The sequence below is a fragment of the Uloborus diversus genome, chromosome 7 (genome assembly GCF_026930045.1).
Source record: "Uloborus diversus isolate 005 chromosome 7, Udiv.v.3.1, whole genome shotgun sequence".
NCBI lineage: Eukaryota > Metazoa > Arthropoda > Arachnida > Araneae > Uloboridae > Uloborus > Uloborus diversus.
In genome coordinates, this window is record NC_072737.1 from 124369089 (window position 1) to 124513267 (window position 144179).

The following is a 144179-nucleotide window of genomic DNA, read 5'->3' on the forward strand; positions in this document are numbered from 1 at the left end:
CACCAACAAAGTATTGCGTAGTGCTTTTCAGGCTGAACACATTTTGGGATAAGCTCACAAACATATTATACGTGCACCATCTCCAAGTGAATAGGGTTGGATGGCAGCTGAAATGGTCAAAGTTACTGGAAATTTCTGATTCATGCACTGAGTTCATTAAGTGCACCTGCAAAATCTGCAAAAACAACTGTAGCTGCAGAAGTGCTGGTCTGTCCTGCACACTGCTATGCAAAAATTAATGCGAAGAATGAAGCAGTGTTTGACTAAAGACATAGTTCGAATATTTTGGTACATATTTGCATTTAATATTTTTCCTATTTTTATATTGGTACTTTGAAAAACACGTAATCTCTTTTGTAAGTAATAAAATTATGCTTTAAAAAAAGAACCAAAATGAAGATTTAGCTTATTTTCAACATAAAAAATGAAATCTGTGACCTGAAAAACCTATAATTCGATACAAAAACCTCCTTTGTATGACATATATTTAAAAAAAAACTCAAAAATGGGTAGCCATTTTGAAAAACGCCGCCATCTTGGATTTAAACGGTTTTTGAAAATGCCTCTGGGTCTTAATTTTATTTTATAGTCATAAACAACATTGCATGAAGCGAATGTAGAATCTACTCTTGTTTTTATTTTTAATCTGACGAAAAACTTGACATTAAAAAGAAAGTCTTTTAGATTATTTATCTCGTACGCATAAGGATACTAAAATGTCGAATCTTATAATGCAACATTCAAACAGCAGCCGCTCATCACGTTCGCCACGTAAAGCGGACAGAGTAACGTTTTCCGAAAAGGGAGAAGCATTCATACTTTGCGGAACGCGAAAAAGTCACATGTCAGTCTCTCATCCAATAGAGAGAGCGGGCTCATCTCGTAGAGACCAATGCAATGCGACGCCCAACTCTACGGACCGTCAGAAATCTGGCTTCTCGTCCCGTCGACAGGTCCCGTACAATACGGCTTGCTGTCATGGCAACGCCGGCCGAAAACTGGTTTTAGGGAGAAAAGCATACGTCGGTGACGGATGTGCGGACGTAGTGTGAATGTTGCATTATGTTACGCTCGATTAAAGATGTAAACGTTTATGAAACGCTTTAATTTTCCCATGATTTTAATATGATGTTACTTAATATTTCTGATTGTTCCGGCAAATGATTGATAAATACTTTCCCTGTTCATTTTCGGTACAGATCATGCTGCAGTAGATGTCAACAACATATTAATTACTGAGCAATCCAAGTGTGGATATAAGAAATTTAGTGCACGAACAGACAAAAAAAAGTCATGAACACTTCTAAACTATGTTTGAAAGTTAAAATGTGAGCAATTGCCTTCGTATATATAAATCAAAATAAATAAAACACAATTGTATTCAAAAACGCACACAACACGGGGGGGAAGAGATCGCTATAAGAAGCAATAAAGGTGCCATTTTTCTCACCTATGGTACTATTTTTCACCCAAGGCCAGATTTAGGAGAGGGCGGGCGGGGCTACTGCCCCAGGTCCACGACAAAGGGGCCCCCCACAATAAAATTTTAACAAAATATCCTAACTTTTACGGGTAAGCAAATTTTACGTTTTTTCTCCCCTATGAATTATTATAATCATAACTAGCTGTACCCGACGCGCGTTGCTACGCCAACAAAAAAATACATCATTATACTGATTTTCATGACAATCGGTTGAACGGGGCAGAAGTTGCTACTCTGCAGTGCCACCTGGTGGCAAGTGGCTTCAATGAGCACATTATGCACCTTCTCCGTGGAAAAATACATACACTGTTAAAACTGCAGGTTGCGTTTGGCACCTTTCAGGGGTGTGTTCACCAGCGACACCCAATACGGAGCCGGAATAGCACCTCTTACTAGGGCGAAAAATGGGCACCTTTTAAAAGACAGGCAGCGCGGGGAAAAAGAAGGAACCTTCGGTGAGAAAAATGGCACCCTCACTGATTTCTACAGTAGATCCTCTTCCCCCTCCCCCCTATTGTGTGCGTTTTTGAATATTATTGTGTTCTATTTATTGTTTGGGTTTATGATAGACAAAGTCTTGGTACTTTTTTCACATTGAATTCATATTGGACTAAAACTTGTCATTTAAGGCATTTGATCACATTTCAGACTTTCCAACATAATATAGAAGTGTTCATGACTTCAATTCCTCTATCTGAGTTCTAACTCTCATAAAAACCCTTGGATTGCTCAGTAGTTTTAAATGATATTGACATTTACTATAGCATGATACTAAAAAATAAGAGTGTAGGCATTTATGGATAATTTACAAGCACAGCCAAAAATATTCAGTTATGTTACAATCACGGAAAAATCAAATCGTTTCATAAAATGCAGGCGTTTCATAAACGTTCAAAATATTTTAATCAAGAGCAACATATTGATACGTATTATATAGTTCGACATTTGAATATCCTATTTGAACATAAGTAATCTAAAAAAGCACTTTTTTTCTTTGCTAAATAGAAACTTTTTTGACATTAAAAATCAAAACAAATTTTTAGCATCCTACATAATGAATAGCATTGGAAACAGAAATTAGAGAGGGAGAAAAAAAATAAACGCGTCTAGACACTGCATTCGGTTTTTGAAATAACACCAACGAAATATTTTCACGTAATGAGTCATGGCATGAAACACAAGATTTCTGTTCAAAGCTTTTTTTTTTTTCTTTGCTACGTCTACGCAGTTATTTTATTGAGAAGATAAAGACATTTAGTGTATCTGCTGTAGCAGTTAGTTACATCATTGAATTTTCATCCCGGTTACTTATTAATTATTTCGTATTGTTAACAATAAACAATTTTGGGGAAAATCCGTGAGACCGCAGACGCGACAAGCAATGAACACACCATATATTAGTACACGTGATAAAAAAAAGCCATATATCACTATGTTAAAACGGTTAACTATAAACAATAAGCTGTATTCAGTTTACTTTGTTGAAACACAACTGTGAAAACACTAAAATCCTGTTGGAAAGCCTTAAATGTTATACCATGATTAAATGCCTATACTTACGCAAGGTTTTGAAGGTTTGTCGCAGAAATGTGGAATTTTAATCCAGATTCGTAGTCGATTCAATGTGAAAATTTATTGTACCAACAACTACGTTGCAACATCGTCGTCCGCCATTAAAGTGGCTGAATTGAACTTATGCCGGAGTGCACAGCGCATGTGCGAGCGAGGCACCTTTGCGGAGGAAAAGAGTTGCTATTGGCTACAGCGTGGGCTGATGGCCCTTCATTACCTTCTTTCATCCGCTGAGGTGCTAAAAGATATCGGAACAATATTTCCTAGCCTCTATGGCACCCTGTGGCTCCGTCTTTGCACCCTACGACGGAAAATCGCACCCAGCTGGCACTTCTGGTTATAACAGTGTATATATAGCAATTTTCATAATAATCGGTCCAGGTATCAAGTGGAGCCGTGTCTATACTCAAATTTTGTACTCACGCAGTTTGCACAGTGGCGGATCACCGAATAGGCGCATGAGGCGCTAGCTGGGGCCTCCAGCAAAGCAAGGAGCCTCGGAGCCGCGTCACTTCCTAAAAGATGGAAAGTCAAAATTTTGAGTGGAAAATGCTCAAAACTGCTGGAAATTGACAGTTAGTCATGGATTTTAGGCGCGGGTTGATTGCTCCCTATAGCAGACTTGCCAACCTTATGAAAAGAAAAAACGGGAGATCCAGTCAAAGCTTTAAGGGAGAAAAAGGGAGATTTTAAACGATGCTATAATAAGTAAAAAACACTGTTATAACAAGTATTTATTTGATTTTTTCATGAAGGAGAATTCACTCGTCCCCCCTGCGTCTGAAGGAGCCCCAGGATTCAGCTGCCTTCGTTTGAATTTTTTTTGGGAGAAAAAACTCTCTTTTGAGAATTTGCCATGGAAAGTCATAATTTTGAGTGAAAAATGCCCAAAACCCATGGAATTGACAGTTAGTCATGGATTTTAGGCGCGGGCTGATTGCTCCCAATATAGGGCCCCCTGCGTCTAAAGGGGCCTCAGACTTCAGCTGCCTTCGTTTGAATTTTTCTGAGACAAAAACTTTGTTTTGAGAATTTGCCATGGAAAGTCAAAATTTTGAGTGGAAAATGCTCAAAAGTCATGTAAATTGACAGTTTGTCATGGATTTTAGGCGCGGGCTGGTTGCTCCCAATAGGGCCCCCTGCGCGTAAAGGGCCCCCAGACTTCAGTTGTCTTCGTTTGGATTTTTCTGGAAGAAAAAACTGTTTTTTTTTTTTTTGGTGGATATGCCTTGGAAAATCATAATTTTGATTTGAAAATGCTCAAAACTACTGGAAATTGACAATTAGTCATGGATTTTTGATGCTGGCTGATTGCTCCCAATAATTCCCCCTGCATCTAAAGGGGCCCCAGGCTTCTGGTGGCTTTGTTTAAATTTTTCCAGAAGAGAAATTTTGGACAATTTTTTTTTTTTTTTTTGTATGTGTATAAGGTTTAAAGTTTCAAAATATATATTTGTTTCTTTCCTCCGGAAAACTTCATCTAGCATATTTCGCACTGTACCGTAACTCAGCACTTTTTCTGAGATAGGAGAATTCCCGCTTTTTTCTTCAAGGTCGTATTTTGTCCCTGAGAAAGTGGGGTGTAAGATAAGAAGTAACAAAAGGAAAGGCATTTTTATGGCACTAAGACAGGGGGGTTGGGTTGACCTTGGAAAATCACCGCGAGAACTTTTCTGTCCGGTACATTTCAATCCAATTCAGTAGTTCAGTCAGTGAGTGTTGTCTTGTAAGTGTTCAGAATCTTGCTAGTTTAATGAAAGAAAAAAGCATTTACAAAAATAAAACAGCCCTGGGATTTAGGTGAGCAATCACACTTTTTTTTCTCCAATGCGTTTTCCTTTTTGGTCATAAGTTTAAAAACGAAATTGTTTCAAAAGAGTCGGGAAAAGTTCTTTTTGAGGCAATGCTCCTACGCAACATTCTTTTTACGATGCTGAATTTTTCCTGCTGCCGAGCAGAACTGCGGAGTCGGAAGGAAAATGGTTGACTCCGACTCCAAGATTTTGAAACATCCGACTCCGACTGCGGCTTTTTTATTTTTTTAAATTTATTTTTTTCAAATCCCCCTTATGGGAAGGGGGGATAACTCCTAAATAGAGATTCAAGTATTAATTCCGTTTTAATGAAATTTTCGCTTTGTATTTTATTGTAAACCTAAGATGCATACAACGTTAGAAATTCAATATGAAAATCAAATTATCCGATAGGTGCGATTTCTAAAGTAAGATTACTAAAAAGTCCCATTTTTTAAAAAAATGAAAAAGATTAATTTGCTCCCCTTTAATGTTTAACAGATGCTGATCAAATTATGTGCTTTCAATTTTCGAAAGCACTGAGAAGAGTGAGAGAAAGAGTTTTGAAAGAAAAAAAAACTTTTTTGCTAAGTCAAAAACTTTTCTTGAGAGGTGGCGCCCCTCCCCCTCCCTCCCGGGTGGCACTCATCTGGTGGGTGACACCTCAACTTAATTTCAGAGTTTATAAAAATTGAGATTCTTTAATTCTGAAAAAATTCCCCAATAATAAATCTTAAATTTCATCTTAAAAATTTCAACAAAAATATTGCACTATATTGCGGAGAGAGGTCGTGTACATGTACGTCTGGAGCAAATTTTACACAAAATGCGACGGTATACAGCTTTGTACGAATAGCTTTAACTAGATACCTACATTTCTTGGCTCAATTTTTAATTTTAATTTTTTAATTAACGGCTTCAGAATGAACCTTTAATATGAAGATTTTAGGATTAATTATAATTATTGAGTGTTGTAAGCAATAAATCATATACTAATTTTACTTTGAACTTTTCAGTGTTAACCAAGCTTTCTTAGATAAAATTTTTAGAATTAAAAAAACATTTAGGGGGGGGGGGAGTGTTGTACCTTGGGGGGGGGCACTGCTAATTTCTAAGAATCTATTTTTAGCAGCCATGTTTTTATAATCTCTAATAGTAACCTTTCACCCTAAATGGTGCCATAGTAAAAATCAGCATCAAATGAGTAAAATTGACGATTTTGTGAGAGAAAGCGAATTTCATGACTCAAAAGTAAATATTTTCTTCTTTTTCATTTAATTTTCCGTCTTTGTATGTATTTGTAAATTTAGTCAACTGAATTTTATTCTGTTATAAAAGAGAAGTATTCATTATTTTCTCACAAGCAAATTATTTATAGTGCTTCTAGATTGACCATCATTTTGGTTTTCATTAAATTGGTGATTGTACCTTAGGAAAGCCAAACATTTTGTACTTTAGGACACGTTCCAAGGTACAACATAAGCATGATTCTTAATAATTAAGATATGTTTAGGAACATGGAACAATGTTCTAATCTTATATGTAGTCTTTTAAACAACTTTTTCTTTTCTGGTGCAAAATTGGTTCAAGTATAAAAAGGCTGTTTCCTGAATCATGAAGACTTTCCCATAGAACAACAGGATGTGTCCCAAGGTACAATAGGATGTTGAACCTTGGGGTAGCTTGGAAGTTATACTTTAAATGGCTGGCAACGTTTTATTTTCAAATTGTCTGAATTAAAAAATATATATTCTATCGAAGTATGTTGGGCTATTTTAATGTGACTTTTAGATTTTAAATTTGATTCAAATAATTGACGTTAAAAATTAAAATATGAAAAGTGTTCCAAGGTACAACATTATCCCCTATATTTTATCGGATCTTTTGTATTTGTGCTTTCGTACCAACACTCTTTTGAATTTACCAAGCACCCTGAAAAGTTTCTCGACTTGCTCAAGCGATACATGTATTCCTTTTACTATTTTATAACAGAGATCGAGGTAAAAATATATTATTTTTATTTCAAAGTAATTATTTAGAAAATGTTAGGCAACAAAATTGTTTGCTATCAGTTAAATTAAGTTAGAAAATAAGCAAACTAGGAGACGGCGTAGGTAGCTGTTACAGAAAATTCGATAAACAATCAAGCCAGCTGGTTGCCACAATGAGTTATTTTCTTATTAGTAGGTATTTATACATGTAATCAAATTAATTGGTAGTTAATTTTTCAAAAAATGCAAGGAGAGTCAGAAAAATTAAAGAAAAAAAAATGAAACCCGGAGTCGGAGTCGACATGTTTTCGAACGACTCCGACTCCTTTACCCTAAAATGAGCCCGACTCCGACTCCATAGCCCTGCCGCCGAGTTATGATTATTCCACAGCTGTCTTTTTTTGTTTGCAAGTTTTCCGTAAAAAAAAATTTCTTGCGCACTAAAGTAAATTTTTATAGTTTGTTTTCAACTGTCGCGTAGGGTGTTTAAGTAGTTATATCATATTAAACCAAGATTTGTGTTCCTTGAATAGAAGACATGATTTTTCCTAACAGAAGTTTCTGATATTCGCTGATGTTTTTTTCCCACGTTTCTGAGTTAACGTAATGGTGTTGTTTCGGTCAAGTTGATACATTGCGTTTAGATCTAGTTGAAACCGAATTATACTTAGGCTCATAAATTTTAATGGTTATTTTCTTTTTCCAGAAAGGCTTAGAAATGACCCCCCCCCCTATACACACACACACACACACACACACACACACACACAAAAAAAAAAAAAAAAGAGCATCCAGGATTCGCATTTGAATTTCGACTTCTTGAATTCAAATTACGCTTTTTACAATCATGAATTGCGATAAGTACCTACACGTTGGGTTTCTTGTTTCTACAAATGGAAGATAATGGAAATGGTCAAGAATGTTACACCCGTCATATTATGACTTTGGATTTTCTAGAATTGGTAATACGCATTAGCGGAGTACACGGGGGGGGGGGGGGAGGGGGGGAGAAGGGACACTTGTTGACCCGGGCCCGAGCCTGATGGGGGCCCAAATAGTAGGGGTAAATAATATGGAGGGGGCCCGTAAAAGTTTTATTTGTGATGGGTCCCAAAATTTCTGTACACCCTCCTGGTAATACAAGACATATCCACAAAAAAGAAATGGTGATTCGGATGCGGTAATACAGATGAAGAATTAATAGCCCATATCGACCAGTAGGTACACTTATAATAAAGATTATTTGCAGCGTATAACGTTATGTATTTTTATTTCTTATCAATCTCAAAAGATGGGAATTAGTAATCTTTAAATTTTGTATTTAGATGAATTTTTACTGTTTAATTTCATCTAGGTAAGTTTTTTGTTCTGAAAAACTTAATTTTACGCAAAAAAAGCCTTTTTTAAATGCCAAGTCTGCTTGAGCTAAGCCTCAGACAGGGGCGGTATTTTCAGCATTTCGTTTGGGGGGTCGATTTTCTTGAACAGGATTTTCCTCAGTATGGTATAAAATACATATTGGTTAACAGGAAGTGATAATAAAATGGTTTTAATGTTAAGAATAATAAGGCAATTTTGATGTTGAGAGCGAGACACAAAAGTCATCTTTCAAATGACTGACCTGATTGAAACAGTCAAAAAACAATGGAAGCAAGAAAGTTATGTTAAAAAACACATTTCTTTCAGATTCCTCTCTGTAAAATAACCAAGAAAACTTTTTAAATTGGGCTGGTATTTATTTTGCGTCATTAAAAAGTATAGCCGCACAATTCACAAAACAGTTCTTCTTCCCTCATGCTATAAATTTAACTTATAAGTGTAATATTTTCTTTTTTGTTTTCTGTAACCGATCTACGTAATATTGAACTTAAGACCAATAATAAATGTATCTAATCAAATCCTGTCTCAATTTCTTGAGAAACTGAATTGATCATTTTGTTCGAAAATTACTAAGTTTCAATTGTCAATTCTTGAATTATGATTAACGGATTGAAAGTTTTGTGATAGAGTGTAGCATTGTTCAAAAAAACGCTCCACAATATAAGTACAGTAAACGAAAATTCAAACAAAGTCATACCTATCAAAATGACATCAGATTTCCTATCATTGAAAAAGTCGCTTTCCAGTAATTCGTCCAGGGGACTTTTATAGATTTAACTCTTGAATACCATCGTGTGTCACTCAGAGATTGTCAAGTAAAGAGCATCAAGATATATTTGTAGACGTGAAAGTATTTTTTGATATAGGATGTTTTTCAAAAAGAGCATAGCTTTACAAAGAGTTTCTAAGAAAACATATAATACATCGAGTTACTAAAATGTGTTTCTAGTACAAGGAGTCAATGAATACTTACTAGCTAAACATTAAAATATAACATGAGCATTAAAATTTATGTAAAATGACAGGGAGTTTACGCGTAAAAATTGCGCAGTCTCAACACTGTACCGGCATCTCATACAAGATGCCCGATCATAACATAGACTACGCATTTTTGACATATTTAACCCATATGAAGAGAATACTTCTTTAGTTAAGGAAAATAATTATTCCAAATCAGTTTTTTCTGTTCTGAAAATGCAGGCAAATGGTTTTATAAGTTATCTTAAATGAATTGACCATTTTTTATTATTCTGAGTGAAAAATTTGGGAGTGCAACTTCCCCCCTCCCTATTTGAAGCCCCTGGCCTCAGACGATTTGTAACTATGACTACGAAAATTTTGCTCTCTAAATAAATAATAAAAACAGCCATCGCCATGGTAATCTGAAAAATCAGAGCAACATCAACTTTGGTCAAGTAAATAATCAATAAGCAATTCGCGATTGCTCAAAAAAAAAAAAAAAAAAAATATATTTGAATTTTTGGCATCTTGAATTCAAATTATGTTTTTCGCAATCACAAGCGTGTATGTTTGTGTAGGCGTATGTGTGTGGGTGCGTGTGTGTGTATGTATGCATGTGTGTACGTGTTCTTTCTGCAGTGCTGTGTGTGTAGGCGTTTGTGTGTGTGTATGTAGACATATGTGTTTGTGTCTGTGTGCAGGCATGAGTGTGCGTATGTGTGTATTTAGACATATGTGTTTGTGTGCAGGCATGAGTGTGTGTATGTGTGTAGGAGTGTGTGTTTGTGTCTGTGCGCAGGCATGAGTGTGTAGGCGTGTGTGTGTATGCGTGTGTGTGTAGGACATGGACGCAACCTGGAAACGGTTTTCGCAAGAGGAGCAGCATCGTGAGGCCGGTCGACGCGACGGTGGTGCTGGCAGAGAGTGCTGGCGGGAAAATAAAATCAGCGTAACGCCAAAAACAGTCAAATGAGAACAATAAGCAATCGTGATTGCTCAAAAAAAAAAAAAAAAAAAAAAAAACCCTCAAATGAATGAAATTACTCTAGAAATATTTAAAAGAGCGTAATTCGGAGAAGATAGCCATACTTTATTTACATTAACTAAATCAAATTTACTTTTAGCATCTCACTCGAACAAAATATTTTGTGAAAATCTTCTTTCAAAACAACCCTTAAAAACTTCATTTCGCTTATTACTTCAACGCAACAGTTTATTCTTTTGTGTATCTACTTGACTCACGTTGAGTATAGTTAATAAATTTCGAGAAGAAATTTAAGATATTATTGTTGCGAATACATTATCTCTACAAAGGTTTGAAATCATTATTTAATAAGAAAATAGTGCTTGCATCCGATGAAATTTTGATTTGGTACGTAACCCTCGTAAAGAAAAATATAAAGTAACAAATATAACAAAAATCAAAATGTAAAATGTGTCTAAACTATAACCGGTCTAGCCTATTAAGTTATCCTTTAAGTATGGATTTCATTATACTGTACAATTTTCAAGAAATAAACAAAAGCAAATCTCTCACGAAGGTTTTCATCACATTTTAAATATCCCGTGAAGTTTGTCTACTGTTGTATTTTTGAAACTATACAGTTTCGAAAATTGGGAAGGGGGGGGGGAGGAATTGATCTCTATCTACTGTTTTGAAAAAAAAATCGATTAAAGGCAGTCCCTGAGCTCCATCCCTTACCCTAACGTCAATAAATATAACCTATAATCGTGTTTTTAGGACTTCAATTTCAACAACTTTCCGCTGAGACCCCTGCACCCAGGACCGGATCTATAAATTTCGGACCCCCTACAACAAAATTCGTAGGGCCTCAGAGGCCAGCAGTGTATATTTGTAACGTTAATAAGTCTTAGAGTGCTAGATTTTTTCAGTTTTTTTCTTCAATTTCTTGGGCCGTAAAAAAACCAGGTGCACCCCCACACTACGGGGTCTGCGGGTGCGCAGATCCGGACCTGCCTGCAGCTGCACCTTTGTGCCCCCTAACATCATCAAAGAAAGTCTAAAACTGCGTTTTTAAAACTACGAGTTTAAAATTTTTCCCGGGGGAGAACCCCCGGACCCCCCCCCCTCTCTCCTTATTTTTCCTATCCAATTAAAGGTTCTCTTTCTCCTCTCTCTTTTTTTCTGGGCCAAATGAAAAAAACCTCCCGCTTCTAAGATTTTTTTTTCTCTCTGGTTGCGCCACTGAATGATGCGCATTGAAAAACAGGGGAAAGCTGCGATTTTGCTAGATGGTCTGAAATTGGGGTTCGGATCTCACACCCTGCACTACCTAAATTACCAAAAAACAAAGACAAAATTTTTCGCAGTAAACTTTTTTTGTCAGAAATATCGTTGTTTTTCCTTTTTAAATAAGAATAATCCCCCCCCCCCCAAAGCTTGTTGATTCAAAAAAATATGATTTTTTGCATTGTAAATATAGGAAACTATATCACTTTCGTTGTGTCAATTAAAGGGGGCCTCCGGATAGGTTGCGCCTGGGGCCCCAAAATCGCATGATCCGCCACTGAGTTTGCAAGATCAATCAATCGCTAAAAATATCAAATAGAATAAGTTTTAAATCCCCCCGTTGCATGAAAAGCCATAAAACAATAAAGAAAGAATTTATTTGTTCAAACTCAAGAAAAATGGCAACATCTAACTTCTTATCAATGAGATCTCTCACGCGAATTAATTTCTGCAGCCGATAATTTTATTCGTATTTATCCAATGGATTGTGACTTAAATTGGAATAAAAAAGGAACTATCGATCGGATTTTTTTCGAACTGGTCTATAAACATTCCCAGTACCAAAAATAACAAACGGTGAAAGTTTCAGCCAAATCTGGCGGGTAGTTTTTGAGTTCATGGATGACATACAGACAAACATTCATTTTTATATATATAGATATAAAAAAATAAAAAGCAGTAACTTCAGGATGTATTTACTATTCAAGTGCTAATCAAAAATATCGGATATATACATTTATATCAAAATATTCGGATATATATCAAAGTATCGGATGTTTTCGAAAATATGATGATCTCTTCGAACCCTGATTGGGCCTCCACTCCTTCGTTGCCCCGGGACCTCCACACTTCCAAATCCGGCCCTGCTTTCACCTCCGGTGCACGTTGGGTAAAGGGAGCCAGTTTTTCACTCTTACTAAGGATGCAATTTCGGTTCTCTATCGAGTGCCGCTGGTGAACACGCGTTTCACCCCTGAAAGGTGCCAAATGCGACCTGTAGTTTTAACAGTGTAGATCCACTTTCGAGACAATTTTCAACTATAACATTAGGTCCATTTTCCAAACGATTTTTCAATTACTTTCTTTTTAAACATTTTCGAGGAAGTTGCCTTTGTTGCTAATGAATATTTTACTGTTATTACTTTATTTTAAATTCATTGTGCGTATGTTAATTATTATCTTTTTGATTAGAAAGTCGCTTGGCGAATTTAGCGATGAATTATGGAGTTTTTTACATTTGAAAGCTACTGCAATGTTTTTCTTTAATTCAACGGATTTTCTTTACATTTTTAACATAGGCATCGCTGTGCAGGTACTGCTAGTACTAGATAAACCTTTGCCTGATAGTTTCATTTTTAACCCGCGACACACAAAGGATGGGGGTTATAAGTTTGACGTGTCTGTGTAATGTTTTCACTGAGAAAATCGCGAAAAACATTTTACAGGTTTTTAATTAATATCTTCGTTAATTATTGTCATCTGAAGACGCAACTTAGCTAAGAACACTCTCGATCAACTCTCCTTTCGAATAAAAAAAAGTTTTTTAAAATCGGTCCATCCGTTTAGGTGCTAGAGTGCCACAGACAGATACACATACACGCAGATAAGTCCAACTTATAACCCCCTTCCTAAGATGAAGAAATAGATGAGCAAAAACTAAATAAACGAACAAATAAAGTACTAGCACCAATAAACCCCAACATCGCACATGACATCACAAATGATGAAATGCCATTCACTGATATCATTAGCACAGAGCGCAATATTTAATTCGCAACTTTACTCACGTATACTGGCAACGATGTGGTTGATAGCAAGCGTAGAGCGCAATATTTAATTTATTACCATGACTTACTTTCAAAATCGGATATTAAAAAAATTAATTAAAAATTAAGCGTTGGGAAAATGAAAGTTTTTTTTCCCTCACTCCATGTTCTTTTTTTTTTTTTGCTTATTCTATCAATTTCCGTGACTAAAAGTAGTACTTTTGACTGAAGGAAACAACCCCATTAAAAATAATAGGCTCATTAAAATAGTAAATACATTACATAAAAGAAGAGAAAAATCGTTTATTTTTCTACTGTTGTCAAAAAATAATTTTAACTATAAAAAAATGTACTTTCAAAAATAAATTAAAAAAAAATATTAATAAAACGTCAACTTAAAAAAATAATTTTCAATATCAAAAAAAAAAAAAAAAGAATTTTGACCTGTTGAATTCAAATTATGTTTTTCGCAATCACGAGTGTGTGTATGTGTATGTAGGCGTGTGTGTTTATGTGTATGTGTGGGGGGGGGTATGTGTGTTTGTATGTAGGGGGTATGTGTATGTGTCTGTGTGCAGATATGAGTGTGTGGTTGGTTGTGTGTATGAGTGTTTATGTGTGTGTGGGGGGAATGTGTATGTGTGTGTATGTGGTTGTGTGTGTGTGTACGTACGTGTATGTATGCGTGTAAGTGTAGGATATGGACGCAACCTGAAAATGGCTTTCGCTAGAGAAGCAGCATCGTGAGGCGGCTGGTCGACGGTGGTGCTGCAGAGGTTGCTGGTGGGAAAATAAATCATAGCACGCCAAAAACAGTCAAATAAAAGCAATAAGCAATAGTGATTGCTCAGAAAAAAAAAAAAAAAAAAAAAAACAAAGTCTGGTCATATCTTTATTAGAAACATAAAGGACTCGGAATTTCTCTGCCAAAAATTAAATACATAAATTAAAACTTTAGAGTGAAGAAAAAAAAAACAAATCATACCAACAAAGAATCAATCTCATTTTGGGTTTTTAATTCAGACTCGGAATTGGAACCGGTCACTTTCCCTCAAAGTGCGCCAATGTTTGCGGAGTTGGACCTATTTTGGGATGTCGGAGTCAAAGACTTTAAAATTCCAAGAATAATCAGTAATTTTCCCTTCGTGTCTAAATTTTTGTCAAAGCTACGGACTGAGAGCCGGAGTCGGACTAATTTTCATGTACAGAAGTCGGAGTCGAATGCATTAACATTCTAAGAATCGGAGAGTCGGGAGTTGGTCACATCAAGAGCTATTTCAACAAAATTTGTTTGAAGTAAATCCGTCTTTAAGTTCGGGATCTATATTGATTTTTTGTTTCTCTGTAGGCGCTAATGTAAAAGGATTTGAACTGTTCAAAAATTGAACGGAAAATTGTTCGAATTAAAAAGATATTTTTTACTCATGTTCGTCTTCAAAAGCTTTTTCCTTCAAAGTTTTTTTAAAGCAAATTCGCCTCGAAGTTAGGAACTTATAATTTCCTTGAATTTCCCCGTAGGCGCTAACATGTTAAGTTTTTTTGAACAGTTTGAACTTGAATAAAACATTTTTCAAATCAAATAATTCAATATTGGAATGAAGTGTCCTCGCCGTGATCTTTCGAAAAAAAAAAAAAAAAAACGGATCGGACTATTTACTCAAAAGTTATTGGGGGGTAGCGAATTTTAGTGGGCACCCCCCAAAATGAAAAAAATAATTTTAGCATTTTTTTTAATTGACTTCTCTGTTTCACATGAAGAAATGTTTTAGTTTTTTTAAAAGAACACAAAAGACAGAAATCTTATTTGAACAAAAGCATTTTTGTTTGCTAAAAAAAATTATACCAGATTCAGAGACTAGAGCCGCAAAAGACAACTTATTGGTTTTGAACTCAAAGGAATGTAATACCGTGATTTTACCGTCTATTAATTCTTCTTTGATGGAATCAGTAATTAACATTTTTTAAAAAAATGTGCGGAGACTTGCCGAGAAAAGTCATTTTAATCCAGGAAACTGTAGGCGAAAAACTAAGATTTTTTAAAAATATTTTTTCAGCTGAAGAAAAATGTAAAATGAAATAAGTCACATAATAGTTTCTTGGCAAAACCACACTATTAATGGAAATGGCATGTAGTGTTAAAATTTAAAGAACAAATCAGCAAAACTGCTTTCAAATTTGCAAAGATGTTGCTTCTCTATTCTTCAATAATACCTATATATGTAAAGCTATAATTTTCTTATTTACATATATTTTATAGTAAAAATATAAATTCATTTAAAAAACTCAAGTGAGGTATGGAATTCTTTAATACCCTCGTCCTGAGGTATGGGTTTCTTTAATACCCCCGCTCATTTTATAGCATCTCGGTGAAATTATATTGCGTTTAGCTTGGCTTAAAATGCTAAAGCTATTTTACATCCACATTCAAAGTAGAAAAGTGCATAGTACTTAAATGTTAGATTAACTGACCTTGAGAGAGAATAGGCAAAAAAAAAAAAAATAATAATAATAATAATAATAATAACTTGAATTCCGAAGTTTTGAATTCAAATTATGTTTTTCGCAATCGAGAGTTACGACAGAACCCTGCTCATTGGGGGCTATTGTATCTAGAAACGGCTCCTGTCCCCCCAAGCCTGCCCCTCCTCCAGGGCGGTTACGTGTGTATAGTTGTGTGTGGGTGGGGGGGGGGCTGCAGGCGTGTGTGTATGTGTAAACGCGCGTGCGTGCATGTGTAGGCTTGTGTGTGTGCGTAGACCTGTGTGTATGCACGTAGGCGTGTGTGTATGTGTGTAAAGGCTTGTGTGTATGTGTGTGTATGAGCGCGCGTGTGTGTAGGACATGGAAGCCATCGACCAGGAGAAACGGATTCCAGGAGGCAGTGATCGGAGCCGCGCCTGCAGAGGCCGGTGGGCGGTGGTGCTGGTGTCCCTGGTCCAAGCTGAAAAAGGAACCTCATCATCAAGGACGGTCAAATGAAAGCAATAAGCAATCGTGATTGCTCAAAAAAAAAAAAAAAAAAAAAAAACCGCACTTGAAAATAAAGTCATGAAGACTTCGCTATGAAAAATTCAAAATGGGGAGGAGGTGAGCTTTTCAATTTCTTGGGCACCCTCCAAAAGTTATTTCTGCATCCGCCCCTGGGGGGGGGGCAGACAGACAAACAAACCGACAGACTTTTCCCCCATCTCAATACCCTACTTTCCAATCTTTTAATATTTATTTAATTACTTTATGTATTTTTGACTTTTTTTCTTTTAACATGACAAAGTTTAATATTTTGAAACAATATTAATTTTATTTTTACGCGTATGCACGTGACATCACAAGTAGTGAAATATCATTAACGATACCATTAGCGCAGAGCGCAATAGTATTTAATTCGCTTCTTTACTCGTATGTAGTGGTAACGATATGGTTGATAACAAGCGTAGAGCGCAATATATCTGATTATCATATCCTGGAAACGCGGTAGATAACAAGCGTAAACATTCAGGGCGCCAGTAGAGTGCGCGCCAAAGATCATCACTTGTGACATCATAAAAACCACAGGCCTTGTTTGAAAAATCGGATATTTTAAAAATTTAATTGAAAATTAAACATTTTGAAGATAAAAGATTGGTCTCCTTTCATGTTTTTTTTTTTTTTGCTCATTCTATCAATTTCAGTGACTAAAAGTAGAACTTTGACTATTGGAAACAACCCCATTGCTGGAAAATTATTATACCGATAACAAAATAGGAATTACAACTTACCTGAATAGCGTTGGTATCGGTACAGTTGCATTCTCTCTTATTTCTTCTTTCAGTTTCATCAAAAAGGTGTCTTTTTTTGCCTTTTCCATATCCGGTTCATGACTATGAAAACCGTTTTCGCCGCAGATTTCATTTTCTTGTAAGCAAACTCTTGCTTTGCAAAGCGGCTTCTTTACGCATACCCAATAACTTCTATCCTTTCTTCTATAAGCCAGATGATAAAAATATTTTTTATACTGAAGAATTCTTCCACCTCTTTTGGTTTCCGAGAAAGAAACTTCGGACATTTCTGTTCTCTTTTTGAAGCGATATTGAGAGAGAAGAACACAATAAACATGTAGCTCTCATGCAAAATATGCTGCTGAAATGGCACAGTACAGCCACTGCTCCTAGTCTAGAAGGCAGCGTGGTATAGAAATGGCAAGCCTCTGGTTGTCATTCCAGTCTACCCCCTCTGTCGGAAACCCCAGGAAGCGAGAAAGGAAGGGGGGTCCCCCCTTCTTTTCTTTCAATTTTTACCAGTTCGCCCTCCAGTCCTTATCATCAGCCTTCACTACCAGGGCCATACTACTCACTCGTGAAATGCGATAAAGCAGTTGGGTCAAAAAAGCGATTTATCCCGCGGTCGCCTTTTCCGTGTTCGCCCTCTGAGAGCCTGAACTACTCATGCGTGAAATGCGATTAAGCACTGAGGTGGAAAAGCCAAGCTCCGCCATTAGTGGTCCAATTTCTTATGCCTCCATTCGTACCCACTTTCCTATTCAGCCATTTGTGGTCACACATTCGCCTTTATACAAGGGTGAATCAGAAATCCATTTTAGTTAGCTTGAATGATTTTATACCTTAATAAAATTGCAACTTTTTTTCTTTCTTTCTTTTTTTTTTTTTTTTTTGACTCCTTTGCAAACATGTCTTCCTTTATATTTTAGCATTGAATAACTTTTTGTTGTTCTACATTTAAGAAAAAGAGATCAAAAACAACAAATTTGTACTCATCCGTAGGATAAAAAATTAAGTATATTTCATGAACAAAATTTTCTACAGAAAAAAATAAAACCGTTTGGGAGCACAGAATATTGATAGAGATTGCCGCCTACCGTACTTGATTAAAATCAAAAATAGTACGACACGAAAATTTGTTGATTTTATATGGAATGACTCAGTAGCAAATTTGACATTTACTCTGCTCAAAATAGCTCTACAGTTTGGATCAAAGGGAAATAGTTCATTTTTTTACTTATTCATTTATTAAATTTTACGTATTTCTTCATTTATAAATTCATTAACATTCTTTTACTTATTAATCAATTTATTTAATGATATATTCACTTATTTTCTTACTCATTCCCATGGATGCAAGACCTTCCGTCTCAGGACGGATTTCCGTCTTGGACCGAATTTCCGAGACGGAGGTCGGGACGGAAAGAAATTCGATGGCTTTCCTCCAGTTTTTACTAAAAAAAGAAAAGTTGCTAGCCCCCCCCCCCCCCTTGCCACCTTTTTCTATAATATTTTCGAAGATCGCCCAATATTGTGATTTTGGGACTATCAGTTTGAAAAAATTGATGTAATAGTCCGAACTCCTCCTTTCCCTGAACTTTACAAAAATGGTCTATCAATGTGTTTTTTAAACTTCAATTTAAAAAAAAAATCTCGAGGAGAGCCCCCCCCCCCTCATTATTGGTGATTTTCAGGTTTTTCAAGCTACGATATCATAACGCTTAAAAACTAGGTCCAAGTTGTTAGAAAAGTCAAAAGCAAAAAATTCAAATTAAACACAGATTCAAAAACTGCCATAGTCAAAATCTACAACATTTATGTTCATACATTTTTCGTCAAGCACGTGTAATATTTTCCGTCTTGAACACATCACCAAACTTGCACCCATGCTCATTCCCTCACTCATTTTTCTCATATATTAATTAATTAGTTTATTTATTCGTTTTTTTTTTCATTTATTCGTTTATTTTTTCAATTATTCGTTTATTTAAAAAAAACACGATAATTTACTGCTAATCATCAACATGAAAATTTTTCATTTAAAAATACCTTATTTTTCACTTTTCCCCTTGCTTTTTTGAGGTGAAAAATTTTCACCCTTTTTTTTTTTACGGTACAAAATAATTGCTAAACATACAAATAATTTTTCAATGCAGGATGTTTCACGAAGTACTTAGTTCTTCTTTATGTACAGTAAATTTCATAGTAACTTTCCAGTTAGTTCTTTTTTAAACAGGTAAGTCATAGTAACTACCTTACTTTGCCTCATATTTCCTTGGAACACTGGAACCTTTTTTTGGGGGGGGGGAGGGATGGGGGGATTTTTAACTTGATGCAAAAAGAAAAAAAACAGAGCTTTCTGTACCAATTTAATTATAATTTTAGCAAACATTTTCCCCGCCCTCATATTAAAGGATTTATGACGACATTTTGATTAAAATTGGAAAAAGCAAATAATTAATTATTAATTAGTTCATTTGATTATAGATAAAATATTTCATTGTCATCGAATCTGAAGTCGCATTCTAAATTTTTGACTGAGATTACCAAGATTTGGATAAAACTTGAGTTTCAAGATTTGAGCAAGACAAATAAATATTTGAATAAACATTTAGACGTTGTTAGGTACTAGAAGGAATTGAAAAATATGAAAACAGTTCTGACATATTTTTCTCAATTTTACTTAATGAACTCAAATTGAAAGAAAAAAAATGCTTATTATTGTTAGCAGAAATTTGAATTGCATTTTAAATTTTATTTTTATTTCATTAATTAATTAATTAATTATTTTTTGTATTACAATTGAAGACAGAAATGCACGAGAAAGACTTCATTAAAAACACGTCAAGAATTAAACTTAAAATATGATAGAATGCACAGCTAGGCAGCAAGTAAAAAGTACCTTATTAAGAAAGGGTGGGAGGAAAATATTGCTTGATATAAAATGAATTTTACAAAAGACGATGTGCTAAATCGGGAATTCTCAATCGATGCTCCTTCGGAAAAAATATGATCTGTCTTCCATGATTTTTACCTGTCAGCGTTAGTTAAAAGTATTTATGCAATGACAGTAATAATAATAATAGTCATTATAGCAATTTACAAGATCCATTTAATATGCAGCTAATGATATGCAGTAAAATAATTTTAAAAATTCTCCATTTTTTTTTAATTAGAAGCGAAGTCTATTTTACAGTATATAAAAGGTAATGAAAGTTGTTAGGCAACACTTAATACGTGTTTTACTCACATAAAATCTGAGGTGAATTTTCAAATTTCTCTCATTCTTGCACTTGGTGTGTATTAGAGAAATAAAGGATTTACATAAAATGCAAAAATCATAGAAAGAGGGAAAAAATGCTTTATTAAAATTTTATAAATGCATATGATACATTCTTCAAATATTTTTCTAGGGTTATTTTTTTTCTAAGTAGTTGCTTTTTTAATTTTCTTAATCTTCTATTTAGTAGTCTGTACTTTTTCTTCTGACGCGTTGCTACCTCTTGTCCCCCGTCCAGTTGGAAAACTACGGCTCGATTTGCTGCTTCTTCCTCTTGTAACAATTTTATCATTGAAAACAAATCTAAGTGTCTTATTGATGCTTTGTTGTTTAAGCTGCTGTGCCAGCCTTCGACTACGTTGTTAGTTCGAACACCATTGGTATCGAAATGATTCCATATAGAGCTGCATGAAAAAAAAAAGAAAAAAGAACGAAATGAATTGAGAATCTAAGTAAAAATTTACTTTTCAACTGACTTCAAAAAAAAAAAAAAGAGTCCGTTATCAGTTCATGCTATATGTATGTTACTAGTTTTTATTTTATTTACGAATTTCTTATACATTATCATCTTAACACTAGGTGTACAAATTTTGATGATGATTTTTTAATTGGTGAGGGTTGGTTTAAATTATGTCCGCTTATTGGTCAGTCCATTTTTCGCTTTTAAAAAAATAATAAAGGAACAGTATTTTTTTTTCTTAATTCCGCTAACACATGATTAGATATGAAACTAATTATTACAAAAATAGGCTGGCATTACTATGTACTTATAAAACATGTTTCAACTAAAAGAAAGGACATCAAAGTAAAGGAGAAAAAATCTAAGAAACGACTTCAAATTTGCATCAAAGAAACTAATCAAATTCCAATTTTAAGATGGAGCACCACTATTTTCAAATTAATAGACTACAGCTATTATGAAAGTAAAATAATTAGATTTAAAAAAAATACTCACGCACACAGCATTTTTTGTACTTACATCGGAAGTTTGGCATCTTGCTCATCGAGCCAAGTTTCTGCCATGTAGGATATAAAAGTGTCTTCTTTTCCTGTACTTGGCTGATTTTCTTGTATAATGAGGAAGGCCTCAGGTACCAGAGTTGGTGGAACTAGAGCCAGAGCAGCCATTTTTCTGAAGAAATTCCTTACTTCTTTATTTCCAGCATACTCAGTGACTAGACCAAGTCTCTGAACCTGCGGGAAAAAAAATCGAAATTATTATGATTCGAAAAACTTGCATAATTCTTTCCCTCCAGTTACTTAAATCTAGTTATGAAAGTACACACTAAAAACCTTCAATTTCATTAAGATCTTAATTTTCAACGTACATTTTAAAAATTCAGCGACAGTATTTAATTTTATTTTGTCATAATAAATGTTCATTTACCATGTACAATTTAAAATAATTTTAAATCCAAATTTTTTTTAATTGAATTCTAAGTACATAAATTTGTGTTTAAAATTTTATTGATTTTACTGATCTGAAAAATAAAAGGGGGGAGGAATACTTTTACTCACCTGCTTCCATATACATTGGCTGAAATGAAAGAAACAGCCTTTCACGACAACACCTTTAAATACTTCTTCCAGTGCAGCTATGCAGGCCGTCTCGAAGTCCATCATGACGAACTTCGGATGAAATATCAGACCATGGGAACGTGCATGTTCTTTTATCGCCGAGAATAACTCAATATATGTTTCTTTGGATTTGCTCCCGATCAAGCAAAACGCTAAGGGAAAAATCTTTCCTAAGTATGATCCGTGGATGGTATATAATTGCGAGAACAATTTTGGTACGATTTTAAATGTACCATCCATGTGAATGCTATCACTTTGGCAAAGTTTTTCCAAATCCTCTTCAGAACAAAACACCTGAAACAGAAATAAAGTAGTGTAAAAATATTGCTTTAAAGATTACTAGTACGTGCATTTTCACTCAAAAATACAAGTTTGTACTTTGATTCGTGAAAGCGTAAACTCGCATGTAGAAAGATACAGAAAAATTAATATCACAGTCCATAAAGTATGCATGCAATAAATGAACTCAATCCTTACCATCATTCGATTTTCTGGACCAATTATTTTGTCTATGATGAGGAACTCCCGATTACCATCTCGAGTACTTGTCCACTCTCCGCTCAACGAAATGTCCTGGATGGTTTTAGGCAAACTAGGTCTTGTCGAGTTTCTGACTTTATATAATTCAGTTTTAATTTGTTGGAATAGTGGAATATCACTAGCTGTTTCAATATCAACGGCAATTTCTGACAAACATTTCCTAAAAATAGAATAATATGAATTCATTAGACAACCTCCACCTGATAATTTCATTTTTATTTGTGCGTAAAACATACAATATTTTTGAGAAATTGTAATTAATAGTTAGCTTAAAAAATATTACGTACTAAAAAAAGAAGTGTATTTTTTAGCTAGGTTCTGATGGGAGAGGGCAATTAGATAAAATTTCATGAAGTCCAGAACTAATTTAATGCCAAGAGTTATTTGAAGTTTTTTTTTCTTTAAAAGATGGGAAAAGAGGTTTTGCTTGATTTACAAGGTTTGTTTTTACTATGTCAAATATATTTATGTAAGACGCATAAAAACATTATGATTGTTGTGTAGCTATGAAATTATTGGTTATATATATAACCAATAATGTTGTAATATTATAATAGAAAATATCGGATAATATCACAATATCAGGAATTTTTATCTTTTTGAACCCTGTTTAAGAGGAAAGCCTATGCGACCTTCTTTTCATTATGAATTAAAATTCAATTTCAAATATTTCAAACTTTCTGTGAACAAGAATTGCCCCTGATTCTGAGTATTTCTTGATCACTTCTGAGCGCCCATAATGGTCACCTTTTCTTTCATTCTTCGTTTTTTTTTTCTTCAGATAATGTATTTTTAAAATGATAATACAGCAATAATTTATAAATACAGAGTTGGTCAAAATTAGAAGGACAAAGGCTACATTTTTGGCTCTATTTGTTCGGAACAGTAAACATTTTATGTATTTAAGATAATATGAATGAACGTCTTTATCAAATTAGTTTTATTGGAAATGTACTGGAATTTCGTATTAATAGAGTGAAGCTTGAATTCAGACATGTATGTAATATGATCCAGTTTTCATAATGGTATTTTTTAATTGATTATGGGCAATCTTTTATAATTTAAATTTCTCAAATGTTCTACATTCCATAATGATTTTTGGTATAAAAAAAAGCATTAATTGCTTACATTTCACTGCATTATTTGAGAAACAATTTTTTCCTGTTTATTTTTCTGTTTTCCTAACAATGCTGAGCACCACCATAATATTAGATGAAATAAATGAATCTGCAAGTATTAATTAAGCATCAGACAAGATGTTTTTTTTTTTTTTTTTTTTTTTTCAAGAACTTAATGCTTCAAAGTCTTTAAAATCTTTGAATCATGTTCATTAACTTAATGTTTATTTTTCCCATTATTTAAAATATTTTTAGTATCTTTATATTGTTTGCAGTTAATTAAATATTGTAACGGATTCGGTGAGACTTCCAACTTTCTTGAAAGGATGACACAGTTCTTGATAAAAGCACAGGAAATTTATTTACACTATGTACAGGAAATATCGTCAACAACTGCTAAATTATTCATCAGCAATTAAGCAATTATCACACAACACCGTAAACTCAACGTTTACACACGTATTTACTTCCAAATACGAAAACAACACAGCGAAATGCCTCGTAATAAACAGAGCTAATCCACTCACAGCACAAATTCTCAATCGAAACTAAACTTTTGATCCATCGCTAACGGCTTATATACACACCGAAAAGAAATCTCTTAAAGATTCCAGAAAATGCTACAACGTTCTACAACTACACTTTCATTGATAAAATCAGTGAATGAAATAAGAAAAAAAGAATAGGGGTTGTATACTTTAGCCATATGTTAAGGGGTTGTATATTCATTACGGGAAACTATTTACAGGTTACGTTACTACAATAATTACTATTTACAGAATCTGTAACATTGCCCCCTTCCCAAGGACTGCACGTCCCGGGCAGTACAATCCCCAGAAAGGGTGCAAACTTCTATCACAAGTTCACAAATACACACATTAAATAATAACCAATAATGCATAGGAAACACAATAATAACAAGAAATATTACTAAACATTAAAAGCAAAAATTATCTACAACTTTTATGTTATCAACCATGGTTGTTTACGTAATACTCATGAACTATGGCCATAGTATGGGGCTAACCGATCATAATGTACAACCCTAGGTTTTGCATTAGGTGAATTTTGGATCCTCACTACGACGTCATTTAGTCGGTTAAGGACTTTGTAGGGTCCATCCCAATGCGACTGCAATTTGGGTGACAGACCTTTCCGTCGGATGGGATTCCATAACCAAACCTTGTCGCTTTCGTTGAATTCATGTCCAGTAGACCTTGTGTCGTATCGGGTCTTCATCTTCTCCGCCGCGATGTTGATTCGCTCTCGTGCGAAGTTATGAACGTCTTCCAACCGGGCCTGGAGATCCTGGATGTACTCCTCAGGCGATGCAGGCGCATCCGGAGGACGACCGAAGACGAGATCACAAGGTAGCCGAAGCTCTCGTCCGAAGAGCATCTGAGATGGGGCAAATCCAGTAGTCTCGTGGACAGCACTGCGGTAGGCCAGCAGGAACAAAGGTAGCTTCTTGTCCCAATCCTGTTGATTTCTGGATACCGTAAGCGAGAGATTATTCAGGATTGTGCGGTTAAATCTCTCCACCATGCCGTCCGATTGTGGGTGTAGTGGTGTTGTCCTAGTTTTCTCAATTCCGAAAATTTGACATAGGCCCTTAAACACAGCAGAGATGAAATTCCTCCCTTGATCGGAATGAATCTGCAAAGGTGTTCCATATCTCGAGATCCAATGTTGGACTAGAGTCTCTGCTACGGTGGTAGCTTCTTGATCTGGAATGGGATACGCTTCGGGCCATTTGGTGAAATAGTCGATGGAAACAAGAATATATTTGTTCCCATCAGCAGTTCTTGGTAGAGGACCCAGGATGTCAATCCCAATTCGTTCGAAAAGAGCTCCAACGTTGTACAGATGTAGCTTCCCTCTGCTTCTTTTCTTCGGTCCTTTATGAGCAGCACAGGCGTCACAAGAATGGTACCACTTCTCCACGTCATCCCTCGCCTTGCTCCAGAAGAAGCGCTCCCGAACTTTATTGAAAGTTTTCAAGACACCAAAATGTCCTCCAGTCGCACTACTATGTATTTCTTTCAGAACATCTGAAATCCTTGATCGGGGAAGTAGTAACTGCCACCTAGATGTTTTGCCGTCGTCAGATTCCCATTTTCGGTACAGTACGCCATTCCGTAAATGGAGCGAGTTCCATAAAGCCCAGTATCTTTTTGTTGCAGGACTGAAGATGGAAACGTCCTGCCAGCTAGGTTGTCGACTGTCACTTTCCTTGAACTCCAAAATTGGTTTTATGTCGGGGTCTTCAAGTTGATCTTTTCGAACTTGGTCGTCACTCCATGGATCAGGTTCTGATGATATTGGAGTCACTGTCACCTGATAGGCGGTAGGGCTAGTCGTTCCATACTGTTTCTCGATTCGGGAACAATAGTGGCAGTTCTCAGGACAGGGTCTCCTTGATAAAGCGTCAGCATTACCGTGAGATAACCCTTTTCGATGCTTGATCTCCATGTCATATTCCTGGAGCCGCTGTATCCATCTGGCTATCTGGTCTTCCGGATTTTTGAAGTTCAAAAGCCAAGTTAATGAGGCATGATCTGTCCGAAGCAGAAATTTTCGGCCGTAGAGGTAATGATGGAAGTGTTCTACAGCTTTCACTATGGCCAGTAACTCCTTTCTGGTGACGCAGTAATTTCGCTCCGACTTTGATAAGCACTTGCTCCAGTAAGCGATGACATGTTCATTTCCGTCAATTTCTTGGGATAAAACAGCTCCGATGCCCTCGTTGCTCGCATCAGTGTCCAGGATAAAGGATTTTTCAGGCTGAGGATAGGCGAGGATAGGCGTTGATGTTAAAGCCTCCTTCAGTCGTAGAAATGCATCTTCGCATTCTTTGGACCATTCAAACTTTTGCTTGCTCTCCGTCAGCTTATGCAAAGGTCGTGCAATGTTGGAAAAACCCTTTACAAACTTCCTGTAGTACGTGCAGAGCCCCAGGAAACTTCGCAGCTGATGGATGTTTTCGGGACGACTCCAACTCTTGACTGCAGATACCTTTTCTGGATCGGTTTGTACACCTTCAGAAGAGATGATGTGACCAAGGTAGTTCACTTCCCGGCGGAACAAATTACACTTGGACGGGCTTAACTTCAGATTGGCTTCCTTAAGCTTCTGCAGCACCTTCCTAAGATTTGCCAGATGTTCTTCGAAACTGCGTCCCACGATGATGATATCGTCTAAGTAGACCAGACAGGATTCGTAGGAAAGTCCTCTTAACAGTCTCCATAAGACGCTCGTACGTAGCTGGTGCATTGCAGAGGCCGAAGGGCATCACTTTGAACTGCCATAAGCCTTGTCCAGTTGTAAACGCTGTCTTCTCTCGGTCATCAGGGTGTATCTCAACCTGCCAGTAGCCGCTCTTCAAGTCCAGGGTCGAGAACCACTTGGGTCCGGAAAGAGTGTCCAAGATGTCGTCTATCCGTGGAAGAGGGTAACTGTCTTTCTTGGTGATTTCATTCAGCCGTCGGTAATCGACACAAAATCTGGTGGAGCCATCTTTCTTTCGGACCAAGACGATGGGAGACGCCCAAGGACTGGATGAAGGTTCGATTACATCGTTCTCCTTCATCTCTTTCAGGAGGGTTTCAACCTCTTCCTTCTTGGCGAACGGTAGTCGTCTTGGATGCTGTTTAATAGGGAGGTGTTCTCCAGTGTAGATCCTATGCTGCGTTAAATTCGTCCTGCCCACATCCTCCGATGTAGAGGAAAACAGATGCTTGAAGTCCTCCACCAATTGTTCCGCAGCAATTCTTCGATCTTTCGATAATGGCGCACTCCCAATTAACTTCGATGTCAAGGACGCAGAAGACACAGTCTCGGGGGAATTGATTCTTCTAATGATGCAGTTTACTGGAGTACAAGTTGCCAACACTTCACCTTTCCGGATATTCCTTGGCCTTTCACTCACGTTGGCGACTCTCACAGGAATTACACCCTTAGAAAGGTCCACAAGCGTAGATGCTACCAGCACTCCTTTTGGGCTATTGCTTAAGTTGGGGTATTCAATGAGTCCAAATCGAAAACTATTGCTTTCTTCAATGGAGCCAGGTATTAATGATTCTGACCTTGAGGGAATCGATAAATCTGTTTGGGCTATTATTTGATGAGCGGATTTTACATCACTTTCTGTGGGGAAAACGGCTATGTCTTCTCTCATCGAGTGCAGCTCATTAGTCTTGAAGTCTAGGTTGAAGTCATACTTCTTTAAAAAGTCCAATCCGAGAATGAAGGGGTCAATGATAGCAGCAACGAATGCGGTATGATGGTAAATGGCATTTCCAAACACAATTTCTAAGTTCACTTTACCTTCAATCTCGATCTTGTCACCTGTCACAGTTTGGAGGGTAACGCAGGGCGGCGTCCACAGAATGTTGAGTCCAAATTGACGAGCCACATCTGTTCTAATGATTGTAACATTGGCTCCAGTGTCAATAATCAGTTCGCAGGGAAACCCGTTTACATATGCGTAAACAAACAGTCCATTACTGCCGCCACTCGTCGATGAAATCTGGAAAACTTTAAGATGGGGCCAGGCCCGGACTGGCCAGGTCGGCGATCGCCGAGGGCCCCCAAGCTAGGAAGGGCCCCCAAATGAAGCGAAAAAAAATTTGTAGCAAAAAATGATTTTACAATTTGATTTCTTAGTAACTATTTCAATCTGTTTCCTTATACGTTTTGCCAGGATCAGGGCCTGATTACTTAATGTACCAACTAGGCTGTGGTCTAGGGCCCTTGCTTTTTAGGGGCCCTCCAATGGCTAAAGTTATTTTAGCTAATGACTAAAAGTAAGATTTAACTGCATAGTGGCTCCAAAAAATATTTGCTTAGAACCTTCCTATATCTTAATCAGGCCCTGTCTGGGATGCTTTTGATCTCTAGTTTTATACAAATAGCACACTGGACCCAATTAAAGCCAGGTAGGGCCCCGGGGCAAACATTATTTTTAGGTTAGGGGCCCGTAGGGCTTTAAATTCTCTGAATTTGTCCCGTAAACAGGGCCGGATTAACAAATAGGCAACTTAGGAATCGCCTAATCCCCAACAGAAATGTTCAGCCTCCCTGCAAAAAATCACCTGGGCCCCTAACTGCCCACTGAATTGCCCTCCCCCCCCCCCGCTCAAAAAAAAAATTAAAAGAGTGGTTGTTGTTTGTGTTCGTATGCTTCAATATTTCTAGGTTCAAGTTTTGGGGAGCCCTGTAGTCAAACTCTATACATTGGCTAAAACAATTTTAGCCGCAAACTAAAGTAGTTTCAGCCATTTGAGGGCCCCTAAATATCCAGGGTCCTAGGCTACGGCCTAGTTGGCCTATTCAGTAATCAGATCCTGGAGGTGTTTAGGTGTTCGATTTATTTTTAAAAAGATTCTTTGGTTTCTCGGGCCATGGGCCCCTAAGAGGTGTGCCCTCCCCCTCCTCGCATTACAGAGTCTGCGAGTACGCAGATCTCCAGAGTAATCCTAAAGTTGAAAAAAGTTATCTTTTGCAAATTCCAACAAATAAAATTTCACCAACAACTTTTCTTTCCTTCCTTCTTTCTCCAAGGGTACTACCGAGGCCTCCGGGGGTGTTGGCGGTACTACACAGGAGTTCTGTCTTTGTCAATTTGGTTCCACGCATGGTTAAGTTACTCCGGTGACAGGAGTAAATTAGGACCCCTTGGAGAGTGATGTCAGCTTTTGTGATCCAGGCCGCTAAAGGTGCTTTTCTCCACGTTTCTGCAAGTTCTTGTAGAATCAAAAAGATGAGATAAGACAAGAACTTAGAATTTGGGTATGGATGATGACCGTGTGAAAAAAACTCAAACCAAAGAGAAATGCAGGTGTAATAAAAATAGGAGTAAATAAAAACTTCATGACTCGTTCAAGACTCAATGGGTTCATGTTGATTGCTTTAGTGCCCCATCTCCTTTTGCTTTTAAACCAGTAAATAAATGGGAAAATTGAATGCATATGGAAATCTTTCCGATAGGGTCCGACCGGATATTGGCTATAAAACTATTCCACGTGGGGTTTTGTCTTCTGCAATCTGCATTATAGTAAGATAATTGAAGGTTTGTATTTTACTTGCGTGCAAGCCAACTATAATTTTTATTATGGAAATTAAAAGATAGATACATTGGGACAAAATAGTGACAAGATGAAGCAAAAAAGGTATGATAATTTTCTACTATTAAGGCATTGCTTTCAGCTTAAAATAGCGTGTGATAAAAAAAATCTCAGCCCCTTCCAACAGTGGCTCACCCACGGAGAGGATAAGAGGTTTCCTCTTAGAGACTAAGCTACCCCTCCCCCCCATTAGGCCTAAAAATGGAGAATTTTACATCTGATTTTCAAAAATTGTTTTGAATTTATATTTTTAATAATCAAATCAGTTTTCCCGTGCGGGAAAAACAATAGTATTTCCCAGGACGGTAAATACCGGTTCTGGGAAAAATCTTTCCAACCCTGGCCCTGCATCACAATCCTTCTCCACATAGTCTCCGCTTACAAGGTAAATAAAATTAAAAAAAATAATAATAAAGAAAAAAAAACGTTCAATTCAGAAATAATGATAAATAAAATAACGCACCTTTAATAGATTTTGTAAAAATGGTATGAAATTTCCTTCTGCTAAAGGGTAAGTCAAGTAAAACTTCAAACACATGTTTTTTTATACATAAATTTAACTTTAGTTTTATTATTTAACATGTCCAAAAAGAAAAAGCAATTTTTGAAACAATAACTTTCTCACATTTTCGCAGGAAAGGGCCCCAGGAACCTCCGTACCAGGAGGCCGGGGCTCCTTTCTAGCACCTAGCCGACCACCCCAGAAGGAGCCAGTCCGGGCCTGGATGGGGCTCATTCCAATTTGGCGACCTCCGCCCCGCGAGATTGACATGGCTTAGTTTTCCTGGACCTGAGAGGGAGAGGTGCTCTTCCCTCTGGTATCTTGGCGAGTTTCACAGTTTCTTCGTACGTGATCCTCGCCGCCGCATTTCCAGCACTTAAGTGGTTGTCGATTTTGGTCCTTGGGCGTCGAAATCCTTTTTAGGGTTCCTGCAATTTCTTTTATTTGCTTTTCAAGTTCAGCAAAACGTGACGAAACCGGATCAAGCTCATCAGTTTTCACGCTGCGGATTGAATGGCAATCCTTGCGGGTTGCTTGCTGGGCGGCCTCCAACTTCAACGCATACACAACAGCAGAATTCAGGTCTTTGACATCCGCCATCCGTAGAGCTTTCTGGATTTCCGGATCTCGAACCCCGTCGATGTAGTAGTTGAGTGCCAGGTTGTCTCGAACATCCGCAGGACAGTCGCAAAAAGCAAGATGAGACTGTCTCTCGATGTCCGCCGCAAGCTCTTGCAGGGTTTCCCCGGTTTTCTGGAAACGGGACTTCAACTGGAGTCGGCTGAAATCTTTCTGGCACTTCTCACCGAAGCGAAGCTCCAACGCAGATGTGAGGGCGGCGAAATCCAGGCGCTGGCCGTCCGGATGGGTCTGAAGAATGTCCGCTGCGTCACCTCTCAGGGATGCTGCAAGATGACAGGCCTTGGTAGCAGAGTCCCATCCGTTCGCTTCCGCCACTATCATGAACTGAGTTTTGTAAACCTGCCACGAAGTTTTCCCATCAAATGTGGCAAGTTTAATGGACGGTCGAGCAACCGATGTGGGAGCGCCAAACTGTACAGAGCTGCTTTCCGCGGTCGCCAATCTCCTTTCCAGGTCTTTAAAGATGTCTTCTTTAAGTTGATGAAATTTTCTATCTTCTTCTTCCAGTTTATTTTCTACAGCATTGCATCGGCCTTCAACGGAACTTAATTTTTCTTCAAATTTCTCTTCGATTTTATTTTCCACTGCGATGAATCGGCCTTCAACTGCCTCAAACTTTCCTTCAATAGCATCAACTCGATGCTCTATCTCATTAAATTTATTTTCCATCACAGTCTTTACCGAAGTAAGATCGTTTTTAATTTCTTCTTGGTTAGAAACTAGGTCATTTTTCAGCACCGTTAAATCACTTTTCAATTGGTTTTGATTAGCCGCCATATCATTTTTTAATTGTTCTCGTTTAGCTGCCATATCATTTTTTAATTGTTCTTGATTAGCTGTAAAACTTGCAGTCAAGTCACTTTTTAATTGTTCTTGATTAGCCGCCATATCACTCTTCACAGAGATGATTGCGTCAAGAAGTTGTTTTAATTGTTCATCCATTGCGCAAATAATCACCATAAAAATAAAGTCCTAATTCAAAAAAAGTCTTTATGAAAAAATGTCCAAAGTCACACTTACTCCAAGAAAGTCCAGAAGAAGCCCCACGTTGGGCGCCAATTGTAACGGATTCGGTGAGACTTCCAACTTTCTTGAAAGGATGACACAGTTCTTGATAAAAGCACAGGAAATTTATTTACACTATGTACAGGAAATATCGTCAACAACTGCTAAATTATTCATCAGCAATTAAGCAATTATCACACAACACCGTAAACTCAACGTTTACACACGTATTTACTTCCAAATACGAAAACAACACAGCGAAATGCCTCGCAATAAACAGAGCTAATCCACTCACAGCACAAATTCTCAATCGAAACTAAACTTTTGATCCATCGCTAACGGCTTATATACACACCGAAAAGAAATCTCTCAAAGATTCCAGAAAATGCTACAACGTTCTACAACTATACTTTCATTGATAAAATCAGTGAATGAAATAAGAAAAAAAGAATAGTGGGTTGTATACTTTAGCCATATGTTAAGGGGTTGTATATTCATTACGGGAAACTATTTACAGGTTACGTTACTACAATAATTACTATTTAAAGAATTTGTAACAATATGAACAGTCATCTAATATAGTACTAAAATTGTATAAGCATCATCTTTTTCAGATCATATTTACTGCCAGAAACGTACATTATCAACAATTTTCCCGTTAGTAAAAAACTGTTCCTTCTATGAGGGGCAACATTTAATATACCTTAAAATGTATACATCAATAACATATTTTAATATTTACAATGCGTGTAAAAACACTTATCACACATCCAAAGCTAACACTGTGTTTAGTTCATTTTTTCTTTAAAGTAGATAATAATTCAATTCTAAAAATGGGATAATGATATTTGTAAAAAAATACTTAGCGAATGCTTAACACATATAAAATACTTCTCAATAAATTCAAAAGCGATTTTTCGTAATTTCGATAGTGCAAAAATTTTCAAATATTATTGTCAGAGATGTGAATACGAAAATGTTATTTCTTCACCACATTTATACAAATTTCTAATCTGTTGCTTGTAGTGATGATCAATCTATTTCAAAAATATCAGATTAATGAATTTTGCGCATAATGGGGCCCCAATTTCGGAATACTCATTCATATCCAGGATATTCAAAATCTAGAATTTCTTCTGTAAGTTCAAAAAAAAAAAAAAAAAAAAAATCTCCTTCATTTAAACGTTTAAAACCATTAACTTTCAGTTATTATTTTTTGAAAACACAATTTCTGAAAGCCTATTTTTACGCTTCTGCGGTCACACGTGTCATGCACAATTTGAACCTTATGCTATAGTTGTTTAGCTATCTTTTAGCATCTACTTTTAGTTTTACGATACTTCTATCTGTTTTCCTATTAGTATACACTACAAAGCATATTGAGTCAAAATCTAATTTTATTTTAGTGAAAACTATTTATTAATGCATGAAAATTAAAAGTAACGTTCGCGAATAATATAACGTTACACGTTATAAGCACAATTTTTATTTTTTAAAGATTGATCAATAGAAAAGGAGAAGAAAAAAATAAAAGAAATCGGGCACAAATATTAATAAAATAGTGAGAACATATGAACTGTCGCACAATGCAATAATGTTCGCATTTTTTAAATTCTAAAATTTGGAAAGGTAGCGGTACAGAGAATTCCGAATACAGGATCACATATACAATATGCTAGTCCGAAAAAGTAAAACTTAAATAAAGCGCTTCAGTTCTCACATAAAATATACGTGCAGGCAAATAGTTACAAAAATTATAAGCATGACCAAAAAATGCAAAATGATTTTATTCCCAAAAAACTATACTGCAAAATTATTGTATCGATAATAAAATAGTAATTAAAACTTACTTGAATATCCTTGGCACCGGTTCAGTTGCATTTGCTCGTATTTCATCCTTTATCTTCATTAAAAAGCTCTCTTTTTCAGCTTTCTTCACATCTGGCTCATGATTGTGAAAACCGTTTGAGCTATAAAATTCATTCTCCTGTAAGCATAATCTCGCTTTGCAATGTGGTTTTCGAACGCATGTCCAGTAACTTTTATTTTGTTTGCAATAGCTTAAATGATAATAATATTTTTTGTGGTTAAGAAGTTTTCCACCTCTTTTTGTTGACGAAAACGAAAGGTCGGACATTTTTCAAGCGTAGAAATCCTGGTGTTTAGTACTGCAGAGCAGAAATTGAAGTGCTATATTGAAAGTTAAAAGTTTGTGAAACTGGTTTGACCTTTCAGTCCCCGGTTTCTTGCCCTTGGAAGCCCTGTAGGGGGTGTATCTGACACCTGCGTCTCTATTGTAAACGGGCAGGTGTGCTCCATTGTATATTTTAGAGGGCGAAGAAGGAAAAGGAGAAAATGGAAGCCACCCAAAAAAGCCAAGGTCCGCCATTTGCTTCCATTTTTACCCGCTTTCACCTTCAGCCATTTGTGGTCACTCATACGCATTCCCATTTTCATTTTAGCTACATTGGATTGAGTGAGTAGTGTGTTTAATTTCTTTATTGATGATAAAATGTGCATTTTTTTTGAGCAATCATGAATTATTTGCTAAGCTCACTTGATCGAGGTTGACGATGCTCAGATTTTTCAGGTTACCGTTACCATCACGACAAGAATAAGTCTAGCTCAGCTCGTTTTAATATTTATTAAGAGGACCGTCACCATGGTTACAAATCGTTACATTCAAGGCTAAGCAGAATTTATTTTTTAAAAAGGGGAGGGAAGCTGTATAAAGTTACCCCTGGGCACTGGGCAAGGGCGCCTGTGCCTTAGCCCAGTGACCTGTGCCACACACACAATTACGTCAACACACATACAATTACGTCTATACACATACACACACAAAAACGTCTGACACACACGCACTCTTGCGTATGCGCCTACACACACACACACATACACAAAACCCAACGAATAGGGTCCTATCGCAACTCGTGATTGCGAAAAGCATAATTTGAATTCAAGATGTCGAAAAAATTCCAATTTATTCATTTATTATTATTTTTTTTAAAATTTTCTTCACAAGAAGTTATTCTTTTACACACAAGAAAACAATTCAAAACAAAATGTATGCTTGAAAAAAAGGTGTCCTTTTTACGTTTTAAGTTAAAATTGAATAATAACTATTGAAGGCTTATTAATTTTTAAGGAAGGTCATAAGTTCAGGAGTATGGAGGTGGGATAGAGATTTTGGTATTGATCCTTTAGAACCTGAAGTCATATTGTTATTCCCATTATAGTAATAAATTTATATGTAATATGTATGAAGGCATTTTGCTTTAAACCAGATATCATTTCTAAATGATGATCGACTACGATTTCGGAGACATTTAAAACAACCATACAAGTTGAAAATTTACTTAAAGCATCACACGAACTGAGAACAAATGTGGTTGTTTCCTTCAGTCAAAAGTACTACTTTTAGTCACAGAAATTGATAGAATGAGTAAAAAAAAACAACATGGACCCAGAAAATATTTTCACTTTCTCAACAGTTATTTTTTAATTAATTTTTTAAAATGTCCGATTTTGAAAACAAGGCGTGGTCTTTATGACGTCACAAATGCTGCAATTTGGTGCATCTTTCTACAGCGTTTCCACGTTATGATAATCAAGAAGTGAATTATCAACTATCAAAGGGATCTCTGGGTCTTCAAACTATAAAAGACTGCGTGCCAGGCGCCTTGCCTTCAGAAGACAACACAATAGATTTTGGTGCCTTCTATGGACAGTTCGAGAATTTAGAACCGGGCCAGAAGCCGAATAACTTTCTGGACTGCCACCCCAGAGGGATCGTTTCATGTGGAGGACATCGTGACCACGAGCACACTTAACGTCGCCCAGTCACCATTAATGACGACGATGAATCTTCGACCAGCGAGGATCGAACCCGAGACCCTCCGGCCCCAAGTCCAATGCCTTACCGATCAGGCCACCACGACCTTAGAAGCGAATTAAATATTGCGCTCTACGCTTGCTAACAACCATATCGTTGCCAATACACGTGAGTAAAGATGCGAATGAAATATTTTGCTCTGTTAATGGCAACATTCAATGGCATTTCATCATTTGTGATGTCACACGACAGAACCGAAAACAATGAAAGCGCACTGATTTAAGTAATTTTTTAAAAATAATAAACTTTAATAAATTATTTAAAAAATGATCAGATCCTATGTTTTTAAGCATGCTCTTTCAGAAAAAAATACTTTTAAAATTTTGGAAAAGACCCCATTTTCATCTCATATAAAGGTTTTTTTTTTGTGATTAAGTCAACAATGTATCTTAGTATCCATTCTTCAAAAGAAAAGTTACTCCGTCAATTCTCAATGGAATAGTTGTGTTTAAATAGAGCTTCAAAAAAGAAAGGGTTTTTACACTCACACATATATTTTCCGTAAACGCTAAAAATATGTTTAGTAACTTAGTAAAGTCAGCAAAAATTAAATTATTTGCGAATTTGGTTCTTCTTCTATATACAGTAGACCTTGCGCGGGGGTTGTGTTCCACGGAAATGCCGCGTAAATTAAGACTTAATAGTAGTGTTAAAATAAGGGTTGGGTTTCATAGATTAAAAAAAAAAAAAAAAAAAAACCTCATTCTAGTGATAGATAAATATATATAATAAGTTTAATGTGTAGGGGAGAGCGGGGCTAGAAGTTCCGTTTTTCAAGCAAGCTTAAAATTTGTTACGAAAACGTAGTTCTAGAATTATTATTCTGAGATTAAAATATAGTAACATGTACTGCTATGATGTAACAAATGTTTTTTGTGCAGTATTTCGCAAGATTTTTTTATAATTAATTTTATCGTACCAAAAGTCGAGAAGGAACAACTTGCCCCTTCTTGGGGCTAGTTGTTCCGCGGGTGGGGCAAGGTGTTCCGATATTAACATGACGATGTTTAACGATGATGATTTCGAGATGAATATCGTTTCATAAAAGGGTATTTAAAGGTATAATTTGTGATAAAAAATATATTTTGATTAAAAAGAAGTGCTTATTTAAAGGCTAATAAGCAATATTGTTCGAATAATCAGATGTTTTTTTTATTTAAACTTAAAGCAAATTAAACTTATTTTAAATTTTAGCATTGATAATTTGTATTTAAAGGCAAAATGATTGCCTTTTAAGTACAAAACAAATACATATATATATATTAAGACACAGTTAGTAAGTTAATACAGTAACATTATAATATATTAACATAGTAAAATAGAGTAAAAATAGAATAATTTAGAAAAAATGAATAAAATATTTAACAACTTTTGTAGCTAATAAGCTATGACAGTCTGCAATCATAACAGTACACCATTTTTGACTATAACTGATACGATACTTTGCAGACGATCCATTAACGAGGTTAGAGCAAATGATAACAATGAACTCCCAAATACTCGTAGGCGGATCGAGGGGCACGGTAGTGCCCCAGCCAAGTCGAGCGCGAAGCAAACACTGCCGTACCATCTTTACTGGAACCATTTCGTCGCATTTTCAGGCCCCCAGGGGCGGATGGGGCCGGCGGGCAGCCGGGCATTTGCCCGGTGGGCCGCCTCTGTTTGGGCCGCATTGAACTTTACAACTGAATAGCAAAAAAAAAAGTTTTTCCTTTTTTCTTTTCTTTTTTCCTGTTTCAAAAGAAAAAAAAAAATATTTGACCAAATCATAATATTCCGGTACATTTCTCATCGACTTACAAGAAAATCGCTGCAAGAGAAGTAATGGCAACAAAATGAAAAAAAAAAAAGAAAAGAAAAAAACTCTACACTCATGTTATGAGTAATAAGATATTTTTCTGTATGTCGATAAATTCATCGGCCCATTAGATAATTTTGTTACATAACTGTCCAGGACCTTCTAAGGCCCTAACAGCTGCCTCTCGTTCGTAGGAGTCAATGAATATGTCAAGGTAGAGTCGTCGCCGGGGGAGGCTGCCGAACCGAGGCTGCCAATTTCAATTTAGTGATAAACAAAAAAAAAGAAAGAAATAAGTAGTATTTTAGAAGAAAATGTGACGTTTGAATATTCAGCAATTAAACTTTGAATATTAGTGAGGAACATCTACGTTTGTTTGTTATAATTTACTTTACTGAAGGACGCTGAAATGTATATTTCGAACTTTTTTTAACGAAAAAAAGTATTCAGTACGTAGTAAAAACCCATGACAAGCTTCAGCTGAATACAATAAGAAATGAATAGATAAAAATCATGACAGTTTCGCAGGGTCCGCTAAGAGTGTTATAAATAGAAAAAAAATTAAATGTAGTAAGGGAAATTTAAAGTATCGTATTGAATAGTCACACCAGTTTAGCAGTAAATTACCGACCCTAACGCAGGTCTAAGGCTGAACAACATGCAATGTACCAGACAGCCCAGTTATCACATCCAGAGACTGCAGTTTTTCTCATTATAACGCATCAGTCTGGTATAGTGATTACAGAACTAACCTTCATTTACAAGCTTTGCCTTCAATTTGCGAGTTATACCGCACCATACTGCGGACACTCGCTGGTGAGATAAATTTACTTTATCTTCCAGTTTGTTGGTGCTTTCTGATTTAATGAAATGACGTCTGCGTCCTGCTCGGTTATTCACTATTCTACACTAATGAACCCATAACAAGGACGAAACTGCAGTCTCTGGACGGGATCACCGGGCTATCTGCTATATTGCATGTAGTTACACCAGTAGTTCTTAGTGTTTGAAGTACAAAACGAAAGTAAACCACAACTTTATCCCGAGATTCTGGAGAAATGACATTTAAAATAAAATTAAGTTGGGAAAAGAAGACCTACGGTGTCACTGAAAAGTATCACATCAATCCAAAATGTTAAAAGATTATTTTAATGAATCCCAAACGCTTTAACTTCAAACAAGTACAAACATTAGACTATAAATTGAACTTTCACTATGGAAAAACCAAAGAACTCTTTGACATTACCTAAGATCGCTTGAAAACTTAAGCTAAATTAGCTTAATTTTAAAAGCTAAATCTAAGCATTTTTCGTTGGAGCGTCCCCAACGCGCTCACCAGCATCATTAAATGTCGTCTTAAATTTTGTTTTATAGGCTTCAATTTCGAAAAAAATTCGGAGGAGATCTCCCGAAAATTCCTCCCCTTCAAGTCATTGAAAGTTTAAGCTTCAGTTTGGAAAAATTATCGGTCTTCTTGACGTTATCAAAGAAGACCTATAATCCTATTTTTAGATTTCAATTTAGAAAAATTTCCTGGGGAGCACCCGTGAACCTCTTCACTCCCTAACATTACCGAAGGTCATCCGGAATGCATTTTTAAGACAAAAAATTAAAAACTTCCTGAGGGGGCATCGGATTTTTGCTATCATTAACATTGTCAAAAATAGACTAAAATTGCGTTTTTTGAGTTAAAAAAAGCAAGAATTTCCAAAGACGCCCTTCCTATCCTTAACGTAATCAGTGATCTAACAATAGCACTTCTAAAGTTTCATTTTCGAAAAATGGTCGGGAGAGCGCCATTAACTAATGAAAAGACTCCTAATCTCTCGTTTCCTTACCATCACCGAAAACCGTTAACAGCTGCGTTTTTGGACCTACAACTTCGCAAAACTTCTTTGGGAGATCGACCAGGGGCGGATCCAGGCAGAATTCTCGGAGGGGGCCATTTGGAAAAATATGATGCTTTGGAAATTTTTGAATATTACAAATATCAATATAGCCCACCTTTAACTGGATCATTTTTTAAGGAATTTTCACTTGGCGACACAAGTTTAACATAAAGGCTGTAACCGACCCAATAATTTTCCTCTTTTCTTAACAAACGTGTGCATATATCGTTGCCTCGAAGTGGTATTCCTGTAATCAGTAGTTTGTTCTGAGGCGACTGTATAGGAACTCTGATTTAATAGGAAGCCGATATGAACTAACCGTAGTGTAATATACTCCGAAGTAAAGGGCCCGGGGGTTTCTTTCCCGGAAAATTTTGGAATTTGGAGTCTTAAAAACGTATTTTAGACGATCTTTGGTAATGTTAGGGGAGAAGAGATTTGGTGGTGCATCCCTGTCTATTTTTCAAAGTTGTACCTCTAAGAATGCAGTTTTAGATGATCTTTGATGATGTTAGATTGAGGAGAGATTTGTGAGCCCATCTAAGGAAATATTTCTGATTTGTAATCTTAGAAATTCATTTTAACTGTCTTTCGTAACATTAAGGACTCGGGTGCGACTCCATCCCCGTGCCCATTTTTCGAAATTGAAATTTTAAAAACGCAAACATTATCTCCAATAATGTCAAGAAGAGTTCGGGGGTTCTCCGGCATTTTTTTTTTTTTTTTTTTTTGCAATTGTTGAGCTAAACACGCAGTTTAATACGATCTTTTCGTGATGATACGTGGAGGGGAGATTCGAGGGCCCACACCAAGAAATTTTTCTAATTTACAATTACAGTCTTAAAGATGCATGCTAATTATCTTTAGTAATGGTAAGGGAGAAAAGGTTTGGAGCACTTCCCCGGAAATTGTTAGAAATTGTAGCTTCAAAAAGGATGTTTTAGAAGATTTGAGGAGAGATTAAAAGGCACATCACGGGAAATTTTTTCTAATTTATTGACTTTAAAACGCATTTTAGACTATCTTTGTTAAGGTTAGGGTTTGAAGAGTTTCGGAGGTCCACTTAGAACGAAAAAAAAATGATTCGATTTTTTTTTTCAATTTGAGCTAGAAAAGAGGGTTTTAAAAAGCTACTTGTGTGTGTGTGTGTGTGTGTGAAACTTCCTCAGTATGGGTTTATGACTCCTCGGCATTGTTTGTATATTCATGTTAGACTCCGAGGAATAATAAGGATTTTTTTAAATATTTAGCTCTAAAACAGGTTTTTAACTATTTTTGAAACTTTTTCAGGGTGACCATGCCCCCCCCCCCCATCATTACTTTCCTTAATGTTATACTTTGTATGCATTACTAGAGAAATTTTTTGCATTTTTGCTCAAAAAAACAGGGTTTTAACTATTCATGAAATTTTTTCGGAGGGGGCCATGGCCCCCCTCCCTGGATCCGCAATTGAGATCGACAGATCCTCTTCTCCCTCTAACATTACCACCCCTTCTCCTAGTGTTTCCAAAGTTAGCTTACACATGTGCATTTAAGACTCATGTTTCGAAAATTTTCATGGGGAATTCTTCAAATCCCCCTCCCGCAAACGTCGTAGAAGATCGACTTAAAATAGTCTAAAAATGAGCTTTTGGAGCTATAATTTCGAAAAAATTCCGGGGGAGCGCCCGCGGACCACCCATATTCTGCACGAATATTTGAACTTTTTACTGGTCGTCATATTATTTATGCTTTTCCCCAAAATTTGTAAAACGCAAATTCTATTAAACTTGAGACCTCAAATTTTAGTGAAACTGGACTCCTGAAACTGGAAGCTGGATCCGCTCTACCTTTTACATTAATTTGAAAAAAGTAGAGGAGGGGGGGGGGGAGTCTCCTCTTTATGTAGCATTTCTTAAGGGCCGGCTAGTCTCTAAATGCCAGGGCCGGTTCATGCTATCCCATCGCCACTGCAGGCCCCTATTTGAGAACTTTCTGATGAGACCAGAACGCAGAAATTTTCGTCATCCAGTAAGCTATAATCACACACTACAAATCCGAAATTTCAAGTCTGTAGGTCATTTAGTTCTGAAGTTAAGTGAAAGCAAAGTTTCGCATTTATGACACTCACTCACTCATGATCATCAAAATAGAACTAGTACTTCCCATAAACTCAGAGAGGTGAAATTTGGTACAGAGGTAAGGTTTGATGACTACATAAAGGGAAAACTATAAAAACTAGGCTAACCGCCTTTACAAAAAATATTCAACTTGGTGGGCCGCTTCATTTGATGTCAAAAATCGAAAGTCTGAAGTATCTAATGAAGAACCCTCAGCTGGTCTCAGCTGTATTAGATATGGTAATGTCCCCTTCTACTATTGGTACATCAAAAAATCGACTGTCATTGCGAAAGTCCAGTGTAGTGGGACACATCTTCTAATTTAATCTAGCCTAACTTTAGTCTGCTCGAACATCACACAAATTAAATGTTTCTACAAAAAGAAGTGAAATCCCACCAAAAACATTCTGTAAAAAACTAGCCAAGTCTCGATGGAGCTGTTTGTTTATCTCTAAAAAGTAATGAAATCTAAACAAAGTCATGACAAGTCGAAGGTTCCTTACTGCGATTTCTTTATTGTTAATGTTGTGTGACTTAGCCGTTAAAGAGTATACACAAGGGTACAAAAACAGGTGCTCCATGACACGATTGCACCAATCTGTCGCCAGAACCGCTACCCATTGACGATGGAAAATTGCCACTTGGAAAACGTGTAAACAAAATTGACTTGTACCCACTAACGTATAAAGAATGTTTAACGGCCAAGTCACACAACATTAACTATAACAATAAAGAAATCGCAGTAAGGAACCTTCGACTTGTCATGACTTTGTTTAGATTTCATTACTTTTTAGAGATAAACAAACAGCTCCATCGAGACTTGGCTAGTTTTTTACAGAATGTTTTTGGTGGGATATTGTTATTGCGGATGTGTTTATTTATTGTTTATTTATTTATTTATTTATTTTTGTATTTATAAATTACTGAATATAGAAAATACTCATTTTAACTTAACATGTGCAAGATCTATTTTTAGACATTACGATTTCTTTCTTCCCCTTTTTTCCCCAAAGACATCGCAAACTCTCCTCGGTCACCGAAATCCGACTAGCTGAAACCAGATTTTTTTCATCTACACTCCATATGCTTGTAAATGAGTGACCGAGCCAGATTTGCTAGAAAAAAATCTCCTGCTTTACACTTAATTGTGTTTTTAATTTACACCTCCGATAATGAGAATCCTACACAAATTTGGTTTAGGCTAAACTCACAAAGGAGCAGCTACAGTATCTGGCTATCACGACGGCCAAACAGGTAAACCCTAAACAGATCCACTTGCGTAGGATTCTGTGTAATGAGACATCTGCCTTGTCTGAGCAGCTTTGAACTGTTTTATCTCTTTGGCTACTGTCTTGAATCACCACAAGGTAGCATAATCAACCAATTTCAAATTTTATATTTTCATATAAAAGGTTGCAAGATATTTTTATCTTCAAAAATTTCATATTCTTCTGTCTGAGAGAACGACCAAATATTTTCAATGAATCACCGGTGAGAGTCGACATTCTCCAATTTCTATATTTCTCGGTAACGAATATATACATATAATATAAATTTATATGTGTTTTTTTTACTACACAGCTGCTATAGATAAATAGGGGCAAGGAGTTCCTTGGAGCTAGTTGTTCCTCGGAACAACTTGCCCCACAAGCACAAGTCCTTGAAAAAATGAATTATAGGTTTGATAACGAAACGTAAATCGATTCAGCGCAGTGTTTTAGAATGCAAAATAGATATTTGCATAAAAACACCAAAGATCTGAACTCTATCATTTAAATATCGTGAAAAAGACCAAAAAGTTCAAAAACGAAAATATTTACAAAAGTGGATTAGTGATGCACTTACTCAGCTTTTAATATACCGGACGCCACTGGTCTGGCTAATGTGCGCTGCAACATTCCATTTTACCAGATATTTACAAAATACATTTATCTTTTTTCTTCATTGAGTTATTTCGAAAGGAACAACTTACCCGCGCAACTTTTAGCCCCGCTCTTCCCTACTTATATCGACATGTATGAGCAACAAGCATAAAGAAAACATAAATTAATTTAGTGTTTATAAAAAGGAGCTGACTATGATAGTCTTTTGGCAGTCATCAAGAATGTTTCTCCGTAGCTCTTAGCAGAGCATTAACGCATCCATGTTCACTTGCTTCATTTCCATGATGGACTCTTCTTTCACTAGCAAATCAGAAAGATCATTTGCTATGATCAAGAAATGGCTCAAAATTTTCAATTTGAACGTTTTTGGCCAATTAACTATGTTTTATTTACCTATTTGCTTGTTTTAAAGTCTTAAAATATGCGCGCATAATCTGTATGCGTGTGTCAACTTGATCAATCTTTTAGTAACAAAGGTAAAGTAAGTAACTTGATATGCAATTTTTTTCTTTAATTTTACCTAGTGAGTTTGCATGTTTATAACAAATTAGCTTTAACGCAATTTTTGTAAAAAAAAAAAAAATAAACCATTGGTTTGGACAGATTTGTAAAATCTTTCTTATAACTATCGTAAGAACATGAAGCGGCGTGGTGTGTGTGTGTGTGTGTGGGGAAGGGGAGGGGGTGAAGGATGTGGGGGAAAGCTCCCCCCCAAAAAAGTAATTTGTGACGAGCCCCAAAGTTCCTATGCACGCCCCTATGTGTAAGGACTTCTTAAACATCCCGGATCCAGACTTAAAGCTTGGGAGGAAAATTTGTAAAACATTACGTTTATGGGGGCGGGGGGGGGGGGGGCGGGGGAGGGGTTAGATGAAATTAGTCATTTGAAAAACAAATAGAGTTTGCCTTAAAGCTTGCGTTTTACAACCTATCTTTCGTTTGTAATTCCTTTTATTAGAAAATTATATGAATTTTAAATGTTGCTAAGTCAACTATTGTCAGTTTTCACTTAGTAGTTTAAAAAACCTTATTGTTCACAACTCATTGCTGTATGATAAAGTGCTTAGAGAAAATATTACTGTTTACAACAGAGATTGATTTAAGTGTAAGCCTGAGAAGCCTGGCTCAGGGCCAGGCCCCCTGGTTTGGGGGGGGGGGGGCTAAAAATTACAATTTTTTTACATATATAAATGTTTTGAACTATAAAATTTTTCTGAATTTTTTAATTTAATTGTGAGTAAAAATTTAATTGTTATTGTTGGCATAAGCTTAGTGGAAGACCCCATAAAGTGAGACAGTTATCAGAAGTGCCATTTAGTACAGAATTAGACTGCCTACATGGCACTCCATGTTAGTTAAGGAGCTTATTATTACTACTGCTTATGGTATTTATTTTGTCTCTGTTAATTTACATTTTTTCAAAATGTTTGAATTTTTGTAACTGTTTATTGATGTACATTTCAAATTACAAATACATTGATCCAGAAATTAAGTAACTTCGACTATGAACGGCAGTTTATATCACAACAAATGCCAAGGGTTTTACAGAAAAAGGAGGCCAGTGGGGACAACCCCAATAAAATCAGTGGTGCAGAATGCACCACGCCATTGCTCTTTGGGGGAATGAGAACCTCTGGAATCAATGACAAAAAACTGTGCAATAGAGCACGTTCTTCGATTGTACATTTCAAGGAGGCTGTTGTGCTTACAGTCCTAAAATTTCTCAATCGGACCCTGGTTTACGTTGCAGAATTTGTTCCTTGGGACATTGGAATGGTATAATTGTGAATCTGGTTTGACATTTCAAGCCTCGGCCAGTCTCGGCTTCCCACCGTTTTCTAACCCCTCGGAAGTCTAAGTCGGAAACCGTACGGGGGGGAGGGGGGGGGATATACCTGACACCTGCATCTCCATTGTAAACGGGCTAGTGTACTCCTTTGTTTCCTTTGGAGAGTGACAGGAGAAGACGAAAAAGGAAGCCACAGTTTGCAGCTCCCACAGTGTTCTCAGTTCCAAAGTGGAGTGTAGCATGTCTCCCTCTAAAGAGATAAAATTATTTGAACTATCTCATCAAATATTTTTTTCTTTCTCTTCACAATATTAGTTTTTTTTAAGTTACAAAAATTTTCGATTTTTCGCCCATCAGTTCTTTATTGATAGAATTAGTAATTAATGATAATAAAAAAGAAACTAAATAATAATAATAATTTTAAAAAGCGTGCGTGTATCTTAACGATCACTTGTCATTTCAATCAAGGAAGCTAACTGTGAAATTATGGGCTTATAAAAATTATAACCATTAAAGTATGGCCATATTCGATGTAAATTATTACATAATATGCTTTGAAGTAGATTGATTGTATTTAAGGAATACGGGGGGGGGGGAGAAAACCATTCTAAAATAACCTAATGTTATATTGTTTCTTTGTTATATCAAGCGCGTATCCATAAAAATTTTTTTGAGGGGCACCAAAAAGCAAAAGTTGGGGGAAGGGGGATAAATAAATAGAAAACTTCAAAGGCCCCAAAGGTTTTTCTTCTTTTCTTTTTATGGTTCTTTAAAGTCATTTAACCTACTTTAATGTACAAAAAATTATATACAAATAACATCGTACCACATTTTAAAATGTTTCTAAGGCACTAGCGCAGCCAGAATCAGTGGTGTTCCCATAGGGTATACGCCATATACTCTCAAGCATTTTTTAGACATATAGCGTATACCCTCAAGCTTCATAAATGTTCATATAATGACATACTATGTATATGATCACATACACAAATTGTGTGCAATGGATTACTGGGAGTATACACTCAGAAAAATTGATGGGAACATCACTGGCCAGAATAATTTCGAAGGTTGTTTTGGCCAAACAATCCTTACATGTGAAAAACAGCTCTATTAAGATTGGCAATTATGTTAAAACTAAGGCCTCAGGGGGCTTTTATCAGTTTTTCACCCCCTCCCTCCTTCGCTGAACCACTGCAGAATTATAACCGAATTCATTTTTAAATTTACCACAATCTCACTATGCTGTAATATTGAACTGTCCATTGTCGTTAAAACACGAGTTTAGGCATTAAATGGACCTGATTGCCATGTACGTGCAATATATCGACAGTCAGGGCCTGACTACTCAAAAGGCTCAGGAAGCTTGAGCTTCCCCCCAGAATTAACAGTGGGCCCAAAAATGACTTAAAATTTTCAGTTTCTGCCTTCGAATGTATTTTTAAAAGTATTCAAACATTATAACTCGCTAAATAAAAATTCACTCTTTATATTTGAGCATGCACATTTGAAGGGATTCGGCGTAAGATTATGGTAAATAATTTTAAAAAAAAGAAGAAAAATAAAACGAGAAAGGCTATTTTTTTTAAAAAATAAAATAAATACCCTCTTCCTACAGATCTGGTAGAGGGCGGTGTAATCAGGCGAGGATAAATCCACATGACATAAGTTTCTTTATTCAGTTTGTTTTTTGAAAGAAAAAAAAAAGAACTCTAATTCAGTACATTTGAACGCAATAAAAGAAAAAGAGCTATCTTAATGATAAAATAAATTTTATTAGTGAATTAAACAAACACCAATAGACACACACCATAACAAGTATCCCAATTGTGAACACAATTAATAAACATTTATCTTCGTTTTGAGATAACAATTCAAAAATTTTACATAAAAAATATCAACTATTTTGTAAACTTTAATTTCACCACATTTCTTAAAGAACACGTAACAACAATTGGAAATTGAGATTCAGAATAGACATTTTATAAACATACTTTAACTTCTGTATGTTGAAAATTTTATTGAAGAACATTTTAAACTGATTATTGCACTGCGAGCAACAAACAGCATGACTTGCATGAATTTGGGTTGCTTTTCTCACAGCAACTATACAAAATTCTTTTTATATGAGTCATTAAGAGCAAAAAGGGTGTAAGTCAATATAAGGGGAAAAAAACGCCTTCAAAAAACACCCAGGAACTAAAAAGCAAAAAATAACCGAACACACTTACATACTATTTCCTACCCAAACCTAGAAATGAAATTTATTTTACAATTCCAGTACAGAAACCAACTAAATTACTTAAACATCCAATAGGGAAGTTGCAACCTATTAAATGTTCATATTTTGGCTATTGGATATTGTTAATTGACCCTCAAAACTAAAAAATTCACCATTGCCGAATTTTAAAACACCGTGGTTGATTTTTAATGAATTTTTAAAAATCCAAGCGCAAAAGTGCGCTCTTCTGAAATGTCACGAGCCTAACGTCACAGGGCGCGACTGGGCAGCCTTCCGCCGAAGATCCCTTGTTTTCGCTAGGGACATTTTGAGCGCGCTGATATTTTTATTTTTTATAAATTCAATAGTCCTTTTGAACACACTATGGAGACCGGATTCATTAAAGCACAATCTGAATAATCTTCCTCATGTAACATCAATGATGATATTCGAATATTTTCGAGAGGATGAGAGGTTTAATGTTCCAGAAAAGCGAGGAGTTAAATGCGAGGAGATAAGCCTTTTACGTTTCGTCTTCAAAGTCGAATGCGTGACCTTCGGCTTCTCCCCTATCGAAAGAGCACATGACGTCACTTCCTATGCCATTTGACGTCACAAGCGCTTGAACTTTAAAAATTAATTAAAAAAAAACTACTTATCGTATCGCAAAAATTTTTTCACCTATGATGTTCATACATGTTACTCTATCATATAAAAATAAAATTGAAAAATCGAAAACTTCCCTATTATAAAATAAACAATTATTTTAATTATTATACGATGAATTATTTTAAATACCTAACTAATATACGATCCCCTATAATAATTACTTATTACCTATATTTTTCTAATTTTGGGAGGGTCCCGGAGCCTAAGCTTAAAAGCCCTGAAGCTTAAAATTCCGGGAAAGTGCAAATATACGGGTAAAAATGTCTCATTTGCCCAAATAGATTGAGCGATTAGTCTATCGGCAAATGGTTGAAATTAGACTAAAACCACTGTTGCTCTAAACGGCTCATATGCAACACTGAAAAAATTGATTCGTTGTAGATGATTTAAAAATATATAATACAGTAAACTCCCGATTATCGGCGGTTGGATTATCAGCTGCTCGGATTATCCGCGGGTCTTTTAACAATTTTTTTTTCTTCAACGGTGGTGACTTATGATTGTGTTATTGTTTGTCTTTAGCTTTTTCTTATACTTTTTACAATCAATGTTATTTTTTTAGCCATAACTTTTCTGTATGTGTGAGTTTTATTCATATTTTTTAGCTATTGTATGCAACAGTATCGTTTTTTACCCATAATTCGGATTATCCGCGGTTTCGCTTATACGCGGTTATCGTGCCACCCTAATCCGCAGGTAATCGGGAGTTTACTGTATATGTAATTTTTGCACCTGAAAATTTTCACGAATAAACTTTCACATAGATAATTTTCACAATAAACAACAGAAAAGAATCAAATACTTAAAATAAATAATATATCAAAACAAAACAAAGGAAAATCACCAGGATAAAATAAAATAAATATTGAATTCATAGAAGAGAACACCAACAAAACAAGAAGATCATGTATAAAACTTAATCACATATAACACTTAGAACAACATGACACAAGCATTAGAAACAACAAACAGGGAATACATAAAACAATTGTCCTTTCTGCATTTTAAGGCACTTTTTAGTGACATTGTGAAAGTGATGGTAGAAAAAAAAATGCAGACAAGGCAAAATGACTGTTCTTTGATTATTTGTAGTTTGATTGGATTGAGTATTAATTTTTCATCGACTCTTCCGATTATGTAAAGGTTCTTTAACAGAAAAGTAACTTAAGAAAACTACAGCAGATAACATACAGTATTTTTGGAGTATGCAGTACATCAGTACATATAAGAGTATTTGAAAACAATCCCCCAGATTGTGTCTTGTTTCTGTGTGTAGCAGTAAGGAGAAGAGGCCTTTTATTGAGCAGTTTCAAAATAATGCCATACTGTGGCAATATGGCTGGAAGTAAAGAATATTAATATGTCATTTTCCCACAATTGTGGTAAAATAAATAAAAGGTACATTTATTTTAAAAACCTGCAGTATTATTTAGGCAAAAATGAATCTTGAGACATAACAGAATTTTAGCAGTTTACTTTCATTTTCAGAGAAGTTATAGAGCAGTTATAAGGGGATTTTTGTGGGTGCATGAGCATTTTGTATCCCGCAAAATTTTATGCAGCTGGAATAAAATGATAAACACCATGGGGAAACCCAAAAACCATTTTTATGCATGCAGTATTGCAGGCTGTTTCCAAAATCACCTACGTAAAGGCTTTTTTTCCCTTTACTCCCTGTGTATGGTTACAAAAAAGTAATACTGTGTGAAGTAAAAAAAGTACTTATAGGTAAAGAAAGTACTATCAGGATCTTGATCATAATTTAATATGCATGGTTCTAGTGATCCAAAGGTCACATGACTTATGACATCCATTCCCATAAGATAAACTTCATGTTAAAGAAAGTTTTTTGAGGCACTTCGGTATTGACAACAACCAGGGGCGCCCCAAAGTTAAAATTTTGGGAGGGCATAAACTATTAATTTGCCTAATGGAACTCAAATTTTGCCGAACTATCAGACAAAATTAACCCAATATAGAAATTTTTTGGAGGTCACAGTGACCTCTTACGAACTTGCATCAGGGCGCCCCTGTCAACAATGACATTCTTCAACGACTTCTTCCATTTTGTCATGTGTGAGAACTGATCAAAGCCCGCCGTCTTTGATCTGTTGTTGTTCACATGTGCCACTTAATTTTTGATCAAGAACGCTTTCAGTTTCTTGAAAACAGGTTATGAAGCAGTAAACTGTCATTTGCCACAAGTCTAAACAATTATGTTCAATCATAAAAATTCTTTTCCTCTGTGTCTTGAACCAAGTAAATAGTTCAATACTCATAATAACACAAAACAGCAACAGAGATTTTATCATGACATCGAATGGCAAGATATTATCATTTACGAAAAATAAGATATATTATGTACTACAGACCAGATTTTGTGCATTTTTAAAAACAAAACTTGTATTTTGCATGACTTTTGGATCATCCTGTATATAAACTTTACATTCAATGAGTTTTAATCAAATATTTCTTACCACAACACCATAACTATCCAAAAAATAAACAACATATTTTAGGCTATAAGGAAAGAGAAAGGCATAAAAAGGAAACACAAAAATGAACCAATATATTCATTACATAAATAAATAGCCTTAGTGAGCTTTAAATAAAAATATGTTTGAAGAAACTCTCCATGAATATAACAATGCACTAAGTATTGATTTAAAAGTTTTAAACCTAAAAGTTAAATAGAAAAGAGAAAACAATACAGTTGAGCTCCTAAAATAAAATGTTTGAACATTTATCATTGTAAATAATCACAACCAATAAGGAATACAAGAGTTAAATTTAAAATCTGGAGCAAAATTAACAATTTTAAGTTGTAGTTTTCTGTTGAAATATTGTTGCAGTGCTCAGCAATAATTTAAAAATTTTAATAGCACATAGGAAAGTCTCAAACTTTAAAGAGGAGCCAGTTTTTGCAATATCATAATATTTACAGAAAAAATAAATATCATAAAAAGAAAAAATGTATAAATATTCTCCCATCATACAAAAAAAAAAAAAAAAAAAAGCTTTCTAAAAAGGATTTTTAACATTATAAAACATTCAAAAGAATAAATAATAAAACAATGTTCAACGATAGAGTATCTCACATTGGTAGGTAAACAAACAAATGACTGAACAAAGAGTTTGCTATGGGAAACACGGAAAAGTATCACATACATTTAGCAGTAAATGCAACTAATGATAACAATCTTGTCTAAAATAATACCTTTTTTCACTGGGGATTGATGCATTAAATAGGACCATCCACCTCGCTGGGTGCCGAGCCAGTTGCAGCCGTTGCTTTTGTATTTCCTCAATAGAATACCTCATCTATACCTTGTCTTATTGTGTAGGAATGGTACCAATATAGTTACAATGAATATATTTTCTATCATATAAATTTGACTGTACATGACTTAAAACAAACAATATTGATCTGCCGTGGGAAGGTAAAGGGCAGTATCTGCAGTTTTTGAGACTTTTGACCAAACGCATTTCAGATTCGATATTTAATAATAGAGAAACGTTGGAATTTGACTTTTTTTGTGCTGTATTTTCAGTGGAAATCAAATAAGCAAGCTCGTATGAAATAGCTTAGATATAATAGATGACAAAAACACAAGGAAAAGAAAAATTTGCAGATGCTACCCTTTACCTTCCCATGGCTGAATTATTTGCATGTATTGCACTTCATATCTTCATCAAAATCAAAGAATAGTTTTGCAATGCTACTAATGGTAAACACAGTGATGGTAATAAAAATGCATTTTCTCTTAGGGGTTATCCATAAATGATGTGACAATTTTTTTCAACGTATTTGAGCTTCAACATGTGACAAAGCACCTCCTCTGTCACAAATAGTTACACTTCACCTTACCCATTTCCTTGTCACATGTGACACTATATTTCATAAACATTGCTATGGAACATGGGCGCCCACATGGGGGGGGGGGGGGGGCTTGCACCCCCTCCTCTTATGAATAAGAACTTCCTTGCTTTTAGCCCTTTTTTCTTTGCAAAAATGAAAAAGCATTTCTTTTCCAGTCATTAATGAATAAGTTATTAAAAATATCAAATTTTAATAACTGTAATCTGTACTGAAATCCGTTTAAATGGGGAAAATATCCAGCTAAACTATGGGGAATATATCTGAACCCCCTTAAAATTTTGCATATGAGCGTCCATGCAATAGAAAAGTTTTTATTTCAACCAAAATGTGCGATGTTGTACTTCTTCTTACCATCTTCTTTCCCTTTGTCACAAACTCACCATTTCACGAACCGCTTTACCCCTCAGAGCATGACATCATTTGTGAATGACCCCTTATGCTTGACCATTTTATTTGAACTTTTGGATGATCTTTGGTTTTTGATAAAAAATAATTTCAAAGATCCATATCAGTTCTCATAGGCAGCATCAATTTTTTAAAAATATTTAATACAAGGAAAAACTGTTTGAGCTCTTCACTGTGTCTAGAGATACTACCTAACCTTTCAGTTTTAATATAATTCATAAAAAATGATACATTATTAATTCGATTAATGATGAAGATGCAATAAAATCATCTGCTAAAGAAAGAGCAAGAAAAATGTTCTTTAAACTAGTAGTAGTTTTGATTCTTAAAAAAAAATCTAAGTTGTAAATTATGTTAATTTTAGTCCGTTATTTAAATTTAGTTTTTCAATTAACTCTGGAGGTTGCAAATTGCACCATCAAAATTTTCACGGAAGGGGGGATTTAAGAAGAGGTTTGATCTCCTTTTGCAGGAGGGGAAAGGGTACATCATAGCAATTAGGGTGGATGCACCATTGTCTGCAGGAGAGGGGTTTGGCATACTCATGCCAACCTTTAATTTCTTAGCTTTTGATATGTTCATTGGTATCAGAGTAGTAGTTTGGGAGGGGGAGGGGGGGCATTTTACAAAATATAAGATTAATGCAAAACTAATGCAAATTTAAAACAATTTAATTGACGCAGTAAAACTAACAAAAAAAAAAAAGCTTGCTTTTTAAAATTAAAGCTGGCATAATTAATCTAAAGCGACTTTTTTTTGGCCAAACAAAACTATGTCAATCATGATGTCTATTCTATAAAAGAAACAACCCCTCTCCCTCCCGCCCAAATATTTAACTACAGTACTGAGTGGTATGCATTTGTCAATAGAAATTTAATGAGAAATGCTTTTTAAATTATTCATGTGAAGCAACCCAACATGAACCATATTTTCATTGAAATGCATAACATTATTTTGCATTCTAAAGCCACAAGTACCAAAAAACTGGCATAACTTGTGTTCTTGAAACCATGTTAACAAATTCTTGGTTTTTAAAATCTCATTCGACCTACTAAATGCCAAGTAACCAAAACACCATACTTTGAAATAAAAGCAGCAGCAGACATTTCTTGCTTCGCATTATCACCCCCAATTAAATCACTATCAGTTAAATTGACTCTGGTAATTAAATGACAATTGCAGCCTGCACGAAACAACACATTAGTGATTTCATCCAACATGGCTACCCTCAAACGCATTCTAACACTATCCACAATGCAGTCAATGCTGCCATACTCAATTAACAAATTATGAACATCTTGGAGAATTTCCTTGACGCTAAATGTTAAATCAAAAAGGTTAATGACAATGTCAAGATTTTCTGCATTGAATGAATTTTCTGTGACTAACATCATTATGGTATCTTTCAAAGATAAAGAATCTACTCGAGTACTAAGCTGATTTCTGGCAAGATTGATCTCTGAAATAAACACTGTAGAGAATACTTTGATAACATCGCAGAATTGATGTACAGGGTTTAAGTATGTTTTGTACTGGTTGTACAAGCGCTTCTCCAATGCGATGCTGAGACAGACTGCAAGACCTTGCATGCCTGAGACTTCACCTGAATCGGAATTTTCAAATGGGCAAAGCAGAAGAGGACAAATAGTTCCATGGGATCCTGATGGAAAAAGATCTTTCATCCACTGTCCTTCAGAATTGGCTATACGTTTGACATAATACTTAGGGTCCTTGTTTGGCTGTCTTCTTCTTCGAAGATCACGTTCTGCAGCTTGACCAAGTTTACACAGCTCTATTATCGAATTTTCAGAAAACTCGAAGTTTTCGGCAGAGAAGTCCATGGGAGGACCTAACCGACAATAAAGACCAATGTCATATAACCACTGTTCGTAAAGGATGGCGGGGTGATCCTCCTTTTCCTTGATGTATGCCCATCTTAGCAGGCCAAGAAAGCAACGGAATTTTTTAGATTCAACTCTTTGCCACAGTTCACCGTTTGAAAAAATGCATCTTAGTTCAGTGCTGGATGAAAATGTGGAACATTGTTTTAGAAGGTTAAGTACCCAATCTCTTGGATTTTCATCCGTGGGATATTCTTTAATAAAGAACCAGTAACCCTTACACCATTCAAAAGCAAGGTTCCACCAAATTCTTCGGGACATTGATATTTTTCGGAGCTGTGTACAAGTATTTCCAAAATGCAATAATTCGACAGGGCATTTGATAGAAGAACAAATTTTATATAATACTAAATCAGGTAATTGTAAAATGTTGATATTGGATGCCATGACTTCTTTCAGATATCAATTAAAATAAATCAAAACCTAAAATTCGAATGATCAGTCAAAACAATTACCTTCTGAGGTCCTTCAACGAAAATCTTTACTCAATGAGGCAAATGATGATACACGTGAAATAAAGTTCTGGAATTTCACATAAAACCATAAATTTGGTGACATAATGCTTGAACACATTTTTAGCATTGACGAAATTAAGTAATTGCAATAATTTGTTATGCTTTCACAATTAATGCAAATGAGCAACTAAAAATAATAATGAAATGACTTGCATGGAGTGAGTTGCATTTTGTTTATTTTTTTTCTGAAATGACAAGTGTATCAGCGGTTACAGCGAAGAACAGATTTTGTTTGATGCCTCCTTAGGCAAAATATGAAATAATGTTCTTTTTTGCATTTTTAAATATTTATTTTTAAGTATACCTCTCGAAAAAAATATTTATATATGCCTTCCTAATCATAACTACTTTCTCATCAATTCTCAGTTGTTTATTTCTAGGTAGGAGCAGCTGAGTTGAGCTCTCAACTAAATTTAAATGGAGTCTGTTTATTTCTTTCGGCGAAGACAAGAGCGAAAAGAAAAAAAAAATTAAAATTTTCTCAATAGTGCTAATTAGTGCCTACTTTGAAGTATTATGCTTCCATCATATAAATTAAACGGTATATTCTATTTGCAGTTGTTAAAGTTTGTGGTGTGTGTTAAAACCAGTGTTTACAATTTACTATTAAACTACTCGACGGGTGTAGCAGTGTAAGTTGTAAATTTCCATAATGAGTATGAAGGTAATGCAGAATTATCAATATATTATGCAAGTTCCTAATGGTAGCGATCAGAATTTTAAAAATTTTGCTTTCAATAGTTTGCATTATGAAAACTGCATATGCAAAAGACTTGAAGGTGCTGAGCTTTATAATAAAAGACTTGAAGCTGATAATTCTGATTTGTGTAATAAACGATTGGAAAATATCGAACTTTATAACAAAAGGCACGACATTTCTGACGCTTACCATAAAAGGAGTGATAATTCACATCTGTTCAACAGTAAACGATTGGAAAATTCAGATGCATACAATAAACGACTTGACAATTCTGAAGCGTATGATAAAAGATCTGAAACTGGAGAAGTTTACAGCAAAAAAATTGAAACGACGGAAGAATTTCATAAAAAACCTGAAAATGATGTTTTTAATAAACGACAAGAAAATACTGAAATATATAACAAAAGACTGGAAAATGTGGACATGTTTAGAAAGAGAGTAGAAAACCCTGAGGTTTTCAACAAGCGAACTAATAATGGGGAAGTATTCAGCAAAAGACTTGATAATTCTGAAGTTTTCAACAAGCAAGTTCAAACATCTAGTCCTTATGCCAAAGAATTTCATAATGTTTTGGCAAAGAAACAGTTTTTGCTAAATGCTAACAATAATCTGGCTCCCAAAATGAATTTGTGTGACATCTGTAAAAAAAGTTTTTCTACAAAAGGAAATTTACAAAATCATCATGTTGTTCACAGCGGACAAAAACCTCATGAATGTTCGATTTGCAAAAGAACATTTTCTCAGCGAAGTACTTTAGGTAAGCATTATCTAATACACACTGGAGAAAAGCCACACATTTGTAGTGTCTGTCAAAGGGGTTTTCGGCAAGCAAACAATCTTCGGATCCATTTCCTAACTCATTCCGGTGAAAAACCTCATTTATGTAATGTATGTGACAGAGGTTTTACTCAAAAAATTGCTCTGCAGAAACACATGCTAACACATACCGGTGTAAAACCTCACGAGTGCGGTGTTTGTAAGCGGCGGTTTACCACAAAAGGTAATCTCCAGAAGCACTATCTCACACACACAGGGGAGAAGCCTCATGTTTGCGGCATCTGTAGTCGTGGATTTTCGCAGAAAATTGCTTTGAAAAAGCATCATTTGACCCACACCGGTGAAAAGCCTCATGTTTGTAGTGTCTGTAGCAAAGGCTTTACAACTAAAGGTAACTTAAAATCTCATTTTAAGCGCCATGCTCGGGAGAAATCTGGACTTGCTTCCTCAATTGCCCAGTCAATTATAGTACCTGCATCAATAGCTCAATCCCTACTTGTGCCAACATCCATTGCGCAGTCAATTCTGGCATCTACACCAATTCAGCCTCTACGTGTTCCTACTTCCGCCACTCAATCCCAAGGCATCTCGACTTCTGTCGCTCAATCGCAGAGTGTAGCAACATCTCAAGCTCATGCTGCTCCTATGACATTGAAGCAGACACATAGAGTTACATCCTCTGATATAAAGCCTCATCCCTTAGCAACATCCCTCATCCAATCACATTTACCTCCCACATCCCAACCTGTTGTTGTGCCATCATCCCATGTCCAAGGTCTTGTACCACCTCCTAATGCTCATAACTTAGCCATGTCATCCACACATGCTGAATCCCATGTACCAACATCTCATTCACAAGTTATGAGAGTGTCATCTCCACACGTCAATTCTCTATCCATGAGACAATCTCATACACAAGCTGTGCTTGTACCTTCTTCCAGCATGCAGACTTCTGTTCAGTCACACGTTGTTCCTTCACACACTCAGCCATTGAGGATATCAACACCACATTCTCAGGTTCATATTTGCCAGGCAACAACAGTTCATACTCAAAGTGGTTGTAATCCTCAGCCTCAGCAAGGACAAAATTTACCAGCAGATCATGCTACAGTGCATAATAATACCCAAGTAACACTAACTCAGGCACATAACCAAGAAACGCATGCTCATACACAAACTACACATGTAACCCATACACAGACCCATAACATACCAGCTACTCATGCTCAAGCTCTCAATGTGACAACCACTCACATGCAAGCACAAAATGTACCTACCACCCTTGTACAAACACACAATATGTCAACTTCTATTGCACACACACATGTGCATTCACATACACATAATGTACCAACAACACTTGCCCAAGCTCAAAATGTTTCTCATGCCCAAGCTCACATGCAAACGTCACTATCCCAGACTGCTGTGCTGTCTGATAATGGTTGTAAAGAGCAACATATTTTAACATTATGAAATACGACCTGAAATTCTTGCATGAATCAATTTAATATTTTTTTTTCTGTTATATTAAAAGTTCAAATTTTATGTGTTATTATATTTTTACACATTTTACTGTTGTTTATTATGTCATGAACTCCTGTGTTATAAAACATAATTTTCATATTTTCTTCCTCTTGAAATTTCAATGAGTTAATTTTTACATTCTTTGACTTGCACTTTAAAAGTTATGTATAGTACAGTTGACTTTTATTAATATACTGCTCCAATCAACTTATTTTGTGTTATACCTTTGATGCTGTATCTAGCGAGGATGTGATCACATTTTTGTCAGAAATCCTTATCTTTAATCGGTGCTTAGTTTGAATAAAGTATTTGGGGAACCAATTTTTTTAGGGTTAATCTCAGGGTTAATAAACTGTTGTTTGACCAAAAGAGGTCAGTTTAAATTTATTACTTCAGTTCAAAAAGCTGATATTTTTACTTATCACCTATATTTAAATATATTTGTATGTTTTTTAAACCAATTTAATTGAAATTTACAATATTTTTTCAATGACTCCAAATATTTTGGAGAACACCCCCCCCCCCCCCCCCCCCCCCCCGCAAGCACAGCACTGAGTTGAATAGCACTTATTCATGTATAACAGACTAAAATTAAGTTTTTCAGTGAAGGTAAAGATCCTCTCCAATGCTTTATGTGTGGTCGGGTAGAGTGGCAAATTTCAAGCTTTAGAGCAGCCTATGGGTAGCATCGAGTTTTGAAAAATTTATTCCTGAAAGTTAAACTGGAACTGGGAACAAGTATTTTTGGGGAAAAATAATCATTTGAAAAATTTAAAAAGTAATTATCTCTGATAGCCTATATTTTTAAATTACAGTCAAACCTCGATATCGCGACACCTGGATTTCACGACACTCCGGATGTCACGTCACCTTCCTAAAGTCCCAAACTTAGGACACATAGTTTTAATGTTAGTTAACTCCGGATTTCACGACGGGGTCACACTTTGAAACTCCGGTTATCACAACGCTTTATGCCATTCAGATAGGATGGAATCTTTCTTTATAAATGAAATTCTTGCAATTAAATACTGAAAACATATGGAAAGGTTTATTGTATCCTTTTCTACAAAGCGATAAGACACATTTTTTTACACCCATGCACTCAAGGCTATCCCCTACCCCCTCAAGAAGCGGAAATCGCGAACCAGCAGGGTGCTTGTCTTGAAATCCCCGGGAGACTTGAAAGCCTTTGACATTTGGGACAGTAGAAAGGAAGGTAAAGCTACCTAGTAGCATTGTTTGAATACAGCTTTAGATGGACACCAGAAAGGAGAGATAAGCTTCCCTGGAATTGCTCACAGGATTAGAAATCTGCTGTACACATACAGAACAAAGACAAAAATAGAAGAATGCATATGGCCATATGGGTATTGAAATTCGACTGTGGAAGCAGCACGAAAGGAGAAATACCAGTTATTGAGCTGAAGTTGTGAATGATCATAGTAAGCTTTTAACTTTAGTGACAAAAAGAAAATTGCACCCTTCAAATTGACAGGGGAAGAGTTTCTCAGAAGAATTAGAAAGTGTTTCTTAAAGTACAAAAGGTGGAAATTGGCTGTCAGGAAAGAGGACCAAGTCAGACTGGTCAAAAGTGAAAATTCCTTCAACTGGAAATTTATCGCTGATAATGCGCTACAGTAGATCACTCCATTTTATTTTTCAACTGAAAATCAACTTGTTGGTTAGTGTTAATCATTCAGTACGCCAAATGCACGCGTAAGCTGCGGCCCTTTTATTTTTTCCCATTCCTGATTCAGAGAGAGAGAGAGAGTGCACATGTTAAAAGACTAATCTTAGATGAGGTGTCTGGTTTTAGATTAAGAATAAAGTAGTGGAGGTTTGATTGAAATGGCTAAGATCAAAATTTCTTCCTTTTCGTTAGAAGAAAAAAAGATTTTAATCGACGAATATGATAAGTTGCAGATGTCTAAAGCAGCTTTCGCGCGAAGTAAAGGTATTCCGCAAACTACTTTCCTAACAATTCTTTCCGCAAGAGAAAAAATTAAAAGTTCTCTATCAGAACAAGACGGAAACAAAAGAAAGAAACTTCGGAAGTCTAATTTTCAAGATATTGAAGACGCGCTGCTAAAATGGTTTCGCTTTGCAAGAACAAATAACGTTCCGATATCAGGACTGATTTTAAAAGAAAAGGCGTTGGAAATAGCAAAAGAATTTGAAGAAGAAAATTTTTCTGCTAGTAATGGATGGATCGAACGATTCAAAGACCGCTACAATTTATCATTTAAAAAAGTTTGTGGGGAAGCTGCCGCAGTAAATTCAACAGAAGTCGATTCCTGGAAAAACTCATCACTAAAAAATATGTTACAGCGATACGCCCCGTGTGACATTTTTAATTTAGATGAGACCGGGCTCTTTTTTCGAATGCTTCCAGAAAAAACTCTATGTTTTCAATCTGACCCTTGCTCTGGAGGGAAAAAAAGTAAAGAGAGGGTAACTGTTTTGCTGGGAGCGAACATGACTGGTACCGAAAAATTAAGACCTTTGATAATTGGCAAAAGCAGCAAACCTCGCTGTTTCAAAAACGTAAAAGTTCTGCCAGTCACGTATAAAGCAAATTCAAAATCCTGGATGACATCAGGAATTTGGGAAGAAACGATTAAATCTTTCGATGCAAAATTTCATTCCGTTAATAGGAAAGTCGTCTTTGTTATAGACAACTGCGCCGCTCACACTGACGTGAAAGGATTGAAAGCTATAGAGCTGATGTTTTTACCACCAAACGCTACCTCAGTTTTACAGCCTCTTGATCAAGGAGTAATTTTAAGTTTCAAGACAAATTATAGAAAACGCCTAGTCCGGAATTCGATTGCTGAAATAGATCAAGGTCGTAACTTTCGTCCAACTTTGTTTGATGCCCTGAAGTTAATTCATAAAAGCTGGAACGACGTAACTGAAAGAACAATTGTGAACTGTTATAAAAAAGCAGGTTTCTTTTATAATGACGCTGAACCTATTGAAGATTTATCATATGAGTTAGATGAAGATGACATTCCACTTGCTGTTCTTTTCGGAGAAATTCAAAATAGAGAAAGTTGCACCTTAGAAGATTTGCAAGCGTATCTTAAAGTTGATGAAACTGTGTCTACTTCAGCTGAAGCAACAATTTCCGATATTGTGGCTGAAGTACGGGTGTTTTATCTTCGGAAAGTGAAAGTGATGCTGAAACTGAAACAGAAGAAAAACTTCCCACAAAATCGGAAGCTTTACATTGCATTGATGTTTTGGAGAAATACCTTTCTTCTATTGAAGAAGCTGAACAAGCAGATTTTGACTTTCTTAATAAAGTACAAAAAAAAAATTTTTAATTGTACTTCAAGGAGCAAACAAACGGTTATTGAAAAGTATTTTAAAAGTGACAAATAAAAAGTAAGTGATTATTTTCCTGTGATTTTTGCCTTGTCTTAATTACATAGTTCAAAATTGCGTTAATTAAATACAATATCCAATTAATTTATTTATGAAATCCGTACTTGTATTATAATTATCGAATGAGTATGCATTTTATAGCTATTCCGGTTATGACGTCGCTCCGCTTATGACGACGCTTTGTGGAAAGTCCCCAGGGTGTCGTGATAACGAGGTTCGACTGTATCTTGTTTTTCAAAAATCACATAATTGCATAGTTTTATAATTTTTTTTGTTTGTGTTGACTTTGAGTGTGTTAAAATGCTGAATTTTTTTTAAAGTTCTTTCTCTTTGGTGAGAAACATAGTTTACTGTAATAAATAATATTCAAAATTTCAAATTCAATAAAAGTCAACTGTATTGTGTGTTATTTTTTTTTAAATTTCAAAATAGTAAATGAAAAATGTAATTAATATGTTGTAGGGTAAGGTAGTCTATGATGTGTACTAGAAGTGTTTTAACTGTGGAGATGTACAAAATCATATTTTATAAATGTAAAAAGCTCATCTTTTCTCCCTCTTCATACAATTAATACTATGCAGTAATTTACAGGATAGTTTATTAATTTAGTTTGTGTCCAATATTAGTAACATAACTTTTTCTCACTACCATTTCTTTCTTGGAGAACTAGTTTTTTTGAGAAGTTTCTGTTTAATATGTCTTTGTTCTTTTTGAATTTGGTTATAATACTGAGACATGTAGAAAGAAGGATACTGTTTATTTCCAAACCCCAAAAAATTTCAAAAACTTCTTGAATGCTTCAATTTTGTTTTTAATCATTCTTAATTTTCAAGAAGTGACATTGAAGAATAGGTTTTTTTTTCTAAATTTGTTTAGCTACACTAAAGTTTTCAAATGTTTTTTCCCACATGGTGCATTGAATTTGTTTCTACAATCGTCTGCATGCAAGGGTGCCCATAATAGGGGCTGGGGGTTGGGGGCTCGAGCCCCCCCCCCTTTTTTGAAATTAAAACTTTCTTGCTTTTGGTACTTTTTTCTTTGCAAAAATGTAAAAACATTTATTCTCCAGCCATTAATGAATAAGTTATTAAAAATGAAATATTTTAATGACTCTAATCTCCTGAAATCGGTTTCCATGGAGAAAATACCCTCCTAACCCATGGTGAAAATATCTGAGCCCCCCCTTACAATTTTGCATATCGGCGCCCTTGTCTGCATGTATGGTCAGCTATGGCAAATGCACTCGGATTTCTAAACAAAAATAAGTTCTGACTAGAACTAAACAAGTCCACTTTCATTCCTGTATCCAGTTTCTAGCATAAGATCAATTGATCAATATGTTCTCAATCAGCTAAGGTTACAAATTATATCAAACATGCCGTTTTAACATTTGAAACTGGTTTTAAGCAACAAAATATGCCGCTCTTATGCAAAAATAAAATAGAAAAATAAATATTTGATTAGATAGAATTTTCATAAAATTTATTTCTCAAACTGTTATTTTTTTTTTCTGTAAATTTCAACTGTTAATGGGTTTTCTTTTTGGAACACTTTTAAGTTAAATTATTTTGACTAACATTTAAGTGTACTTTTAAGAGAGGTTAGTAAAAATAAATAAATATTTCTCCCACTGTATAATTTGAATAGTAAAAACTAATAAATATATAAATAAAGTAAAGTAAACAGAAACAATAAAAAGGCAGCTTATTTATTGGCTTATTTTATTAAAAAAAATGTTTGCAAAATAAAAAAAGAAACAAAAAATGCATCAAAATGAATAGTTTTATAAAAAGAAAAATCATTTTCAACTTTTTTTTGGTAAAAAATAAACATAACCACGGATTTATCTTTTTATCTTTTATTATCATAGTAGTGACTTGCCCAGATTAGGGTATGGTAGATGCCAGTATTTTAGAGCAGCATTACTAATTAATGCTATCTAAACTAGAGATGTACTGAGTAGCACTTTGACTGATTACCGAGTACTCTGCTTGGCCGCCAAGTACCGAGGTACCGAGTACCAAATTCCAATTATGTTTTAAGAAGAACCACTAACACACACGTGACGAATTTTAAACTCAGTGGAATAGTAGTATAGACCTCCATGTTCAAATAATAATTTTTAAAACAAAATTCCAGCTGAAATTTAATTTCGCATTATTTAAAAGATTTTGTTTGTGTCAATAATTTTACAAATAAGTTATTTTTTAAATTAAAAATAAAGAAATACATAAAATGTAGGATTAATCAAGTTGAAATTAAAACGAATTGTGTCAATCTACACTTCTAGTCCACCAAATGTAAATAATTTTTAAAAACAAATGAAACACTGTTAAAAGCCCAAATGTGCAGGAGCACTGCAGAAACGTGTTTCTACATTACAAGAAACATCTTTTTCAGTGCAAAAAATGTAAGCTAATGAATGTTAAAAAATCTGGCTTTTGTCGGATGTTTTAAATTCTATAAGCTCAGATTTTGTGCATTGATAAAAGCATTCCTCATAATGCCAAAACACGTGTCTGCAGTGTTCCTGCACACTTGTGCTTTTACCGTTGTTTTATTTTTTAAGGAAAGGTATTTTTATGTTCTTATAAATAATTTTGTTTGTGGTAAAAATTCATTTAATGGTATAAAAATTTTATGTTTTCTGTACTTTCCTTTTTTGTCCCAGTTTTAATAAATAAGTATCATTAACTTTGGGGCATTAAAATATAAGATTTACTCCACTGAAACATAATGAACTTCATTATTCTCAAAATTTGAATTTGACTTGTAAATTTGAATTGTAAATGATTGCAGTATATTATATGCTTGCACTTTTTTTATTAATTGTGAAATTTGCTTTGAACAATATTCAATTTTTTACAACTACTCAGTATTGGCTGAGTACCTGATCAAAGTTTGGCCGAGTACTGAGTAGTTACCGAGTACTCGGTACATCTCTAATCTAAATTATAATGGTTATAGTAATTTATCCATTAGGTCCTATATCTGAAAAATAAATAAAAATCATTCTTCAGAAGGCTGGGAATGGAACTTTTAATAACTCGAACTACGGATTACTCGAAGGTTTTAGCCAATCTCTTGGGACTTCAAGTTATTAAGGGTTTAACCGCATTTAAGAAATTTTTTTTTAAGCAGGAGAAGAAAAGCTTGTTCAGTTTTGGCTATCAAGGTTAACACATTTTATCACAACATAAACTTTATTCTAAAACAAATGATTTCTTTCTTGTATTTGTATGAATTTATATTTTAAGTTTTGTTCAAGGTAAAAATTTGAGAATGCATTTACAAAGGAAATGCAGTGAACTGGCTCAAAGGAGAAATAGGGATAAACGATTAAACCCACTACAGAGTGGGTAAAAAATATCCCTGCATAGGGATTTTTTTTATATGACCTGCAATGAACCAGCTTATTGGCCAATAGTAAACGACCTTTAAACTGCATTATCTGGAATAATTTAAACACAAGCTTTAAGATGTAATGTAAGCTAAGAGCAATTAACAGAGGCAAGAATTTGATTTTAATTTTGTGGTTGTTACTATACAGACAAGAAAAATGCTAACTTTATGTCAATTATGATTTGAAAGAAAAAAAAATAAAACTTATCTCTCGGTGGTAGCTCTTGACTTGAAATCGCAAGGATGTTCCTACTCACAAATTTTGTACCATGATGGGAGGGGGGGGGGGGGGGGAGTGATTTAAAAAAAGAAAAAACTTAGCTTGAAACTTTTTTTTTTTTTTTCAAAAAAGAAGGAATCACATATTTCAAGTATCTCAGCAACAAAAAGCTTTTATGTAAGGATGCATAAATTATTTTAATGCAAATTCATATGATTGAAATCAAGTTTAATTATCGCGTAGTTGGGTTCGTCGATATATATCAATCAATATATATCATGATATATATCACGATATATATATATATCCGATATTTATTTGGAAAATATCATGATATTTTGATATTTATTTTTTTCAACTCTGGTATTTTCAATACAAAAATTATATTAATCATAGTAATATTGTTAATTTGTTATTAAAAATAACTAAAAAAGTTATGTACTATATTTTTATGATGTATTAATGCATCATTAATGTAACAAAAGTCATATAATATTCTTTTTTTACTTGCATTTTATATTCCTAAAATCAGTAATAAAGTAACAATTTTAATTCTTATTAAAAGTGCCTAGTTAAATATTGTTCAGAAAATAAGAAAATGTCTTATGACTGCGCACAGCCTTATGCATATTATTTATTTCTGAATCATATAACTGTAAAAGTAGATAACAGAAGAAAAATGAGTAAAACAGCTAATGCTAAATCAACTCCATTAAAATTGATAGAAATGTGAAAGAAATTTTACATATATAAATAATGAAAAGAATCTTAATTTTGTCTACGTATTGTAAATATAATATAAGAAAATAAAGAGTGATTTGAGGATGCATTTACTATTTTCAAGACTTTAGTTTGTGCTAATTGAAAGTATCGGATGTACATCAAAATATCTGATATATATCAAAATATCGAATATTTTTGAAAACATCATATTTTCGGACCCTGTGGCGTAGTAATTTGACATAAATGCAGAAAAATAAACAAGGCAGTGTTATTTGAGAGGAAAATCAAGTAAGAGTAAAAAAAATACAGCCAGTTTTTTGAAATTCAAAGCGAGAGTGTTTTAACTAAAATCAAATTAACTAAAAATTTAATTTCAACACACTGTTACTAGTTAATTATAGATGTTAACCTCCATTGAGGAAACAAAGAGAATCTCTACAATAAAAATCAATTTTTGCAAGCAAATATCAATAAATGAATAAATATATTTTTACATGGACAAAAATTAAGTGCTGCAATTCTGCAGTGACTGTACAGGAGCTGCCCCTAGTCATTTGTAGTAAGATATCATAATTTTTAAGCTTCAGCTAAGGGAGTTTCTGGAGTGACCTAACTTTGCTTGCCCTGTGAATTGGAATTCAATTATAATTAATTGTCAATTGTACAAGTACAACATATAATACTAAAGTTCTCTTTTGAATTAATACTGTTTTGAAATGTGCTGTGATTTTAATAAAAATAAATATCAAGAGTTCATTTTTGGAATTACTGAAATTTGCTAATTTGTTTTTTCATAGTTCTGGGTTTTTGGAGAAAATAATGTTACACTTGCTTCTATTTTTTTGGTTTTTCCAGAATTCTAGGAGAAAATAATACGCTAGGCTGTGTCCGTATGATAGGTACTACTGTATGAAATTGCAGGATATGCATAATATGTGTAGTAATTCTTTTGTTAATTGTGTTACTTTTACTGTGATATTGGAATGTATACTTTTTACACTGAAAAACAATATGGAATGTTGTCTATTTTGTTTCAGAAGCAGTTACTTATATGTAAAATATTCACTGAGATTTATACCAAATCTTTTGTTGCTTTCGAATATTTTGCCTACTGCTGCTAGGAGGGAACCAGCTCTTGATTTGAAGGGAGGTTTTCAATTCAAACACACTAGTCAGTACATGCAATGTACCAGACAGTCTGGTTATCACATCCAGAGACTGCAGTTTCGTTCTTATTACCTTATTAAAACTCCTCAGTCAGAAATAGTGAATAACCAAGCTGGAGGCAGATGTCATCTCATTGAAGCTGAGAGTTAAAGTGAATTTATCTCATCAATCATTCGTGATGGAGGAGTTCTAATAAGAACGAAACTGCGGTCTCAGTATGTAACAACGGTTCTATCTGGTATATTGAATGTAGTTCTGGGGGGGGGGGGGCATGGCCCTGGCTTTGGGGTGGTAACTTACTGCTAAACGCTAGTCAGTCTTTTAAGTGGGGGTGTATTCCACATTTCTCACTCCTTCTAATGGTTACAATGGCCTTGGAAATTTTAATCCTAAAATTGCAGCATTTTTGTTCATTGTAAGGGGGAGGGTAGTCCTTACAACCCTTCCTTTGAATCCATGCTTTTGTAACTTTTGCTGAAAAGTCATTTGTACATTTTTAAATTCAAAATGATAAAAAAAAAAGAACACTATGCAATTTTGAATTTTTTTACCTTTTTATTATAAATGTCATTGAAAGAAGGCAATATAAAACTAAGCCATGGATTTTACATTCATCCTGCCTAGGTGGTAGATATTTGCTAGAATTTCCTAGAATAGTGTGCTGTGAGTTTTTGATTACATTAGGTCAGTGTTGAAATTAATCTATTCAAAGTGAATACTTTCAAATGTATGGTGACAGGATGAATTCAGGTATGTATGTAACTGTTACGGAATTATTAAGAATAGATTTTTATTCTAGTTATTAATGATGGATATTACCATAAAAAGTTTTTTGAGTTAATTTCAATGTTCCTTTTTTAAAAAATAAGTTGTTGAAGTTTGCACATATTGTTTAGAATATTATTTTTTGTATTTGCATTTGAAAACATTTTATGTAGTTTTTGTTTGCTTACAGCTGTATATGTGTGGGTGCTTGTGTATGTAAATATACATATCTGTGTGTCTTGTCCAGTTGTCGATTATCTAGTCATTATTTGTTGAATTTTTTGTTGGTTGTTTTGATATAAATTTCGATGAAAAAACACTTGTCTGTTCAAGTGATAAGTACAATGAATGCATAATAAAGTTCCTGGTGTAGATTGTATTAGTATTTTCTCATTCTTCTTTTCTTTCACTGTTTATAGGACATTATTATAATGATGTAACAATTAAAAAATCTAAGTGCTGAAATTATTAATTACGAGCTGCCTTTTGCTGGTAATGAAGCAAAAGTTACTGGTAAGTTTGTAAGTTTGAACGGAACTAAATTTATGTTTTTGCAAAGAGCACATTGATTTTCTTATTTAGAAAAAAAAAAAATTAAAAAAATGTTACTTTCGTCAAGCAAGTAAAAATCAACGTTTTCTGTATAGCAGTAATCCTAAGCCTGCGCCAATGTACGCCGCCGAGTATCTACTGTTCCATAGTGCTCCAAAACGTACCTTTAAGCCCATTCTGTGCCGAAGCTGCGCTAGAATGCTTTCATCATCAAAATCTCGATTTTTAAAGTTTTTTTTAAGGAATCGATACACTTTTTTAGGAAGTTAATTTTAATTACAAATTGTTAAAGTTTCTCCAATTATTAGTTTTTATTGATCAATTATATTGATGATTTTCTTAGCTGCTCCAAAAGCACTTTTGTCTGCTCCAAAATGGGAGTTTTTCTGCTCCGAAAGGTTTTCTAAAATGCTCCAATTTGGGATCACTGGTATTGTCATGGAAAAATAATAAGCAAATTTCAGACTTTGAAAAGTCATAGAAAATTGAAATTTTCAAAGTCATGGAAAAATGTCCTGGGCAAAGGGAAAGTAACAGCAGCTAAAAGAGCATTAGAAATCTTAAGTGATTTAACAGTATTGACTATGAGCAATTCCATTGTGACGGGTTTGACATTCAGACACTATTTTTACTGGTTAAACGAACATTTTGAGCACGAAATCCGTCACCACACACTAACAAAATATGTTGATCATGTTTAACTATGCATTTGCTTGAATAATTGAGTTGAAGCAAAACTGTAGGACTTTTTAATTTTTTTAAAGAAATTTTTAAAATTTTGTGACGTTTGCGAGACATGAGTTTTCACCTGCACTCATATTTCTAGAAAATCCTGTGAATATTTTAATGTTTCATGACTATAGCATTTTTTCCCATTAAAAGTCATTCAAATGAAATTTAATGCATGATATTTGTGATGAATTTTTAAATTTTTTTTATTAAACAGGAAATTTTTTTGTGCTGTGATGGGTGTGACACTGCAAATCCGCTACTTGGATATGCAATTTCTAAAAGAATAGTGATCAGTACAGATGACAAACTTGACAATAGTGAATAAAAAAAAAATATGCATGTTTCAACACTCTAAAGTTATGATTGAAAGCTAGATAATGATGATAAATTCTCTTCATGACTTGAGCCGCACCTTTCTTTGTTTTTTGGTGTCATTTTCTTGGAATTTTCGAAAACTACAAGAATTCTTAAACTGTCCTTTCTGATCCAGAAAAGTTATTTTGTCCTTTTGAGTGCATTATGAAAAGTGCTTGGTATTTAAAAAAAAATTCAGTTATTAATCTTTACATTTCATACAAAGATACTCCTGACACAATTATATTCTTATTGAACAATTTTGTTATTTAAAATAAAATTTATTTACGTGCGGGACATCCAAAGTTAACCTCTGGTAACTTGCTTATGAATAAGTTAATATTTTTGCTCTATTAATACAGCAATGACAAAACAAATTGTAGATTTTGAAAGCTATGGTTTCAACTTAAAGGAAACATTTCTCATTAGTTTAGATATAATTATTTAAACCATTGAAAAAAAAAACATGTATATGTCTATTCCACTGAAAATGGTTTTTTTTGTCCTGCACGTGACGGTTCCTATATATCATAAAAAAGAAATAATTTTTCTAGACAGTTTTTGCTTGAGAAGTCACACATGCGCATGTGCTTTCTTAAGCAACAAAATTTTGTTCATCATCCTTTTAAATTATTATTTTTTATAAAATATATGAAGCTTCACGTGTGGGACAAAACTACCGTTTTCCGTGGGAATGGCCCTACTAAATAAACTGATTGACGCCTTCGGCTAAATTTTACGAAACAGTGACGCAACCGGAAAGACGTTTTATGGGAGGGGGGAGGACACTCCTTTTTTTTTCATATGAATTAACTTCAATTCTTAATCAGCCGAAACTCGCAATGTTATACAATCTTCGGAGATGTAAGGGGGAGAAAAAGTTACGGAAATCTCTCCACTATTTTCCGAAATTGATGTCTTAAAAAGGCGATTATAGACCATTCACGTTGCCGAATGGAAAGACTTATGGAGTTTCCTGATCGGATCGTCCCCTCCCAATGTTTCGAAATTAAAGTCCTCAAAGCGAAGATTTTAAAACGTTCATAATAGTATTATGAAGGAAAGGATCAGAGGTTCCCTCTTTTTTCTTTTTTTGAAATTGTAATTTTAAAGCTCAATTTTCGTCGTTCTTTGGTGTTGATATAACAGGGTTTGGAACACCCCCCCATGAACACTTTTGAAATTAAAGACTTAAAAACGCAATTGTTGACCATTTTCTATTAACGTTAGGGTCTCGGAAATTTTTCAAAATAGAAGCTCCAAAAATGCAATCTAAGACTATCTTCAATGTTGTTAGAGCATGAAGTGTTTGGTGGCTCTCCTCAAACTGAGGATGATCTGTAATGATTTCTTTCTTTTTTTTTTGGGGGGGGGGGGGAGCTTCCAGGTCTTATCATTTTAAAAATATTTTCATCTTAATACGGAATAAAAAGGGGTTAAAGGGGGGGGGGGGTAATAAAAGAAAGAGAAATGTGATGGGAGCGTAATTAGCTGACAAACAATCTGCAACGTGGAAATTTTAAAAAATATTTAAAAAGATATTTTTAAAAAGATCCAAGATTTCCTCCCGACAATTTATAAGCTGAAGTGTGAAGATCTTAACACTAAAAATGAAATGTTTCTACATTGTCCTATTTACGTGATTAAGAATATCATAATACATTTCAGAAAGCTAAAATCTTCATTAATTAACTAATACTACTCGTGAAAATTTTTCATATGCATTTAAATAACTTTTGAGTATACCCTTCGGTTTCAGTGCGACGCGCATCCTTAACCTTTATTGACACTACGGATTGATAATACATCTTAAACCGTTGAAGTAAAAAATATGAACTATTAATACATACCAAATGTAGCTCAAGGTGGTAGTGGTACTCTCTACATTTTTTATTTAAGAAAATAAATCTAATTGGACGAATACATTTAAGACATAATAAACGAATAAAAAAACATTTTATGTCCGAAAATCGGAACATGGCAAATATTGAACTTTGGAATACCGTGTACAATTTTACTTCATATCTCAAAGTTATTTCGAGTTCAGTAACCAAAATGGGGAATAGCAAATTTGATGCCTCACCCACAGACACCACCGAAAACGCTTTCACGGCTGCACATTAGGAGGAAAAATGAAAATTTATGCATTAATTAGCGTCAAGAGTTTTCAGTTCAAAAGCTTGAGCTTTGGAATTGCATGTTTTGACACAGCAAGGCAATAATTTTTCCTTTAAGATAGGAAGTGAGACAGATAGCTTATTTCAATGAGCAGTATAATTTCATCCACCATTTATACAATGAAAAGTTCAATTTTATTTTTTTGAATGAAGATTTTTCCCCCCCCTATTTTTGATCGGTAGAGCTCGGCGCCTTTTTGGCTCTGGCGCCATCGTGCGCCGCACGTAGGGACGGCGCGGCCCTGCACTTGAGTTTACATCGAAATTAACAATGATTTCCCTCCAAAAAGGGACAAAAGACCCCCTTTGGAGCATCAGAATGCAACCAAAGAGGGAGGTGCACAACTAGACCCCCACTAGGGAGTCTAAGTACCAAATTTCAATTTTCTAGGACATTCCGTTCTTGAGTTATGCGACATACATACACACATACGCACATACGTATACAGACGTCTCGAGAAAACTCGTTGTAATTAATTCGGGGATCGTCAAAATGAGTGTCTGTACGTTCCTAGGCACATATCCACGTGTGGTCGGGTTGAAAAATAAACTCAACATTCATTCGGGGGTGAGCAAAATAGAAATATAGGCCGATTTTTTGAGTGAAATTTTTTTCGCGAATACAATATTTCCTTTTTTGTAAAAGGAAGTAAAAAGCTAGTACTGGATTATACATTTAGTTTAGCAAGTCTTTAATGGCCGTTAACGAAATCAGGTCAAGTGTAACTTTCTTTGGTAATTATAAACAATTTCTTTTTTTAAATATCCCCTTTTACGGGGAAAAATCAACAGGGTCATACATTAGCTTGCATATCTTTACTTCTTTTTTCCTTTTTAAAGGTAATATGTAAAACAGTAACATAATACTAATAATATGCTTTGTCTACGTGCCTTTGGTGGTTAGTGAAACGAAAAATAAAAGCTACATCAGGTGTTAATATAATCTGACTGAGAGTAAGATATAGCATTGAGTTTCAGTGATAGCTATATTTTACAAGGTAAACTTAGCAGTCTGTTCAGCTTAAACATTAGCAGATCTGCTTTCCCTAAAGTTGTCACTTCTCTGAACTTCATTTCTTCATTAATTCTAACTTGTAGACGATATTCTCTTAGACAGTGTCTGCTTCAATATGCAGATCAATTCTTGTCACTGCATAGTTAAATAAATAAAAAGCAGTTTGATATGACTTAGCTCAATTTGACAATGTTGACTGCATCTAGCCCCCCCCCCCCCATAAATGTGACTACAGTCGCATTCTTTCCAAATTGTTAAAAAATAATTCCAATCTCATGTCAGTTGAAAATCCCCTGTCCTGGAAAAAAGCATTAGTTTCATTGTTATACGTCATTTTTGATTGAGCTCTACAGCAGTCAGAACATTTTTTCACTTTTCTTGGTTAAGACAATTCCGTTTGCAGATCAGTTATGCTAGCATTTTAAAATGTCCCGTGGAGCATATTTGTCATGATGCAGTAATTTACCTACATAAGGGAACAAATAGTATTATCTTTTAACCATGCACATCTTGTAAATGTGGTAAAATTAATTAAAAAAGAATACAGCGAAAAAATCATGCATATGAACAAAATTTACTAGGCTTATGAGCATTTTATACGCTAGGCCATGCGTTTGTTTTACCTTTTTCACCCGCCATTAGACAGTGGCTGCAGTACCCCCTATAGTTTGTTGGAGTTGCAAATATAAAAACTATTAAAACTAGAAAATTGAACGATCCAAAAAAAAAAAAAAAAAAAAAAAAAATCTGAGTTTTGAAATCTCATTGCCTCTACCTCCACTTCTGTAGCAGCCGCTCTTCTTTTTTGCAATGTGATTTTACTGCTTTGGCATCACTAATTTTGAATTTACCATTATTTTCAACACTTCTTATATTTTATATTAATTGCATTGCCCGGCTTTGCACGGTCTACCTTGAGAATAAAAAATTGTGTCAAGGGACATATATTCAACAATCTGGCTTTGAAAAAAAAAAAAAAAAAAAACATGGAAAATCCCCCATGCACCATCCCTTTCAAACAATGACGACAGATATTAAAATACTTTTGAGAAATTAAAATGAGAAATATGGATTTTAAAAGCGTAACCATGGAAACGCGAAATAAAATAAGTTTAAGAAATTAAAGGTAAAATAGGGAAAAAAACAATGAATTCAAAAAGCGTAACCGTGGAAACACGAAAATAAAATGTTTAACAACTTGAACGAGGATGACATTTTTCGAACTTGATTTAAAAACGCTTGGAACTTTTTTTCTTTGGAGATAGAAGCTCAGTTTTTCGACCATAGGTCGATAGATCTGGAGTAAAAAATGTCGCTTTTTCCAATGGTGTCAAAATGAAACTGTGTGACAATTCCTTCACTGTTTATTGCTAGATTTAATGAAGAAACTAGTGCCTAAATTTCAGCTAAGCCTAAACAAATTCGAGCGAAACACGCAAATAACTCCCGCCGTAATTAAGTTAGAGCATTGAAACAATTTGCGTAGAACGCGGCAAATTCTACTATTTCCAACGATAATTAATATTTGCAAATAATTTTTCGCCCCCATATTCAGGAATTTATGTGAAAATTGGTCCTAAATTAGAATAAAAAAAAGAATTATTCATCGAATTTTTTTTGAACTGGTCTGCAAACATTTTCAGGGCTGAAAGGAACAAACTGTGAAAATTTCAGCAAAATCGGCTGGGTAGTTCTCGAGTTTTGCGAGTTTAAACACACAGACGCTGTTTGGAAACTTCATTCTATACTCTATGTAGAGATTCTGTAATAGCCAATATGCACGTTTTTCATTTTGCCACGCCCACTCAAAAACGCAATTCAATTTCATCCGAGTTCGTTTCCGTCGCTTTTAAAAACTTGGTTTTCAAATGTATCAGAGTTTATCTTAATTTGTTGAAATTTTTAGGAAATAATGATCTTTAATCAGGCCATAGAATACAGAAATAAGGGAATTCTAATACTCTAAAACAGTAGTGCCCAACATACGGCCCGCAAAACTGACCCATTCGACACACTGCTACGTTCAATGTCAAGAATCAAACACTACGTTCTGGAATTTGTGAACCTATTAATTTTAATGCATTTGAGAATGTGCAAATAAGTAAACAAGTAAATTCGAATCAGAGGATTTATTCATCACTGAATGTTTTTTTTAAAGACAAGTATCTGGTTTAGAGAAACATGAATTTACGAAAGAATGTCACTTTGCTCTAAAGAACCGAAAATTACGTTGATTTTCAAATTACGTTGATGATTAAATGCACTGAATGCACGCTAAAAGGCAACTTTTAAAGCAAATTTGTTGAAACTTAGAAATGACTCATTCAACCTTTGTCCCATTCATTATCATTCTACCTGTATATATATATATATATATATATATATATATATATATATATATATATATATATATATATATATATATATATATATATATATATATATATATATATATATATATATATATATATATATCTATATATATATATATATATATATATATATATATATATATATATATATATATATATATATATATATATATATACTTAATATATATTCACTTTATACTTAAACGTATATGATGAAGGCAAATAAGAGTAATTTAGTTTTTTAGGTTATTTTTGAATCACAAGTAAGTGCTTCGATGAGGTAGTGTCATTTGCATTACTTATGCTCATTTTGAAAAATTGGCAAGTTTGATGAAAAATATTGCTTTTCTTTTCATGTTATAAGGTCATGAACATTTTTATGAAGTCATGAAAAAGTCATGGAATTTTTTCATCCAAATCGTTTCTGAACAATGGGTATAGGTAAGATATAATTTACGGCAGTTTACCATGATACTCTGAAAAGCGAAAAAATATTTTTGGAGGAATAAAATTGTATTCATAAAAATATAATCATATGGTCGGTTATATGTATGTAAATCTGACTCGAGTTTTTTTTTTTTTTTTTGCATTTTAAAATTTACTTCATAAAAATTGTTTTCGATTCGAAGAGTAGAACTGACTTCAAAAAAGAAATGAGAAAAAAGTCCAACTGCCATTTCATAAGATTTTATAAATTACGCTGTAAAGTGGAAAATGCATTTATTCTACAAATAGCGCCCATTTTGCTTTTAAGTATGATTTTTAAAGCCAATGCAAAATTAATGAATGATGCACACACATGCACACTATATAAACATGTATGTCGATTTCTAAATTATGAAAAGAAATAATAATAATACAATTGTTGTTACAAAAACGGCTTTTGTAGCAATATGGACAGTGTAATTTTAGGATGTACCTAAAGATTATTTTTAACAGCGGTTGAATGTTCCTATAACCAATAATTATATTTTTTGAATGAGCTTTAAGAAGAACAAAATTATTCATCAAACAATGAACCTAAATGTTAAAAAAATAGCGGGAATCTCTTTCTATTAAAGTTTTTTTTTAAAATAAAAGTTCAATATTAACGAATACTCCGTTAACAAAATTAAGACAATTACTATCAAGCTCCTCAATTAGTGATTAATAAATGCAGTGATTAACAGATAAATTATTACTGATTACTTAATGAATATGATTAGAAAATTTTGAATTGAGATAAGGGCACATGCGAAATTTCAAATGAATCTTGAGTCAGGAAGTGAATGAAAATTGAATTGGAAGAATTAACGGAAGCGTATGTAATCATTATTTTGCGGGTTAGTTATCATCATTTACTCATTATATACATATTGGCTTACCTTTCTAACATATAAGCTGATTCGGCGAAACATAACATTCACGTTCACTTTCTTTTTCATCAACCTCCGACTAGTTTTTGCAAGTTTTAACAGTCGTTAAATTTGTTAAAGTCGTTCAAAAGATTGTAATCAATCTTTGTGAAACACAGATGTTTCTTTTTTTTTTTTTTTTGGAGTAAATATATTATTTGACGAATGATGATAATTTTGCCGAATAGAACTCAAAGTTTGCCAAATGATGATAATCCTCATATACATAATAGCGAATTCCCTGATCGAGTAACGCCGACGTCATCAACAATGAAACTCGCACCACGGCATGATAATTTGATAATATTGACATGCGGGGAAATGCTTTATTTTGACAAGGCTGAACTGGATCCGGTAACTTAACTGTTTCACTGGTAAGACTCCTTTTAGGAGAATGAAGAAACGACAAAGTGGTCAGCAATAAACGCTGTCTACTCACTGGAGTTAAGGGTTAATCCACTGGAGTTAGGGTTAAAATTTCAAATATCAAACTATATTTTGAAATAGGCAATGGGGTGGTTTCCTTCAGTCAAAAGTACTACTTTTAGTCATTAAAATGGATAGAATGAGCAAAAAAAAATTTACATAGACCCAGAAAATACTTTCATTTTCCCAACAGATTTTTAAAATTATTTTTTTAAAATGTCCGATTTTTCAAACAAGGCATGGTTTTTATGACGTCACAAATGATGCAATTGACGCATCTTTCTACTACGTTTCCACGTAATGATAATCAAGCAGCGACTTAAAATTGCGCTCTACTAAATTGCGCTTGCTATCAACTATATCGTTGCCAATACACGTGAGTAAAGATGCGAATTAAATATTTTGTTCTGTGAATGGCAACATTGAATGGCATTTCATCATTTGTGATGTCACACGACAGAAGTGTAAACCATGAAAGCGCAACGATTTAGGTAATTTTTAAAAATATTAAACTTAAATGAATTATTTAAAAAAGGGTCAGATCCTATGTTTTTAAACATGCTCTTTCATAAAAGAATACTTTTAAAATTTTGGAAACGACCCCATTGCTTCGATCAAATGTAGAAGTAATTTTCACCCGTCATACCTTGACGGGCGATTTTTTAGTTTTGCCGATTAAAAATTCCAAATTTTGCCAAATCGTCGGACAAAATTTACCGAATGAGGAAATCTTTGTGAGGTCACGTTGACCTATCATCAGGATGCACCTGAATACTTGTATGTATAACTAGCAAAAGGAAATAAAATTTATATTTAGTCAAAAACAGGAACTGGGTAAAAATTAAATACTCAACTACATACGTGCATACAGGTGAAGCTAATGAAAACGTATATTATCAATTTTATTTCGGGCTAGTTAGCATTAATTAATTTTTATACTATTGACTCATCTTTCAAACATATAGGCTGACTGATTCGCTGCATATTCTACTATTCTACGAAACATGACATTTATGTTCACTTTCTTTTTCCGTCAACCTCTGACTAATTTTGGGAAGTTTTAGCAGTCATTAAATTTGTTAAAGTGCTTCCGAAGCTAGAAATCAATAACGCTTAAGAGACAGGTACCAATCAATAGCAGCTGAAGAGGAGAATTTTTTGAGAGTTGGAGGCTGATTTTCAATGCAGATGACGTCATCTTAGAATGTCACGAAATTGTTTAATTGGCAGCTGACTTCTAATTTAATTCTGCGACAACAACATTCAATGGAGTTACTAAGGTTGTAGTTTATTGAAAATTTGTAAGATTTTTCCGACTTTTTTTTTTCTACCTCGTGATATGCAATTACTGCGATTCCAGTATTTACAGGGTGTTGGAAGTTACTGGGGAAATAGGAAGAGATAGTGAGAAAGGCAGTTTTTTTTTGAAAATTCTCAAGTTAATTTAAAAGTGGGGAAAAATGAGTAACTCTCTGTGAAACATGGTTGTAATACACGAAATAGCATCTTTATCCCACTTAAACTCTGCTGCAAATTGAGTTTCAAGTTCTTTCCCTCATTCAACAAATACAGGTTAATTCCTATGTAGCAAATATCTGTTGTATGAATTTCTCTCTTTAATGATATGGTGTCTAGGACACGGCTGCGGAGTCGAGGGAAAATGACCGACTCCGGCTCCGACTCCGAATTTTTTAGAATCCTTCGACTCTGACTCCTTTTCTCCAAAAACAATCCGACTCCGAAGCAAGCACTGGCAGAATTGCGAACGTTAGTTAGAAGTTATTATTTAAAAATTTGCTTCCATATTAATTCTTACATAGATAGGTACGGAAAGAATAAGAAACACAAGCATTTCTTATCCGGTAAAAATAAGATAATTCTCCACTTAGTCAAAAACTTTAGCTCAAAAAGTAAAGTTTTCCTGATAGGGAATAATGGTGAAGTGTAAAAATTTGAAAATATAAATGTAGCTTAAAACAACCGACATAAGTCACACCTCGAAACAAAAGAAGTTGCTAAATACATTTTAACGATTTTTGAGTTCTGAAACTGTAACCACATTTCACACCATAAAGCATAGTTTGGTTGGCGAGGCGGACTCATTATCTTGACTCCTAACAATGTCAGGTCTAATAATGTGTTGCCTTAGTGATGCAATGTGGAGTAATATTTCTGGATTCGAATCTTACTCTAAGAAATCCATCTCTCATGGTTAGACAACAAATTGTGGTTGACGCTTCTTTGTCTAATTTTACTCATCGACTCATTGTTTTAGTATAACGTGAGGTTTTGGAAATCGTACAATTCAGTAGTTACGCCATCAAGTACTACCATTTCTTTCAAAGTTTTATTTGAAATTCCTATTTTAGGTGCAGGATCCGAGTTTTCCCACACCCACCTATCAATGAGCTCAAGGTAGTCTCTCAGCATCGAAATTGAAATCTGGAACTACAAATTTTTTTTGTCCAATCGAATTCTTCAACTTTTCCCATCGTACTCCGACGAAAACCATTTTCTCAGATGACGTTTTGATCATCAACAATACTGTAGTTCTATACAGAGGTTACTTTGAGAATCTAAAATATATTACACTGGGGAATGCAGATGATCGTCATCAGAGAACTTGGTTTGCGTTGGATTACAACGTCAAATTCGAAGAATTCGACTGGACATCGAAAACTTACAATTTTATATTTCAATTTCGAAGCTGAGAGACTACCATGAGTTCATCGATAAGCAGAAGTGGGAAAACTTGGTTGTACCTTTCCAAAATGGGAATTTTAGATAAAACTTTGAAAGAAATGGTGCTGAATGCTACTAAATTTTATGGTTTTCTAAAACTCACATGTGATAATAAAGCAGTGAGACGATAGGTCAAATTAAATAAAGAAGCTCTTGCTATAGTGGTCTTACCAAGAGTTTAGACAACAAACTGTTTAGACAAAGGCTTTATTCGAATCAAATTAGCATCTAAAAATGCGCCACAGTATAACACTAAGACCGAAAATTGGCAGGAGTGAAATAGTTCAACTCGCACGCCAAACTATGTTTTATAGTGATCAATGTAATTACAGTTTGAGGGCTCAAAAATATTAAAATTTCTTTAGCAACTTCTTTTGTTTCGAGGTGTGACTTATGTCGGATGTTTCAAGCTACATTTACATTTTCAAATTTTTACACTCAACCATTGTTCCCTATCAGGAAAATTTTACTTTTTGAGCTCATGTTATTGACTGAGTGGAGAATTATCTTATTTTTACCGGATAAGAAATGCTTGTGTTACTTATTTTTCTCGACCTATCTATGTAAGAATTAATATAGAAGCAAATTTTTACAAGTAATAACTTCTAATAATTTTTCCTCAATGTACGGAGCATCACGATGTTATTCTGTTTTGACGCTATATTTGTCAAATTCAAAGCATGTGTGGAACTTTAAAATATAGTTAATTTTTAAAATGATCACATGCGGTGTGTAATCTATAGAAAAAGCCTACTCTTAAGTGATATTACATCAAATTTATTAAATTTTTATTTTTGAGGAAATCATTGCAACTTTTTCCAATTTTTATGCAAAAATGGTCAATTTCAAGGCGCGGACGAACCCTCAAGATATTCTTTTTTCATGAAATCCTCTCTACAAATACCTCTCTACAAACTAAATATCTCTACAAAAGACAACTTTTTCGCACTATTACCTAACGTTTATCAGAATTTATTTTTTTTTTCACTCCACTCTAGTGTTCATTCAATAAGATGGAGCATTTTTTTTTTAAAGTTTGCTCCCGCCCCCCCCCCCCCGCCCTCCCTCAAGAATCGATATAGAACCGTTTTTACAGTTCTACGTCATCGCTAGATCTTTTAATCTAGCAATGTTTTAAAGATAAATACATTCATCTACTAAAATGCCTTTCCTGCCATTTGCTAAATCGTGTACTACAGTGAAAATAATGAATCTAAAAGCACATCTAAATTAATAACGGGGTTTTAACGCTTTGTCATAATTATTACGTAAAACTTAAAATCGTTATTAATACGTGACATGAAAGAGCTACTCAGACAGTTATACGTACAAACTTGCAAGTACTAAACGTGAGCACCTTTCGTCCCACGACACACGTTAAGTCGATAGTCAAGTTCTTCTCAAACGTTGTTTAGTGTTTGTGATGTAATTGTTGCAACATTTGCTTCAATCCTGTTTCTTTGGTCGGTAGTCCATCTAGTAGTGAAGACGCATGCATACAATCCTTTATCAACACCCGCAGGTAGAAATCACATGGCGTGAGATCTGGTGAGCGGGGAGCTTGTTTCGCATGCCTGCTACGCTCACCGGATCTCGCGAGGAATTCATGTAATTTAAGGGTTCATAAAGGATCGTGTGTATGAGCCTCCACTACCTGCTGACCAACCCTACCAAAGAAACGGAAATGCGGCAACAATTCACTACAACCACTAAACAACGTTTCGGAAGAACTGGGCTATCGACTCGTTTTGTACTGTGTGACTAAAAGTGCTCACATTGAGCACTTGTAATGTACGCATAACTTTTTGAGTTGCTCTATCACGTCATGTATTAGTTATGATCTTAAGGTTTACGCCAATAAAACCACAAAGTGTTCAGACCACGATATTAATTTTGGAACATCCTGTATATTCTTAAAACTGAAACTGTGACAAAATAAGCAGTTTAGCTCAAAGGTTCTTCTTTTCGTGTCAATGAATAGCAAAATTAACTCAAAGGTTATTTTATATTAAAAGAAAAATCATCTATAAATTTTATCTAAATTCTATCTCGTATTAATAACGCAATACCTTTTGGAAAACTGGGATGCGTGCGGTGTCATTTACCAAATTAAGATGAGTTTAATATTCATGAGGGTTCTGATCATTTTAAATTGAACTTAAAGGGCAAACAAGATTATAAAGATCTTGAATTTCCAAAGATGTCAAAAGTGACATATGCCAGTTGACATAAAGTAAATGGTAATGGTGTACGCAACAACTAAAGAGTAAAAAAAAGAATAAAAAGATGTGTTTTTAAAAGATTTTTGAACGTAAAAAATTGAACTGAAATGAATATGGAAGTTATTTCTGCGTTCGCTTACCGAAAATGCTATTATGACATTACAAAAAAAAAAAAAAAAAAGGTAAAAGTAACATTTTAGGTATTTTAACAAGAAGTTGCTAATCAAAGATTTTATTTTTATACGTGCAATTCACTTCCATGCTTAATTAAAAAATAAAATAATCTGTCACTCATCTATCATGTTACACCATTATTTATTTATAGCGGAATTGGAAAAAAAAAGAGCTATTTGCTGAAACTGGGGGGGGGGGGGGGGGTATATTTGCAACAAGGGAATGAAAAGAACAGCAGAAGCGCGAAAGTTTTATTCTCAGAAAAATGCGCAATTTCATGTCCTTGGTTAATAAATGCTAATTAAAGAAGTAAAATATGAATATTTAAAATTGTTACCAACATTTCCACTAGTCTAAATGTGAAAAAAGGGGGAGAGAGGGAGGGGGGAGAGCTAACTTAAGGGCACCAAAAAAAAAAAAAAAAAAACCCGAAAGAAAATTGTATATGTCATCTTCATTGCTTGTTCAAAATTTCAAACCTAATTATTCGAAGTTCATACAGACCGAATATTTCCCTGAATCACTGGTGAAAGTCGACATTCTCCAATCACGGTTCGAACAATAAGTTAGTAATAAAAATAAATAAACCATCTCTGCAAAACGTAGCTGTAATGCACAACGTTATATTAAGAATCGAGAAACAGAATTTCACTGCTAAGAGATAAAATATGGGGGGGGGAGGAAAAGTGGGTTTTTAGGTAATTTTTGAAAATATAAAAAATGGGGAAGAATTCTGAGAGGAAATGTAAATGTTTTATGCATTAAGTTTAGTATACTACTTATGAGACAAGACTTCCCATCCTAAAAGCAGACAACACATCTGCATCACTAACAAGCCCATAAAGACCACAGACACATGTTATTATGGTATGGAAAAAAAAATAAAATAAAAAATAAAAACATGTTTGAGCAGACCAAAGAAGTCTTTTATAGTTAGATTCCGAAGCGTAGTTGATAGATCTTGCCATGGGAGTGATTACACAGTCCACAAATGAAATAACAACTATGATAATGACGAGAACAATAATATTAAAACAAGCATTTGACATTTTATTATTTACTCCAGATCTTCAAATCTTTTTACTTTCGTCTATACCTTATAAATAGATGAAAGTTTTGGCTTCATGAAAATTTTCGAGTCTCGAATTCCGTGGCATTTGCACGTTTTGCGGTGTGCGGATCCATAATGAATTTTTGGAAAATGTCTGTTTGTTTGTGTGTGTGCGTGAATGGTGCGAAAAATACTGCATGAAATCGAATAAAATTCGTTACACATATGTACCCCTATGCGAATTGGTGCCCATTGATCTTTGTCACCAATTCCTCCCGGGGGTGGGAGGAGTTTGGGAGTAGGGGCGGATTCAGGGGAGGGTCAAAGGGTCAGCTGACCTCCTTGTGACAAGAATTTTATTATAATTATTACAATCTTCAAATTTTTAGATTGGAAAAAATAGTACATGGAATCAATGTTAACATGTTTTTTGCTTCGTTCGGTAAGGTATTTCTTCTCAGCGCGTCACAGTTCAAAGGCTTGACTGGGTTCGTTTGAATGGGCTACTGCTATTTTCAGTTTTTTTTTTGTTTATTTTCAAAAGCACAATCATCTCTAATGAGCTTAACCATTGAAAAATTGTAGGAAGGGGGTATTTGAATGGGTTTTCATCTCATTGGGGTGGGAGGCACCCCTACTTAAGAGAAGCTTTTTTACGTAGGAGATATAACCCCGGCCATTGAAACTTGTCCTCCCTTAAAAATATTTCTGGATCCGCCCCTGTGGGGGAGGGAATCTTGCAATCGATCGTTTTCATCGTTATACGTAACTGCTATATAGTAACAGGCGGATTAAGACCACAATTAATCCATTGGTAGACTTCAAATGGTACACGTGCTGACCTGATTTTGGCAGCTCAAAGGGTGTGTGGAACAACTGAATGTTTTTTCCTCGGTACTAGTGACTGCTATGTTTCAAGAAATAAATCAAGAATTCAGACAAAAATCCATCCATTGAGAGGCCTCAGAAGGAACAAAAGCTGATTTGATTTTGACTCCAATATATCTTAAGAGCAGTGGTGCAATCGAACGTTCTTTCCCCGTTAAGTGAGACTGCTGTGTCTCAAGAAGTAATGCTCTGATTTAGATGAAATTTGGAATAATGGTGAACCTATACATAGAAACTGGCGCTGATTCAATTTTGGCTCCGAACGCTTCTAGTGGGGCTCATTTTGGTCATCGTTTGTAGGAGTTGAAAACAATAGTGTGAAGGTAAGGATGAATTCCCCCCCCCCTGACAACTGTCTCAAGAAAGTTTTTCACTTGCGTTGTTGACAAGCGATCGGAAAAATCGCAACGATCTAAAATTGTTATCTGTTGCCCTCTTCTAGTTGTTACCAAATTAAATGTTTGTAATTAAACTAAGCAAAGCTTTTAAAATGATTTTCGATTTTTACTCATGCCTCTGTTTAAATTACGAATAATAACACTTAGAAGTGAGTAATTTTTACATAAGAGCTAACAATACGTAAGAAATATATCGAATAAAATTTCATGATGTCCACAACACACTAGTTCTTTTTTTCTGTTTTGGAAATGTAAATACTGGAGGGACATGTAGCGTTTTATAGAAAGCATTTATTGGAAGTTATTTCTCAGCTTAATTACATAAGAAGCAGCACAGCGTATAAAATCTCTTCTAAATATCTAAACAAGAGCACGCACACATACACGCACGCACACACAACACACATACACGCGAGCGTGTGTGTTTGAAATTGTTTTTCCAAAATTAGGATTATACGCATGCCGTAGCATCTTTCGCTACAGTTATTTTCATACTATATAAAAAATGAACTTTTGAACTTTACATAGCAAAAAGTAAAGTTTGGTTCAGTACTCCCAGCAAAAATTTCTCTTACCTTTTTTTGTGATTAATCCCAGCTCGTTAAGCTCATTATATTAATTAAATTCCTTAAGCTGCCGTTACTATTTTCAGAGTTCCATCTTTTCGATGCGGTGAAGATATTTTCCGATAGCGTGGAAGATCAACGTGAAGAATGAAAATGTACCAGAAAAAGTATGCATAATTCATTGAAGATAAAGTATTTATTTCTAAGTATTTCTTTTTTAATTCCTTATTTTGCAGTGTCTAAGGAACGCGGAAGAAGGACTTTTGAATCTATGGATCTGAAGTATAATTGAACAAAATTCTTTATCTGAAGCATAATGGATGAAAATATTGGCAATTTCTTTTTTGGTCAAACGAAAATTTTTGATTAAAAAAATATTTTACATTTTAACTATTTTAGGATTTCTTTATTTATTCAATGATGGTGTATAAATTGTTGCTTTGTGAACGTTTTTATCATTTTGAAGTTATTTCTTTGAACAAAGGAATTACCATTCTATACTACCAATTCATTTGCTGGTTACAGCTACAGGGAAACCGGTGTTTTGTCTCATGTAGATAGAAAGAAACCTTGTAGTAAGATTTACAGGGTGTCCTGAAAAAGACTGACTGTTTTCAAAAATTTATCACAGGAGAACGGTTAATGATACAAAACAAATTCTTGAAGAAAATTCATGTGGTGGGCGCTAAATATCTTCCTTCAGAGTTCCAAATTTTAGTTCAAATATGTTTCAATAGATGGCGCTGCACATAGTAAGCCGGTAAGTCAAAAAAGATGAATTGAAATTCACTGATTTTTCCGCAATTGCGACATGGGATTACAGCCGACGATTGTTTGAAAATATTGTGTTGTTCTTTTGTTCATTATTTTCGAAAAATTATGATGTAATTTTAAATATTTTTTTGATTTACGGGGCTTACTATCTGCAGCGCCATCTATTGCAAAAATGTTCAACTAAAATTTGGAACTCGTGGGGGGGGGGGGATTTACGGCCCACCACATGAATTTTCTGCGAGAATTTTATTTTTATCATTTACCGTTCTCTTGTTATAAATTTTTAAAAACAATCAGCCTTTTTCAGGAGACCCTGTAAAAAAAAACGTGCCGGCCAAGGCAGTTCCAAACGTTGATTTAGATCTTGAAATACAGCTGGGCATTTCATTTCTTCTGGACCGTGACCTGCATGAAATTCCCCAATAAAATTGCTCTGTGTGATCTCGTATTACGAGAGATATAGATAAGATTTTTAGATTTTGAGGAAGGAAAATAATCCTTGACATTTTTCAGAGGAATGAAATTTCTTTTGGGGCAATGAAATATACGAAAGCGGTGAATGGGGGGGGGGGGGGGAGACACTTCGAACCAGGGGTGCCCACGGGGGGGGGATATTATGGCGCAAGTTGGCGTCATAAAAATATTTAGGAGAGGATTTTTAAATTTTTTAAAATTTATTTATTTAAATTATTTATTGATTTATTTTAATTTTAAATTATTTATTTTATTTTATTTTATTCTGTTCATATTTCATTTCATTTATTCATTTAGTTTGTGTGTGTGTGTTCAGGGCCGGATTTAGACTTAACGGGGCCCTAAGCTATTTCATATATGGGACCCCTTTTGTAGTTTGAACAACGTTTTTCTCGATGGTGTAAGAGAAATTTTTTTATCCCCCCCCTCTTTACTATGTTTGTCTCTTTCCTCTGATACATACAGCAATACTTTTTACTATTTTGATTGTTTTTTGTTAATGTGCTTTCCGTGATGTCCTTTTTGGATTGACTATAAGGGGGCGAATGGTATCAACTTTGACCCAGGACTCCCCTTTAAGTGGAGTTAAGAATATCCCTAATTGTAGTGGGCCTGGGAGTTTCTCCCCCGGAGGAAATTTCGAAAAATAGATATACAATTCTACATTTTGAAGCCTTATAAAATGTAGTTGGAACTACAAAAATATCAGGACAGAAGTAGGCAAACAAAACTTTCTTAAAGTTATATACTCTTTCGCAAATTAAGATAATACAAAGTAACAATTGTTTTTTATCAGAAAAATCAACGACAGCAGATGAATGAGATAAAGAGCATGTGAAGAGAAAAGACGATGTATTGTTACTTACTCACATTAGCTTTCGGTACATTTAGTTTTTAATCCCCCCTCCAACCCACCGACAAATACAGCAATGATTTAAATATAAAATGATCAAAAGTAAAAAATGCTTTAAAACAAATGGTGTACAGATTTAGAGCATAGGTTACAAAAGAGTAACATACTGCCCATTTGAATAATTTATAATTTATGCACTTGATAAATAAAATTGGAGCCCACTTTGTTTAGGATTTTCAAAGACTTATCTAATTAGTTTCAAGGATTCTAAAACAATTAAAATGGGGTCGTTTCAAAATTTTAAAAGTATTTTTTTCTGAAAGAGCATGCTTAAAAACATAGGATCTGACCATTTTTTAAATAATTTGTTTACGTTTAATATTAAAAAAAAAAAACTTAAATCGGCGCGCATTCATTGTTTATGCTTCTGTCCGATGACGTCACAAATGATGAAATGCTATTCAGTATTGCCATTCACAGAGCAAAATATTTAATTCGCATCTTTACTCACGTGTATTGGCAACGATATAGTTGATAGCAAGCGTAGAGAGCAATTTTAATTCGCTACTTGATTATCATAACGTGGAAAGGCAGTAGAAAGATGCGCCAAAGAGCATCATTTGTGACGTCATCAAGATCACGCCTTGTTTGAAAAATCGGACGTTTTAAAAAATTAATTAAAAAATAACTGTTGGGAAACTGAAAGTATTTTCTGGGTCCATGTTGTTTTTTTTTTTTTGCTTATTCTATTAATTTCAGTGACAAAAAGTACTACCTTTGACTGAAGGAAACAACCCCATTATTTAACGCGCTTCATTTGCACTTTCCAATCTGATATTTTAGTAGTTAATTGTAAATTTTTAGTCCTGTTCTATTTTTGTTAGAAATAGCTATTTTACATTTGAAAGAAAAAAGAAACTATAGATTTCTCATGACACCAACTTGTTTTCGGTTGCAAGTGGGGCAGAAAACAAAGAGGAATAGAGATAGTGTATTTTCCGGGATTTGGGGGCCTCTAACAAAGCGCGGGCCCTATGCTATAGCTTGCTTAGCTTGTACGTAAATACAGGCTTCTGTGTGTGTATGTTTGTATGTCATTGGCGTAGAACAGAACTTTTCTAATAAAATAATTGACCTGAAACATTGAAAACTGGGGGGGGGGGGGGGACAGCTGTTTCAAAAAAGAGGAAAAACCCCTCTCCCTCCCGTAGAAAATAGGATTGAAGTAAAGAGAGCTCACAAACAGAACACTATCCCGCTCCTACCCGAAAACTAAAAGAACTTGATAGAAATATACATATAACTGAGACATTTGAAAAAAAGAAAATGCTTTGAAGAGCACACCTTTTCCCGGATCTAAACTAACTCGTACCAACTTGCACAGCTATAGGTGTTGAGAGGTTTTTAAGCTTTGTAAAGCAGCAGTTTTGTACGTTTGAAAAGTTGCTTTTAAATTTATGGTCTATAATATAGTAACTAGAAAATCGCCCGTAATGGTATGACGGGTGAAAATTTGCTTCTACATTTGAACGCCTCAATTGTCTGTTAGTGGGTATTTCGGAAGTTTAAGTTTTAACCCTAACTCCAGTAGAGAGCGGTCATTGTTGACCATTTTTACGTTTCTTCATTCTCCTAAAATTGCAGCCTTACCAGTAAAACAGTTAAGTCTCCTGATCGATTTCAGCCTTGTCACAATAAAGCCTTCCCCTGCGTGTTAAACTAATCATATTACCAAATCATATTATCAAATTATCATGCCGTTGCGCGAGTTTTATTGCTGAAACACGCGTGTTACTCGATCATCGGCTATTATTTATGTGATGATATATTTTGCTCTTTAGCTCAGGACTTGAATTGAGTTGAGCCTAGGACTTTTCGCTAAGGTAGTTGCCCGTATATCTGCTGTTCTAATTAATTGAGAAAATTGGAACAAGCTTTATTTGATGCAGAACGACATAGAATGTTAAGGCGTGTGGGAAGTCTTTCATACCTTAAAAAGCCAATTTAAGTGAAATTTAAGCTTAAAAAACTAATTACGAAAGAAAAAAAATGAAATTGTAATAAAAAACCACTCCCGGGGCTCAAAGTAAATTTGTTCAAAGCTTCAAGGTTGTAGTGCTATGGGGGCTTCTGGACGCAGGTTCGCCACATACAGATTTTCACAATTTCTTTGACGTTATTTAAAAAAAAAAAAAAAGATGTAAAAACAACTTAATCCAATCCCGATGACAGTGCCAACAATATACTAATTAGCAACACCAGATTCTTTTAATTTTCTTACTGAAATCTACTGAAAATACCTAACTGTGCTATTGAAGCAATTTCAAACGTACATTATCGAAGCGAATCACTCCAGTTCAACCAAATTGGAATCGTTTTGATGATCCTTCCACACATAAAGTGGCGTCTAACAGGCGAAATTAGTTAACAACTCAACATGTTTAACGCATCTCCTGCTGTCACGTCCTCATTAAAGTTTTGCGAACCTTTTACGTCAGCTATGAAGCAAGCGATTCTGTCAATATTGGTTTTCTCAGGGGAGAAATTAGCGATACATCCACGTCCAATTGACATAATGCGAGGAGCTGAATATTTCATAAACACAGATCGGAAACACTTATTTAATGAGAAAGGAACGGTTAGGCTTAAAATCTGTGGGTGTTTCGATGCGTGAGGTGTACAGGCTGCAAACTTGAGCATTCTATTAAGGAATTAACAAAACATGTTTGAAGAAATGCATTTATTTAACTTGTATTGATTATCTATTTTATCAGTCATTTTGAGTACGTTAATTTTTTTTAGAATAGAATGAACTAATAAATTTGTACAACAAGCAATAACTAAAAAAACCAAAAGTTGTCACAAAAAAAAAAAAAAAAAAAAAAAAACTGCTGAAATAAAAGTGTGACAAAATTTTACTTTTTCTCTATAACATTGAGAAAAATAGCTGATTTATATCAAGTTGGACCTGCTAAACAGAAATAGATAAACAAAATTCTTGTAACACGTACCATTTTAAAGTTATGACAAATTAAATTTCCATAAATGGCTAAAAATTTAAATTTTTAAATGTAATCGAATCATTATTCAGTAAATTACCGCCCATTAGCCAGGGCTAAAGCAGAAATACGTGAAATACACCGCCAGCTCAGTCATTTCCAGCCGAGGATTGCAGTTTCGTGCTGATGATAATTCTTGCACTATATACTAATAGGCTATTTTTTCTTCTAATTATTGAAATATATATGATGGAATTGAATTTTTTTTATCACATTATAAGCGAGGTGCATGAAAATGTTATAGAGGCTATAACTATGAAACGTGACGTACTAGACACCCATATCATTTGGCAATTTCGATTACAACTAAATAAGTAACTCAATACACGAGATAGTATTCATGTTAGAAAAATCGTGTCACACAGTTCAGTGAAGTTAGCAATTTTAAAGCTCAATTACACCACCTAGCGATGTTTAAGAAATGAATCAACGGAATAAAACATTTTAATTTTGCTCGGATAAGGCTAAGACTCCTATATATACGAGTAGAAGCATCAGCTTTAAATAAGCTATTTTGGATCGGAGCGCTTGTTTGAGTGGTTGTCTTTTCTGGCAAGTTATTGAGTTTGGTGATTTTCCCCTGCGAGCAATTTTATTAGCGGCACGTGAATTGTTGAAAAGAACATTTTGGCCAATTTGGCCAAACTCGAAACTTTGTTCTGGTAACCTTAGCTCCGCAACAATGAAAAATCCGAACCAAAATGGCTAAACTTATGCTGATGCGTCGTCCTGTATAATAGCGGCTCCAGACAAAACAGATATTAGACAGATCACATCGTACGAAAGTGGGTGGTCTATATTTTACCCTTTTCAGCGGCCATTGAACAGAAACTGCAGCGCCTCCTATAGTTTTTGAACTGGTGAACATGAATTAATTTCAAATAATAAAGGCTGCGAGAAAAATGTTCTTTGGTTCATACAAGGTACCATTACACTCACTTGAAAATACGTTGCAGAAATAGATGTTTTCTTTTGAAAAAACAACCATAAGAGCATAATTCATTTAAGAAAAAAAAACTTTAAACACAACTTGTTTTAATATAAAATCAAAAAATTTAGTAATAGTCTCTTAAGAAGGAAAGGTTTCCTTATTACTTATTAAATAACTTATATGACTTTAATTTATTACTTCGTCGTTTGCCGAAAGAATACACGTAATCAATATGGCAGCGAAAATTTCCCCATTGCTGCATCATTTCCAGATTACTAATATGAGTTTAGTTGAGTTATGACTTGGAATATTTATTAACTATTATAATTATCCTATTATTATTACTGAAAATTACAAGCTATTGGTAAAATCACAACTTTAAGTTCTAAACCCTATAATATTCTGACGATTTTTTTTGGAATTAGCTATTTGAATTGCCTTTTTTAAAACAATGATTTGAAAAAAAAAAAAAAAAAAAAAAAAAAAAAAAAAAAAAAAAACGCTCGCTGTTTTCTCAATTTCAGACAGAAAAAAATCTTTTGAATTAAATCTTTAAAACTACATCTTGATTTCAGTTTTTCAGTTTGCTTTTGAGTTACATACGGCGCATACGGAAAAAAAGTCCCTTCTATCGTTTGCACTAAAAAAAAAAAAAAAAACTTTTATGGGATTATCATCTACTTAGTGGAAAATGCTGTTCAAAGAATAATTTGCAATTTTTTGACGAACCCTTTTTTTAGAGACGGAATCATTAAAGACTAGTTTAAGCGCTTTTAAAGAGGATTTTAGTTAAGAAGTATTATTGATTTTGAATCACATCAAAAGAAAAAAAAGAAGAGTTTCTTGCATTCTAAAAAACCTTCACGAAAAGATTCAAGGTAAAGAATGAAAAAGTTACTCAGTATTGTAGTTAAATGTTAAACTTTTTTTTTACAATGAGCAAATTGGAATATTATACACTTAGGGGAGCTAGGGGCTTGATGTAACAAGGGTAAGTAGTAACAGTGCTTTTTCACTGCATTTTCATAGTTTTCAAGATTATAAAGTTGTTTGAACAGTTAACACGCTAAATATGAAAAACTATGATTTGGGGTTAATTGTAACAAAATCTCGGGGTATGTTGTAACATGTTACAACTTGCCCCACATTGCTGTATGTTATTTGTAATGTAATAAGGGATTTAAAGCTTCCGGTGTTTGGCCTTTAAATGTAGATATTTTCCAAGACAGTGACTTTGCTCCTTTTTTTGTCACTGATCGTCCAGATCCCAATGAACAATCAGAAAATTCTCTAAATATGATTGAAAAATTATCGTTGAATCTCGAAACTGCAAACGAAACAACTCCGAGTTGCTCTGGTCTAAGCAAATTTTCCTCATCGAAAATTAGACCTTTACCAAAGGCACCACCACGGAAAACAAATATAAATACCAGGCGTAAAAGGAAATCCACTGTTTTGATAGACACACCTGAAAAAGAAGCTTTGAGAATGGAATATGAAGAAAAGATGAACAGAAAGCAGAAAAAAGATGATAAAGATAAATAAAAGTAAAAGGGAAAAGGCAAAGGTAAAAAATCTGCAAGCAATAAATATGGAATAGAAAGAGTAAAGAAAAGGGTTTTAAATTCGGATTCGGAATCTGAATCTGAAGAGTGGTATTGTCTAGTTTACAGCGAAGGGTACCGTCATTCAAAAGGTGATTGGGTTGTGGGCACATGTAGGATGTGTCGGAGTAGATACTATTCCTTTTGTTTGTATTAACTGTAACTGAGATGAAGACTAAATTCATTGATAAAGAGACCTATGAACAAACTGATTATTATAAGATGTAAGAACTAAGAGATAATTAAAATAATTAATTTGGAGGTTTATAATTTAACTTACTATGATTTCGAAGTGCCTAGTTTGTATATAAGTACCTATGGTAGAATTTTAATACAAAAAAGGATTAATAGTTTAAATTTAAAATATTTAAATTGTTGATTATCTAAAAAAAGTGTATTTCAATTAATTATTTAATAGTAGATGCATTTAATAGAAGTATCTTATTATTTTCGTTAAATACCTAATTATTTGTTGAAAACAAAGCAAAATGTGAAGAGAATAAATGGTTAATGGTGTAAAATTCATGTTTTTTATTGTTGTTACTATATATCCCAATAGGTGTTACAACAAACCCCAAGTACGGGGTAAGTTGTAACACTTCCCTTTTTTTAGAATTTTTTTTTCCTGAAAGAGATACCTATAGCTGTGATGTTTTTTCAATTAGACTTCGTAGAAGAATAGTCAGAGTACCAATCAAAATTTAGTTAGTGATAATTTAACCAATACATCTCAAGATATGACACCATTTTTAAAAATTGTTACAACAAGCCCCTCGCTCCCCTACTGTTTGTTTTTTCGAAATGCATAGATGCCAACTTCAATATCTTCTATATATAATGTCTGTATGAGACTGGCAGCTCTCGAACTCTAAAAAGAGTAATTATACCCCTTAAGGTATAACAGTTGAACTCTTGAAACGTTCAACTTTAAACGTTGGACTACCTGTCAAGAATTGTCTAATCGAGCTAATCAGGTTTACATTAAGGTCCACTTGTATACCAATTAAGTTATACTGAGTTGCATTTAGTTAGACTAAATGATCAAAGCACTCGATTGCCCAACGCCCTTGGAGTTGATTTGTGCCAAAAGCTAAATTTGTCATTGGCTTTTTGTACGTGAGCAAAGTTTCAAGCATAGACACCCTCCCCTTGAATAACGTACCTGATAAGCGGAGGTAAAAAATCTTGCATATATTTATTCTTACTTTCTATATTTTTTAAGTGCGTGTGTGGAAACTATATTTATACTGCTTTAAAAATTTGAGAAACATTTTAATAAATGCATTGTTTAACAATGACCGCGATTAACAATGAGTTTTCAATTGAAGACTCAACTGTATTTTAGTATGAAATTAGTAAAAACAATTATAATTCATATTCAAATTACCTTGGAACATTGGTTAAAACTTTTCCTGATGCAGAAAATTCAGGAGTTTCTATCGATATTAAATTTTAATTCGTGAGAGCATTATTTTCGTCTTCATATTAGAGAATTTATGCAAAAATGTTGATTAAAATTGGAATAAACTACTAATTAATAGTTAATTAATGAATTTGATTACATAATATTGCATTATCATTGGGCTTGAGTTCGCTTACTAAATTTCAAAAGAATCCGATCGTAGGAAGTGGTCGAAATTTGAGTGGCAAGAATCCGTTACGTACATACAAACATACAGGTGAGGCAACTGAAAACAACATTATACAAGCATAACTTTTTTCTAGTTAATTTATCGAAAATCTGACTCCGAGGTGCACATTGCCAATAAACTGCATTTGTATATCAAATTTCATATTTCTGGTGGGTCTTACCGTTTCCCACACAAGCACACGAACATTTTACATTATTATAGCTAAGATAAAATCCAAGGATATTTATAGATATAGATGGATAAATAAATGGATGGATAGATATAAAAATAGATGGATAGATTCATAGATAAATATAGTTACATATAAATTTTTGAAATTATTTTCAAAATGTGCAGCAAATATTTTCAAAAACGCTATGCTTGAAAACATCCACTAAACAAACCACTTCAGAAAAGATAAAAACAATCTGTACTGTTTGACGACGGATTGTATGAAATTTGGCAGTTTGCCAAATAAAGACGATTGCATCTGAATGAATCTAGCAGGGGAAAAGGGAAAATAACGATGGGATTATGATGCACGCGTTTTATAATGTCACTAGTACCTTATTCATTTATTGCATTCTCAAAAATAAAATAAGGGGAAACAAAAATAGTTACTGTGGAAACCACAAAAAGATAAAAAAAAGGTTGTCATTTCGTTCAGGAACGTAGAAGCAAAATGGTAAGCTCAAAACCTTGTTGTGAATTAATAAATCAATGAATTTTTCCCGTGAGAATATAGATCAAATATACTTTAGATTTAAAAAATGTTGCTTGCAAATTTTCAATTTTACAAAACTAAGGCTAAATAATAGAGAGGCAAAAGTGCACATCTAAAAGAAACCAACTAACATCCCTATAAACTAATAGATACGTCCATTTCTGCCTATAAACCGGATATTAGCCTTTCCATGAAATCGATGGTCAGACAGTACAATTTCTTAATTCTTGAGGCAGTGAGTTTAACCATAATAATGTTTTCATTTTTATTATTACGTTGCGCAATTTTTCTCTGCTCAATTTCGATTTAACAAAACATTTTCTTCATCAAATTTTCAAATATGAAAATGAGTGCTTAATATTTTAATATTTACTAACTTTGAAAAATGAATGCAGCCATAGAAACATTTTAGTTTTGAAAGATAACTTTCCACATTTTTAATTAGTGCGAAAAAGAAAACTCTGCACTTGCTTTGAAGTTTTTTTCGTGCTTTTTTTTACACAAGTGAGTTTTTTCCCAATTTAGTTAGCTTTTTCTTCATATTTTTTTCCCGTAATAAAATATCTTTAGCATAAAAATGCATCGGAATTTGAAGATTCTTTCTTCTTGTTTCCCCAATGGGGAAAAAGAGTTACTTCTGGGATGATTAAAGTGGATTATCTATGAATAAAAGATACAATTGGCTAATATTTTCCCGTTCTTATTCAAACTCTGAATATTTAAAATCCCCATTATGTATATATAGAATTTATCATCAAAGCCTTCGTAAGGAAGCGAAATCAGTATCATCGGAATTTTCTTTTCTTTTTTTTTAATTTGGAGGACCTGGAGCATCGTGATGACTTTGAAAAATATTATTAATCAGGATCTGCTGTAATGACTGTTAAGTTGAAAAAGAATTAGATCATGTTTTTTTTAAAAATAAGTTTATATTATTTATCATTCGGATATCGTTCTGTTCTGAGCAATCACGAAAATTTTATTATCCTCATTTGACCAAAGTTGATGTTGCTCTGATTTTTCAGATTATCGTGACAACGGTTGTTTTCCATATTTAAGAGAGCGGGATTTTCGATGTCATAGTTACAAATCGTCTGTCGTTTGATTTTATTCATATATATTTCAGGGCTTAACTCAAGCAGACTTTGCGTTAAATAAAGGGATTTTTGTACAAAATTACGTTTTTTTCACGAAAAATCACCTACACTATACGACCAGAAGTAATAGGACACTTACAAAAATTCACATTTTTAAGGATCTCTCAATAAATAAAATACCAATTGCTTTGTAACTTTTGTCACGTAAAAGGCATGTTCTGGCTGTCATTTTCCAATGAAAGCTACATTACTCTTACATTTAGGGGATCAGTAACAGATTGAGGAAAACAAAAATAGATTTTGGTCATCATTCATCTAAAAGAGCTGAGAATAAGCTGTAAATTTCAAACTTTGCGTGTTATGAGCCAAAAACCTTCAAATAAAATTTTTAGTTTTTAAAGAAACGCTTATATTTTCGTGAATATCAGTGATACCTTCTCAAAAGTATGAAAAATGATTGAACCTAGTAAGCTAACTAATTTCTGACATTTACAGTTTATTCTCAGCTATTTACGATGGATGATGACCAAAAAACAATTTTGTTGTCCTCAATCAGTTACTGAACCCCGAAACGCAAAGGTGATATAATTTTTGTTGCAAAATGACAGCTGGAGCATACTTTTCACATGACAAAAGTTACAAAGCAATTGGTCTCTTATTTCTCGAGAAATCCTTAAAAATGTGAATTTTTGAAAGTGTCCCATTACTTTTGGTCCTTTAGCGTATATAGCTGAATTTAAACGGTAAAACTTCATCTAAATACAAAATTTGCAGATTACTGATTCCCATCATTTAAGTTTGATAAAAAATAAAGATACATGACGTTATACGCTGCAAATGATCTTTTCGGTAAGTGTACAGTTGGATATCGGTCAATCACCATTTTTTTTTTATGGATATGACTCCTATTACCTATTCTAGAAAATCTCCAATCATAATATGATGGGTGCAAATTCTTGTCAATTTTCATTCCATTCGTGGAAAAAGGAAGCCCAACAAGTATGGTTGTATCGCAATGGGGTCGTTTCCAAAATTTTAAAAGTATTTTGTTGTGAAAGAGCATGTTTAAAAATATAGGATCTGACCATTTTTTGATAAATATGTTTACGTTTAATATTTTTAAAAAATTAGTTAAATCGGAGCGCTTTCATTGTTTACGGCTTCTGCCGATGACATCACAAATGATGAAATGCCCTTCAGTGTTGCCATTCACAGTGCAAAATATTTAATTCGCATCTTTACTTACGTGTATTAGCAACGATATGGTTGATAGCAAGTGTAGAGCGCAATTTTAATTCGCTGCTTGATTATCATAACGTGGAAACGTAGTAGAAAGTTGCGGCAAAGTGCATCATTTGTGACGTCATCAAGACCATGCCTTGTTTGAAAAATCGGGCATTTTAAAAAATTAATTAAAAAACTGTTGGAAAAATAAACGTATTTTCTAGCTCCATGTTATTTTTTTTTGCTCATTCTATCCATTTCAATGACTAAAAGTAGTACTTTTGACTGAAAGAAACCACCCCATTTGTGATTGCGAAAAACATAATTTATATTCAAGACGTCAAAATTCAAATGATTTTTTTTAAATATATATTTTCATGGTATCACGATTTCAGAGCATTTGTAGTGTTTGTGTTTCTTCAGTCTCTTAGTTTGTGATACGTATATTTCTCTCTACTCGTTCAACTTGAGGTCAGCCATATAATAAATCGCATTATATATTACGTATATCTTGTCCGTATTACGTTGTATAAAAAGTTTTAACTTTTTTTCTGTCTTACAGATGGAAGTATGAACTTCTGTATAAACAATGACTCATGTATCAAAACCAATGTATACAGTAGAGCTTCCATTATCCGCATAAATTGGAATCCGGCCGCAATCAGATAACCAAAAGTTTAGATAGCTGGATTTTCTCCGAATAAAGGTCCATTTTAATGTACAGTAAACTCTGGATTATCCGCGGAATTGGGTGGAATAAAGCAATAAAAATTGCGGATAGACCGCAACCGCAAAAAGGCTAAAATGAGGGACAAATAAGGTAAAAATTGCCCTTCCTCAAAAACTTGGCTGTATCTTATATATTTAAACGAGCAATTCTTGTGGGTATGTATATATTTCATATCTCGAAAATGGCTCTAACGATTTGGATGAAATTTTGGATTTAATTGTAAATTAGCATTCTAAGTTGATCTACATCAGTGTTTTTTCTGTAAAAACGCGATTTTTTTTTACAAAAAAAGGTTTTTTAATACTAAGTCTAATTGAGTTAAGCCTTGAAGTAAACTGTGAATTGACGCTGTGATTTGCAACCATAACAATGAAAATTTGTCCATGGCCCCACTGAACGCGCTGGCGCTTACAGTATTCAGTATTCAGTACAGTATTCAGTACAGTATTCAGTACTTAAGTATTCAGTGGGGCCATGATTTGTCTCTTCTCGCTTTAAAGTTTCAAACTTGCTTAGGGTTGCCAGGTTTTGCTGATATTGGCCACTTTGGCTAATTTCAAACACACTTGGCTGAAAACAAATTCAAAAGCATTATGTAAGTCGATGTAAGGCTTTTTTCTTTTTTAAGTGAAACTATTGCTTGACCGTCCTATTTTATTTTATTTATTTATTTTCTTTCTACACTTCAAATAGTTTAACATGTTTTTTAAATCACGCGTCTAAATTTTATGTCGAAGAAACGTATGTCTTGAGACTGTTTATGTTTTGTTAAGACAGTTGTTATCATTTGTTGGAATGGTTTGTGGATCCTCAGTTTGGATGGATATCATGCTGTATGTAGCATTTTCTGGTGTAAAGTGACCAACTACACTAAGAGTACTTATTCAAAAAGAAAATCTCGATTGAAATAAAATAGTGAAACGCATCATAGTATGAAAGGAAGTATTCCGTTAAAAACCGATTTCACCACAGCAAAACTGGCTCCAAAGTCAAAATATTTTAATTACTGACAAGAAAATTGTATAGTGGAAACAAACGTGACAGATAGTTTAAAGCAAAATGTTGATTTAATTACATTCAGAATCTTCTTTGTTTGGTACTTAAGTGTTATAAGAAGGTCGAATGCTTAATATTTCGTTAATGTGAAGCTTTTCAAGCATATTTGGAAAAGTATTGAACCTTAGAAAAACACGAGCTGACAAAAAAAAAATTCTTTTAAAGCCGAGCAAGGCTCGGTCGTCCAGGTACTTGATATATAATACTTCCTATTAACAGTGAAAATACACAGGGTGTTCCGTTTTAACCTGCAAAAACCTCTATTTTCGCAACCGTTAGTCCTAGATGCATATTTCCAATTTCAAAAACGTTCAAAATCAGATGCAGAGTTAAGATATCGATAATTTGAAGGAAAAATAAAAATGAGTAAAAAAATACAAAATTTAACTTTTTATACGGGCCCCAGGTCTCATAACTTATGCTTAGGGAAATAATCTCCATCGAAAAACAATTCCAGCTCAAAACGTTTGAAATTAGTACGACTAATATTCACCGAGATATGAAACGAATCGTTTTGTGACTTACACCACTTTACACTCGCCGTCATTAACGCCTTTTGGGGGGAAATATAGCAGTTAACAAGTGTTTAAAAGAAAATGTGTGCAGAGTGTGGTTTTTCAAATTGTTCGAGCTTTGCAATGTGTTTTTGCGTATCACGGCATAACATTTGCATGAATTTTTGAATAGCAATGAAAAATATAAATACCTTGTTTTTTTTTTTTTACTTTGACAACCTGTCATTCTTCTGAAAGAGTGATAAGTTTCAATCTTATCTTCTGTATGGTCCCTTCCTACTTTGAACTGGAATATATCCTTGAGTTTTGGTCGCACAAATGTCAAGTTTTTTGTGTCAGTAATAGTTTTCAATGGAAATTATTCCTCTAAATATAAGTTAGGGGATTTTGGGCCCGTATAAAAAGTTTTTGTATTCTTTGACTCATTTTTATTTTTGCTTTAAACTTTCAATATCTTAACTCCGCATCTGATTTTGAATATTTTTGCAATTGGAAGTATGCATCTCGGACTAACTGTTGCGAAAATAGAGGTCTTGCAGGTTAAACGGAACACCCTGTATACAGTACAGTAAAAATGTTCCGTATTTTTGCGTAACAGAACTAAACATCAATAAAGAGTATGTATGAAGAAAGCATAAAAAAATAAATTGATAGGCAAATCTTTATTAATAATAAAGCTGAAAGTCTGTGTCTCTGGATGTCTGTATGTCTGTTACGCGCCTAGACCGTTCGGCCGATTTTCATGAAATTTGTCACAGAATTAGTTCGTAGCATAGGGGTGAGCAACTCGAAGTGGTTTTTTTGAAAATTCGATTTTGTTCTTTTTCTATTCCAATTTTAAGAACATTTTACCGAGGAAATTATCATAACGTGGACGAGTAAATTTCCAAGTTATCATAACGTGAAACCGTATAACATATGCGAGCAAATGAACATAGCAAATTGGCGAGAAATTCATCATCCATTATTTGCAAATATAAAGGCGAACCAAACGACCTTTAATTTTTTCTACTACGGGCAAAGCCGTGCGGGTACTGCTAGTAAGTAATAAAACAAGAACAACTGAGCTCTAACTTACATTTTTTCGAAAAAAACTTGCCATTGCTATTTGTTTTCTGCTGTGAACATACATATCTTCCTCATTGTTGATTAGCTCGCGGATAATCGAGAGTTTACTGTATGTTTAAATTGGAAGGGGGAAAAAAACGATTTTAAACGAAAAAAACAAACAAACTTCCAATTAATTAAAGTAAAAGCAATACTTTTATATGTTAGTGCTGCACATTAGAAGTCAGAAAAAGAACTGCCCTATGAGACGGTGTAGACGGTCCTAATGGACAATTTTATTGATAACTTCATCCTCAGTATATTTTCATGAAACTTTACAGTAACAAAACTCTTTTCAAGACAAAAACTCCAAATGTGGTTGTTTCCTTCAATCAAAAGTAGTACTTCTTCTAGTCACTGAAATTGATAGGATAAGCAAAAAAAAAAAAAAAAGGATTAATTAATTTTAAATTATTTTTTAAAACGTCTGATTTTGCAAACAAGGCAGGGTCTTGATGACGTCACACATTTCGTACCGCGTTTCCACGTTATGATAATCAAAAAGCGAATTAAAATTGCGCTCTACGCTTGCTATCAACCATATCGTTGCCAATACACGTGAGTAAAGATGCGAATTAAATATTTTGCTCTGTGAATGGCAACACAGACTGACATTTCATCATTTGTGATGTCATCGGCAAGAAATGTAAACAATGAAAACGTAACGATTTAAGTAATTTTTTAAAAATATTAAACTTAAACAAATTATTTAAAAAATGGTTAGATCCTAGCAATTTCCTTATTTCTCAAAAACTAAATTCTTTTTAAATCGAATGTTCATCTCCACTATTTTGAAAGCAATATTTGAAAACTAGTCTATACGTTATTTTGGAGAATGAATCTACGCCTGACTGTAATTTACTATTTTTTTCTTCTCATATAGTAATGCAAAAAAATCAGACTTATGATAAAATTGCCCTATTCTGAAAATGAAAAGTCATCGCTGATTATAGAAGTTTGTTTTGATTGTCTTATCCAGACCAATTCCTCTTTCGATATCTCCTAAATATTTACTTAAAAGTCATTTTACTTAAAAAAACTTTGAGAGAAATCTAATTGGATCATTTAAGTGAAAATTCAGATGAAGGTTTTAAACTAGAGTTGGCATTTAAAAACAAAAGATTCATCGCCATTTCGAAAAAAATCAAGCTTGTTATTTTTGCGGCAGTTCAATTTCGAGAAAGTTTTCCTTCGCTGAAACAAGTAAAAATACTTTGTATGTATGCATTGTGGGTAAAATTTAAAACTTTTCTGGCGTTTTGCTAAAACTTTCGAACATATTCCCAGATGATTAAAACTTTTCCAATTTTTGACGTTTGATTTAAAAAGCTTATCTCGTTTCATTTAACTTCAGCTCAGTTTGTTTTTATTTCATGAAAAATATTTTCACTTTTTATTAATGAATAAAGTATATCAAAATACTGAATGCTGGTGCATAATAGACAGCAATACAATGTCAATCTACCAGCTTCAGTGTTTTAAGTTGAGTTAGAATCTCGCTTGTAGTGAGTGCGCTAAGTTCTAACACTGTATGGGGCTAATTTTTTCAGTTATATATGCTGTTTCAATTTTGCATTATTTTGAACTCTTAATCACGTTTAATATGAATCTTGGCACATTTTTCTCTTTAAATTATTGTATTCTTGTATATGGCTAATATAAATATAGAGGAAAGTATTTTTTATTGCTGTAGCGACGACCTACAAAAATTGTAAAATGTTAGGAGCCAAGAAACATCGGAACAACTGATGGATGCTAAGTAGATCACACATTTATAATGCAAAGACGATTTTACACAACATTTTAGTTTTAAGAGAGGTTTAAAGCGATAGTATAAAGTTGCGGCCTGTATCTCTAATACACGAGTCGCAACTACAGCTCAGCGATCTAGAGATGAGCAATGTCGTTCTTTCTGATGATTCGTTTATCAGAGGATAGTTCAACTTTTTGATCTTTGCACTGAACTTTGTTCATTAAAAAAGCCACAGGTGATATATCTGTGAAAGTTACTGATGTAGATTGAAAATGCTTCATTGGTTTCGTTATATTCTTTCCAGGAGAAGTAACTCAAACTAACTAACAGTTAGAAAATATGTCAATAAATATGTAATTATTTTTTAAAAATTTAGGTTTGATGTATGAAGCAATTATACAGTCGACTCCTGCTACAACGCGTTTCGACTTACGTGAAATGGCTATAACACGAGTTTTTCAGGAGCAACGGATTTTAGAGCTAAAACAAATTTCTCGCTCTTAACGCGAAAATATTTGGAAAGGAATCGTGATACTATGTTTCGGGTTTGTTATTGACTACTAAACATTGACTTCGTGAATATACTTTCATCAAAGGTGATGAAATATAGTGGCACCCAGGCACACTGTTTCATTTAAAGTTTGAAGATAGAAACAAAAAGCGACAGTTTGCGACAATTTAAGAAAAGGTAAAAATACTTGATGTGCTTGAACAATTAGAAAGTGGGTTGAAGGCAGCACGACAATTGGGCATGAGTGAATTTTTTATACCTACAACTAAAAGTCAAGAGAATGCAATCCGTATAGGTCCAGACCTTAGTTTTAATAAGAAGCTCGCAGAGTGGTGTTTAAGCAAAATGCAAACAATATGAACCTGGAATCTGCTCTTTCGTTGCCGATTATAGAGACCCTGAAAGAAGAGTGTTACTATAGATGTAAGTGTTATAAAAATAAATGCAAAGCTACTGCAGTTAAAAATATATTATTAGAATGACGATCAGATTGCGCAGCATAAGTCATTATCTTCAATTTTTAACTTATAAATGTAACTTATTGCATCTACTGTATAGTACTCTTACAGTGCAGTGCTTTATTATTATTACTACATACTGTACGTAACGCACTGTTTTATTTTTATGTCTCTCTCTCCCATTGATCATTGATTTTGTGCAGTATTTTATGTTGAATAATGCAGCTTTTTTAAAAATATGGTAAAAATTCAGCTCTGTATGTAAGAAACGGTAATTTATAGTTAAAAATGGTCTAAAATAGTTTAAAAAGTGTTTAAAAAATGTCTAAAATGATTGGGTTTGTTAATAAAAAAATCGTATACTCAACACAAACCACAATTGCTCTGTAATCGAGTGGTAAGTCATCTGTTTTTAATTCCAAAAGTAGCCAGTTTGATTCCTGCATAGTATAACATTAAATGGTTAAATTTTATTTAACAAAAATAAATAAGATTGACATGACGTCAAAAAGTTTGCAAAATAATCTTTTTAAATAAAATAAAATAATAATAAATCAATAAAATCGCCGAATACCGACCAATGAAAAATTTTGAAGCTGAAAATAAAACAACTAGTATGTTGTGGCTATCACGAAAATTTCTTCTATATTTATAGCATGAATTCTTGGATCTGAGGTATTATTACAAACTTCGTAAATAGTAGTTATTTTTATGTTTATATATGCTTATATATTGGTTGTATTGTGGCCAAATTTGGAGCTTATTTCATTATTTTTCGCTTGAAATCGCTGCAGTTCTTCAAATTTTAACACACACTTAATCACATAAGTACAGTTCAAAATCGATTGCTGCAAGTTGCAATCGCTTATGTGATTAAATATGAGTTGAACATTGTTATGTGTTGAACACATTGATTATGTGTCCACATTAAGCATGAGTTGAACATTTCAAAACCCTAGCAAATATATATTGAGGATAGTAATGACCAATTATTCAAATACCCTCTTTAACAAATAATGATTTCAAAAGTATTTTCTCTTTATTTTCCCCCCTTCAGCAATTTTTTTTCAGAATCTCTAGAATTTTAATTACAGTAGTTTTTTGAACAATAAATGATTGTTAATAAAGTAAAACGAACACAAAGTCTTCGACCATAGTTTATTAAAACTATCTAATGATGGCTGAAATCGATTGCGTTTATAAAGACAAATATTTTAGTGCATTTCATTTTTCTTTTTGAAGCCAAAAAAGATTTCTATTTTAGAGGGTTTTTTTTTGTGATTTACTCGCATTCTCTTAGCTGAAATTTCATTTATCTGATGAATAACCTCAATGATTTACGTAAGAATGAATTACTTAAGAACTTAAAAACTACGTCTAAGATATTGTTTTCATTTAGGGATACATTAATCAAAGCACAATTATTTAACATCTTACATCGTGAAAATGAAAAAGTAATAACGGTGCAAGTTTAATTAACCTTATCTGAATGCGACGTTTTTGTTAGCTAACAAAAGAAATAATTCATAATTAATTGTTTTAGAGATTTTTCACTCATTTCTGACGCAAACTTACAAAAGTGATTTAATCTTTTATCTTTGATTGGATAATTTAATGTTCCTTATTCTGATAGTACCAGGCGAACTAGTCATTTGAGATAATACACTGTCAAAACCTGGTGATATAAAGGTAAATAAACATATTATAACTTTATTGTTTGTATCCTTTTACTTTTTCTTGTTTTAATTTAATTTTTCGTCTTGAAAAAATGTTTGAAGCTCAAACACGCATTGAAAATGAAAGGAAAAAATGGATTCTCAGGAAATTCATGCAAATGAAAACAATTCAATTATTTGTTGATGATTACAGAAACAGCCAACAACAGAGAAACTGTATTGCTTCCAAGCTAAAAACTAAATAGAAAAAAAAAGCTATATATAATTTGAATTTTTGACATCTTAAATTCAAATTATGTTTTTCGCAATCACATGTGTGTGTGTGTGTGCAAGCGCGCGGTTGTCTGTGTATGTAGGCATGTGTGTATGTAGGCATGCGCGCGTGTGTGTGTGCAGGCGTGTGTGAAGGCGTGAGTGTGTAGGCATGTATATGTGTGTGTAAGATATGGACGCAGCCGCCCAGGAGGAACGGATTCCAGTGGACAGCGCTGCTGCTGGAGAACCAGCACCAGAGCAGCACCTGCAGCTCCTGCAGAGGTCGGTCGACGGTGGCACTAGCAGAGAACCCGGCCCAAAAAAGACACGACGTCATTCAACGGTCAAAGGAAAACAATAAGCAATTCAGGGTGACGAGACATAACTTGGACACACATAATACATTATAATTTTAATGCTAATGAAAATATTATGGCCAAACTTCAAAATAAATATGAATACATTATTTCGTCTAATATATTTACAAATTTTCAAAGTGGTTACTTTTAGCTTTAATACAGAGCTCTAAACGTGTCACAAAACTTTCGGCTATGGGCAGTGACTCAATGATATTTTATCCCATTCCTTGTGTATTAGGATTTCTTTAGGGATACCAAAGTTTTATGAGCACGCACCCTTGTCTCCAAGAAGGACCAAACAGTATAACTCCCTGGGTTCAAATCTGGGGAATACGCTAGCCGTTCTTGAGCTCCAATGAAGTCCAGAAAATGTGTCTTGCACCAATCTTGAGTCCCTTTAGCTCTGTGCGTAGGTGTGGAATCCTGTTGAAAGGTCCATCTTTTGTTTTCAAAGAACTTTTGAGACCAAGATAAGACAACATCCTTTAAAATGAATTTGTTATATGCTTCTTGATTAATCTTATGTCCTTGATCGACAAAAATAAGTGGTTTTTCCTACCAGCACATATCACACCCCAAACCATTACAAATTGGGGTTGTTGATGTCGTTCAACAATGCAAGAAGGTCTTGGAGACAAGGGTATGTGCTAAACTTCATAAAACTTTGGTATCCCTAAGGAAATCCTTATCCACGGAAAGGGATTAAATATCAGCTAGTGAATAGCAGCCCATAGCCGAAACATTTTGTGACATGTTTAGAGCTCTGTGCTAAGGCTAAAGGTAGATACGTGGAAAATTTGTAAATATATTTAGACGAAATAATGTCTAATATATTTTATAGTTATTTTGAAGTTCAGTTTGTAATATTTTCATCAGCATTAAAAATTATAATGTATTATGCGTGTTCAAGTTTTATTTCTTGTAACTCTGTGTAAAACATTACATAAATCATCTGCACACATTCTATCAGTTAAAAACTAAAGCGTTTATCGATTTATGTACGAGAAGAGGTAAACCGGAATTAAAACAGAAAAAAACATTTTGAATTTTCAAAATTAATTTTAATTCTGAAATTTTGAATTCAAATTATGTGTTTCGCAATCACGAGTTAAGACAGGACCCTACTAATTGGTTACTGCCCCACTCGCTTGTTTCTAGAAACGGCTCCTGTCCCTCCTCTTGGGCGATTACGTGTGTACAGTTGTATATGTGTATGTGTAGGCTTGTGTGTGTGGGTAGACCTGTGTGTATGCACATTGGCGTGTGTGTGTAGGTTTATGAGCGTGCGTGTATGTAGGACATGGACACCACCGACCAGGAGCAGCGGCTACCGAGAGGAATCACGCCTGCAGAGGACGGTGGGGTTGAAAAAGGAATCAGACATCAAGGATGGTCAAATGAAAATAATTAGCAATCGTGATTGCTAAAAAAAAATAAATAAATAAAAAAAAAACATAATCGATCCCTTTTTCTGTATAGTGTCCTTCCCTTTGATATAAATGTTTTTTACCGGACTGCCAAGTTTTTGATGCCGCCGTGATAGAAGGAACTAAATGTGCCGAGCCAAATGCGCATAAACTCCTCTACAATTGCCTCATCATCCAACTGTTGTCCTCCAAGGTATGCAATTATTCCATTTCAGATTGATAAAATTAACTGACCTTTGGGAGAAAATATCTGGAAATAGTATTTTGGATAAAAGCTAAATTTTCAGGTTTTTTGTCTTATAGAAAAGTGTTTTACTGATCAGACAAAAGGGAAATCAGATGGTACAATTTGTAACGAGATTTTATCCGCTATTATCAGCAGAAGAGGGGTGATCTTTGAACATGGTAATGCTAGACCACACTGCTCAAGGCGAACCCTTTTTAAATTAATGCTCTGTGGTGGGCTGTTTCACTCACCATACTCACCTGACATTGCACCATCCAATTTCCTTCTATACTCACCTGACATTACACCATCTGATTTCCCTTTATATCAATCTAACTGGGAAGAGAAATCTTGAAAAATGGTCCGATGTCTCAAATGCCATCTCCAGATATTTTGCTCAAAAACCCATCTATTTCTATCTGTTCTGGATTGAAAATTAGTACCCTACAGGGGCAAAGGGTTTTGATAAGAGGGTAATGACATCGTTAGTTTAATATAAACTTTAAAAAAAATTGCTTGAAAAAAAAAAGGCGACATTACTCTCCGGTTTCCCGGATTTTTTTTTTAAAATTCTGCTGCAGTTGTACTTTTACCTTATTTCAATTTTTTTCGGCATGTATCAAATTTTAAGATACACAAAATGTAATCACACACTAAATTTTACAAACTCCCGCTGTAATGAAATTCTTCAATGATGATATTTTCCGATTTTTACTGTGGTCAATTGAACAGAGCTACTGATAATTCTACTTAGAAAAATATTTTCTTGATATCGTACTTACGTTAATGAATGCTTATCTTGTCCAAAATAATTAATGTATTACAAACCACAGCGCTTACATTCTAATAGTAGTAAAAGCTCGTGTAGATCTTTTATCGCCGTAAAAAGAATGCAAACATGTTTTCCCAAGTCAACTTCCCTTCTTGTGCTCTAATTTTAGTGACAATTGAGCAGTTTGGTAACGTCGCAAGTATCTCGTATAATCGTGTACACAACAAAATTGGACGTTTAAATGGGCTTTATGTTCTAAATGATCTTCTAAAATGTGCAAGTTTTTATTTTATTCGTTCATAAGTGGGGTTAAGACAACTTTTACCGTTTAAAATTATTAAAAGTAAGAATACAGAATACAAGAAGTTTACGCAAAAATAAAAATTCAGTAGTAATAATAATTAAGATGCCTTTCGTTTTTATTCTTTTGCTGACTTAATTTGCTGTCTGGGTGTAAGTTTTTGACTAAAAACGCAAGATATTAAAATCCCTAACTTATATTTTTTTCTTTTCTCCTTCTATTAAACTAATTAATTTGTAGAACATAATTTCAAATTGTTTTAAAATATTTTGTTGATTTAATTATAACGAAAGCGTATATTCAGTAGGTATCACTGCAGCTTTTTAGAATTTTATGTGCAAAGACTTTATTTGAAGCTAAGTTAAAGTATTTTTTTAGACAAATCGTATTTAGACATTTGTGTTCAATACCTTTGAAGTAATTGAAATGTTGCCTTGAAATGCTCAAAAATTTGTCAAACCTTTTGTATGAGTAAGTGTTTCTTAATCAAATTTACAAGTTTGATCAAAAATATTAAAAGTTTGCGATTTCTTCGTAGACCCAACTAAAAGGATTTAGACAGTTAAATTGATTTCCTTATGATGAAGAATACTAATTTTATGAATGATCTGTTTTGTGATCGTAGATCTTCGGATGACATTTTTCTGGAAAAACTAAAGGCCTTACACAAATTTATTACAATCAATTTACAATTCAAGCATTTAAATCTTTTTAAAGGAAATGTTGCACACAATAAGCTCATGAAATCAATCAAAAACTTTTATACAATCAATAAAACATGAATGATTTTGAGGTAAACATTAGATACTTCGTGTTGAATACACGTAAACCTAAACCTCCCTCATTCAAGCTTCCCAATTTTGAAGGATATGCGAAATATCTTGACATGAATTTCATAGTTTCAATCAACAACTTATGAATATGTGCCGTTGTCATCATATGTTTTAGTACTCATAACAATATTTGACCAATGCTTACGTTTTAGGCCACTGGGAAGGCGTTAAATTGGTCAGAGACGGGGGATGTAAAGAGGCTTTACTGAAAATAGCTTGCAATATGAAAAGCATTGAAAACGAGGACATTTTACTTCAAAATTAAACACTCTTTGCGTATGCCTTGTAACTTGTTTTAAACAAACATAATAGAGCCTCGTTTATCCGGCCCCCTTTTATCCGGATTTTCGGTTTATCCGGATCAAACTTGTATAAAAAAAGTTATATTCACACTAATAAAAATTCTAAATTATGATAACATGGTCTTAACTATAAATGCGCCAAATATTCGCTCTCTATTTTGATTAACAGTACAACTCCTGCATAGGTCGTGTAGTAAATTATAGTTATCCAATAAACAACATGGCGTATTTGGTGTGTCATTACAATACTGCCGTGTGCAGGTAAATGGCAGTATCTGCAGAAATGAGTTTTCGAGATATTTGAAGAATCGCGTTTTGGATTCAATACTAACAATAGGGAAATGTTGGAATTCGATGTCTTTTTCGCTCTTTTTTTCAGCGGAAACCAAATAAACGAGCTTGTACATTAAAGATAACGTAAAATAGATGACGAAAATGCAAAACAATGAAAAATAAAAAATTTGCAGTTACTGCCCTTTACTTGCACACGGCAGAATACCACTGCAGATGAACTATAAATGATAAAGTGTTTGCGAGGAACATTCCTATGTAATTTTGTAACAAACCATCGTTTTTTGCTTTAAAAAAAGATAAGTCTGCTTATTGACGAATGTATTTTACTTATTACTCATATTACCCGGATTATCATTTACCCGGATTGTCTTTGGTCCCATTTAGTGCGGATAAAACGAGGTTGTACTGTATATTGAATCGCTAAATTTATAGAACACTAGGATTTAGTGGCTGAAAGGTTTTTTGTAATAGCACTAAGTTGTAGGTTATTACAAGACATGAAGCACTCAATGTATAGTTTTTGAATTTATATATATTATTTTGAATATATATATATATATATATATATATATATATATATATATATATATATATATATATATAAAAGAATCCAAGGCTTCCAGAGCTTCAATTAAGCCACCATATACTACCAGAATATGTACATTGCTATTTATAAAAACAATAGATATATAGTTTTATTCTTTATTACTTACGAAACGCATTCAAAAATGTCACTTTTATTCACAGATGTTTCCATTATTTTGATAACTACGTGTGTATATATATATATATATATATATATATATATATATATATATATAATATATATATATATATACTATATATATATATTATATATATATATATATATATATATATATATATATATATGACGAAAACTCACCATCAGTTGTTCAAATTTTTTCTTCTTGGCATTACGCCACGTCCAATCTGATTCTTACAATTATTTGCTAAACTTCTATAGAATTATCCTCATCTTTTATTTTATATTGGTTCTATCCATTTGCTATCCCAACATTCTCAATGGTTTCTGGCTAGTTCTTTGATGTTACAACTTTAACCGATTTTTGATCGTTCTCATTGCTTTTATCGGAGATTTTTTTTTCTTCCATAAGCTATCTTCTTTTGCAACGTAGAAACGATTCAAAATCATATCCCCACTAGGTGTACTACAACAGAAATAGGCTCCGACCTGAGAAGGGACCCAGAATGGAAAAACAAAAAATTGTAAAAAATTACTTCTTGTGCACAAATTGAAAAAAAAAAAAAAAAATGGAAGAAACTCACATAGCACGATCTGGCAAAGAATCCCCGTAATAAATTCAGGATTTACCAACCCAAATAAGGTTATACATTAATTTGAAATTTTTGTACCTTTTTTTACGTTGTATTTATCAACTTATTTCAGCAGTTTTATTTTTTGAACAATTATAGTTAAGAGAGTCAATAATTTAAGTGGAGTCGGAACCCAGTATTCGCGTAATAATAAATTGATAAGCGTTATGTACCTTTTCCTCAAAAAGTTTCAATGATAGGAACAATTTTCAGTATTTTCAAGAATTATCTAAAAAGTCTACTGAAATGAAATTTTAAAGCAACTGTGTTTATTTCATCATTTATTAAATTTTAACTAATATTAATTTTTTTTCATGAAAAAAAAGTCCTTTTTTGGACCATAAGAGTAGCTAAACAGCTGTTGCACGAAAAAAGTATGAACCCTAAAGCAAAAACTTCATTTCAATATAATTATGACAACATAAATAAAATGTGGTGAAAACTTCAGAATAAAATATAAATTAATTTTCTAGAAAATGGAACAGGAGTTTTCAAAATTTACGTTTTGAGAAAATCGCGTTTGAAAGAAAAATTGTAAGTACATTTAAATGCATTTTTGCCCCACTAATATGAAAATTGAGTCACTTTTTACCTATATTGAAACATGAAATCAGTGTCGTTTGAAAACTCTTGATTTAAATACTTTGAATGTATAAAAACTGAAAATTATTTTTTAGAAAGGTTTTATGGTGCCAACTTCCCTTAAAGAACATTACTATGTTCTCGAGAAAACCTGAACAACTTTAGTGTTTCCATTCAGTCACATGAATTTTATCCTTAAAATATTCTGATAGTTTCCAAACAACGATATAAACTTGCCCAAAAATGCATTATATGTAAATGTGCTAATCCTTTCGTTTAATTAATGTACTCAGAAAAAATAAAGTATAGGGGAAAAAAAACGGTAAGCCAATGTAAAAGATGACATTAGTGATGAGCACTAGATCAGTAAATATTGCTTTGTAATTAATTTTATAATCGCTTTAGCATTAGCTGAACGTTTTACCTGTGTAAGCAACTCTTGCGTTAATTTTTAATGAGGGTTTACAACACAGAATGATTTCTTTTATTAAATACTCGCATAAAAAAAGAGAAACTACTTTAATTAATTTCTTAAATTTATAAAACTGTCTTAATTATTTATCATCATGTACTTAAACCTCTTACTCATCATTAAAATTTATTTAGGTAGCTGAAAATTAAATGAAGCACGTAATGAAGCTTTTGTTAGAATTTAACAATCGAATTAAATAGTTACAGGATTTGTATGGTAAAAGTTAAAAACATGTTATTCATGATGTAAAAAATAATATATGAGGGAGTTTCAAACAGTAAGGTAACAAGTCCATTCAGCATAAAAATGTGTTACGAAATTACTAAAATGTACGCATAAATCGCAAGGAGGCAAAGGTACAGGTTACTTCTCTACATAGTAACTATACTTTTAGAGGCATTTGTTCAAGCGGCACATCATGCCATCGAAGACGGCATGGAAGAAATAAATCATCGTCAAGAATATGAAACCGCTAACAGACTGGTGTAGTGGTTAGACGCTGGTCTCTTGCGCACAAGGGCTCAGGTTCGATCCTGGCTCCAGTCGGGGGATTTTCAAGATTCAGAAAAATTGATAGTATCCATGTCGTGTGATTATGCATGCGGCGTATAAAAGATCCCTCGAGCACTCATTTGGCTCAGAGTGTTCTATGCAAAATTAAGTTCCTAGAGCAATTTCGCATCGAATAATGCATCCAATTGGTGGGGAAACTTGGCGCCAAAGTTCTCGCGGTGAAAGCATCCGCCATTAGTGCTGCTACTTTAAAGAATGGATGCTATTTCTGGGGAGCGCTCTAGGTCTGCAAAAAATAGTGCCCTGTTAGAGAAGAGAATGGGAAGCCACATCAAGACGGCTTGCTGTAGCGCAGCATCGGTTTTGAAATGATGAGCTTCCCAAGTGGCCCCAAGCACCACATCGCTGTTAAAACTGAACCGAATTGGCTGTCATCTGGTTTACTCGTGTGTAAAGCGAACACTTGGCAATGGTCCCGATTAGTGAAATTAACTAAAAAGTTCATTACACTCATCGGGATGAGAATGGTGGCAGCACATGTGCCTGTTAGCTAGGTAAAGCCCTGAATCGTACCTTAAGTAGCGGCACGTCCACCGTCTTGGGGCTAAACTCCGCTTTTTTCCTATGCCTACTATGATGAAGTAGCGTTCTTTGCTTCTTAATTGTGGTTTCTTATTAACGCCATGTTAATATACGATCAAGAGGCACCAAAATCAAGAAGTAAAACAGGCTAGTTCATAATAGAAGAAATAGAAAGAAAGCGAGTTTAGCCCCAAGATGGCGGCCGTGTCGCTACTTGAGCAGTGATCTTGGGCTTTAGTGCTGGGAACACCCAGTGATCTCTATTTGAGATCAGTGGGAGCACCAGGCACAGTCTTGGAAGGATGACAGGCGATTCCTTCACTTTTCTACATCGTTCCACTTCCTAATAACCACTCGTTCGAAAGTTGATTCAACTAAGTCGCCTTGCGTGAAGGAGGTCTAATATTCGGCATAAAGAGGTACGCTCTCGTATTCTCATTTGTTCGTTTCTTAAAACGGAAGGCCTCCAAACGTAGAATTATGCTATCTTTGGTTACTTTAAGGAGGATCATGACCCCTGACGATCTCTCTCGATCCACGTTTGCATTCAGCTCTGGCAAACAAAGTAGGTGCTCTGCCAGAAACTCCTTATTTTTAACATCCCTTATACTGAGGTCGAAAATTTGAGTGGTTTTGTGATTGATACTGCATTATAATTATATCCATATCACAAGATGTCGAAGGGGCCATAAACAGGTCAACGCTTTCATATTTGTCTACATTTAGATCTTGAGGAAGAGCCACTGGTGATGAGTGTGAGCGTCAGCATGGGCATTATTAAAAAAATAAATATTTAATGATTTAAATTTTCGTCTACAAAATTTCTTTCGCATGTTTCGGTTTTTTATTTTTTTGAAATCACATCCAATTCTTTTTAAACCTTTTTTCCCTCTTATCTTTGATCTTTCAGGTATTTCTGTTCAGAAAATGGCATTTTCATGTTAAAAGTAAAGAAAAACAATTTTGACTTTTTATTTGACCATCTGTACCAGATGTTGCATTCGTTCTGAATAAAACTATTAAATTGTTGATAACAGTTCCTGCGAAAAAGAATGATACAAATCGAAATCAATCTTCTTTGTCGTTTGAAAATTAAATGTTAATTTAAATGTACGATGAAACTTGAATCCTTTTTCATTAGGATTTAATTTTTATTTTAAACGCTGAACATATTATGTTTCACTTAACCCTATATCCTGTCTCGCTGTGCCTTGTATGCTGTCCCACTTTGCCCCGCATGCTACCTCGCTGTACCCCATGCGTGGTGATTACAATGAGACAGAAGTGAGTGTGAAATTGTACATTTTCTTTCTCTATATTATCTCAAAAACTTTAAGTAGTAATGAAACTTTTTGTGTCCCAAAAGTTTGTATACTTAATCTGTATTACAAATTCCCCTTAAAATTTTTTTTATAGAATCGGAGTTTCCAAATTTTTTGAATTACAATATATTTTTCGTCTCACTGTACCTCACCCTCCCCTACATTTAAAAGAAACTTCTGAAACCCGCGCTGATTCCTGTTTCAGAATTTCTATTTGTTCCTCCACCCTAATATACAATTTTTTAGAGGGGACATTTTTCGAAGATTTAAAAGGTGAATATAATTTGCAAATCCCTCTTAACATAAAAACTAGAAAGCAGTAAAACATTGAAATAAACAAATGAAATTAAATCATTATTTTTTTTTATAAATGCGGAAAACGTTAATTTTATCAACTAGCAATTTTTCAATGCTATTAAATCAGCTATTCAGTATTTTAAAGCGACTGGTTTTACTAACCACGGAATAACTTGAAACGACGTGTCACTATCCAAGTACAAAACTGTTTCTTAAACAGCTTGATGATAAATGAAAGTTTTTGTTGAAATTAGCATAATTTATAACTGTCTGCAAAGGAATTTTGATGTCGAAACGACATTCAACCATTAGGATATTTTTCTTTTATTTACGGCACGTTTACAGGAAACAAAGCTTAAGTGTAGTCTCATGTCTCTGCTAAGCCAGATGAAACTAAATCTTCTCAAAACAGTTTATTCTTTAGAAGCCTATCTTATGGTGCTCAGATTTAGTCCTTACCCTCAATTGAAACCTTCAATTTTCTGAAATTTATAATAGTTAGTTTCAGGGCATCCTAGCTTTTAAGAAACTGCAACTGTTTCCTTTATGTAAGAAAGAAGAATTTAAGTAGCTTTACGATTCAAATTGTAAGCAATATGGCATTTTGTTTTACGATGTTAATGTTATATATATATATATATATATATATATATATATATATATATATATATATATATATATATATATATATATATATGTATATATATATATATATATATATATATATATATAGAGAGAGAGAGAGAGAGAGAGAGAGAGAGAGGGAGAGAGAGAACAAATACGGGTATGTACAAAAGAGGCTTAAAGAGAATAAAACAACATTAAGAAACACAAATTTTCAGAAAACTGCACCACGTGTTCCGGGGTTTCAAGGAATCCATTTTTCAATGCATAAAAGTGGGTTTTTAAATGTAAAGTCATCCGATAAAATCTTTAATCATCGATCGTTGCTTTTATCGGATATCTTTATGTCTAACAAATCCCCTTTCTGCTTTGAAAAAAAGGATTTTTTGACACCCGGATAAACTTGTCTGCAGTTCTTTTCAACTTCCTTCACAAAATGTTTTTGGAAACCATTTACCAAAATTAGTTTTATAGTATTACAATCGCTTAAAAAAACAATACAACGAAATCAACAACACAATTTTAAAATATAGTCTTCATAAAATTGAATGTTTAAAACATGACAGTGAATACATAAAGCATACATGACATTGAATACATAAAACAAACATGTTATTTTATGATTCTTTTTAACTTGCAATTTTTTGTTTTGAGCTATTTTGTTGACAGTGAATTCATTTCAGTTTTCAAATGTAATTTATCGTGTTAAATAACATTCAAGATGGTATCGTAAGGCCCGAAATATTCCGTTAATGAATTTGGAACGAAATATCGTTTCTGAAATTACATTGTTTCTGTTCTATTGGAAATAAACCGTTGCGTTTCATAGTATATGGAAATTTCTGCTTCTTTTGAGAAGTAACGGTTTACAGTGAATTCTCAATGTCACTGTACTTAATTGTTTTTAAAGGCGTTCAAAAATAAACTTTGAGTGAGAAGGTCTATTCGCAACTCCAACGAACTATAGGGGGCACTGAAGTCACTGTCTAATGGCGGAATTGAAAACTAAAACAAACGCACATGGTAACGAAGAAAATGCTAAAAGTGTTGTGATTTTTGTTCGTACGTATGATTGTTTCGCTTTATTCTTTTTAAATTAATTTTCAAAGTCTTGTTGATATTCTGACCCACGTAGAAAGAAATGAGAATTCAAGAAGCATTACTAAACGTCAAACATTAATGCAAAGTACGTAGTTCGTAGTTCTAAGCAGCCATTTTCACGATGTTGAATTCGATATTTATCAATTCTTGATAAAACTAAATAATAATTGTGGCCTGACAAGAATAACAATTAATGCTAGAAAATTTAATATGACATTACAAATTATTACCAAAAGAAGATGATACTTCTTTGCTTTGCTTTGGCTAGCGCTTGTTTTCCATTTGTAGCTGAGTTATTTCTCTTGAATTCCCGAATCGGTTAATTTAAAAAATTTCTGTTTCGATTTTTCTAATTTCTGAGTTACGATTTAATTGTGTCATGTTATGCAAATCATCAACAAAATTCTCACGGATATATGGTGGTAGTTTTCTTTTCAGTTGATTGACAATTATTTCTTTTTACTTATCGAATTCTGTAATCTTACTACCATTTTATTCCACTCATGATAAAATTTGAAAATGGTTTAACTAAAAACGCGAAATCTCGCCAAGGCTACTTTGCTCGCACAATGCCAAAATTATAACCCTAAACAAATTTGGCGATACCTTTCAGCTGAGAATAAAAGGAATAAAGTAAATTCTTTCTCGGTTATTCATTTTGTTCTACGATAATATATTCAAGAAAATATTTTCCATACTGTCCATTCCAACTAAATGCTGCTGTAAAATATGGTAAGTTTAATTAATTTAAGATTAAAAAAACTCCCATATTCTTACAAATTCATACAAAACAATAAATTTTTTTACCTTGTATAACGTTATCCAAGTTTGTTAATCCAGAATTTTCGCTTTCACCTATTATTAAGGAAATAATGAAAACTAACATTATTTTGAGGAGCTCGAGAATACTACTAAGGGACGAATTAATTTCTGTAGCTGAAAGCAAACTAAGACACATCGATTGCGTTAATAAATACTCAGAACAAACTGCCTGTGTTTACGTCAACAGACACACATGGAACGCAACGTGGCAAAGTTTTAGTTGCATTCGCAGTTTTATAAATCACCGCAAGGAAGCGTATTCGAGCGCTGGAGTTCCGAATCAAGAAAAAACAGGATATACCATTTACAAAGAAAACCTAAGTATCTTAATCCTACTGGGATCATTTCACGTCAAATCGCTTAAATTAAATAGTCGACCGTACCGTCATGTCTCTGATTTTCTTCATTATTTTTTTTACGAATAGATATCTCTGAGATAAGCTGAAAAATGCTTTTTTAAAGATTTTCTGAAGGAAAATTACGCTTTGGAGATTTTTTTTCAAAAATTCGATTTTTGATCATTTTTGGAGTCACTGTTTTGGCATGAATTTAGAAAATTTCTCTAATTTCTTTATTTTTCACCCAATTAAGCTGAATTTGGAATCAATTTCAAGCTAATACTTTTCTCTTTCGGTGTGAATGACAGAAAATATTCTGTGAATAGTTGGGTGTTGCCACTCTTTATCTAAAATTAGTTTTTATGCTTTTACAATTGGGAGATTAAATAAGTCATATCTCAAGAGTACCTACTATGATCTGCATCAATTTTTTTTGTAGCACATTTAAATCATTCTCTTGCTATGTAGAAAAAAGGAGAAGGGTGTTTTTCGTTGTTTTGAAATAAAAAAATAAAGTGTGTTTTGCAGAAAAATACAAGTTTTCTATTGCTTTAAATCCCTTTTAAGCTTAGAAAAAGCCAAAAACTTTTCAGAACAATTAATACTGGACTCTCAAAGGATTTGTATCAATAGTTAATCGCTAAAAAGTTGTTTACTTTTGAAAAGAATTGTGCAAAAATCTCGGTTTCGGAGTTTACAAAAAAAAAAAAAACCTTTGATTGAAAGTGTACTAAATATTTAAAATAATAATTTGAAGAATAGTGTAAAAAATACTTCTCAGGGCATTATTTTGCTTTTTTTTCGACATTAAAAGATGAAAAAAAATTACTATTGAAACGTTTTCATAGACTAATCTTGTTTGGATTACGTTACACTTGACAATAGTCTTCCACACTTACAATACTCATGCAGCGCAACTCTAGATTTCTCTGAAGAAGATTAGTTTTGCTGATTGAAGTTTTTTTTTTTAAATCTCTTTGAAACTTTTGATAGAAATTCTGATTTTCTCATCTTTAATACAAAGGAAATAGTAAACTTTTTAATTAAATGCAGTCAGCACAAGCATGCCTTCCATTTCACATTTTATAATCGTCGAAAGCTATGTGTCGATTCAGTTTCAAAGCGAAAGAAGAATGATGCGTATTGCGTGAGTGTTTTAAGAGTTGAAGATCATTGTCAGGTGTTAGGTAATCCAAACAAGTTTATGCTATACAAAAACTTTTCAATAGTAATTATTCTTTTTGAAGTGATAACTTCTTATGGGAGGGTAAACCGATTTGTGATATAACGCGCGTAACGGCGCAACTCTCGTCTGGCATTCCTTTCGTTCGCGCATACGACAGAAGCGCGCATGGTCGGGGAAATTTCTTTTCTTTACTCTTTAGGTCAGTTTTAAGCGTTAAGTGATAGTAGAAAAAGTAATGAAACTAACAGAAGATAGATGATCGTCGCAACATAACGCAATCTCCTAACGAAGAGTGAGTTTAATAATACAATATAATACCAATAACATTGTAAACAATGTATGTTCAAAACAGCATTTAATCTTAAAATTTATTTTCAAAACAAAAGCATTTTTGCGATTAGTTATACTAAAAATATCTTGCTTCAATTAGGGTTTTGAACTGTGATAAGGTGTGCATATTTTAAACGAACTTCATCCCCGCAGATTGCGCCACGCGGGGGTTGGGGACGACCGAGAAAAAAAAATAAATAAAATAAAAATAAAAATAAATAAATAAATAAATAAATATTTAATTTGTTCATCACAGAGTAAAATCTAAAATGTTTCGTAAGTTTGAGCGTTTTTGCTGATAAACGAAATATTTAGAAACGATGCGTCATTTAATCTATTGTTTTTGCGTCGACATCAAAACGTATGTTTAAAAGTAGTCTGAATGGTGATCAAATAATAAATTATTTTTTATTTAGAGCAATTTTGAAGTCGGTTCTAAGTATTATTCGATTTATTCATAAACAGCTTTTAAATTATAAACAAGAAGGTTCTGCTTTACTTAATGAAGGTTATTGTACAATTCCTTTAATTTTAACCGGAGATTTTAATGTTAATTTTGCTTCTGATCGAGTTAACAATTTAGTATCGTTTCTACAATCCAAATTACAATTACAAATGATAAATAAGCCAGAAGAAGCCACTACAAGTCACGGAACTGTACTTGATGCAGTCTTTGCAAGATTTTTAGATAACATATAATGCAAAAATTTCGTTGCTTATTATAGCTACCATAAGCCAAATATTACTTTGATAGGATTAAATAATGATAATAATTTAATCCTATGAAATTATCACTTATGTCGAGCGTTCCGTGACGCACTTTTTTTTTTTCCATCTTTTAATGTCGATAAAAATGCAAAATAATACCATTAGAAATATTTTTTACACTATTCTTCAAATTTTTATTCTTAATATTTAGTACCCTTTCAATCAAGTGTTTTTTTTTTTTTTTTTGTGAACTCTGAAACGGAGGTTTTGCACAATTCTTTGCCAAAGTGAACGAATTGTGCACCTTTTAACGATTAACTATTGATACAAATCAATTTTTATTTTTTGGGCTTTTTTAAACTTTAAAGGTATTTAAAGCGATTAAAACTTGTATTTTTCTGCAAAGCACACTTTATTTTTTATTTCAAAACAACAAAAACCACCCTTCTACTTTTTTCTACATAGCAAGATAATGATTTAAATATGCTACAAAAAAATTTGATGCAGATCATAGTAGGTACACCGGAGATATGACTTATTTAATCTCCCAATTGAAAAAGCATAAAAACTGACTTTACATAAAGAGTGGCAACACCCAACTATTCACAGAATACTTTCTGTCATTCATAGTTAAAGAGAAAAGTATTAGGTTGAAATTGATACCAAATTCAGCTTAATTGGCTGAAAAATAAAGAAATTCGAGACATTTTCTAAATTCATGCCAAAACGGTGACTCCGAAAAATGATGAAAAATCGAATTTTTGAAAAACAATCTCCTAAGTGTAGTTTTCATTCAAAAAGTCTAAAAAAAATAATTTGAGCTCATTTCATAGATATCTAATCGTAAAAAATAATGGAAAAAATCGGAGATATGACGGCACATGACATTAGACGATTTGACGTGAAATGACCCACTGATGATTTGTGATAAAGTAAAAATAGTGTTTTAAAAACAGCTAAAAACGAAATCACGCTTTTGTAGCAATGTCAACTAAAATGTTACATAATCTTAGAATGTCAAGTATGTTTAGCAGTGAAAGAATATCCCGCAACATAAGCATAATTGAGTAAACTTCATTCTTTGAATGAACTTGTGATAATATTAATATAATAGTTGATAAGACAATTAATTTCCGTTAAGAAAGCTCGTGGGGCGCGATAACGGACGTATCTCATAAGGTACATCCGTTGAGCAAAAGAGATCATTTGAGTACAGTCGAGTCCCGACTTACGCGAGGGATGCGTTCCAAGACTCCTCGCGTAAGTTGAAATTTCGCGTTGTGGAAAAATATATGCATACAAATTTTTTAAAGCATACCAAATACTTTTAGGCACTTATAAACTCCCCTCAAACTGCTCTAAAGCATTCCTTAACCATTAGTTTCCTCCATAAAGAACTAAACTTTTACTGTATTTAAAAAATAAAAACTGTTATTCAACATGAAATACTTAAGATGCACAAAATGAATGACCAATGGGAATAAAAGATATAAAGTAAAACAACACGGTACGCACTGCATGCAGTAAAATTAAAATGATGCACAAAATAGTACTGTACTGTAGATGCAGTAGAAATATTTACGAGTTAAAAAATGAGGATACTAATGATGATTTATGCTCCAAGATCAGATCGTTATTCTTATCTAATACATTTTTAAATACGCTTCACCTTTTATTTCAAACGTTTCAATTTGTGGCTACATCTCCTCTACCTGATCTTTTTATTAATCCACAATGCAAGAGCGCGCGTAGCTTCCATTTTCATAATTTTTACTTTGCTAGACTGCTCTGAAAGCTTCAATATTGAAACTAAGCTCTAAACTTTTACGGACATCTTTTTGTTTTGACTTTTAATTGTACATATAGAAGATTCACTCATACTTATTGTCGCGCTACCTTCGACGTTTTGTAATTGTTCAAGCATATCGAGAATCTTAGCCATTTTAAATTTTTTTATCAGAAACTTTCTTTTTCTTCACATTTTCAAACTTTAGATGAAGGTGACACTAAGGTGCCATGATGGTTATTTGATGCACTAGATTAGTTTGGCGTGGGAACTTTGGCTGTCAGTGATGCTGAAAGGGACGTAATAACATTCACGATATCAATATTTAGTAGCCAATAACAATGCTAATACTTCCTTCTAAAAAAATTCATGTTGTGGGCAAAAAATTCGCGTTAGCTCTAAAATTCGTAACTCGTGAAAAATTCGCGTTATAGCCATTTCGCGTAAGTCGGATCGCGTTGTAGTGGGAGTCGACTGTACTGCTCACCTCCGGCAAGTTGAACTCCGCTGCCCGACCGATTCAACGACTCCATTACTTGAAATACGGGTGAGAAAAAACGGCTTAAGAACTTAAGGATTTAGTTGGCAGTGTACTGCCCATTTGGTGAACAATATTACTAACCTAACTATTAGCTAGCGTACAGGATTTTCTCGCCAATAACAGAGTTGCAATGGTAGTCCAACCACGCCGAACAATGCCTCTTTTTACTGATTGTATTCCCTTGAAAGAAATGAACTTGTTCAAGGCCATAGCTCAACTTGTCGGAGCTCAACAGTATTGTTTATTGAAACCTTCACAATTTGATTGCATTACATAAAAGTAGAGTCCATGTTCTTTGTAAAGGTCATAAAACGGAACAAGAGTATAACATATTTAGTCTAATATATTTAAGTTATGGTTTTACGCAATAACGATACATCCGCGTCAACGTGGAATTTCCCTTTACTGTTATCATATCCTACATGGCTAAAAATTTATACCTCTAATTTCATACACAATCCTCATATAAATAATAGCTGATGATCGAGTAATCCGCTTGTTTCAACAATGAAACTCGCACCACGGCATAATAATTTGATAATATGTTTTGGTAATGTTTAACATGCAGGGAAAGGCTTTATTGTGAAAAGACTGAACTCGATCCGGTCACTTGACTGTTTTACTGGGAAGACTGTGTCATTTCAGGCGAATGAAGAAACGAAAAAACGGTTGACAATGAACGCTACCTACTGGAGTTTAGGGTTAATCTACTGGAGTTAGGGTTACTATTTCAACTATCAAAATATCACGAAACAGGCAATTGCTTCGTTCAAATGTAGAAGCAATTTTCACCCGTCATACCTTGATGGGCAACTGTCAAGTAACTGAATAATAGTTAACCCTTAAATGCATTGTGTTGCCATCTGGCAACATACTAATTTTGTCATCTAAAATACCGTAAGAACGAATTGAAACTCTGCAGTTGAGAATAACCAAGAAAATACTCACTGAAGATGCTTTTAAATAATTTTTAAACCTGTAAATGCACCAATCTGATGGAAAACAAGAACAGATTTCTTTTTTTGGCATTCGACAGTGCTAGACGCTTTTTACTTCCTTTTACAAAAAAGGAAGTATTGTATTCGCGAAAAAATGTTCACTCGAAAATCGGCCTTAATTTCCATTTTACTCACCCCCGAATGAATGTTGAGTTTTTTTTTTAACCCGACTACACGTGGATATGTGCCTAGGAACGTACAGACACCCGAAATATCCATTTTGGCGATCTCCGAGTTAATTACAACGAGTTTTCTCGTTACGTCTGTATGTACGTATATGTGCGTATGTGTGTATGTATGTCGCATAACTCAAGAACGGAATGTCCTAGAAAGTTGAAATTTGGTACGTAGATTCCTAGTGGGGTCTAGTTGTGCACTTTCTTTTTTGGTTGCATTCGGATGCTCCAAAGAGGGTCTTTTGCCCCTTTTTGGGGGGAAATCATTGTTAATTTTGATGTAAACGCAAGTGGTGTTATAATTTGGCGGACACTTGGCGATATATAGCCAGTCATTTTGTAGCCAACTTGGCGACAAATTTGGCGATTTAAAATTGAAACAAAAATCTGGTTTCAATTTGGTCCCTGTTGGTGATATTTAGAGAGTAAACTATTGAATCATATTAAAACTGCCAATAATGAGAAAATAACATTAAATTGGAGTAAAAGGAAGTCATGTGATGCACACATCAGCTCGTTTAGTTCAGTGCGCTTGAAAATGCCTACTTCTTTTAACTCTATGAAGGATGAAGTTTGACTACTACTTAAATTGTGAGGCATTTTTACAATTTTTATCATTGTTTTTGGGCATTTGATCATAAATTATTTTTTACTTTTCTGTTAATGCCCAATGTTGCCAAGTGGTTGTTCAACCATAAACCATACCTAAAGTCAACTATGGGTTTTAAAGTATTTTCACAATTAGTGTACAAGCTAAAAATAAAAAAAAAACATCTTTTCAAGTGCATTCAAAAAATCATTCATTTAAGTATAAAACTAAAAGTAACATAATGGACATCAAATAAGAACGGCAGCAGTTGGTAACGATTTTTTTTACAATGACCTTTATACATTTGCTATTTTACCATGCGTAGAAAAAAATCCAATTGAGACTAAAAGTAAGAAATAACAGCGTATAATTGCATAAAAATCGCAGATTACTACATATACACGTGTTTGGGGGTTATAAGGATCCTCTTTTTCCGACCAATGAGAATATAATTTTCTCAATGGTTATTCGGTTAATCCGCAGTTTTTACTTTTTAAACTGCTTGCTTATTTGCTTCTTTGCTTTCATCGACTGTCTTTTCCTCCATTAGCTATCTTATTTTGCATTGAAAATGAGGGTTCCTTGTAACCCCGAAACACGTTTATGTACTTTTTGTACAATTATACGTTTTTATTTTTTATTTTTATTTTTCCTGAGCAAATTTATTTATTCTACCCATTGTGACTATTTCCGAGTCATGTATAAAAGAAAGGAAAAAAAAAAAAAAAAACTTGGAAAGTTGATGCATTTTCAATTTCAATATTAAAGAAACACAAACTCAAGTCAATGTATCATGTTCTTCCAACAATCAAGCGCAAAATTTCCTATCTTCTCCCATTCTTAAAAAAATGCAAATGGCGGCTGGAAAAGTTGGAAACATTTGGCAAAGAACCTCATTTCCGCTGTAGGAACTGCTTCCGCGCTTTCAGAGAAAATTTCCGACGAAATTCTGTTGTTTTCAAAAGCAGCAAGGCAACCGTTTGGCTAAAAATTTAGCAACTTCCTTTCGCTCAGTGGCCGAGAAGTATTTATATCACATCAGGTTAAAAAAGTCTGCACCGTAAAGAGCTTTATATTTAACCTCTGATGAACAAAAAAGGAAAAAAAAATCGAGAAATGTAAGAAAAAAATGATGAAAGAAATGTGAATGGAAGTATAGTATTACGCATTGTTGCATAATTTCCTCTGGATAATTGAATACTTTTTTTATGTTCTATGCTTGTTGGGCTAAAATTCTCAAACTGTACAGCTTTGGTAAAATTAAATATTTCTTAGCTGATACTTTTAATAGATAGAGATAAAAAAAACTTTTGCTAAAACACTTCAAACAAATTTGACAGAGAGGAAATTCAGCAGATCAAATTAATTATCAGTAAAACAAAATTGACTTCTTTGTTGACTGTAGAATAAAAAAAAAAGTATATAGATTTCAGATAAGCAAGAAAATATATTTAATGCTCAGTAAAATACGTCAAAATAAAGAAATCGTTCAAACACGGTACTTCACATTCATTAAGATAGAAACAAAATGATCTATTTTAAAATAAATAAACATTTCATTACTTTTTTTTACTAAAACGTTTTTTCCATAAGTAATTGTTGTGAAGAATCACCAACTTTCTTTTCAGTATTAAAAGCTATGAAGAAAAAACACATTTCTGTCTTCTTCACTAAAGAATTTCGAAGTTGAATACAAGTTACCTAAAGCGTACAAAAATATTTATACGCTGCTAGCCTTTGAAATTAATTAAGCCTTTGTCCCCAGGGCAAGTAAATCAACAGTTACGAAAGCCTTTTTTTTTCAAGTGTAGAAAATAAACTGGAAAAATTCCTTTTTCTTTCAGGGAAAGAAGAAAGTATTGTTGACGTTGTGACTCTTCTTCAAGATATCAATCTTTGTTTACAACTAATATTCTCGAGAAATAATTCAATGGAAATCAAACTGCGAAAAAAGTTGAAAGCTATTGAAATGTAAGATTGTCTCTATGTCAACATTTTACAGAAGAGTATCAGTTGTTGTGTATTATTAATTTGGTTTTGTAACACTGCAGGGCAAAATTCTAGATAAAAAAGTCATCACTGGCGAATGAGAATAATGTCGTCATTTATTTCAGGAATTTTTTTTAACAAGATTTAAATTTTAATCAATGATAGAAATACCCTTGTTAACAATTTTTTACCATCTGATGTGCAAATATTCTATTCCGGACCAACAAAACCGATTGGATTGGAGATCAAATTTTGGCCATCAGCCACTTTTCATATTTTTTGTCACATAGCAATCAGAAAAGGAGAAATCAGTTGGTGCAGTGTCCGGTGAGTTTAATGGGCAAGGCAGACCACCGTGGTTGATTTATTTTTCCAATGTGATCTTTAATGATCATGTTTCAAAAGTCATGCTTTTTCTGTTGTTACAACCGCTGGAATCAATTCCTAGGACATTACATTATCTGATATCCCTTTATTTCGGTCGACATGTGACAAAAAAAAAAAAAAAAAAAGGCTGTTATCGAAAATGCAACTTTCAGTCATTATAATTCAAAATTAATTTGATTTTTATGAATCCAAGATAGAAAATTCGCTCACTAGATGGCAAAAAGTTGTTTCTCACGAGTAAAACTATGTCATTGATTGAAAATGGAAACTTGTTAATTATTTAGGGTTTGGAAAAAAACGACAATATTTTCCGGTTCACCCAATGCAAGAACAGTACTTTAGTTTTTATTGTAAACTTCGAATTGTTTGTAAAACGAGCCACGCTAGAGAAGGGTGAGTCCGCGGTCTTAAGATCGAATGCTGCCTTTCTGTTTTTAGTGTGATTATATCAGTATATATGTGGTACACCAGATTCATGAAAAATGGACAGAATTTTAGATGCTTATCCAAACGAACTGTTTTCATCAGAGAAAGCATGGTTGGAAGTAACTCTTTCAGGTACGAGAAAAGCTGTTAAGAGATCAGTGCGAAATAATGGAAATATTCATCATCGAATTGTTTGGGGTTGCCAGATTTAGCTGATATTAACTGCGTTGGCTAATGTTAATCACACTTGACTGCAGAGAGAGAGAAACAAAAACTAATGAATTACACTTAACTAATGAATTTTAATTGAAAAAACTATCTTAACGTTAAATTTCATCCACTACAAATTTTAAAAAATATAGTTAAACTTGAGTGGATGAATAAAAATTTACGATTGAAGGCTAATTTATTAACGATTGAAGGCTTGAACAAGATGCATAAAAATATATAGCAAGAGTGTGAACTAACAATAGGAATTGAAAAAGAAAAATTAATTAACCATTTTCTCCCATAAATTGATTTTTTAATTAGATCTTTGAAATGCGTTTAGAAATAATTAGAGAAAAATATTAAAACATATCAAATAAAGAAAACATGGCAGAAAAGTGTATTATCGGCAAAACTTTAGAAGCAGCTGAGAAATTGCACCATTTGATACAAAACATGTTGTACTTCAATTATAAAACAGTGCACAGCCGTTAAGTATCATGAGTCAAGCCGAAAATTGAAAGCTGGATAGCCTACACTTTTACTGTAATAAAATCAGCGAATTACTTACTAAGAAAAAAGGGGAATGGTTTTATTTACGATCAATATCATTTTAATTAATCTTTGCTATCTCTTCTAATTCTATTGAGTTCGCCTTTTCGGCACAAGACCTCTATTCCATTTTGCAGACCTCAAGTTCTGCAAAGCAAATTACTTGTTAATTGAAAAGGTAATTAGAGGATAATTACAACACCGAGTTCTTTCAACATTCCAATTTTAGATCCTTTTTTAAAACGTCTAAGGATAGAGCTGATTACTAATGTTTCAAATTAGTCAGATATATCCTTCACCAAGCTTCGTTTAACTCCATTTACAGTAAAAAGTTTACAGTAGAGGTATTTGAATTTTAATCGGAAATATTTAAAAAAATAAGCTTTATATGTAAAATCTAAATACTTTTGCTAATACTTTACCAATTATTCCTTGCGAGCTCAACAAAGCTTTTGAGACTGCTGGGATTCTGAGTTTTTTGAAACGTTCGGGATCGGAATTTTTAAAGTGTCTCAGATTAAAGCTAATTTCTTACGTTTCAAATTAATCAGCTATATCCTATCTCAAGTTCATTTAACTCCATTTACAGGGAAAAGTGTACATAACAGATCTTTGAATTTAAATCAGAAATATTTCAACAAGCAAACTCACTTGAAAAATCACGAAAATGCAAAATCTAGTCATTTTTTTTTCCAGAAAGGAACACTTTGTTTATGATTTTTGACTTATTCTTTGGGAGATCAACGAAATATTTGTAAGTTCTGGACTTTGGAAATTTTTTAAGCGCATAAAATGGTAACTAATTACTAGGTAATATTAACAGAAAATGAAAAGACAATGGATAGAAAGAAAAGATAATTCCATTTGCTAACAGTCATAAAGTGAAATGTTTTGTACCCAGTTACTCGAAGAGAGCGTAGTGTTGGACCAATGTGCAAAATTTAATGTCTCAATTCGTCGAAAAGATATACACTTTAAACATTGAAATTCTGTATTTCCCTTTACTCCATCTGAAGTTAAGACCTCCTACACACGAGGCAATTTAATTGAAACAGCTTCGAACAGGCAGTTATCCAGAAGGGTAACCTGGTAGAAAAGAGAGTGTAATGTTGGATACAATCCATAAAATTTAAAACTCCACCTCGTCCGAAAAAGGGAAATATATACATTTAAACATTGAAATTCTGTATTTCCCTTTACCCCATCTGACCTTAAGACTTACTACACACGGGGCAATTTAATTGAAACAGCTTCGAACAGGCAGTTATCCAGAAGGATAACCTGGTAGAAAAGAGAGTGTAGTGTTGGATACAATCCACAAAATTTAATGTCTCGATTCGTCCAAAAGAAAGGAAGAGATATACATTTTAAACATTAAAGTACTGTATTTCCCTTTACCCCACCTGACCTAAAGACCTACTACACACGAGGCAATTTAGTTGAATCAGCTTCCAACAGGCAGTTATCCATAAGGGTAACCTGATAGAAAAGAAAGTATAGTGTTGGATATAATCCATAAAATTTAATACTCCAGTTTGTCCGAAAAAGGGAAATATATACATTTTAAACATTGAAATTCTGTATTTCCCTTTGCCCCATCTGAAGTTAAGACCTCCTACACACGAGGCAATTTAGTTGAAACAGCTTCAAACAGGCAGTTATCCAGAAGTGTAACCTGGTAGAAAAGAGAGTGTAGTGTTGGATACAATCCATAAAATTAATACTCCAGTTCGTCCGAAAAAGGGAAATATATACATTTTAAACATTGAAATTCTGTATTTCCCTTTACCCCATCTGACCTTAAGACCCTACTACACACGAGGCAATTTAGTTGAAACAGCTTCGAACAGGCAGTTATCCAGAAGTGTAACCTGGTAGAAAAGAGAGTGTAGTGTTGGATACAATCCATAAAATTTAATACTCCAGTTCGTCCGAAAAAGGGAAATATATACATTTTAAACATTGAAATTCTGTATTTCTCTTTACCCCATCTGACCTTAAGACCTACTACACACGAGGCAATTTAATTGAAACAGCTTCGAACAGGCAGTTATCCAGAAGGATAACCTGGTAGAAAAGAGAGTGTAGTGTTGGATACAATCCACAAAATTTAATGTCTCGATTCGTCCAAAAAAAAAAAAAAAAAAAAAGGGAGAGACATACATTTTAAACATTGAAGTTCTGTATTTCCCTTTACCCCACCTGACCTAAAGACCTACTACACACGAGGCAATTTAGTTGAATCAGCTTCCAACAGGCAGTTATCCAGATGGGTAACCTGATAGAAAAGAAAATATAGTGTTGGATATAACCCATAAAATTTAATACTCCAGTTTGTCCGAAAAAAGGAAATATATACATTTTAAACATTGAAATTCTGTATTTCCCTTTACCCCATCTGAAGTTAAGACCTCCTACACACGAGGCAATTTAATTGAAACAGCTTCGAACAGGCAGTTATCCAGAAGGGTAACCTGATAGAAAAGAGAGTGTAGTGTTGGATACAATCCATAAAATTTAATACTCCAGCTCGTCCGAAAAAGGGAAATATATACATTTTAAACATTGAAATTCTGTATTTCCCTTTACCCCATCTGACCTTAAGACCTACTACACACGAGGCAATTTAATTGAAACAGCTTCGAACAGGCAGTTATCCAGAATGGTAACCTGGTAGAAAAGAGAGTGTAGTGTTGGATACAATCCATAAAATTTAATACTCCAGCTCGTCCGAAAAAGGGAAATATATACATTTTAAACTTGGAAATTCTGTATTTCCCTTTACCCCATCTGACCTTAAGACCTACTACACACGAGGCAATTTAATTGAAACAGCTTCGAACAGGCAGTTATTCAGAATGGTAACCTGGTAGAAAAGAGAGTGTAGTGTTGGATACAATCCATAAAATTTAATACTCCAGCTCGTCCGAAAAAGGGAAAGATATACATTTTAAACATTGAAATTCTGTATTTCCCTTTACCCCATCTGACCTTAAGACCTACTACATACTAGGCAATTTAATTGAAACAGCTTCGAACAGGCAGTTATCCAGAATGGTAACCTGGTAGAAAAGAGAGTGTAGTGTTGGATACAATCCATAAAATTTAATACTCCAGCTCGTCCGAAAAAGGGAAATATATACATTTTAAACTTGGAAATTCTGTATTTCCCTTTACCCCATCTGACCTTAAGACCTACTACACACGAGGCAATTTAATTGAAACAGCTTCGAACAGGCAGTTATTCAGAATGGTAACCTGGTAGAAAAGAGAGTGTAGTGTTGGATACAATCCATAAAATTTAATACTCCAGCTCGTCCGAAAAAGGGAAAGATATACATTTTAAACATTGAAATTCTGTATTTCCCTTTACCCCATCTGACCTTAAGACCTACTACATACTAGGCAATTTAATTGAAACAGCTTCGAACAGGCAGTTATCCAGAATGGTAACCTGGTAGAAAAGAGAGTGTAGTGTTGGATACAATCCATAAAATTTAATACTCCAGCTCGTCCGAAAAAGGGAAATATATACATTTTAAACATTGAAATTCTGTATTTCCCTTTACCCCATCTGACCTTAAGACCTACTACACACGAGGCAATTTAATTGAAACAGCTTCGAACAGGCAGTTATTCAGAATGGTAACCTGGTAGAAAAGAGAGTGTAGTGTTGGATACAATCCATAAAATTTAATACTCCAGCTCGTCCGAAAAAGGGAAAGATATACATTTTAAACATTGAAATTCTGTATTTCCCTTTACCCCATGTGACCTTAAGACCTACTACACACGAGGCAATTTAATTGAAACAGCTTCGAACAGGCAGTTATCCAGAAGGATAACCTGGTAGAAAGGAGAGTGCAGTGTTAGATACAATCCACAAAATTTAATGTCTCGATTCGTCCAAAAAAAAAAGGGAGAGATATACATTTTAAACGTTGAAGTTCTGTATTTCCCTTTACCAGACCTGATCTTAAGACCTACTACACACGAGGCAATTTAGTTGAATCAACTTCGAACAGGCAGTTATCCAGAAGGGTAACCTGGTAGAAAAGAGAGTGTAAGAGTGTAGTGTTGGATACAATCCACACCGAGTGTAACCGGGTAGAAAAGTGAAGGAATCACCTGACATCCTTCACGAGAGTCCACCGACAGGCACCACAGGCACATGTGCCTCTACCACTTTCACCTGGATGAGTTGAATCAACTTTTAAGTTGACAGCACATCGGGACATTGTTAAGCTTTCGTTTTACACACTTTTAACTAGTTGAGACAACTTGGTCCAGTTTTAATAGTGTTGGGGAGCAGCTGCTTAAATACATTCGGCTTAGTACAGTGGTGTGAGATATGAAATTATTTTTTTTATGTGCACTTTTCTTTCGAGAAGAAAAGTTGATTCAACTAAAGTGCCTCGTGCGATCACAACGAAAAACGTCAGTCAACTGGTTTTTTCCGAGCAGTTGATTCAACTAACCACCTCCTGTGTGGCCTAAAACATAAATTTTTTTGGGGGGAAAAAACCCCTCTAAAACGTAGTTGAACTTAAAAAAAAAATGTTTTGCCATGAATGAACAATTCAGTAATAGTTCGATATAAAACACAAGCACATCGTTTAAAAGAAGGAAGTTAAAAATTAAAAAAACATAGTTTTTATGTACATATTTTACTGCATTATATCAAACTGTGATTCAAAAACTTGGAGATGAAAGTTTGAGTTATAATGGTTCTTTCGAAGAATTCCTGTGGTTTCAAACTGTGTTCTTTCTCTTTATCATTTATTTCCAGCGTATCAGCGTTCTTTGCAGCCATCAATTTTTTGGCATCTTCATTAAAATATTTAACAATCATCGCATTAAATCAATTTTTTATACGCAAGCATACATGCTATTGAGTTGCGTAATATCGATTATGATTAATTAAACCATCTACTCAATCGAATGTTCAAATATTCACGCCAAAAGGAATCGCTTTTGTTGAAAAACCTTCAATTAAAAGGAGCAAACCTCTTCATATTTTGCATTTAATTAGTAGATGGGAGTTTTTCATAGTTCAGAACTTTTGAACAAGACTACTTCAGGGAAAATAAAATTGTAATCGGAAAAAGAACATTCATTAAACTTAAGAACAATTGAATGCGTAAGTTACATACGTATAAAAATAGATTCTTTTTAGCACTTTTCATGACATTTTTTGAGAATTTCTTTGAGTTAAACTTTCTCCGTTTGATGGGAAAAAATATTTGTCCCTTTTCCATAAGCAATGAAAATGCGATTTGTTTACTTCTTTTCTGGTCCAGTTTGAAATCCAGTTAGTATAAACATTTTAGGCTTTAAGCTACCATTGTTCGAAAATTAATGTTGTGTATTTAATAATTGTTCTTGAAAACAGTTCTTGAAGCTTTAAAAAATGTTTTTCGTAGGTTCTGAAGCTTAATAGCTTAGTATGAATTTTTATATAGAGCAAACTCCCGATTTATTATTTGAAATAGGGTGGCACGGTAACCACGGATAGTTCGAATAAAATAGGTAAAAAACGATACTTAATGTATATGTTACCGTTAAGGAATGAAATTATTTTATAGAATTATTTATAGAATACCTAGTTATTTTTATGCCTGTTATTTTATAGAATACCTAGTTATTTCATGGAATAACTGATGGTGTCCGTTAAAGTGTAAAACTCTCTTGTATTTCATGGTTTAACTAGTTATTTCATAGAATAACGATCTGCAGCCCGATGAAGTGAAAAATAAGCTATATCATATATCTTGCACGACAAATACATTTACCTTCCACCCCTGCTGCATTTATGAACGATTCCAGGTCATAGGGAGAGAACTTGTTTAGCGTGTTTCCGCCAGTTTTTGTTGAGAAATAATTGTCTTTATAATTCCAAGTGTCATTTTAGTAATCCTTGTTTTAACAAATGATTTTATGGCACGTTTCCATAAATACTATTTATACGCCCCATAAATTAGATAAATTAATTGTCAGTCATTAGTTTATTTATAAAATACCAAGTTATTTCATTTTAGATAAATTGTTTATTTTAGCCTTTAACTGTCTCTCATTTGTCAATTTATAGAATAATTAGTTATTTCATAGAATAACTAGCTAAAGTGTCAAATGAATAACAGATTACACATTTTAACGGACACGATCAGTTATTTCATGGAATAACTAAGTATTCTATAAAATAACTGCATTATATACTTTAACGGTAACATATACAATAGCAAAAAAATATTAATAACACTCACACATTACATTTAAATTGTAACTAAAAACATTGCAACATTGCATCTACTAACATTGAATATAAAAGATGTATGTAAAATCTAAAATCGAACAATAACATAATTATAAGTTTTAAAAAAATGTGTAAAGACTCACGGATTATCCAAAATGCGGATAATTCGACCGCCGATAATCGGGAGTTTACTGTTAATTCAAAAATATTGTATCCACAAGTACAAAAACATTTGAATTATTCGTTACGTGCAAGAAGCGTCAGAATAAGCATTAGCATTCTGCGTGTTATTGTCTTTATCTTTACTAATAATAAAGCTGAAAGTTTGCTTGTACATGGAATGTGGGGCAAAGTGAAATAGTGGGGAAAAGTGAAATGGTGAAATATTAACCCTGTGTTCAGCGCTACCTATCTGCTAATATTTTGTTTTGTCTATGCAGTAACACGTGAATGCTATTCCAGTGAGCAAAGAGTAACTACTGAAGATCAAGGCATATAATAATAAAAACAATTTTCAAAATTGATACTCATCTCTACATAGCATAAAATGCAGTCTCCAAAAAGCGTCTGCGTGTTTGAACTCGCAAAACTTGAGAACTACCGGGCTAATTTCACTGAAATTTTCACAGTTTGTTCCTTAAAGTCCTGAGAAGGTTTGCAGACCAGTTCGAAAAAAAATTCGATGAACTGTTCTTTTTTTACTACAATTTAGGCCCAATTTTCACATAAATTCCCAAATATGGGGGTCAAAATTACTTGCACATATTAATATTACATATCGTTTGAAAGGATAGAATTTTCCGCGTTCTAAGCAATTTGCTCCAATGCCCTAACTTAATTACGGCGCGATTTGTTAGCGTTTTTAGCTCGAATTTTTTTAGACTTAGCTGAAATGTAACCACTACTTTCTTCATTAAATCTATCAATAAAAAGGGAAGGAAATGTCTCACAGTTTTCTTTCTGACACCATTGACAAAAGCAGTATTTTTTACTCCAGATCCATCTTGACCTATGGCTGAAAAACTAAACTTCTATCTCGAAAGGAAAAAAAAAAATTACAAGACTTTTTATGTCAAGTTCAAAGAGTCTCATTTCCATTCAAATTGTTAATCAAAACATTTTCCTTCGCATTTTAATTCCTTAAATTTATTTTATTTTGTGTTTCCATGGTTACGCTTTTTAATCCATCTTTCTCGGTTTAATTTCTTAAAAGTATTTTAATATCTGTAGTCATTGTTTGGGAGGGAAATTTTGCATGATGTTTTTTTTATATTTTTAGCCTGTATTTTGTATATACGTCACTTGACACAATTTATATTTTCAAGGTTTACCGGGCAAAGCCGGGCAACGCAGCTAGTAATATGATATTTTGCTGTAAGAAAACGTTTATTTTTGTTAATATAAAATGATAAAGTTCTTGTTATTAGCTTTTTAAATATTAACTGAGACCTACTAATATTCGATGTATTATTTATTTATTTAATTGTAAACCTTTTTTTCTTTTAAATTTATTGTACAACTAGTCAAGTACATGCGGGACGAAGTGGATGGGTCAAAGTGAAATAGTTTATTTCTTACTTATTCAATCATTTATTAAATTATTTACGTATTCATTTATTAATTAATTCATTTGAATTCTTTTTTATAGTTTGCCTATTTATTCATTACTTCTCTTTTCCCTTATTCATTCGTTATTTAATTCCCTCATTTATTTTTCTTAATGTATTACTAAATAACTAAATTAATTTATTCGTTTATTGATTCGATATCTTTCATTTATACATTCATTCTTTCATTTATTCATTCCTTTAATCAACGATGTTTTTAATAATCGAATAGAAAATATTTCATGAGAAAAATATTTTATTTTTCACTTTGTATCACTTGATTGAGAAAAACACTTGTGATCGCCATAATTGTCCGGATTTTTCTTGAAAAGTTGTGCTTTTTCTCGTAGTTTTTTCTTTTTCATAAAAGTGAAGCTTCTAGTATAGGTTTTAAAAATTAGTATATTTTTTATTGATTTTAATTTAGAGTAAGTTTTGTTTGGATATACATATATGTACAGAGGTGTGAAAATTATTAGAATAATTGTAAAAATTACAGTTAATTCTTGTTATGTTAAGTAAATAATACTTTTTAAAAAAGTATATCGACGCATTTAATACTGAGGGTGCATCCCCCTGTTTTTTTGTTACAGATTTGAAACTTCTTGTCATACTTTTTATAAGTTTTTGGCAATTTATTTGTATTTTTTCGTCATGGTGCCAAATTTAGAAGAGTCCTTCTGTCAGACAACTGTTGTTTGTGAAATTCAATTTCTTTAATGTTTTCTTTACAATAGTTCAAACATTCTCTATTGAGGTCATATCTGTACTGTTTCCATGCCGTGTTTTTATATTTTTTGTATTCAAGGCTTTGGTCACAGATACTGCTTCAAGACACAAAGCTCAATCATCCATGCAAGTTTACATTTAGAAACAAATCTTTTAATTATTGAACCTTTGCTCAATCACTTTTTTTCTGATGATACTAGGTCATAATGCCTGCAACAATGTATAAACATCCAGCAACCAATGCGGAAATGACGCTCCAATACAGAACTTGGGTAGGATGTTAAACCGTTTGTACTATGCAATGGGGTCGTTTCCAAAATTTTAAAAGCATTTTTTTCTGAAAGAGCATGTTTAAAAACATAGGATCTGACCATTTTTTAAATAATTTGTTTAAGTTTAATATTTAAAAAAAAATACTGAAATCTGTGCGCTTTCATTGTTTACTCTTCTGTTGTGTGACATCACAAATGATGAAATGCCATTCTGTGTTGCCAATCACAGAGCAAAATATTTAATTCACATCTTTACTCACGTGTATTGGCAACGATATGGTTCATAGCAAGCGTAGAGAGCAATTTTGATTCGCTTGTTGATTATCATAACGTGGAAGCGTGGTAGAAAGATGCCCCAAAATGCATCATTTGTGACGTCATCAAGACCACGCCTTGTTTTCAAAATCGAACATTTAAAAAAATTTATTAAAAAATAACTGAAAATGAAAGTATTTTCTGGGTCTATGTTATTTTTTTACTTATTCTATCAATTTCAGTGACTAAAATTAGTACTTTTGACTGAAGGAAACCACCCCATTAAAGGAAAATTCTTTACTGGTACTTTTCCTGACATACTGACTGCTTTCTTTTGATATTTCAAACATTAATTCACCACAAAACTATGCCTAAAAGGAAAAAAAAAACCTTAGTGCATGTAATTTGTTGTAAATATTCTCCTAAAGAAGTTTAACCGCATTTATAAACATTTCTGATTCTTTAGTCAGTATGCAATAAATATGATTTCAGAAAAAGGAATGAATAACTTGACTTCAACTGAATAATTAAAAGAAAAGTAATATTTCTCACGTTGCTTCAATTACTTACATATTGTTCATGCACATTTTTTGCCCATGCAAATCTCTTTTCCAAAGCAAATGTGATGCTAGCCCTTTTTTCGAGGGAAACGATCATCGAGTTTAACTGAAATGAACTACGGATTATTTGCTCCATACGCTTATTGAAATATTTTTATTTCATGATCAGTTTTTTTTTCTGTTGATTTTAATAATTTGAATTAATTTCCTTACTGTCCTTGCAGTAAATTCATTTTTTTTTACTATGTTCCCTATTCTAGAATTTTTATTTTCACTTTTGAAATCCAAAGATCTCATTATTTTACCCACAGATGCTAGAAAACTTTTTTTTTAGCGATTTCTTGTTGTGTATAGTGATTTTCTCGGATGAGGCATTTTATTGCAGTTTGTTTTTAAGGAAAATATCACTTGCTTCACTCATGATCACGCAATAGTCCTTTGACAAAAGAAAAAAGAACTGATGTGCGCATCACATGATTTCCTTTTATTCCAATTTAATGTCATTTCCCTATTACTGGCAATTTTAATGTGATTCAATAGTTTACTTTCTAAATATCACAAACAGTGGCCGAATTGAAACCAGATTAAAAAAATAAATAAATAAAAATCGCCAAATTTGTCGCCAAGTTGGTGACAAAACTTGGCGACCAAAAGACTGGCAATACACCGCCAAGTGTCCGCCAAATTGTAACACCACTTGAGTTTACATCGAAATTAACAATGATTTCCTCCCAAAAACGAGAAAAAGACCCCCTTAAAACACCCGAATGCAACCAAAAGGGGAGGGGCACAACTAGACCCCACTAGAAGTCTACGTACCAAATTTCAACTTTCTAGGACATACCGTTCTTGAGTTATGCGACATACATACGCACATCCGCATATACGCACATACATACATGCGTACATACAGACGTCACGGGAAAACTCGTTGTAACTAACTCGGGAATCGTCAAAATGGATATCTCGCGTGTCTGTACGTTCGTAGGCATTTATCCACGTGTGGTCGAGTCGAAAAAAAAACCTCAACATTTATTCGGGGGTGAGCAAATGGAAATTAAGGTCGATTTTTGAGTGAAATTTTTTTCGCGAATACAATACTTCCTTTTTTGTAAAAGGAAGTAAAAAAAGCTACCGATTATAAACTAATCAAAGCTGTGAAAAGAATAGCTTTAAGGTCGAAATGATACTGATACCGAGATACAATGAAAGAAAATAAAATACTAGCACATCAAGCAGATAATTTTAAAATTTTGTTTTCAATTCGATTGTTAATCGAACACATTCTTTATGCAATGCTAACAATTTCATTACTTTGGATCAAATGTTTTTGTTTCTTAAAAATGCCGACATTTAACAAAACTATGCCCCCTGAACTACTCTAAAGGAGTGAAATATTGATTGGAACAACAAAACAAATTACTCTTCATAAATTATTGCAAGTACACGAAATTAATCACAAAAAACTGAAAGAATCACAATTATTCTAATAATTTTCACACCTCTGTATGTCTGGAGATCGACACAAGTAGCAAAATCGTAAGAGCCAGGAAATAATTTTCAGACAAATGAACTCTAAGAGTTTATAGGAAATTTCGTGTAATTTGCCATTTATTAACTACGTAAGGGTCTCGAGGGGAAGAGGGGTTACAAAAATATCTACATACCCTTACTTTGGGGGGAGGGAGGGGTCAAACCCATTCTTACGTAATACTTTCCAAGTCGATATTTTAGAAATCGCGCGGTCAATTGGTTAGGAAGAGATCATACGAGTATTTCATCTGCGTCTGGGTAGGTAAAAAACGTATTAAGATGAGCTGTTTTTTTACTTGTTTTTCAAAGAATGAATGGTGTAAAATATAATTAATGAATCTCACTATTCTTGGCACGTTTTATTTTTAATTAGTATCGCATCATATAATATATTTGAAAAATAATAAACTTTGATTTTTACGTCAAACTGGGAGTTTTAGTGAAACTGATCCTTTTCTGTCAACATTTTATTATTTTGAAAAACGAAATGGAATCTTACATAAGAATAGGGGAGATTGGTTTGAAAAACTTACGTACCCTTACATGGGGGAGGGGGGTCTATTGCCAAAATCATCCTTGCGTAATTAATGAATGGGCCCTAAGAGCAGAGTTTCTGAAAGATCCTCGATCTGAAAGAACTAGTCGCCATGATTTTTTTTTTCGACCGGCTGTTTGGCGCCAGGGATCTATTGCACTCTGTATGTGTTTTATGTATGTATGTTTATATGAGGCCTACAATCGTATATGCGTGTGCGTACTTGCGTATAATGCGTAAAGCATTGCATTTATAGATTTTTTTTTTTTTCATGACAGAGTACCGAGATGCATTTCTGGCAGTGAGAAGCAAAGGTATGCAAGTGGCCAAATTAAAAATTTGGAGATTACCAATACAAATATTAAGGGAGGCTCTCCTTTGTCTTGGGGCAAGAGATAGTACTAGTAGTCCTGGTAGGTGCTACTGTACAGCATGATTTAGAAATAAAAATCAACGAAAGCCTACACTAAAAAAAATCCGGAAACGTTTCTGAGTATATCGTGCAGCTGTGGTTCATGAAAGTTTCAAAAACGTTTCTGAGTATTTCGGAATCCTCTTTCTGTAATGTCCAGAAACGTGTCTGAGTATTTCGGAATCCTCTTTCTGTAATTTTCAGAAACATTTCTGAGTATTTCGGAATCCTCTTTCTGTAATGTCCAGAAACGTGTCTGAGTATTTCGGAATCCTCTTTCTGTAATTTTCAGAAACGTTTCTGAGTATTTCGGAATCCTCTTTCCGTAATTTCCAGAAAAGTTTCTGGGTATTCTGTGCAGCTGTGGTTCATGAAAGTTTCGAAAACGTTTCCGAGTATTTCGGAATTCTCCAAACAATTTTCAAAAACGTTTCCGAGAATTTCGGAATCCTTTTTCCGTGATTTTTTCTAAAATATAATTCTTTATTATAGTACTGCATACCATATCAGTTTCAATTCTTTCATATCTAAGAGCAATAATACAAGCAATTTTAGAATCATTCGTGGATTTTTTTTTTTTTTTTTTGAATTTCTAATGACAAATAGCATGGTTAACAGCATAACATATGCACAGTTATAAATTTTTGAAAAATTATGAAATAATCTAGTAGTTTCATTCCTAATCACAAAATGGTCGGGGAATTGGAGTGGGGGTACCTTCTGAAAAGTGGGGATTGTTTGTTAAACAATCTTAAACTTCAGTTTTTTTCTCAATATTTTCAAGACTAAACTATCAACATATTGTATTTTTAATGCAGAACTTAAAAACATATCTTGTATCAAACTTGATAGCTTTTATCTTCGGATAAAATTTGACAGGACTTACCTACCCTTCGCGTTCCGGAATTCTTTCACCTCAAGTCAATTTCTCTGACGAACAAAGTGTACCGAAAAGTACCAACAGAGAAATTGATGAATTTAAATATGACATCAAGTCCCCCTGCTGGAACCATTCGGGTTGATTCTTCTGTTCTTGCCCTTTTCCAGCTCATCACAAATATAAATACTTATTCAAAATAGGTTACTGATTTTATTTTTACAGTGTGCGCAAAATGCATTATATATTTTATTTATTAAAACATTGAACTCTATTACATGATTATTCCATTTCATATATACGAGAATCCCCCCCCCCCCACCATAAGAGTGATGGTGCACCCATAAAATGCTATGAAGCGCCCACCCCCCCTTGAAAAAGCAACATCATATACATTATAAATCAAAGTATCATATACATTATAAATCAAAGTATCATATAAATTATAAGTCAAATACTTTAATATGGTGTAAAATACAAAATTATTTTATTAAGTCTTTTTTTTTTTGCTTTTGGTAAAATTGAGGCTCGTAAAACGAAAAAAATGAAGACACTTTTAAATACATATATGTATCTATTTGTTAAAGAAATTAATACACATTTAACCAATTTAAAGCGTTTCGCTAATGCAAATATTTAAAGAGATATCGTCATTTAGATAATACTGAAGCACTATGTTCCTAATTACAAGAGATAGTTTTTTTTTTTTTACTTCATACAATCTAGCTACACTGTTTACAAGAGAATGAAAACATGCAACCTTAAAGACGAACTATCAAACCTGACAATTTGCATATTATAACATTTAATTCATAATGCTTGATACATAGCCAAATATTAACTGAGATTGACACATAAAAACAAAGTACACAATAACACATATTTAAATTTTTTTATAATCTTCAATTCATAAATTTTACAGAATAAAACTAGACACACTTGCACTTTAAATATGTGTTCTATGTAATGTAAAATATTTTCAAATTGCAATAGTTCACAACGAAAAAATAATACTGAAGAAAATAGTTTTTTTTTAAACGAGATTTATATGAACTAAATCTCTTTAAAGTAATAGAGTTGCAAAGCGACTTACCTATTCGTCGGTGGTGGTCTTTTGCAGGCTTTGGTCACCAAAAAGGTGATTTTTATGACAGAATAAAATTCTGCCAACAAAAATTACCCATTTGGTAGAAAGAAGAAAAGTATCCAAGAAAAAAGTAAATTAACTACACAAGTTATGCGACGCAATGAATTTACATGGCGTCCTCTCGGTAGTTATTTGGTTTTCAATTTCAGTTTGTATTCCTTCCGCGAGCATGCGTCGAGAATTTGCACTTCGTACTTAAAAATAAGTGACATAGCTTCAAATTCAATCTTATGACGATACATATGCAAGAAAATATAAGACTTTAGAATTATCTTCAGTGAATTCATGCGAGGAACAAAACTTCTACTAATCCCCTTGATGAGTGTTACTTCGCATACATGAGTCAGCACTTGTTTTCATTGCGTGCTTTCGAAAGTTTCAGTTTAGATTTGCTGCTGGACTATAAAATTGTGAGCTGCGCATGCGTCGACTCTTACTTTCTTGCTATACGGGAAACGTTTTTGATTATAGCAGAAAACTGCGGAGGGCGTACGAATCTGTGTATTACGGAAAACTTTTTTATATATTCAGAGAGTTTTCCGAGATTTTTTACAGTGTACAAGAGATAGTTTTTTTTTTTTACTTCATACAATCTAGCTACACTGTTTACAAGAGAATGAAAACATGCAACCTTAAAGACGAACTATCAAACCTGACAATTTGCATATTATAACATTTAATTCATAATGCTTGATACATAAATGTTCAGCCAAATATTAACTGAGATTGACACATAAAAACAAAGTACACAATAACACTTATTTAAAGTTTTTTATAATCTTCAATTCATAAATTTTACAGAATAAAACTAGACACATTTGCACTTTAAATATGTGTTCTATGTAATGTAAAATATTTTCAAATTGCAATAGTTCACAACGAAAAAATGATACTGAAGAAAATAGTTTTTTTTAACGAGATTTATATGAACTAAATCTCTTTAAAGTAATAGAGTTGCAAAGCGACTTACCTATTCGTCGGTGGTGGTTTTTTGCAGGCTTTGGTCACCAAAAAGGTGATTTTTATGACAGAATAAAATTCTGCCAACAAAAATTACCCATTTGGTAGAAAGAAGAAAAGTATCCAAGAAAAAAGTAAATTACCTACACAAGTTATGCGACGCAATGAATTTACATGGCGTCCTCTCGGCAGTTATTTGGTTTTTAATTTCAGTTTGTATTCCTTCCGCAAGCATGCGTCGAGAATTTGCACTTCGTACTTAAAAATAAGTGACATAGCTTCAAATTCAATCTCATGACGATACATATGCAAGAAAATATAAGACTTTAAAATTATCTTCAGTGAATTCATACGAGGAACAAAACTTCTACTAATCATCTTGATGAGTGTTACTTCGCATACATGAGTCAGCACTTGTTTTCATTGCGTGCTTTCGAAAGTTTCAGTTTGAATTTGCTGCTGGATTATAAAATTGCCGTGTGAGCTGCGCATGCGTCGACTCTTACTTTCTTGCTAAACGGGAAAGGTTTTTGATTATAGCAGAAAACTGCGGAGGGCGTACGAATCTGTGTATTACGGAAAACTTTTTTGTATATTCAGAGAGTTTTCCGAGATTTTTTACAGTGTACCTAGTACGTTATCTTTAAACACGTTTTACTCAAAACTTGAAAATATTCACTTACATCCCTTTGCTTCTCACTGCCTCATTTGATAAAATACAAAACAAGAGTTTGTAGTTTTACATCATATTTTTCGCTTAGTATGTGTTGTTCCAAACATATTATTTAGAAAATATTACAATAATTGATCGCATGATAATTAGTTCGTAACACTAATCTATTTACCAAGAAGCAGATGTTTAATTTCCATACATTTTGAAATGTTTATTTAAACTTTCGCTGGCTTCAGGAAACAAAAAATTCAGTCTAGTTTCCTATCTGACTTTTTACGTCAAAAAAAAAAAAAAAAAAAAATCTTTTTTTACTAAGCTCCTGAAGAGTACTGATCATAATTACGTTTGTTTTGAACTTCAAAGCAGTGAAGAGGAGAAACTTTGAGATAAAAAAGACCATCATGTAGAATTATCTATTCCATGAAAGATAAGGAATCGTGTGTCTATCACTGATGGCTGACCGATCAGCTTAAATTCTAGAACGAATGACGTCAGATACAAAATTACTTTAACTTTCAATATATTTTTTGAATAAGCTTAAAAGTAGCCATTTTTGTCCATACATTTTTTGACAGTGAAATTAAGGAATTTTTTTTAATGCTAGGTAGCTCTGCCTCCTGCTCGCTGGCGCTCACCAACCCCCGAAGATTGCTTCGCAATCTTATTTGATTCGCAAAGATTTGAATCAATTAGAATGAAACATATTAAAAACGAGTTATAAGCTCCCTTTGGATCAAAGAGCACCCCTTCCCCGGGTTTCAAAATAACTTGTACCAACTTGCAAAGCCGTAAGGGCAAAGGGGCTCATGATCATTGAAAAACTGCAGTTTTGTACGTTTGAAAAGTCGCCTTCATATTCGTGGTCTCTAGTAATATATTTTGCTTTTTAGCTCGGGGCTTGAATTGAGTTGAGCCTAAGATTTTCCGTTAAAATCGAAACCCTCAAAGTTTATGAAGAAGAAGGAAGAAACATGCGAATCGAAAAGACTTAACTGTGGCAATGCCAATAAACCATCAATAATTTTAATGGAGATGAGATTATTCTAAATTGATTTTTAACGGCTTGTAACTTTTTTTCCTTTGGAGATAGAAGTTTAGTTTTTCGACCAGAGATCGAGTTAGATCT

The 144179-nt window shown here is 33.8% G+C and overlaps 3 protein-coding genes across 3 annotated transcripts; 2 read left to right on the forward strand and 1 right to left on the reverse strand.

Annotated features, from left to right (window-relative positions):
- Positions 1-21206: 21206 nt before the first annotated feature.
- On the reverse strand, positions 21207-53504 carry LOC129226871 (uncharacterized). The gene is made up of 4 exons (XM_054861501.1): positions 53347-53504; positions 22287-22509; positions 21750-22103; positions 21207-21425 (listed from the first exon to the last, which is right to left on the reverse strand). Exons 1-4 carry the CDS (start codon positions 53502-53504, stop codon positions 21207-21209), a joined length of 954 nt encoding a protein of 317 aa, XP_054717476.1.
- Positions 53505-55143: 1639 nt separating this feature from the next.
- On the forward strand, positions 55144-57632 carry LOC129226872 (zinc finger protein 613-like). Its single transcript, XM_054861502.1, has 2 exons — positions 55144-55597; positions 55697-57632. The coding sequence occupies exons 1-2, from the start codon at positions 55335-55337 to the stop codon at positions 57630-57632; spliced, it is 2199 nt and encodes a 732-aa protein (XP_054717477.1). The 5' UTR covers positions 55144-55334.
- Positions 57633-59531: 1899 nt separating this feature from the next.
- LOC129226873 (tigger transposable element-derived protein 4-like) lies at positions 59532-92046 on the forward strand. The gene is made up of 2 exons (XM_054861503.1): positions 59532-60857; positions 91678-92046. The coding sequence occupies exons 1-2, from the start codon at positions 59532-59534 to the stop codon at positions 92044-92046; spliced, it is 1695 nt and encodes a 564-aa protein (XP_054717478.1).
- Positions 92047-144179: the final 52133 nt, after the last annotated feature.

Bases quoted from the DNA above. Each gene is read 5' to 3' on its own strand.
- LOC129226871 (XM_054861501.1), bottom strand. From the start codon at position 53,504: ATGCGTTTGAGGGTAGCCATGTTGGATGAAATCACTAATGTGTTGTTT. The intron at 22,510-53,346 runs GTATGGTGTTTT...TTCTATTTTTAG, and splicing joins GCTGCTGCTTTTATTTCAAA to GAAATGTTTGTCAGAAATTG. The intron at 21,426-21,749 runs GTGAGTAAAAGT...TTTTTCCCGCAG, and splicing joins GCCAATGTATATGGAAGCAG to GTTCAGAGACTTGGTCTAGT.
- LOC129226873 (XM_054861503.1), top strand. From the start codon at position 59,532: ATGGCTAAGATCAAAATTTCTTCCTTTTCGTTAGAAGAAAAAAAGATT. The intron at 60,858-91,677 runs GTGATGCTGAAA...TAATGTAATAAG, and splicing joins TTTATCTTCGGAAAGTGAAA to GGATTTAAAGCTTCCGGTGT.
- LOC129226872 (XM_054861502.1), top strand. From the start codon at position 55,335: ATGAGTATGAAGGTAATGCAGAATTATCAATATATTATGCAAGTTCCT. The intron at 55,598-55,696 runs GTTCAACAGTAA...AGAAGTTTACAG, and splicing joins AGGAGTGATAATTCACATCT to CAAAAAAATTGAAACGACGG.